Below are 144,179 nucleotides of genomic sequence, written 5' to 3'. Positions count from 1 at the left end.
AGAGAGAGAATGGGCGCACCGGAGCCTCCAGCCCCTGAAACAAACTCTAGATGCGTGTGCCCCTTGTGTATCTGTTAACGTGGGTCCTGGGGAATCCAGCCTCGAACTAGGGTCCTTAGGCTTCATAAGCAAGCACTTAATCGCTAAGCCACCTCTCCAACCCTGTTTTTGTTTTTTGAGGTAGGGTCTTACTCTGGCCCAGGCTGACTTCGAACTCACAGTGTTCCTCCTACCTCTGCCTCCTGAGTGCTGGGATTAAAGGCGTGCACCACCACGCCTGGCTCTAGCTTAACCTTTTTAAATATGGCTACTAGAACATTTTAAATTATATAACTGGCTTAGTTCTATTGAATAGTACAGCTATACTCACTGCATCAATACACTTCTGAAATATGAGTATATATATATGGTTTGGTGTCCTTCTTTCTCTCTCAAGAGTACATTGCTGCCCTTTCACTTACCTCTACTATTTCACCCATTCTGAGTGGTTTATTTGTCATTTGTCTACCCCTAATTCTTCATCCATGATGTCTCATACTATAAAAATAAACTACAACACAGTTTTTGATAAAACTATCTTTCTCACCTGCCAGAAAATGAAATGTTCCCGAATAATGTTCTTCACAGCTTCATTGCTCCATACGTCACGGTTGAGACACTGGCATGCAAAGTCTTGCACATTTTGAATGTTTATCATCAGCCACTTATTCTGCATCTGGCCACACTCTTTGGCCTGTGAGACAAAGTTAGACATTTGTTAAAAAATAGTTTCTACTTGGTTACTAATGTGTTTCCAAAGTCAGATGCTGTCCTTTCCATATAAAGACCAAACTTTTCCTTAAACATGTCATCTATAACTTTCAATCTTTACACATAACTTCTATTTATTTTGCATATGCATATATAATCAATTTGATGGTTGGTCTTTGTTGCCAACCTGACTTGGAGATATGTAGGACTGGTGACCTGTCCCTCCGTGTGTCTGTGGGAGTGCTTCTGTGGCATGGTAAACGAGGGAGAAAAACGCATTGTGAATGTAAATTGTGCCAGGGACTGGTCTGGATGGATGGAAGTTGGAAGAAGGAAGTGTCTACATGTCTGCAAGCCATTTGCTTTCTAAGTCAATGTATATATAGCTGCTGCCACTGTCTATTGACACTAGACTACAGCCTCTTCAGCATGTCAACATGGACTCAATATGAGCAGGTCTCCAGGGAGTTTCAAGGCATTCAGTGTCAGACTGAGCTGGGTGTGGTGGTGCACATCTTTAATCCCAGCACTTGGGAGGCAGAAGTAGGAGAATTTCCATGGGTTTGAGGCCAGCCTGAGACTACATAGTGAATTCCAGGTCAGCCTGGCCTAGAGTGAGACCCTACCTAAAAGAAAAAAATAGAAAAAGAAAAGGGAAAAGGCATGCACCAGGGTCCGACCGAGAGTGCTGAGGTGTCCAGCTTCTTGACTGGGCAGCTACTATAATCTCTGCTCCTCTAATATGCAGGAGAGGCATAATTGTTCATCTATATGCATTTCTCAAGTTTAAAATAAACTGTTTTCTGTTGTGTTTTTCTCCTCTCTATGGATAATGATAAGTTCTTCGGTATGTATGACTTTCAGGAGTGTGTCATTTAGAAATTAAAGTTTAATGATCTATATGTGAAGTGGTTGATTGTAAATGTCTGTACTATAGAAGAGTTTCTTGGACATGTTACGGGATTATTTAAACAACAAAAAAAATTGGTGTGGGGTTCGATGTAGGGTCTTACTGTAGCTCCGGCTGAACTGGAATTCACTGTGTAGTCTCAGGATGGCCTCAAACTCACAGCAATCCTCCTCCCTCTGCCTCTTGGGTGCTGGGATTAAAGGCGTGCACCACCACCCCTGGCTAAATTTTTTTTTTAAGTTATGGGCCCTGGTGCGCCCATTCTCTCTCTCTCTCTCTCTGCCTCATCCTCTGTCTGTTGCTCTCAAATAAATAAATAAAAATTAAAAAAAATTTTTTTTTAAAGAATCTTAAGTTCGGCATAGTGGCACACACCTTTAAAATCCCAGCACTGGAGTGGTAGAAGTGGAAAGATCAACTATGAACTATGAGTTCAAGAACCCCCTGAGCTACACAGTGAATTTCAGGTCACCCAGGGATGAAGTGAAACCCAATCTTGGGGAGAAAAAAAAAAAGAATCTTTTGCCATGTAACTCAGAATGCATCCACTCTTGTCAGATTCATTACTTTTTTTTTTTCTTTTTCTGATACAAGAGTCTAGCCACGTAGCCCTGATTGACCTGGAATTGGCATGCAGACTGGGATAGTCTCAACCTATGGTGGTTCTCCTGTCTCTGCTCTGTGTGCAGAGAATACAGGCCTGTGGCACTACATTGAGAACAGCTAAATTTAGTTTAGTTTTTTTTTTGGTTTTGTTTTTCATGGTAGGGTCTCACTCTAGCCCAGGCTGACCTGGAATTCACTATGGAGTCTCAGGGTGGCCTCAAACTCACGGCAATCCTCCTACCTCTGCCTCCCGAGTGCTGGGAATAAAGGCATGCGCCACCATGCCCGACTTAGTTTTTGTGTTTTTTTTTTTTTTTTTTTTAAATCTTTATTTATTGCCAGCCGTGGAGCATGAACACAGGAGGCAGAGGTAGGAGGACTGTTGTGAGTTCAAGGCCACCCTGAGACTCCATAGTTAATCCCAGGTCAGCCTGAGCCAGAGTGAGATCCTACCTCAGAAAAAAAAAAATTATATATATACCTACATATATGTATGTGTAGGTATATATATATACCTACACATACATACATACACACACACACATACACATACACATACACACACACACACACATATATATACACACTACACACATGTGCTTGTATGTGTATATGTGAGGCCAGGGTCTCAACACTGCAAACAAACCTGACTTTACATGAGTTCTGGAGAAATGAACCCATACCAGCAGGCTTTGCAAGCAAGCACCTTTAACCACTAAGCCATCTCCCTAGTCCCACCAAATTTCTGACCCTAAATATTTTATTCTAATGCAAGAACATGTCAAAGGACACTTTTGGGGGGGGGTTGAGGTAGGGTCTCACTCAGTAAATGAACCCCTTCCCAGCTTTATGTGAGTGGGTGGGTGGGTGAGAAACTGAACCCAGGCTGCTTGCCTTTAACCACTCAGATAACTCCCCAGCCCCTTACTTTCCTTTTTAAATCAAGAACTTTTACCTCTTTAATTAAATACTATATGACTTCTCTTTGACACGTCAAATTGCTAACATTACTAATGCTAAACTTTGGGTCAATATTAAGTATTAATTAAACACAAGTATCACATTATTCCAACAGTCAGTCTGACAAGCAAGATAGGTAACTGAGTGACTAACTTGTGGTATTATAACATGTGGATACACTGTCATGCTCCTGAAAATAGTTCACGACTTAAAACTTATGAATTATTATGCCTGGCATTTTCCATTTAATATTTCTAGGCCTCAGGTAAATGATACCTTAAAAAGTAAAACAGTAGCCAGGCATGGTGGTGCACACCGTTAATCCCAGCACTCAGGAGGCAGAGGTAGGAGAATTGCCATGAGTTTGAGGCCACCCTGAGACTCCATAGTGAATTCCAGGTCATCCTGGGCTAGAGTGAGACCTTAGCTCGAAGAATCAAAAATTTTTTTTTTTAAAAAGTACCAGGGCTGGAAAGATGGCTTAGCAGTTAAGGCATTTGCCTGTGAAGCCTAAGGATCCATGTTCAACTTTCCAGGTGCTATGTAAGCCAGACACACAAGGTAATGCAAGCACGCAAGGTCACACATGTGCACAAGGTGGTGCCAACATCTGGAGTATGATTGCAGTGGCTGAAGTCCCTAGTGTGGCAAATCTCTCTCATAAAAAAAAATACAAAATATAGTAGCACCAGCAATTCATAAATGGTTATCAAACACACACACTATCTCCAGTAGTAGTCATAGATACATAAACTTTGATAAGAGTTGTTGCATGTATTTATAGTTTATGTGTGTATACAGAGGCCAGAGGAAAATTTTGGGTGTCATCTTCAGAAACAGGCCTACAACATTTTTTTTTCCTTTTAGGTTTTTTAAGGTAGGGTCCTTCTCTAGCCACGATGACCTGGAATTCACTATGAAGTCTCAGGGCAACCTTGAACTCATAGTGATCCTCCTACCTCTGCCTCCCAAATGCTAGGCTAGAATAAGACATTGCCTTTAAAAATAAATAAATAAATAAATAAAAACACCAATTCTTGGGCTGTAATGATTGCTCAGCAGTTAAGGTGCTTGCCTGCCAAGCCTAAGGACCAGGGTTTGATTCCCCAGTGCCCATGTAAAATGAGATGCATGAAGTGATGAATGCACCTAGAGTTTGTTTGCTGTGGCTGGAGGTCCTCGTGCGATCATACTCACTCTCTCTCTCCTCTGAATCTGTCTGCTTGAAAATAAATAAATAAAATATTTTTAAATGTCAATTCCCTACATGCTCTTAGATTTTTTTCTCCTCTATAAAAACAATGAGGTACATAGTGAATTACAGGTTAGCCTGAGCCAGAGTGAGACCCTACCTTGAAAAACCAAAATAAATAAATAAATAAAAGAGTGAGGGCTGGAGAAATAGCTCAGTGATTAAAGGTGCTTGCTTGCAATGTTGAATGGCCCAGGTTCAATTCCCCAGTTCCCACATAAAGCCAGATACACAAAGTAGTGAATGCATTTGGAAGTTGCTGTGGCAGGAAGCCCTGGCATGCCTGTTCTCTCGTTCTCCACCCCCCCCCCCCGCCCCCGGCTCTCTCAGTAAGTACTTTTAAAAAGAAAAACATTGAAAATACAAAAGGATGTTCAATGCAGAAAGTGGGGGGGGAGGGAGGGAATTAACACGGGATTTTTTTTATATAATCATGGAAAATGCTAATAAAAATTAAAAAAAAAAAGAAAGAAAATACAAAAGGATGTGCAGTGGAGGCACAGAATTTCCAACAACTTACTGTTTCAAAGCTGCCTTTGTGCATCAAGTCAATGGGTGGCCGGAATAGATCTGCGAGGGTGGTCAATTTTTTATCTATTGCTCCTCCATTTCTTAATTCCTGTTCTTGCCTAACTGCAACATAGGTAGATGGAAAAGACTCAATTAGCCATGAAAAACTTGAATTACATAATAAAAATCTTTTGTCAACTGAATTACTGAAACATGTTGGATCTCAAACACAAATACAAGATCTACTGATGATTCTGGAAAAAAAAAATGCAAAGAGGATAAAGGAAAAAAAGCCTCAAGATTTAGTAGTCATGCTTTTGAAGGAAGAATTTCTTTTGTTTCTTACTTTTTTTTTGGTTTCCAAGGTAGGGTCTCCCTCTAGCCTAGGCTGACCTGGAATTCACTATGCAGTTTCAGGTTGATCTTGAACTTGTGGCACTCCTTCTCTGCACCCCCATGCCCAGTGCTGGGAAAAAGGCACGCACCACCACACCCAGCGCTAGTTCTAGGTTCCATCTTAACTCGACAAAATTGTAAGACTTACCCATTGCTTCAAAGAGCTTATTATAAATAAGCTACAAAGTCTGCACAAGATTGTTCTCACTTATTATTTAAATATAACTGGTCTTTTCTTAGGATGCAACTGCTACCTCAATGCTGAATCTTCTAAATATGCAAGACCAAAATCTTCCTAACATACTCCACATAAAGATACACTCTATTCCAAACAATGGTAGCCAAAACAATAACAGCTGTTTTGGCAACAGGCCAGTGGCTTTCTCAATCTACAATAACCATTCCTTCCACTGACAGACATCAAGACCCTGAAAGTCAGGGTTCTTTTTATTGTTTTTATTGGAGTTGTTAAGATTATTCAAACTCTAAATTGATAAATTATCACATTTTGTACATTAAATCCTTTCCATTATTATTCTATAATGAAATAAACTAGAATTTGAAACTAGTTTAGAAGGAGTTATCAAACTAGGCATGGTGGCGCACGACTTTAATCCCAGCACTTCGGAGACAGAGGTAGGAGGATTGCCTTGAGTTTGATCCAGGCCACCCTGAGACAGCTTGGACTAGAGTGAGACCCTATCTCGAAAAACCAAATAAATAAATGAATAAATAAAAGGAGTTAATCATCAGAATCTGAATAATTTCATTAAATTTGGGGTTTTTTTTGAAACAGGGTCTTATGTAGCAAGGACGGACTCAAACTTGTAGTGATCCCCCTCCCTCAGCTTTTCAACTGTTGGGATTACAAACATGAGCCACAACTACCATTTTTACTTTTCTTTTTGTTTTTTGGCAAACAGGGTTTTATGTAGACCAGGCTGGCCTTGACCTTGCTGGGTAGCTGAGGATGACTTTGAACTCCTGATCTTCCTGCTTCTACCTCCTAAGTGCTAGGATGATAGGTGATTCACCCCCCCACCCTTGGCTATTGCTGACAAATCACACCCAGGTTTTTGTGTATGCTAGGCAAGTAGTCTACCAACTGAGCTATAGCCTCAGCCCCTTAAGTACAGACGTGAATCCTCACTGCTGTCAGGACTGATAGTACACATTGTTTTCTATGTAACAGGGAGAAAGGGGAAGAAAAAAAACGATAAGCTGATTCGCAGATACCTACTAGTTTCAGTTTGAAAATCCCGGAAACCATCAAATATTGAACGTGCAGGTCGTCGTCTTTTAGGAGCTTTAGAAAAGATGATAGAATTGATTAAATAATTTAAATATTGATTTTGAAATTTCTATAATCATTTCCCATTTACAAATACTCATACTCAAAATGGATCTTAGCCAGGCATGGTGGCACACGCTTTTATTCCCAGCACTCAGAAGAGGAGGTATGAGGATCACCATGAGTTTAATTAAGGCCACCTTGAGACTCCATAGTGAATTCCAGGTCAACCTCAACTAGAGTGAGACCCTACCTTAACAAGAAAAAAAAAATGGAGTCCTACCCCAAAAAGTTTATTTTTATTTATTTATTATTTGAGAGAGTGAGAGAGAAAGCGGTAGATAGAGAAACAGAGAGAATGGGCATGCCAGGGCCTAGCTACTGCAAACAATCTCGAGGCATATATGCTATCTTGCGCATCTGGCTTTAGGTGGGTATTGGGGAACAGAACTGGCGTCTTTAGGTTTCTAAGGCAAGTGCCTTAACCACTGAGCCATCATTCCAGTCTTCAATTTTTCAATTAAAACTCTCAAGTCTTTAATACATAATAACCCAATCATCTTGTTTTACAAATTAGAAAATTGAAGACAGTTATGTGAGAAGAGATCAAGATAAAAGACATAAGAATCCAAATTAATACTTGAATAAGTTTTCTTTCCTTTTTTTTTTGAGACAGATCACATGTAGCCCAGTCTGACCTTGAACTCACTATGTAACCGAGGGTGGTCCTGAACTAATCCTCCTTTTTCTCACAAATGCAGCAAATATTCTTATTATTTTCATGGTGCTTGGGATCAAACCTGGGGCATCAGCCACGCTAGGCATGTACTCTACCACTGAGTTATGGACCCAGTCCTTGGATTAATTACAAACACTAACATTTAAGGACTTAATGTGTTGATCCACATACAGAATTATAAATAAAATTTTAAAAAACTCAACTTTTGGAAAAAGAGGTGTTCCCACTATTAGATAATGTTTAAAAACAGAAAAATAAATAGATCAAGGTCTTCTGCTATGCATGAATGAAACAGTTCTTAAGTGCACATATATGGCAATGAAGAATACAACCAATGGTTCAATTTGGTGCTACTTGGGCTGGAGAGATGGCTTAGCGATTAAGTGCTTGCCTGTCAGGCATAAGGACCTCAGTTTGAGGCTCGACTCCCCAGAACCCATGTAAGCCAGATGCACAAGGGGCGCATGTGTCTGGAGTTCCTTTGCAGTGGCTAGACACCCTGGCATGCACATTCTCTATCTATCTGCCTCTTTCTCTGTCTGTCTGTTGCTCTCAAAAAAAAAAAAAAAATGCCACAGCTTCAGAACCATCGATTCTATGATAAATGACACTACGATAAAAAAGAAAAAATAAATTTAGTATTATTTGAAATGTTCTAACCTTATCAATCCTCTGAAACTGTACTTTTAAGTTGATACTGTCCTAAAAAGCAGTTCTCCAAAACTCTTATGAAGTTATAATAGAGATTGAGGGCTAAGGATACAATGCAGAAGCAGAGTGATTACCCAGCATGTATGAGGTACTGGGTTTGCTGCCCAGCACCATCACCAATAGTTATATAAGATATAATAATAAAAGGCCAGACTGGCTTCTGAAATGTATAAAATTACTATCATTCTCCTCGATATGTAGAAAAATAAGTCAAGCGTAGTTTCAAGTTGAACTCCATTCAATAGCAAGACAGCAGAAAATTCATTTCTTATACTGATCTACTCAAATATACTTTCTGATTTTTCACAAAGACAAGCTTTTTTTTTTTTTTTTGGTTTTTCGAGGTAAGGTTTCACTCTAGCCCAGGCTGACCTGGAATTCACTATGGAGTCTCAGGGTGGCCTCGAACTCACGGCGATCCTCCTACCTCTGCCTCCCAAGTGCTGGGATTAAAGACGTGAGCCACCACGCCCGGCTCACAAAGACAAGCTTTTAAGAGTATTATTCTCCAAAATCTATTTATAGCAATTTTATGAAAAAAAAATGAACAATGCTGTACTACATGTGGAATATTTAGTAAAATAATGTTGGGCTGGATCAAATAGTACAATATTCAGATTTTATAATTTTCCTCTTACCTTTATTTATTATCTATACCATTAAAATCTGTACCTAGTATCTAAGAGTTCCATATCTATGAATCAACCACAAACAAAAAAAATATTATGTAAGTGGGGATAGAGATTCTAAGGCTTGGGAATGAAGCTCAAGGGTGAAGCACTAGCCTAGCATGTGTGACTCCATAGGTTTAATCCCCGGCACTGCACGTCTAGAGCTAGAAAAATGGTTCAGCAGTTAAGGTGCTTGCATGCAGCTAATATCTGTGAAGCCTAAAGACCCAAGTTCAATGCTGGCTTTCCACATAAAGCCAGATGCACAAGGTGGTGCATGTGTCTAGAATTCACTTGTAGTGGCTAGAGGCCCTGGCATACACATTCTCTCAATCTGCCTCTTCCTCTCATAAATAAATAAATGAATAAATAAAATGAAATAAACAAATGCCATCTGTATTGAACATACAGACTCTCTTCTTGTCATTATTTCCTAAACAACAGAACAATCATTAGGAAAGCATTTAAACTATACTGGGCATTGTAAGTAATCTAGAGTTGATATGAGAGGGGCTGGAGGGATGGCCTAGTGGTTAAAGCATTTGTCTGCAAAAACTAAGGGTCCAGGTTCAATTCCCCAGGACCCACATAAGCCAGATGCACAAGGTGGCACATGCGTCTGGAGTTCATGTGCAGTGGCTGGAGGCCCTGGTGTGCCCATTCTCTCTCTCTCTCCCTCTTTCTCTCTGTCAAATTAATTAATTAATTTTTTAAAAAGTACATGAGAAGATGTGCATAGGTAGTATATAAACATTAAGCCATCACATATAAGACATTTTAAGCACTCTTACATTTTGGTATACTTAAAAAGGGGAAAAGGAAAAAGGGAGGGGGAGGCCTAGAACCAATACCTGGTAGTTACCATGGAATAACAGCTATAGCTACACTCCATTTTTATTGTATAATAAATTCTAATGCTGCCAAGTTAAAACTTCATGTTAGGAAAATTCTCAACTAAGGTGCTTTTCAAATCAAAAAATTATGGTTTAATTTTATTTTTTCATTAAAAGCTTATTCTTCCTCCTCTATTCTAGTTTACTCTTGTTCTCAACTTGCAATTTCTCAGAACAATACACATTTTGACACTTCGGTCTGTCAAACCAGAATAAATTCAATCTTCCTTTCTGGGGGTATAGTGGCTAGGTTTGAGGAAGGGACTCACTCTAGCCCAGGCTGACCTGGAACTTATTCTGTAGCTCTAGGCTGACTTCAAACTCCTAGTGAACCTTCTACCTCAGTCTCCCAAGTACTGGGATTAAAGGCCTGGGCTATCACATTTGACTTAACATCTTCCTTTTCTTTCTTCTTTCTTTTTTTTTTGAGGTAGGGTCTCACTGTAGCCCAGGATGACCTAGAATTCACGATGTAGTCTAAAGATGGCCTCAAACTCACAGTGATCCTCCTACTTCTGCCTCCTGAGTACTCAGATTAAAGGCATGCACCATCATGCCCGGCCCATTTTTAAAAATAAAAGAACCAGAGCCAGGCGTGGTGGCTCACACCTTTAATCCCAGCACTTGGGAGGCAGAGGTAGGAAGATCTCAGTGAGTTCAAGGCCACCCTGAGACTACATAGTGAATTCCAGTTCAGCCTGGGCTAGAGTGAGACCCTACCTCAAAAAACCAAAAAAATAAAACAAAGTAAAATAACTACGCCAGGCTGGTGGAGCACACCTTTAATCCCAGCACTTGGGAGGCAGAGGTAGGAGGACTGCTGTGAGTTCAAGGACACCCTGAGAATACTGAGTGAATTCCAGGTCAGCCTAGACTAGAGTGAACCCCGACCTTGAAAAAGACAAACAAAATAAATAAATAAGTAAAACAACTAGCTGGGTGTGGTAACACATGCCTTTATAGGAGGATCGCCATGAGTTCGAGGCCACCCTAAGACTATATAGTGAATTCCAGGTCAGCCTAAGCTAGAATGAGACCCTACCTCAAAAATAAATAAATAAATAAATAAATTTTAAAAATTAAAAAAATAATAAAACAACTAAAAATGTTGTCCACGGACTGGTGAGATGACTCAGCAGTTAAGGTACTTACCTGCAAAGCCTGACCACTAGGTTCAATTCCCCAGTACCCATGTCAATAAAGCTGGATGCAAAGTGTCTCGAGTTCATTTGTAGTAGCTAGAGGCCCTAGTGCACCTATTTCCCTATCTCTGCTTGCAATTAAAATATGCATTTATAAAAATGTTAGGCCACAGTTAAGGCATTTGCCTGCAAAGCCCAAGGATCCCGGTCCGACTCTCCAGGACCCACATAAGCCAGGTGCACAAAGGGGCACATGCATATGGAGTTTGACTGCAGTAGCTGGAGGCTCTGGCACACTCATTCTCTCTCTCTCTCTCTCCCTCCCTCTCTCTCTTTCTACCTCTTTCTCTCTCTCTCAAATAAATAAATAAAATATTTTTTAAAAACTGCTAAGTCATGCCGGGCGTGGTGGCACACGCCTTTAATCTCAGCACTTGGGAGGCAGAGGTAGGAGGATCACCTTGAGTTCAAGGCCACCCTGAGACTGTGGCGTGAATTCCAGGTCAGCCTGGGCTACGTTGAGACTCTACCTTGAAAAACAAAACAACAAGGAAAAAAAAAAAAAAAACAACAGCAAAGCCAGGCATTGTGGTGCACGCCTTTAATCCTAGCACTCGGAGGCAGAGGTAGGAGGATAGCCGTAAGTTCAAGACCACCCTGAGACTACATAGTAAGTTCCAGGTCAGCCTAGGCTAGTGTGAACCCTACCTGGAAAAACCAAATGGAAAAAAAATAAGTTAGTCTCACAAAAGGGTTAATAAGTACTTATCAAACTAACTATACCTTTTCTTTAAAACTGATTAAATGTCCGATTCTTTATTATCTTCTGAATATACCCAGACTGATATAAAAACTCTTTTGGTTGAATTGTGAGTTTTTTTATACAGGATGCCATCAGTTTATGTACAATCAATTTAATAAACTCAAGTGCCATTTGGCACTTGAGCTGGGTAGTAATAAATGCATAAAACAGCCTTTACTCTTCCCTTTTCCTAGTAGTAAAGGTACATGTACAGAGACTGCCCCTTAGGAGAGTGACTGACATGATATTACTATGAAAACCATCCCATTACGTGTTCACAAGCAAACTAATTGGACATTTGTGTTCTAGTACAAATACTTTGGGCCTCGGTCTTCAAATCCCTGGTGGTTTTTTTTTTTAAACTTTTTTTGTTCATTTTTTATTTATTTATTTGAGAGCGACAGACACAGACAGAAAGACAGATAGAGGGAGAGAGAGAGAATGGGTGCGCCAGGGCTTCCAGCCTCTGCAAACGAACTCCAGACGCGTGCGCCCCCTTGTGCATCTGGCTAACGTGGGACCTGGAGAACCGAGCCTCGAACCGGGGTCCTTAGGCTTCACAGGCAAGCGCTTAACCGCTAAGCCATCTCTCCAGCCCATCCCTGGTGTTTTAAATCTGGCTATGAGAATGAAATTATTCCTTGACTTCCTTCTGAGCAATTGTAAATATGTTTATAATTTGGCCTAGAGGTGGCTATTCTTGAGTTGCATTTTTGTTCTATAGATTATCTAATGTGATATACCAACCTTTAAAGTGACATTTAGATAATCCTAATAACTGCGGATTTAACAACCTATTAAAATGCATGCTAGGCATGGTGGCACATGCCTTTAATCCCAGCACTTGGAAAGCTGAGGTAGGAGGGTTGCTGTGAGTTCAAGGCCACCCCTAAGCTACATAGTAAAATCCAGGTCAGCCTGGGCTAGATCAAGACCCTACCCTGGTGTGCCCATTCATATACTCTCTCTCTCCACTCCCTCTCTGCTTGCAAATAAATAAAAATATTTTTTAAAGTATAGATAGATGGGGCTGGAGGGATTGCTTAGTGGTTAAAGCATTTGCCTGCAAAATAAAAGGACCTAAGTTTGAGTCCCCAGGACCCGCATTAGCCAGATGCACAAGGAGGTGCATGCATCTGCAGTTCGTTTGCAGTGGCTGGAGGCCCTGGCATGTTCATTCATATTCTCTCCCTCTCCCTGTCAAATGAATAAATAAATAACAATTCAAAATATATATATATAGGTAGATAGATGGTAGATGACTGACTGGCTGATAGACAGACAGAAAGAGGATAAAGTTTCTAAGAGTATTACTCATCCTCTCCAAAATCTGTAACATTTAGATGAAAGCACTTTCTTCTGGCCATGGTGGTGCACATCTTTAATCCCAGCACTCAGGAGGCAGAGGTAGGAGGATCACCCTAAATTCAAGGCTACCCTGAGACTACACAGAGAATTCCAGGTTAGCCTGAGCTAGAATGAGAGTGTGGCCTTGAAGAAAAAATACTTTCTTTAATCTAACAATGATTTTATTCTCATGATAAGGCAGCAGTATTTTTTGCTAAAATGTCCTTTTTGGCCTTCTGCAATAATTGTCAATTATTTAGTGTGCATCATTACTTATGAATCAACTGTACAATTTTCCTGAAGGAAACACAGAAATGCAGAACAAAGAAAGTTTCTATAATTGAAGTAATTATCTGTGTAAGCCCTCACATCTCTTGGATATTTCATTAAAATCCTAGACAACAATAAAGTCAAATAAAGCTAAGCAAAGGAAGAGGGTTAGCTAGAGAGGGCTTAGCTATAAGGGTACTTGCTTGAGAAGCCTGACTGCCCAAGTTCAAATCCCCAGTACTCACGTAAAGCCAGATGCGTGAAGTGACACATGTACCTAGAGTTCATCTGCAGTGGCAAGAGGCCCTGGTGTGCCCATTCATATCCCTCCCTTCCTCCCTCTGTCTTTCTCTGCAAAAATGATTATTTTTTAAAACGAACTTACCACCAAACAAAGGTTCTGGTTCCACTAATATTTCTTGCTTTTGAGGAATTGGGGCACGTACTTCTTCTCTATTAAAAAAAAAAGTGAAAAAAAATCAAAATGAAAATTGTTTTCTGGTACCCATTTTTCTTCTTCTAATTATTGTGAATGGACTCAATTATTACTTTTAGAATCAAAGTAATTAGGGTAAATTTTAAATAATTTCTACAGACTTACTAGAATTAAGTACATATAGACAGGTAAGATAGTTTACAAAAAAAAAATCAAACATCAAAATAAAGATCTCCATTTCTTTCTTATGATCCCTACCCTGAGTCACTTAAGAAAAAAAATTAGTCATCCAAAATCAAGTAAAAACAACTAGAAAAATACAGAAGTTACTAGAAATAATATAATAAGGAAGCTGGGAAGATGGCTTGGTGGGTAAAATGCTCCCACGCAAGCAAGAGGACCTGAGCTCTGACGTCTAGCACTTATTTTGTAAGTCGGGCCTGGTGGCACTGGGAAGGCAGAGATAAGAGGGTTCCTAGGGCTTTTTTCAGTGAGCCCTGGGCTCAGAGTGAGACTCTATCTTGAAATTAAAGGTGGAGTACAACCGAGGAAGACATTCAACATTGAATTCTGGCTTCCACCCACACATGTACTCTTGCACACATGTATCCACACATACACACATATGTACATATACAAAAATTACATATGTGGTGGGCTGGAAAGATGGCTTAGTGGCTAAGGAGCTTGCCTGCAAAGCCAAAGGACCCAGGTTTGACTCCCCAAAACACACATAAGCCAGATGCACAAGGGGACTCACGCATCTGGAGTTCGTTTGCAGTGGCTGGAGGCCCTGGCGCTCCCACTCTCTCTCTCTACCTGCTCATTTCTGTATTTCTCTCTCAAATAAATAAAAGTGAAATATCTAAAAAAATACATATATGGGGCTGGGGAGATGGCCTAGTAGGTAAAGTATTTGCTGTGCAAGCATGACAACCAGAATTCGAATCCACAGCACCCACATAAATGTCAGACAGGTATGGTGAGTAGTCTGAAATTCTAGAACTTGAGAGGGACCCCTGAAATAAGCTGGCTAGCTCAACTACCTGAATCTGTGAGCTCTGGGTTCATGTGAGAGATCTTGTGTGGTAGTTTGAATGTAAATGTACCCACAGATTCACATGTTTGTGATTGAGGTTTCTGCTTAATCCCTACCTAGTACAGTCTTGGCAGATGGAGACCTGCTGGAGCAAGTGTGTCACCAGGGGAATACCTTGGGGTGGAGTACAGCCCTGTGTGCTCAGAGGAAGTTTGCGTTTGCTGTTCTCTATCTGCTGTGGATATATGATGAAGTGAGTCAGCTTCCTCTGCATGGTGAAGATTCCCCTCAAAACTACCCTGAATTAAAGCCTTTCTTCCCATAAGCTCTTTTGGTCGGTGCTCATCCCAGCAACAAGAATGTAACTACCTCAACTTTCTCAGTAAGTAAGGTGGAAGCAATGAAGGGAGACAGATGCTAGATGTCAACCTCTACCCTGCACATACACGTACACAAATGTGTCCACATGGGCAACATGCATTCATGCACACAATACACACAGATATAAAGCACTACTAGTATGTCAAATAATAAAGTCACAAGGATGTATTAAAGCAAGCATGAACAAACAGGTAACAATGTTAATGCTAGGGTAGGTGTGACTGAGTATTAGAGCTAAAGAAGCTGGATAGGATGGTGCACATCTTTAATCTCAGGACTCAGGAGACAGAGGTAGGAGGATCGTTGTGAGGTTGAAGCCAATCTGGACTTTAGAATGACGTCTAGGTCAGCCTGGGCAAGAGTGAGAATCTAATCCAAAACCAAAACAAAACAAGAGTATGTCCAAAACAGATCCTAGTACACAGAAGAGATAAAGGTAATTACACCTGTTAAAAGCCTATTCTCAGGCTGGAGAGATGGCTTAGTAGCATAAGGTGCATGCCTGCAAAGCCTAAAGACCCTAAGGTTCAATTCTCCAGGTCCCAATTAAGCCAGATGCACAAGGTGGCACATGCGTCTGCAGCACCTTTGCAGTGGCTGGAGGCCTGGTGCACCCATTATTCTCTCTCTCTCTCTCTCTCTCCCCCTCTTCTCTGTCAAATAAATACATACAAAATAAATAAAACATTTCAAAAATACACATCACTATGCCTGGTTTTAATAAAAATAAAGAAATAAACTTCTAAGTAAATCTGTACATATATTGGCACATTTCACTTTACAGGGAGCATATATAATTGCCTCACTCTATGTTAAATTTAATTATGCACTGAACAAATTTTAATCCAATGATATACTTCAACTGGTAAAATAATTCCTATGAAGTAAGACTGAACTGTTATAGATTTAAAGATATACTTGACAATATTAGCTATCAAGAATACTATCAGGGCTGGAGAGATGGCTTAGCAGTTAAGCGCTTGCCTGTGAAGCCTAAGGACCCTGGTTAGCCAGATGCACAAGGGGGCGCACAAGTATGGAGTTCACTTGCAACAGCTGGAAGCCCTGGCGCGCCCATTCTCTCTCTCTCTCCCCCCCCCCTTTCTCTCTGTCTGTCGCTCTCAAATAAATAAATAAATAATACAATGGGGGGGGTATTACCATGGGATCTTTTTTATAATCATGGAAAATGTTTAATAAAATTGAGAAAAAAGGAAAAAAAGAGAATACTATCAGAGTATTTATTGTCTGTAAGTATAAAAGTTGTCTATAAAAAAGCTAAAAATATAAAAAAAGAATGGCAGAATAGAAAAAGGTGAACTAGAGATAAAATTACAGTTAAGGAATTAAGAGACGCTAATAAAAGTTAATTAGCAATACAAATTATCTAAGCTAAATCATAAAGTATCTCAATAGGAAAACATATTGATTAACTAAAAATTATTTTACCAAGAACGGTGGGGCAAGGCTAATAGTTTCTGCTACATCGGAGGCTACAAGAGAATCTAAAGCCTAGAGTTTAGAGTTTTGAGGCCAACAAACAAACAAACAAACAAAAAAAAAAAAAGTAAAACTAGCTGGGCATGGTAGTGCATGCCTTTAATCTCAGTACTCAGAAGGCAGAGGTAGGAGGATCACAATGAGTTTGAGGCCACCCTAAGACTACATAGTAAATTCCAGGTCAATATGGGCTAAAGACCCTACCTCAAAAATAAACAAAAAATAAATAAGTAAATAAAATAAGACAGGTGTGGTGGCGCACGCCTTTAATCCCAGCACTCAGGAGGCAGAGGTAGGAGGATCACTGAGAGTTCGAGACCACCGAGACTACATAGTGAATTCCAGGTCAGCCTTGGCTAGAGTGAGGCTTTACCTCAAAAAAACATTAAAAAGTAAAGTAAAATAGAGTAAAAAAATAATATAACACAAACGGGCTGGAGAAATGGCTTAGTAGTTAAGGCATTTGCCTACAAAGCCAAAGGACACCCGGTTTGATTCCCCAGAACCCAAGTAAACATACATACAAATAAAAATATTCTCTTAGCCGGGCATGGTGGCACACGCCTTTAATACCAGCACTTGGGAGACAGAGGTAGGAGGATCACCATGAGTTCAAGGCCACCCTGAGACAACATAGTGAACTCCGGTTCAGCCTGGGCTACAGTGAGACTCTACCTCAAAAAACCACACATACACACAAAAATTCTCTATCTCTTTCTCTCTCAAATAAAGAAATAAAAAGGGAGGGTAGCTGGAGAAATGGCTCAGCAGTAAAGGCACTTGCCTGCAAAGCCAAAGGACCAAGTTCAATTCCCCAGAACCTGTGTCTGGAGTTCTGAAGTTTGCACTGGCTGGACGCATCAGTGCACCCATTCCTTCTCTCTCTCTCTAATAAATAAAAAAAAATGAATAAAAATAATATTTACATATTTTATTATTAGAGAAAGAGAAAAAGAGAGAGAGAGAATGGCACACCATGGTCTCTAGCCAGTGCAAGCGAATGCCAGATGCATGCACCACCATGTGCATTTGGCTTACTAGAACTTGGGTCCTTAGGCTTCAGAGGCAAGTGCCTTAACCATTAAGCCATCTCTCCAGCCCCCAAAACAATAATTTGTTAAATCTATTTCCTTTTTTTTTATAAATTTTTTTGTTTATTTTTATTTATTTGAGAGAGACAGAGAGAGAGAGAGAATGGGCACACCAGGGCCTCCAGCCACTGCAATTGAAATCCAGATGCATGAGCACCCTTGTGCATCTGGCTTACGTGGGTCCTGGGGAATCGAACTTCAAACTGGGGTCCTTCAGCTTCACAGGCAAGCGCTTACTGCTAAACCATCTTTTCAACCCTTAATATATTTCTTTAAAAAGAAGTAAAACTAAAATAAAGATGAAATGCTAGCCGGGCGTGGTGGTGCACGCCTTTAATCCCAGCACTTGGGAGGCAGATGTAGGAGGATCACTGTGAGACTGAGGCCACCCTGAGAATACAGAGTGAATTCTAGGTGCTAGAGTAAGATCCGATCCTACCTTGGGGGGAAAAAAAAAAGTTTGTGGGGACTGGAGATATGGCTTAGCAGTTAAAGCACTTGCTTGTGAGGCCTAACCAGCCAGGTTCAACTCACCAGAACCCACATGGTGGCACATGTGGCTGGAGTTTGTTTGCAATAGCTACAGGCCCTGACACACCCATTCTCTCTTGATATCTGCCTCTTTCTCATTCTCTCGAATGAATGAATGAATGAATAAATAAGTAAATAAAAATAGTTTTCAAAAGAAGAGCTTTAGGCTAAGGAGGTCATTGGATAGTGTTTGCTGTATAAGCACGAGGACTTGAATTCAGATCTCTGGCTCTCATGTGGTGAATTCCATGTCAGCCTGCACTACAGGGAGACCCTATCTTGGAAAACAAACAAAAAAATTGGGGAAGATGGAAATTGAGAAAGAGAGAGAATGGACGCATTAAGACCTTGGCCCTGCAATTAAACTCCAGACGCCTGGGTCACCTAGTGGGCATGTGTAACCTTGCACTTGCCTCACCTTTGTGTGTCTGGCTTACAGGGGATCTGGAGAGTTGAACATGGGTCCTTAGGCTTCACAGGCAAGTGCCTTAATTACTAAAGCATCTCTCTAGCCCCCTCCCCAAAAATTTTAAACTAATAGTCAAGTGGAAAAGCCATGCACGGTGGCACATGCCTGCAGTGCTTCCACTTGGGAGGCTCAGATAGGGGGATCTCTCATGAGTTTGAGGCTAGCGTGCAGCTACAGCATGAGTTCCAGGTTGGCCTGGGCTATCCAGTGAGACACAGGCTTGTGTTCTGGAAACAGCCAGGAGCAGTGTGAAGCAGGAGTGCCGGCATGGAGACTAAATGGAGCTGTCAGGATGAACCGTGGGTTGCAGTGGAGACCCAGTGGCGATGCCGGGACTACGAAATGGCTGCTAAGGAGAGCTAGCTGCTGGCCCTGGATGAAGTTTTCCTGGACTGTGAGTAGCCTACCTGGAGAGGTGGAATTGTAACGCCAGAGAATTGATGCTGGTTAGGACTTAGAGGCTTGTCACTGGCAAGAGTTGTTGGTCTTGGAGCTACAGAGTTTGATATTTGCCTTGATTTGTATTTACTGAATATTCTTTGCTATGCCCGGTGCCATCTTTTGCAGTGGGAATGTATATTTTGTGCCATTATGGGTATTTCTGGGAGTTTTTGGTATTATGGTTCGGTTAAAAGACCTTGGACTAGCTGGCCATGGTGGCACATGTCTTTAATCCCAGCACTTGGGAGGCAGATGCAGGTGGATCACCAGGATCACCATAAGTTCGAGGCCACCCTGAGACTACATAGTGAATTCCAGGTCAGTCTGGTCTAGAGTGAGACCCTACCTCCAAAAAAGAAAAGACCTTGGGGCTGGAGAGATGGCTTAGCGGTTAAGCGCTCGCCTGTGAAGCCTAAGGACCCCGGTTCGAGGCTCAGTTCCCCAGGTCCCACGTTAGCCAGATGCACAAGGGGGCGCATGCATCTGGAGTTCGTTTTCAGAGGCTGGAAGCTCTGGCGCGCCCATTCTCTCTCTCTCTCCCTCTATCTGTCTTTCTCTCTGTCTCTGTCGCTCTCAAATAAATAAATAAAATATTTAAAAAAAAAAGACCTTGGACTATGGGAATGTTTGAACATCATTGGGATTGATAAAAACTATGGTGACTTTTGGCCGGGTGTGGTGGTGCATGCCTTTAATCCTAGCACTCGGGAGGCAGAGGTAGGAGGATGGCTGTGAGTTTGAGGCCACCCTGAGACTCTATAGTGAATTCCAGGTCAGCCTGAGCTAGAGTGAGACCCTACCTTGAAAAACAAAAAACAAAAACAAACAACAACAACAAAAAATCTCTAGGGGCTTTTAAAGTTGAATGAATGCATTGCATTTTAAATCATGTATGGTTATCAGTTCATGGAGGCCAGAGGTGGAATGTGGTGTTGATTCAAGTGTCCCCCCATAAACTTAGGTGTTCTGAATGCTAGGTTCCCAGCTGATGAGAGATTTGGGAATTAATGCCTCCCGGAGGCAGTGCATTGTTGGGGGTTGGCTTATGGGCATTATAATCAGTGTCCACCTTATGTTGGCCAGGGGGTGATGTCCATCCTCTGCTCATACCATCATTTCCCCCTGGCATAATAGAGCTTCCCCTAGATCTATAAGCCAAATAAACCCTTTATTCCCAAAAGGTGCTCTTGATCTGGTGATTTCTACCAGCAATGAGAACCTGACTGCAACAACCCCTCAGGCTCACTGGCCAGTTAACTTAATTGGTGAGTTCCAAACAAAGGAGAGACCCTGTCTCAGAAAAGGTGGTCAGCAGCTGACAGAAAGCTGGAAGAAGCCATTCTACATGTAGTTCAATAGGAGAAACAGATATCACCAGAGAAGATACTCAAAAGTGTACACTTCAAGCCCTGTAATTGGCCAGCTAGGCCAATGAGCCAACAGGTACAATAGTGGCATGTCTTTCATGTTGGAAACCAACTGCCCTCCAATTGGACTGGAGGCCCACTCCATTGGGCGGGTGTGTGTGTGGGGGGGAAATACATCCTTGATACTGAAAACATAAAACAGGGGTAGTCATGAGCCCTGGGGGTGTAACATCTGCCTATGTCTAGAAAAATGTATATACTATGCTTATCAAACTGCCCAGTAAGGACTTCTCTTAATATTCATACCCTTATATTAACACTACTCTCACTTTGGGTAGAGAACCTTCTCTTTTCAGATGGCAGTGACCTTGGGATGACTCAGAAGGTAACATAGTGTTGGAAAGGAGTGACTGGAGTACTGAGTAACATCTCGATCACACCTTCCAAGACTCAGGGTCTAATGTGGAAGAGGTAACGAAAAGAGCCAAAGGAAGGGTAGGACTCCTTACCTTACAACATGCTCCTCCAGACACAAAATGGTCTGAATATCCATGACCTCACAGTGCCTGACACTACCTACACAAGACCATCATAAGAGGAGGAAAAGACCATGACATCAAAATAAAAGAGAGACTGATTGAGATGGAGAGGGGATATGATAGAGAATGGAATTCCAAAGGGAAAAGTGGAGGGGGGTATTACCATGGGATATTTTTTATAATCATGGAGAATGTTAATAAAAATTGAGAAAAAAATAAAAATAATAGGGACCAAAAAAAAAAAAAATGTGGTCAATACCTGAGCAATGTACACCTGAGGTTGTGTTCTAACCTCCACAAAGATGCTCGTATGTGCTCATGTGCACACACACATGAACATGAACACACACACACACAACCAACAGCAGCAGCAGCAACTACTAATAGGGCTGAAGAGATTGCTTAGCAGTTAAGGCGCCTGCCTGTGAAACCTAAGGACCCAGGGCTTGATTCTCCAGTACCCACATAAGCCAGATGCACAAGGTGGCGCATGCATCTGTAGTTGATTTAGTGGCTAGAGGCCCTGGCATGCTCATTCTCTATCTGACCCCCCTCCTTCTCTCTCTCTCTTTCACTCTTTCAAATAAATAAATAAAATATGTAATTGAAAAAGAAACCTAGGGCTGGAGAGATGTCTTACTGGTTAAGGCACTTGCCTGCAAAGTCTGAGGACCCATGTTCAACTCTCCAGATCCCATGTATGCCATATGCACAAACACAGGTTTGCACATGCTAAGTGGTGCATGCACCTGAAATTTGACTGCAGTGTGAGGCCCTGAGGTGCCACTTCTCTCTCTCTCTCATAAAAAGTAAAATAAAATGAACTGGGTGTGGTAGTGCACGCCTTTAATCCCAGCACTTGGAGGATCACTGTGAGTTCGAGGCCATTCTGAGACTACAGAGTGAATTCCAGGTCAGCCTGGAGTAGAATGAATCCCTACCTTGAAACACCCCCCCCAAAAAAAGGTCTGGGCAAGTATCATACCTAGCCTAAGCTACCCAGTGATAAAATGCTCAAAAATACACAAAACACCCCAAATACATTTGGGTGCAATGGCCTGTTCATGTCTCATAATTTTCCAAAGACTGCTGAAGTAGTAACCAACAGGCAATTACTTTAAATGCCTACCAAACAAATATAAAGGGCTAAAACACCAATTTTTTTCTTTTGCTATTTATTATATTCTCAATGTCTTATACTTTTAAACACTGGGGATGCTTTTCATGTAATAAATAATAAAAACGAAGGACTAAATTTTTTTAAATTACATTATTTAGTTGTTGGTGCTAGAGGGTTAACCCCAGGCCCCGTGCACGCTAGCATACATTCTACCACTAAGCCACATCTTCAACCTTAGGTTTGTGTTTTTCTTCTTCCTGAGGTAGGGTCTAACTCTAACCCAGGACAATGCAAAAAAAAAAAAAAAAAAAAAAAAACAACAGGAGCTTTTATGGACTTCCATATCTGAAGCTTAACTGTTTTCTAGCTTGGAAAATGGGTTTGATTTTGTTTCCCCATAGGTAAAATAATGATGATGAAGATGCCAATCTATAAAATTCTTTTTGCTGGCTGCTCTAAGACACATAAAACCCCAGCTCCAGGATTCCACTAGCCTATTAACTTTTAAGATTTCACATGGAGGGGGGAGGCAGAGGATAAAGAAATATGAATTGTTAAAGGCATGTGCTTATAAAGCCTACTGGTTCAATTCTCCTAGTACCCACTAAAGCCAGGTGTACAAAGTGGCATATGCATCTGGAATTCATTTGCAGTGGCAAGTGACCCTGGTGTGTACCCCCTCACACACACACACACACACACACAAACACACACACACACACTTGTCCCCTCCACTCATGAAAATATTTTTACAGACCTCACATACAATCCACATATTTCTTGATGTTTGGAAAGGAGAGGAGGGTTAAGTTATAATAGACATGACAGTGTTCTAGACAATTAAGGTACATAAGCACAAAAATTTCCACGATACTTTTTCAGAAGCTTTCAACCATTTAAGTTTTTCAAAACCAGAAAATTGACTTAAGCTGATAAAAATGCAACTTCTTAATTTAAGCAAGGGGTAGCTCCTAGCAATAAATAGTAAGTTCATACTCGGTGTGTGGTCTGACAGCAGAGACACTTGCTGAACTGGTACTGGGCTCCTCAGCAATTCCTCCACCATCCAAAAACATAGTGACTGCCATCTCCAGATTATTGTTGCAAGCTTCAAGCATATGTTTTCCTACACTTTCACTTGCACCTGAAACAGCAAGAGGAAGAGAAAAAAGTTATAGAGAGAAAACAAAACTTTCTCATATCCAGCTCACATTGAAATACAGAATTCCCAAGCAAATCAATAATCCTTTTCCCCTTTAAAATGAATGACCCTGGGACAAGGTGATAAAGCCACTTGCCATGCAAGTGTAAATGCCCGAGTTCAGATCTCCAGAACCCATGCACAATCCAGAAGCTGTGGTGGGCTTCTGTATTCAGAGCATACGACGGGCAAGATGAGAGGCAGAGACAGGAGAATTTTCCTGAAGCCAGCTAGCCTGACAATCAGAGCAGTGAAATAAGAACTAGACCCTGCTTCATATGAGGGGGAAAGCAAGAACAGAGACTTGAAATGTGTTGTGTCTTTAGCGTGAACATGCCTATACGCACACACATGGACACATACACATACATCTGAAGGGGACTCAGGAGAAAGCTAGCGTCTTCTAGGCAGTTTCAATTAGGGACAGGAGCCCAAAAAGGAAACCAGAAGATGCCACCCACTCTTGGCAAGAAACAATGGCTGCAATGCAGAGTCTAGCACACTACCTAGGTGGACTGGCCTTTGGGGTCAGGCCCCTTGAATCTGCAAACCAATCAGGACTTTCATCGACAAACCTGAATCCAAGAAAGAATGCATTTTCAATCAAATATAAAGGCTTGTCCTTGCTGTTCCCACCACTCTGTGACTTCTGTCTGGACACATGCTAAGCCTGGCTTTCCCCTAGAGTTTTTTTTTGTTTTGTTTTGTTTTGTTTTTGGTTTTTTGAGGTAGGGTCTCACTCTAGCCCAGGCTGACCTGGAATTCACTATGTATTCTCAGGGTGGCCTTGAACTCCTGGCGATCCTCCTACCTCTGTCTGGGATTAAAGGCCTGCGCCACCACGCCCGGCTTCCCTAGAGCATTTTTGCTTGCCCTTGGTAGTTTTTTTCCTTGCCATCTATTTGTTTTATGCTTTCATATGGTTGTAAGGGGAAACTTCTCCCCTTTATTACATGTATGATTTTTCTCTCATCTTTCAGTCTATCATGTTGTTTTTATTTTACACTACACATCTGCCACGTAGTTATTTCCTTAAAGTCTCTGGGCCTGCTACCTGTGTAATTTCTCTAAACTTAGGGCAACCATGGGTATAACTTTTTACTAACCATTTCTCACCTGTATTTTCTGGTCTCTGCTATTCTTCCTTAGGCCATCACCACTTGCTCTCTTAACTTCTTCCATGGGGAGGCTCAGGGCAGATGCTGTGCCTTCCACACACATGCATGTTTCTTCTAAACCTCCCAACTAAAGCTCTTAGGTTCTATCTTCTACATGCTCTGCTCCAGCCTCTTCCTAGACCTCAAAGTCTCTTAAATGAACCTCAAGAACTATGCTGGGTCTTCCACACAAGTGTGTTTTCTATCTTCCATGTGCTAGTGACTCTGCTCCAGACTCTTCTCAGACCCCAAGTTCCCATAAATAACCTCCACAATTTATGATTTCTCCCTAAAGAAACTCAGTAACCCATAACTTATCCTTCTTGATATTATTTTTATCAATTCTTATCACCATATTCAATTTTTGATCTATTACAAAGCCACAATAACAAAAACAACATGGCATTGGCAGAAAAACAGGGATTAAAGACCTGAATATCAGACCTAAAAATGAAACTGTTAGAGGAAAGAGTAAAGGAAACATTTCAAAATGCTGGCCTAAGCAATGACTTTCATAATATAACTCCATTTGCTCAGGAAGTAAAACCATTTATCAAAGATTGGGACCTCCATGTCTGACTCTCCAGATCCCACATAAGCCAGACCCACAAAGGTGAGGCAAGTGCAAGGTTGCACATGCCCACTAGGTGGCACAAGCGTCTGGAGTTCGAGTTCTGCAGCTGAGGCCGTGGCATGCCAATCCCCCACCCCCCTCTCACTAGCTCTGTCTCTCTCTCTCTCTCTCTCTCTCTCCTGGGGGGGGGGGAAGATTAGGTACTCATGAGATTAAAAAGGGTTTGTACAGCCAGAGACACTGTAATAGAGCAAAGAGGTCAATCTACAGAATATGAGAAAATCTTTGAAAGCTATACATCTGATGGAGGAATAACATCTAGGATATACAAAGCACTCAAAAAGCTAAATAATAAGGGCTGGAGGGATAGCTTAGTGGTTAAAGCACTTGCCTGCAAAGCCAAATGACCCAGGTTTGATTCCCCTGGACCAACATAAGCCAGATACACAAGGTGACACATACATCTGGAGTTCATTTGCAGTAGCTGGAAGCCCTGGCATGCCCATTCTGTCTCTATCTCTAATTAATAAAACTAAACAAACTAAATAATAAGAAATCAAACAACTCAATCAAAATATGGGCTGATGGAACTAAATAGAGTTCTCAAAAGAAGAAATACAGGTGACCTATAAGCATCTGAAGACATGTTCTATATTTTTAGTCATCAGGGAAATATAAATTAAAACTACTTTGAGATTCTATCTTACCTCTGTCAGAATGACAATTATCAAGAAAACAAGCGGTAGCCAAGCGTGGTGGCACATGCCTTTAATCCCAGCACTTGGGAGGCAGGGATAGGAGGATCCTCATTGAGTTCAAAGCCACCCTGAGTCTACATAGTGAATTCCAGGTAAGCCTGAACTAGAGTGAGACCCTACCGCCAAAAAAAAAAAAAAAAAAACCACGAGGAGCTAGAGAGATGACTTAGCAGTTAAGGCACTTGACTACAAAGCCTAAGAACACATATTCGATTCCCAGAACCCACATAACCCACGTAAGCCAGATGCACATGTGTAAAGTTCATTTGCAGTTGCTACAGGACCTGAGTGCTTGTTGTTATTGACCACCCTCTGCTCATGCCATCGTTTTCCCCTGCCATCATGAAGCTTCCCCTCGAGCCTGTAAGCCAAAATAAATCTCTTTTTCCCAGAAGCTACTCTTGGTTGGGTGATTTCTACCAGCAATGCGAACCGGACTGCAACAGTAAAGTGGTACCAGAAGTGGGGTTGCTGCTAGACACCTGACTGTGTGGCTTTGGCCTTTTGGAGCTGATTTTCAAGAGGAATGTGGAAGGAGTTGAAACCTTGGCCTAAGAGATGCCTTGCAGTGCTGTAAGTACAGCTTGATGGTCTAACCTGGTCAGAGCTGAAAGACCTTTTAATGCAGTAAGAACTATGGACTGTGAGGTTTGGCTTATGAGGGTGAGAAAGAGCTTTGCCTGGACTGGGCTAGCAGTTTGTGTAAGAAGCTTGCTCTTATGCCCGTGTCCTGAGAAGTTGTGCAGGGTTGCTTTACGTAGAAATGAACTGGTGTGTGCAGAGGGATATGGCACAGAAAGAAAAACCTTTGGGTGAACTGTTGCCTGTTCAGCTGCAACTCAGATTACAACCTTTGAGACTGGGCTAGCTGACCTGCGCTGGGGTAACAGGAAGAATGTCGACTCTTTTTAAAGGGCCTGAATGCTCAAGGAGTGTCCTGTTCTTCAAAGTCTGCTTTATTCCCCCTTGGATTAACAAATTGGCACCCTACCTGGTATTGTGGAGTATAAGAAATGCTGGAAAGAGGGTCATTGAGTTTGCAACACGGTCTTGTGTTTTGGAAATGGCCATGGGCAGTGTGAAACAGGTTTGCTGGTTGCCTGCATAGAGACCCCATGGGGCCATAAGGATGAACTGTGGCTTGCAGTGGAGACCCAGTGGAGATGCCAGGACCATGAGATGGCTGCCAAGGAGCTGCTGGCCCCGATGAAGTTCCCAGGACTGTGAGTAGCCTAGCTGGAGGGGCGGAATTGGAATGCCATTGACTTGTTGCTGGTTAGAATTATCAGACTTGAAGATTTGTCACTGGTTAGAGTTGCTGGACTTGAAGCTAGAGTTTGATGTTTGCCCTAGTTGTTTTAAATCTTGTATTGATTGAATGTTTCTTTGCTATGCCCAATGCCATCTTTTGCAGTGTGAATATTTATTCTGTGCCATTATGGGTTTTTTGAGGTTATTTTTTGGTATTATGGCTCAGTTAAAAGATCTTGAACTATGGGGATATATGAACATCATTGGAATTGATAAAAACTATAGGGATTTTTAAAGTCAGACTGAAAGCATTGTATTTTACATCATGTATAGATATCAGTTTATGGGGGCCAGGGGCGGAATGTGGTGGTTTGATTCAGGTGTCCCCCATAAACTTAGCTGTTCTGAATGCTAGCTCCCCAGCTGATGGATATTTGGGAATTAATGCCTCCTGGAGGGAGTGTATTGTTGGGGGCGGGCTTATGAGCTTTAAAGCCAGTTTCCCCTTGCCAGTGTTTGGCACACCCTCCTGTTGCTGTGGTCCATCTTATGTTGGCCAGGGGGTGATGTCCACCCTCTGCTCATGCCATCGTTTTCCCCTGCCATCATGAAGCTTCCCCTTGAGCCTATAAGCCAAAATAAATCTCTTTTTCCCAGAAGCTACTCTTGGTTGGGTGATTTCTACCAGCAATGCAAACCGGACTGCAACACATCCCCTCTAGGTTTCCTGACAACTCCTTGCCCTGACCACGTCCCCTTCCCCCTACAACCCTTTACAAACCTACATGAAAGAATAAACTCTCGAGGACTTGAGAAACATCTAGCATGGTCTCCTTCTTGTGTCTGTTTGCCTTCTCTCACTCAGGATAATTTCTCCTCAAGTCCTTGTTCAAGTCCCCACTGGCCGGGGCACCAAAGGAAGGGTTGTACTCCTTACAACGTGCTCCCTCCAGACATAAAATGGCCTGGACATCCATGACCTCATAGTGCCTGACACTATCTAGACAAGACCATCATAAGAGGAGGAAAAGATCAGGACATCAAAAAAAAGAGAGAGAGAGAGAGACTGGTTGAGATGGGGAGGGGATATGATGGAGAATGGAATTTCAAAGGTGAATGTGGAGGGAGGGAGGGTACTACCATGGGATATTTTTTATAATCATGGAGAATGTTTATAAAAAATTGAGAAAAAATAAAATAAAATAAAAAGAAACTCTCCAAGGTACATCATAGTAAGGTTCTAAAGCAACACAGAGTGCAAAAAGCAGCAAGAGAGAAACAACTCATATAAAGGCAGTAACATCTGAATTACCTCAGACTTTTCAATGGAAACTGTGAAAGCCAGAGGGCTTGGAATGGAACACTTCAAAATCTAAAAACTATGGCTTCTAACCCAAACTACTGTACCTAGCAAAACTATCCCTCATAATAGATGGTGAAAGGAAAACCTTCCGTGATAAAACCCAGCTCTACAATTACATGAACACAAAGACAAAACTACAGAGGAAACTTCGGGAAACACTCAACACAGAAAAGGTGAACAAGCCAGCCTCAAGAGCCCACAAAGAACAAATGACCCAGATGAGCGTGGGCACATACATACAAAGCCCAGAAAGCACCAAAACGCATACAGCTTCCAAAGTAACTGAGACCAACTAGAACCACACAGGTATAACCTTAACTACTAATGGTTTTAACTGCCCCATCAAAAGACAAGTTAACGGGATGGGTCAGGAAAATGTACCCTTCCACCTGCTGTCTTTAAGAAACCTACCTCACCACTAAGAATAGACTTCAAGGATGGAAAACTATTTTCCAAGCAAATGGAAATAAAAAACTAGGAGGCAGGTGGAGGGAGGGCTAATCAAAATCTAAAAGGATATAAATAAAACATATGGAATTCTCTAGTTCTGGACAATGGAACACTCAGGAGCCGTAGATCATTGCTAGAAAATTTTCAGTGCCAGGGATGGGATACCTTCCAGTGAGGTGTTGGCCAGGGAGGTCCCTGATGCCCCCAAAACATTATAGGCCATTGCTGAGGCCCTTGATTTCCCACCAGGAATAGGTGGTAAGCCCCTATTGCTGAAGACTCCACATACTTGGGCTTCAAGGCCACTGAGAAATCCTGCTGGAACTGAGCTGATAACCTCCTCCATGTAGACTCAGCTGACAGAAAGCTGGAAGAAGCCATTCTACATGCAGTTCAATGGGAGAAAGAGATACTAACAGTGAAGATACTCAACAGTGGACACTGCAAGTCTTATAATTGGCCAACCAGGCAAAATGAGCCAATGGGTGCAATAGTGGCACATTTATTGTGGTGGAAACCAACTGCCCTCCAGTTGGACTTGAGGCCCACTCCATGGGAGGGAATACATCCCTGATACTGAAAACTTAAAACAGGAGTAATCATGAGCCCAAGGGTGTAACATCTGCTGGTGTCTGGCTAAATGTACATACTATGCTTATCAAACTGCTCAGTAAGCACTTCTCTTAATATTCATACCCTTATATTAACGCTAATCTCACTTTGGGTAGAAAATCTCTTTACAGATTGCAGTGACATTGGGACAACTCAGAAGGTATCACAGTGCTATAAACATGTGACTGGATTACTGAGTAACATCTCGATCACATCTTCCAAGGCTCAAGGTATAATGTGGAAGAGATGGTGGAAAGAATGTAAGAGCCAAAGGAAGGGTAGGGCTCCTTACAACGTGCTCCCTCCAGACATAAAATGGCCTGGATATCTATGATCTCACAGTGCCTGATACTACCTACACAAGACCATCATAAAAGGAGGAAAAGGTCATGACATCAAAATAGAGAGATTGATTGAGAGGGGGAGGGGATATGATGGAGAATGGAATTTCAAAGAGAAAAGAGGGGGGAAGAAGGGTATTACCTTGGGATATTTCTTATAATCATGGAAAATGTTAATAAAAATTGGAAAAATAAAACTAGACGGGCGTGGTGGTGCACGCCTTTAATCTCAGCACTTGGGAGGCAGAAGTAGGAGGATTGCTGTGAGTTCGAGGTTTCCCTGAAACTCCACAGTAAATTCTGGGTCAGCCTGGGCTAGAGCGAGTCCCTACCTTGAAAAACTCGAAAAAAAAAAAAAAAAAAGGACTTCAAACTAGAAGTAATCAGAAAGGAAAAAGGCCACATTTTCCTCATGAAGGGAACAATCCCTAAAAGAAGACATCACAATCATAATTCTATACGCACCACACATAGGTGCGCCACATTTTATAAAACAAAACCTACCTGACAACAAACAGTCATAGTAGGGATGTCAACATTCTACTATCAGACAAGTCATTCAAGCAGCATATCAACAGGGAAAGAATGGAGCTTAGTAATACTACAGATCAACTCAAATTAACAGACATCAATAGGACAAGGCACCCAAATTCTACAGAATACATATTCCTCTCAGCAACCCATAGAATACTCTTGAAAATATATCATAAAATATATGAGTACAAAGCATGTCTCCATAAATTCAGGAATATTGGCATAAATTCCTGCATCATATCAGACCACTATTATTATTATTATTATTATATTAAAGCTAGAAACTAACAAGAAAAACAACAGAAAATACAACAGCTCCTAAAGCATGAATGAACAAAACCCTATAAACCAATGAGTGGGTCGTGGAAGAAATCAAAAAGAAAATGTAAAATTTCTGGAACTGAATGAAAACAAAAACAAAACATAACAAATTCCAGATCAGTCTGAGCTAGAGTGAAACCCTACCTTGAAAAACCAAAAAAAGAAAAAAAGACAGCGAGATCTCAATAACCTCTCTACCTAAATGAACAAGCAGAAATGAACGAACTGGGGTGTCCTCGACCCCCCCGACACACACCTTTGATCTCAGCACAAGGGAGGCAGAGGTAGGATTCACTAAATATCCTCAGGGTGGCCTTGAAGGCAAGGCAATCAATCCTCCTTCTACCTCTGCCTCCCAAATGCTGGGATTAAAGGTATTGTCTTCCACACCTGGCAAAGAGGAAGTTCTTTGAGAAAATAAATAAAACTGATAAATCCCTGGCCAATTTGACCAAACAATAAAAAAAGAAGTCTCAAATTAAGAATTTTAAATGAAGTCAAAACAGACATCAATGAAATTGGAAGAATCATAGGACATACTTCCAAAATCTCTATTCCACAAAACTGGAAAGCCCTGAAGAATTGATGAATTCCTAGACACATACCACCTACCAAAACTAAATACAGCACAAATAAATCTAAACAAACCTACTGCATCCATTGAGATTGAAAGAGTAACTGAGGGGCTGAAGAAATTGGCTTGCTGATTAAGGTGCTTGCCTGTATAGCCAAAGGACCCAGGTTCAATTTCCCAAGACCCATGTAAGCCAGATGCACAAGGTAGCACATGCCTTTGGAGTTCATCTGCAGAAGCTGAATGACCTGATGTGCCCATTCTCTCCCTCCCTCCCTCCCTCCCCCCCCTTATATAAATAAAAATATTTAGGAAAAAAAATATGTAATCAAAAACCTCCCCAAAATGAAAAGGATTCTCAGCCAAATTCTACCAAACATTCACCAGAGAATTAAATGAAAAAAAAATGGACAGACAAGCACTTAACCGCTAAGCCATCTCTCCAGCCCCCAAACGGGGATCTTTGTCTTTCCAGGCACCTCCTTAACCACCAAGCCATCTCTCCAGCCCCGCATATGATCATTTTGTTTGATACAGAGAATAGAATACACCACTTCTTGATCAAACCACTGGAAAGAATAGGCATAGAAGGATTACATCTCAACATAATAAAGGCTATATAAAAAGCACCAAAGAGGGCTGGAGAGATGGCTTAGTGGTTAAGCGCTTGCCTGTGAAGCCTAAGGACCCCGGTTCGAGGCTCGGTTCCCCAGGTCCCACGTTAGCCAGATACACAAGGGGGCACATGCGTCTGGAGTTCGTTTGCAGAGGCTGGAAGCCCTGGCACGCCCATTCTCTCTCTCTCCCTCTATCTGTCTTTCTCTCTGTGTCTGTCGCTCTCAAATAAATAAATAATTTTTAAAAAAAAGAATTAAAAAAAAAAAAGCACCAAAGATCCAAACCATACTTAATGAATGAGAAAAGACTAAAGAGGTTCCCATTAAGATTAAGAAAAAGGGGGGCTGGAGAGACAGCTCAGCAGTTAAGTGCTTGCCTATGAAGCCTACGGACCCCGCTTTGAGGCTCAATTCCCCAGGACCCACATAAGCCAGATGTGCATGGTGGCGCATGCACTTGGAGTTCCTTTGCAGTGGCTGGAGGCCCTGGCACACACATATTCACTCTCTCTGTCACACTCAAATAAATAAATAAAAATAAACACAAAAGATTAGGAACAAGGGCTGGAGAGATGGCTTGGTGGTTAAGGCACTTGCCTGCAAAGTCAAAAGACCTAGGTTCAATTATTCAGGACCCACATAAGCCAGATGCACAAGGTGGTACATGCACTGCAATATCTTTATCACACCTTCCAAGGCTCAGGGTCCATTGCGGAAGATGTGGCGGAAAGAATGTAAGAGCTATGCCAGGCGTGGTGGTGCATGCCTTTAATCCCAGCACTCGGGAGGCAGAGGTAAGAGGATCACAGTGAGTTCGAGGCCACCCTGAGAATACAGATTGAATTCCAGGTCAGCCTGAGCTAGAGTGAGACCATAACTTGAAAAACCAAAAAAGAAAAAAAGAATGTAAGAGCCAAAGAAAGGGTAGGACTTCTTACAATGTGCTCCTCCAGACACAAAATGGCCTGGATATCCATGATGCCTGACACTACCTACACAAGACCATTATAATAGGAGGAAAAGATCATGACATCAAATTAAAGAGATATTGACAGAGAGTGGGAAAGGGTATAATGGAGAGTGTAATTTCAAAGGGGAAAGTAGCAGAAGGGAGGGAATTACCATGGGTTATTGTCTACAATTTTGAAAGTTGTCAATAAAAAATAAATAAATAAAAATATTTTTAAGGGCTGGAGAGATGGCTTAGCAGTTAAGCGCTTGCCTGTGAAGCCTACGGATCCCGGTTCGAGGCTCGGTTCCCCAGGTCCCACGTTAGCCAGATGCACAAGGGGGCGCACGCGTCTGGAGTTCGTTTGCAGAGGCTGGAAACCTGGCGCGCCCATTCTCTCTCCCCCTCTATCTCTTTCTCTCTGTGTCTGTCGCTCTCAAATAAATAAATAAAAATTTAAAAAAATATATTTTTAAAAATAAGATCAGGCCAGACATGCTGGCACACACCTTTAATCCCAGCACTCAGGAGGCAAAGTTAGGAGGATCACCATAAATTTAGGCTGCCCTGAGACTACATAGTGAATTCCAGGTCAGCCTGAGTCAGAATGAGGCCCTACCTCCTCCCACCCCTCAAAAAAAAAAAAAAAAAAGACAGTGGTGCTTACTTTCTTCAACATAATTTTAGAAGTCCTAGCACAAGCAACAAGGCAGAAGAAGGATATAATAGGGATAAAAATTGGAAAGGAGGGCTGGAGAGATGGCTTAGCGGTTGGGTGCTTGCCTGTGAAGCCTAAGGACCCCGGTTCAAGGCTTGATTCCTCAGTACCCACGTTAGCCAGATGCACAAGGAGGCACACACATCTGGAGTTCATTTGCAGTGGCTGGAGGCCCTGGCACGCCCATTCTCTCTATCTGCCTCTTTCTCTCTCTTTCACTCTCAAATAAATAAATAAAACCATAATTTTTTTTTAAAAAGTTGGAAAGGAGCTGGGTGTGGTGGCACACGCCTTTAATCCCAGTACTCGGGAGGCAGAGGTAGGAGGATCATCACAAATTCGAGGAAACCCTGAGACTACAGAGTGAATTCCAAGGCAGACTGAGCTAGAGTGAGACCCTACCTTGGGAAAAAAAAAAAATGGGAAAGGAAGAAGCCAAATTAGCACTATTTGCAGATGACATGATCCTATACATATGTGACCCAAAAGATTCTACCAGAAAACTTCTAAAGAATCAATTTCTTCAGCAAAGTACCAGTATACAAAATCAACAAACAAAAATCAGTAGCCTTCCTATACACAAAAGACAAATATCCACCCAAAGAAGTGAAAGACATATATAATGAAAAGATAATAACACTCAAGAAAGAAATTGAGGAAGACATGAGAACATGGAAGAACTTTCCATGCTCCTGGATAGGCAGAATATCATGAAAATGGCAATTCCACCAAAAGCAACATACAGCTGGGTGTGGTGTCGCATGCCTTTAAACACAGCACTCAAACAACAAAAATAAAAATAAGAATAAAATAAAAATAAACACAGCACTCAAGAGGCAGAGGTAGGAGGATCATGATGAGTTTGAGGCTACTCTGAGATTACAGAGTGAATTCAGGTCAGCCTGAGCTAGAGACCCTACCTTGAAAAACAAACAAACAACAACAAAAAAGCAATTATCTATAAAAATCCCAGTATCAGCATAAGCCAGATGCACAAAGTGGTGCATGTATCTATAGTTTGTTTGCAGTGGCTGGAGGCCCTGGCATGCCCATTCTTTCTCTTTCTCTCTCTCTGTCTCTTTCTCTCTCTGTCACTCTCATAAATAAACAAATAAATAAAATAGCCCTTAAGAAAAAAATTCCAGCATCAGGGCTGGAGGGATGGCTTAGCAGTAAGGTGTTTGCCTGCAAAGCAAAAGACCCTGGTTCAATTCCCCAGGACCCATGTTAGCCAGATGCACAAGGGGGCACATAGTCTGGAGTTCCTTTATAGTGGCTGAAGGCCCTGGCACACCCATTCTCTCTCCCCCCCCCCACCTTCTCTGTCAAATAAATAAATAGAATATATATTTTTTAAGATGAAAAAAATCCCAGCATCACTGGGCATGGTGGTGCACACCTTTAACCCCAACACTCAGGAGGCAGAGGTAAGAGGACTGCTGTGAGTTCAAAGCCACCCTGAGACTACATAGTAAATTCCCGGTCAGCCTGGGCTAGAGAGAGACCCTACCTAAAAAAAAAAAAAAAAATCCTCCCAGCACCCCAGCATCATTCTTCACAGAGATAGAAAAAAAAGTATCAAAATTCACATGGAATGGCAAAAGGTCCCTCAGCAAGAGAAATACCTCTGGAATTACCAACCATACCCTATCTGTGGTAGTTTGAATAAACAGCCCACAATATATTCAATGCTTTATTAGTTTACTAATTGGCAGCCCCATCCATGGGCCTGCCCACATGGTGGCTCAGAGCAGAAACAAAGTGAGGGGATTTTCCATTTGCATCAGCCTCCTTGTAAAGTCAAGAAACCTGAATGGGAACAGCAGAGACCAGCTGAGCAGCTGCTGAGGGAGATACAAACAGGACCAGCTAAGCAGCTCTGGTACAACTCCAGGCACCCTGCAAAATCTCCTACCACCCCCCCCAACCGTCAAGGCTGTGAACATCCAGAGAACTCATTCTCCCCCAGCCACTCAGCTCAGCACCAAGAGGGATCAAGGTGGGCACTCAGCATTGGTGAGACTGGAAGCCATCCCAAAAGGTAACAGGGCCTACTTACACAAAGCCAGATATGTGGGCCTGCACGGGAAGTGCTAAATTCTCTTCCCATGTCAGGAAAGGTTATGTATTACATCTGAATAACATATTTCTGGTTGGCTTTACCCTTCTCAAATGAGCTATGTTTTGGTGTTGACTGTTGTACCTTTGACATTTTCTGATCTTGGGGGCCTTCGTCTTTAAGTCACTATTGGGGGCAGAGAATGAATGGCCCCAGACTAACTTGGAACCCATTTCGGACTAAAAATCTCAACCTCCTACTTGACAGGATTAGGGGATTGGGGCAACACATACCCTTAGGAACTTTGACGTTACTAGATTATCTGTTTACTTTAACCCCCCACTCATATAAATGCTCTGTGCTGGTTCTGATTGAATGCCTATATTGCTCAGATGAATTTTAGAATATGGCAGCACTTTGCTTCACCCAGTCTACAAAACTTGACTAGCAGGCAAACTCAACACCTGAGGTCACTTCTGCTGTTTCTCTTGGAATATAAGAGGAATATCTGACAACTTAAACTCCTACACTGAAGATACACAGTCATACTTACACGTCTAGGAAAACTGCAGAATATTAGAAATCCCAAGCATCAAATTAATTCAAGATGCAAAATCCTCTGCATTATAATACAACAAACACAAAAAATCAAGACAATACAATCCCACTAAAAATTATAAATGCATCAGATACTACCTACATGAGACTGCTTTAGATAAAATGCCTGACAAAGATTTTTTTAAAACTAATTATATGTATGTTCAAAATCAAAGGAATCAAAGAAAACCAACTCCTAAAGGAATCTCAAGAAAACACAAGACACCAACTTAATAAAATAAGTAGGTCAATACAAACATGAGTAAGAAAATAGAAATAATGAACAAATACCAATCAGAAATATTAGAAATGAAGTTGGGCGTGGCAGCGCACACCTTTAATCCCAGCCCTCAGGAGGCACAGGTAGGAGGATTGCTGAGTTCAAGGCCACCCTGAGACTACATAGTGAATTCCAGGTCAGTCTAGGGTAGGGCCCTGCCTTATGAGACCCTGCCTTAAGTAAAATCAAACATAAAAACTCAGGGCATAGCCTGGCAGGGTGGCACACGCCTTTAATCCCAGCACTTGGGAGGCAGAGGTAGGAGGATCACTGTAAATTCAAGGCCAGCCTGAGACCACAGAGTGAATTCCAACACAGGCTGGGCTAGAGCAAGCCCCTACCTTGAAAAAAACAAAAAATAAATAAATAAATAAATAAAAATTCAGGGCATAGCAGAAGAAGTTGTTCACTCAAAGACATAACAGGTATTTTCAACAAAATCATACAAGAAAACTTCCCCCATGTACGGAAAGTGATGCCAATACAGATATAGGAAGCCTACAGCCAAACAGACAAAATCAGAAGAGAGCCTCTCACTTTCATATTATAATTAAACTACGAAACACAAAAACCAAAGAAAACATACTGAAAGCAGTTAGAGAAAAACATCAAGTCACATACAAAGGCAAGTCCATCAGGATCACAGCAGATTACTCAACACAAATTTTAAAAGCCAGAGGGCTTCGAATGATGTATTGCAAGTTCTGAAAGATAACAACTGTCAACCAAAATTACTTTACCCTGCAAAGCTATCCATTCAAATAGAAAAATAAAGACATTACAAAAAAAAGCTAAAGGAATATATGAGAACCAAACCAGCTCTACAGAAAATACTTGAAAGGATACTCCATGCTGAAGAGAAAGAAAAGCACACATATAAACCAGGCATGGTGGCACTTTTAATCCCAGCACTTGGGAGGCAGAGGTAGGAGGATCACCATGAGTTCAAGGGTACCCTGAGACTTTGCAGTGAATTTCATGTCAGCCTGAACTAGAGTTAAACCCTACCTTGAAAAAGAAAAACAAAACAAAACAAAACAAACCAGAAAAGCACTAACATAAGGAACCTGGAAAAACTAAACCATACTCAAATACTAGTTTATACAAGACAGCAAAGCTAAAATTGGAAGAACTACAAAACAAGAAAAATGGCAAAAATAATACATACCTTTCAATAATTACTCTTAATATCAGTGGCCTCAATGCCCCAACCAAAAGATGGCCTCAATGTCCCAACCAAAAGACATAGGTTTGCAGACTGGGTTAAACAGCAGGATCCTTCAATTTGTTGCCTCCAAGAAACTTACCTTTCCACAAAGATACTATCTTAGGATGAAAGGTTGGAAAACAGTGTTTCAAGCCAATGGGTCTAGACAAGTGGGTGTCCCTATCCTAGTATCTGACAAGGTAGACTTAAGACCAACATTACTTAGAAAAGATAAGGAAGGTCAGTTTATATTAATTAAGGGAACACTCAAGGGCTGGAGAGATGGTTTAGCAGTTAAGCGCTTGCCTGTGAAGCCTAAGGACCCTGGTTTGAGGCTTGATTCCCCAGGACCCACATTAGCCAGATGCACACGTCTGGAGTTTGATGGCTGGAGGCCCTGGCACGCCCATTCTCTCTCTATCTTCCTCTTTGTCACTCTCAAATAAATAAAAATGAACCAAAAAAAAAAAAAATTTACAAAGAACACTCCAATAGGCCGTTACAATCCTAAATATATGTATCTAACATGGGGGCTCCCAATTTCTTCAAACAAATACTATTAGAACTAAGGTCACAGATAACACTAAAGACAGTTGTAGTTAGTGACTTCAACATCATACTCTCATCAATTGACAGGTATCCCATCAAAAAAAAATAAACAGATGTGTATCTGGATTAAATGAGGTCATAGAACAAATGGACCTTAACAGGTATCTACAGAACAATTCATCCAAATGATACAAAATAAACATTCTTTTCAGCAGCACATGGCACTTCTCTAAAACAGACCATATATTAGGACACAAATCAAACCTTAAATACAGAAAAAACTGAAATAATTCCCTGTATTCAAATCATTAGCCAGAAAAGCTGGAAAGGATACACAAAATCATGGAAACTAAACAATACATTACTAAATGACGAATGGGTCAATGAAGAAATCAAGAAGGAAATTAAAAAATTCATTCAATCAAATAAACGATAATGAGAACACAACAAACCAAAACCTCTGGAATACAATGAAGGCAGTCCTAAGGGGGAAATTTTTAGCTCTAGTGCCCATATTAAAAAATTAATGCTTCGGGCTGGAGAGATGGCTTAGTGGTTACGCGCTTACCTGTGAAGCCTAAGGATCCCGTTCAAGGCTCGATTCCCCAGGACCCATGCTAGCCAGATGCACAAGGGGGTGCACGCATCTGGAGTTCATTTGCAGTGGCTAGAAGCCCTGGCGCGCCCATTCTCTCTCATGCTCTCTATCTGTCTCTTTCTCTGTTGCTCTCAAATAAAAAAAAAGATTGTGTTCTCTCTGTCTTCCTCTTTCTCTCCCTCTCTAATAAGTAAATAAATAAAATATTTAAAAAATTAATGCTTCACCTTAAGGCCTTGGAAAAACAAGGCAATCCAAAAATCAGTAGACAGGAAGAAATAATAAAGGTTAGTGCAGAAATTAATGAAATAGAAACAAAAAAACAAAATGCAAAGAATCAATGAAAGAAAGAGTTGGTTCTTTGAAAGGATAAACAAGATTGATAAACCCTTAGCAAATTAATAAAATTAGAGATGAAAAAGGCAGCATCATAACAGATACCAGAGAAATTCAGAAAATCATAGGGACATACTATAAGAGCATATGCTCCACTAAATTTGAAAATCAAGATGAGATTAACCATTTAAATAGACCTAAAACAAGTATGAAAATCTAAGCAGTTATAAAATTCTCCCAGTTTCCAGGTGTGGTGGCACACACCTTTACTCCCAGCACTTGGGAGGCAGAGGTAAGGGGATTGCCATTGAGTTTGAGGCTGCTCTGAGACTACACAGTAAATTTAAGGTCAGCCTAGGCTAGAGTGAAATCCTACCCCAAAATCCCCCCCAAAAAATTCTCCGAACTAAAAAATGTCCAGGCCCAGATGTATTCACTGGTGAAATCTTCTTTTCTTTTCTCTTTTTCTTTTTTGTTTTATTTATTTGAGAGCAAGAGAGAGAGAGAGAAAGGCAGAGAGAGAGAGAGAATCGGCACGCTAGGGCCTTGAGCCACTGCGAACAAACTCCAGATGCGTGTGCCCCCTTGTGCATCTGGCTACTGTGGATCCTGGGGAATCGAGCCTCAAACCAGGGTCCTTAGGCTTCACAGGCAAGCACTTAACCGCTAAGCCATCTCTCCAGCCCTTCTTTTTGGTTTTTGAGGTAGTGTCTCACTCTAGTCCAGGCTGACCTGGAATTCACTATGGAGTCTCAGGGTAGCCTCGAACTCTTGTTGATCCTCCTACTTCTTCCTCCCAAGTGCTGGGAGTAAAGGTGTGTGCTAACACATCAGGATCTTCACTGGTGAACTTTACCAGACCTTCATAGAAGAACTAACACCAATGCTTCTCAAACTTTTCCATAAAATAGAAAAGGAAAGACTCCTACCAACTCCTTCTATGAAGCCAGCATCACCCTGATACCAAAATCAGACATTGAGGTCACTGATGGACCCAAAACATTACAGGACATTGCCAAGGCTGCAACGCCACTGAGAAATCCTGCTAGACCTAACTTAAAAATCATTGCACTTTCGTTAGAAAAAATAATATATCTTATAAATGTCTAATTCCCTACCTGGCTACTTTGTTCAATAAAGTCTGAATGTCCAAACAATTTTCTTTTATGTGTATTTTTCCTTTAAAAATTATCTCTGTGACACTGGTTCTGTTTTGTTTGTTTCTTAATTCCTCCTCTGTAGTCATGAGCCCTAGGGGTGTAACGTCTGCTGCTGTCTGGCTAAATGTATATACTATGCTCATCAAACTGCCCAGTAAGCATTTCTCTTAATGTTCATACCCATATATTAATGCTACTCTCACTTTTGGTTAGAGAAGTTTCTCTTTTCAGATGGCAGTGACCTTGGGATGACTCAGAGGCACCATGGTGCTGAGAAGAAGTGACAGAGGAGCACACAGCACTGAAATATCTCAATCCCACCTTCCATGGCTCAGGGTCCATTGCGGAAGAAGTAGAGGAAAAAATGTAAGAGCCAAAGGAAGAGTAGGACTCCTTACAACGCACTCCTCCAGACATAAAATGGCCTGGATATCCATGACCTTACAGCACCTGACTCTAACTACACAAGACCATCATAAGAGGAGGAAAAGCTGATGACATCAAAATAAAGAGAGACTAGAAGCTGGGTGTGGTGGCGCACGCCTTTAATCCCAGCACCGAGGAAGCAGAGGTAGGAGGATTGCCGTGAGTTCCAGGCCACTCTGAGACTACATAGTGATTTTCAGGTCACCCTGTGCAGGAGTGAGACCCTACCTTGAAAAACAAAACAAGGGCTGGAGAGATGGCTTAGCGGTTAAGCGCTTGCCTGTGAAGCCTAAGGACCCCGGTTCGAGGCTCGGTTCTCCAGGTCCCACGTTAGCCAGATGCACAAGGGAGCGCACGTGTCTGGAGTTCGTTTGCAGAGGCTGGAAGCCCTGGCGCGCCCATTCTCTTTCTCTCCCTCTATCTGTCTTTCTCTCTGTGTCTGTCGCTCTCAAATAAATAAATTAAAAAAAAACAATAAATAAATAAATAAAGAGAGACTGATTGAGAGTGGGAAGGGGTATGATGGAGAGTAGAGTTTCAAAGAGGAAAGTGGGGGGAGAGGGAATTACCATGGTTTATTGTCTATCATTATGGAAGCTGTCAATAAAAAGTTTTAAGAAAAGGAAAAAAAATGGGGCACAGCTGGGTGTGGTGGCACATAACTTTAATCCCAGCAGTTGTGAGGCAGAGGTAGGAGGACCACTGTGAGTTCAAGGCTACCCTGAGAGTACATAATGAATTCCAGGTCAGCCTGGCCTGAATGAGAACCTACCCAGGAAAGGGGGGGAAAAAAAAAAAGACCCCCCCACCTAAAAAAAGAAAGGTGGGGGTGGAGGTAGAGACCTGAATAGGGAATTCTCAGAGGAAGTAATACAAATGGCTAATACCTAAGAAAATTTACAACAACCTTAACCAGGAGTGAAATGCAAATTAAAACAACTACTTTACTCCATAAAGGATAGCAATCATTTAAAAATCAGACAAGGGCTAGAGAGATGGCGTAGCAGAAAAGGAACTTGCCTGCAAAGCCTAAGGACCTAGGTTCAATTCCCCAGTGCCCATGTAAAATTTGGTGGCACATGTGTCTGGAGTTCGTTTGCAGTAGCTAGGAGGCCCTGGTTTGCCCATTCTCTCTATCTGCCTCTCTCTCTCTTAAAAATAAATAAAATATTTTTTAAATCATCAAAGAATATATTTCGTTGAGGATGAAGGGAAAGAGGAGCCCTCAATCATTGCTGGTAGGAATGCAAACTTGTACAACCATTATAGAAATCAATATGGAAACTCCTGAAATACATGAAAATAGAGTTACCAACTGACCCAGCTGTTCCTCTACCAGGCAAATTCCCTGAAGGCTCCTCTCTTCACTGTAGAGATACTTGCTCAACCATACTTACAGCTCTCTATTCACTAGAGATGAGAACTGGAATCAATCCAGATGTCCATCATTTGACAAATGGATAATGAAGATGTGGAACATACAGACAAGGAAAAATGATGTAATGAAAATTGTACAAAAATGGACAAATCATACTAAGTGAACTCACACAAGCACAGAAAGACAAACTTCGTGGTTCATCTGTGGTTCCTAAATTAGACCAGCCTGAGTTTCAGGCATACCTGACAGACAACTCAAGGGACAGATATGAGGGATGGAAGAGTGTGAGGGGAAGGGAAAGGGAGGGAGGAATGAGATAGACAAAAAGACACATCCAAAATTAACTGATACCATAGAAACCTTCCTCCTAGATAGCAGACTAAAAGATATAATCCTCAATAGGTACATGAGGGATCATCTGGTAAGAAGGGCCCTGGAGAGGGTAGGATGAAAACTAACCCTAAGACAACTGGTTCTGGCTTGCAACTCCTAGTAGCAAAAATCAGTTACAATCCATGTTAAGTTACATACAGGTCCCCAAAATAAGACTGGTACTACCAAAACACTTGACTACCCCAACTAAGGTAAATTGGAAGACCCTATTGATGAAGACACCTCATGCTGCTGATGCAGAAAGAATATCAAGAGATCTGGCTAAATTTGGAAGGAAGCTAGTTCCCAAATGGTTAGCCTTTAGTGTGCAGAAAAGTACTACATGAGCTGCTGGGGGGAAATGGTCAACAATGGGAGGAAGCAGGGAACACTGTTATATGAAAACAACCAACCTGACAAGATATACACACCACAGCAACAGTGGCACACAACCTCAGTAGGTAACCAATGGCTCTCTGATTAGCTATAAGACCCTTTAGGTGAGAAGAATCCCATAGCTGGAACTAGGAACCAAGACACAATCCTATGGAGACCAAGAGAATGGACTCCAATGAGTAGTTCCGACTAGCCTTCATCCAAAAGTGATATTACACACATCGAAATCTAACAGGGCTAGACAGATAGATGGCTTAATGGTTAAATGCTTGCCTGTGAAGCCTAAGGACCCTGGTCGAGGCTTGATTCCCCAATACCCAAATAAGCCAGATGCACAGGTGGCTCATGCATCTGGAGTTCATTTGCAGAGGCCCTGGTGCACTCCATTCTCTTTCTCTATCTGTGGCTCTCAAATAAATAAATATAAATATAAACAAAAGAAAATCTCTCTAACAATGTGTATCCCCTTTAACCTGTCCTGATCTCATTCTCCATTGGAGAATCTTTTTATGAAAGACGTGAGAACTGATAGCCATAATCTATCATGAAGGCAGGAGATGAACCACCCCTCACACAGCAGCTAAGGTCCAAGTGAAACCACATAGGAACAGGCAAGATGAACAAGTTTGCTGCTTCCACAGCAAGCCAGACAACCTGGACCAGGGTGATAGACAAACACTGAGGATACTCAAACACATCAAAGCAAAAATCTACAAATTTCTAAGAGCTCAACACAAAAGTAGACTTAAGGGCTGGAGAGATGGCTTAGTGGTTAAGCGCTTGCCTGTGAAGGCTAAGGACTCCGGTTCGAGGCTTTATTCCCCAGGACCCACGTTAGCCAGATACACAAGGGAGTGTACATGTCTGGAGTTCATTTGCAGTGGCTGGAAGCCCTGGCACGCCCATTCTCTCTATCTATCTGCCTCTTTCTCTCTCTCTCTCTCTCTCTGTCACTCTCAAATAAATAAATAAAAATGAACCAAAAAAAAATGTAAAAAAAAAAAAAAAGTAGACCTAAGCAGGATGTAGTGACACAGGTCTTTAATCCCAGCACTAGGCAAGCAGAAGTAGGAGGACCGCCATAAATTCAAGGCCATCCTGAAACTACATAGTGAATTCCAAGTCTGTCTAGCCTAGAGTGAGACCCTACCTCGAAAAACAAAACAAAAAAATCAATAGAGGGCTGGAGAGATGGCTTACTAGTTAAGCGCCTGCCTGTGAAGCCTAAGGACCCCAGTTCGTGGCTCTATTCCCCAGAACCCACGTTGGCCAGATGCACAAGGGGGCGCACGTGTCTGGAGTTCGTTTGCAGTGGCTGGTAGCCCTGGCGCGCCCATTCTCTCTTTCTCTCTCTCTCCCTCTTTTTCTCTCTGTCCGTTGCTCTCAAATAAACAAAAAATTTAAAAAATCAATAGAGGAAAGAAATAATAAAGATTAGGGTAGAAATTAATGAAATAGAAACAAAAAAATTACAAAGAATCAATAAAGGCAAGGCATGATGGCACACACCTTTAATTCCAGCACTTGGGAGGCAGAGGTAGGAGGATCACTGTGAGTTCAAGGCCCCACTGAGATTACAAAGTGGATTCAAAGTGGATTCCAGGTCAGCCTGAGCTAGAATGAGACTCTACTTTGGGAAAAAAAAAAAAAAAGGAGGGGGTTAATTAATAAAAGGAAGAGCCAGGTGCGGTGGCACACACCTTTATTCCCAGCACTTGGGAGGCAGAGGTAGAAGGATTGCTGTGAGTTCAAGGCCATCTAGTGAATTTCCAGGTCAGCCTGGGCTAGAGTGAGACCCTACCTCGAAAACAACAACAAAAAAAAACCAAAAACAAAGACTTGGTTCTTTGAAAGGATAAACAAGATTGATAAACCCAATTAGCAAATCTGACTAAAGAAAGAAGAGACATGAGTTAATAAAATTAGAGATTAAAAAAGGACCATTTGGGGCTGGAGAGATGGCTTAGCAGTTAAGCGCTTGCCTGTGAAGCCTAAGGACCCCGGTTCGAGGCTCGGTTCCCCAGGTCCCACGTTAGCCAGATGCACAAGGGGGCGCACACATCTGGAGTTCGTTTGCAGAGGCTGGAAACCCTGGCGCGCCCATTCTCTCTCTCTCCCTCTATCTGTCTTTCTCTCTGTGTCTCTCACTCTCAAATAAATAAATAAATAAAAATTTAAAAAAGAAAAAAAAAAAGGACCATTTGGGCTGGAGAGAAGATGGCTTAGTGGTTAAGACATTTGCAAACAAAGCTAAAAGACCCAGGTTCCATTCCCCAGAACCCATGTAAGCCATGTGCACAAGGTGGCTCATGCATCTGGAATTTATCTGCCATGGCTAAAGACCCTGGTGTGCCCATTCTCTCCCCCTCTCCCCCAAATAAAATCAAATAAAATAAAATTTAAAAAAACTTTTTTTAAAGGGACTATTTGGGCCAGGCATGGTGGCATATGCCTTTAGTGCCAGCACTTGAGAGGCAGAGGAAGGAAGATCACTGTGAGTTCGAGGCCACCATGAGACTATATAGTGAACTCCAGGTCAGCCTGGGCTATAGTGAGATCCTGCTTGGGGGGGGGTGGGGGAAGAACCTTCACAACAGATGCCAATGAAATTCAAAAAATCATAACAACGTACTTTAATAACATATACTCAGCCCCCAAAACATTACAGCCCACTGCCAAGGCTCTTGGTTTCCTACCAGAAATAGAAGGAAAAATCCTACTGCTGAAGACAACATGCTTGGGGTACAAGGTCACAGATAAATCAAGCTGCAGCTGAGCAGAAAATCTCCTCCATGTAGACCAACTGACAGAAAAAAAGCTACACTGCATGCAGCCCTACAGGAGAGAGAAGTCATCAGCAAAGATAAACAACACTGGCACTGCAAGGCAGGCCAAATGAGCCAACAGGTGCAAAGTGGCAGGTCTGTTATGGGGTAAACCAACTGCTATCTAAGTGGAATGGAGGCCTGCTTCACGGGAGTGAATACATGCCTGCTACTGTAAACCTAGTCAAAAGCCTATGACAGGGGAGGTCAGGAGCCCGTCGGGTGTAATGTCTGCTGGTGTCTGGCTAAATGCACATATTATGCTCACCAAACGGCCCTGTAAGTAATTTTCTTAACATTCATACCCATAGATTAATGCTACTCTCAGGTTAGAGAAGCTTCTCTTTTCAGATGGTGGTGACTACTGGGATGGCTCAAAAGGCACCATAGTACTAAGAAGTGACAGTGGAGTGTTCAGCACTGAGATATCTCTATGACACCTTCCAAGGCTCAGGGCCCTTGAGGGAACCTGGTGATGGAAAGAATGTAAGAGCTCAACACTAAGTAGACGTAAAGCATATCCATCAAGGCTCAGAAAGTTTATGGAAAGAGGGGGACGCGGAAAGAATATAAGAGTCCCAGTGTGGGAGGGAATATCCAGAGGCAGTGCTCCCCTCCTACCAGCCTCGCATAAACAAACCATGCCTATAATCACATTTGGGAGGTGGAGACAGGAGGGTGAGAAGCTCAAGGTCACCCTCAGTTACATATCCAGGTACAGGCTAGCCTGGGCTACATGGGGTCTTGTCTCAAAAAAACAAAAGGGAGGGGATACTGGAGAGATGTCTTAGCAGTTAGCTAAGGTTCTTGCCTGCAAAGTGAAAGGACCCAGGTTTGATTCCCCAGGACCCACATAAGCCAGATGCACAAGGTGACACATAAACTCCATTCATTAGCACTGGCTGAAGGCCCTGGTGTGCCCATTCTCTACCTGCTTCTTCCTTTCTCAAATAAGCAAATGAATAAATAAATAAATAAATAAAAAGAAACAAAAGGCAAAGAATTCAGATGGTAAATTTTGTTAGATATTTTAACAGAGGAGGAGGAGGAAAAGGAGAAGAAGAAAACCAGGTGTGGTGTGATGGCACACGAATTTAATTCCAGCCCTCAGGAGGCAGAGGTAGGAAGATTGCTGAGCTCAACACCAGCCTGGGACTACAGAGTGCAGAATAAGTTCCAGTTCAGCCTCAACTAGAGTGAAACCTCACAGAAGGGGGGGAAAAAAAAAAGTGATAGAAGGCCAGGCATGGTGGCTCACAACAGAGGATCAGTTATGAATTTGAGGCCTGGGTTACAGAGTGAGATTGGCTCAACGACCAAGCATCATGTTGCTTTCTGCTCAGCTGATGGGAGAACTGATGCTATCACCTTGTCTAACACAGGCTACATCCCATTACTTCATCTGGTCTCATTGGCAAGGCTGCTCCTTGTAAGCCTTTTTACAGGCTGAGCAGAGAATAGAACCCTGCAGCAGTCATTCCTGTTTCAATCCAGACAGCAAGGAAGTGGTTGCTCATAAGCAGACATTCAGTAGTGTATCATCCTATCATTTAGTATCTGTGTGCTGTTCAGTACTCTCATCACTGTTGCATATACATCACAATATCAGTGTATGTCATGATTTTTCTACTGTATTTTCACAGTATTTCTATCATGTTGTATTTGTATCATGTAATTTGTGTCCATTTTAGTTTTTTACAGTATTACTATTTTGTCATATTTGTACCACTGTTTGGTTGCTTTTTTTTTTTTTTTTAATTTTTTCGAGGTAGAGTTTCACTCTTACCCAGGCTGACCTAGAATTCACTATGTAGTCTCAGGGTGGCCTCGAACTCATGCCAATCCTCCTTACCTCTGCCTCCCAAGTGCCACCATGCCCAGCTAATTGATTTTGCCATTTTAATTTACTTAGTTGTACAGCAGCTTCTGGAAGTTACAGGTTTACATAGATAAACTACATTAGCTGTTTTTTTTCAAACAGGGAAACACTAGCTGTTAACATGTGCATCTCAATGAACCCTAAATCCCACTTCTCCAGGTACCTATCAATCTTTTCTTTTCGGCTAATTAAATAGCTCAGTATTATTCTAGTTCTTATGTTGTACATGGGACATGCATTCAAGGACCACAAAAAGCACAGGAAGCACTCTTGCTATAACAACAATCTTTGCCATCTCTCCTTACTCATTTTGAAATTTATGTGTTGATAACGTTAACAGAAGCTGGGTGTGATACTTCAAAAACCTATCTGTGCTGTACTCCCAATATTTGGAAAGTTAAAGAAGGAAGGTTGTAATTTTGAGGTCAGCCTCGGGTACAGAGTGAGCCCCTATCCCAAAAGAAAGGCAGAGAGGGCAGAAACTGATTCAGCTGACAAATGATGTCTGCATACAAGCTGTTGCTGCTGTCCTTTCTACCACCCTACTCTGTAGCTCCTCCCACCAGAACTCAACAACACTGTATGCCTGGATGAGCCAGCCATGGTGGCTTACATGTCTGTAATTCCAGAATTGGGAGATGGAGGCAAGAGAACCAGGAGCTCAAGGCTAGCCTGGGTTATATAGTATGTTCAAGGTCTGCTGGGATTATATAACTGAGTATGCAATTGCAAACAACAAAAAAGAAAACTGGCCAACAGTAAAAGGTTTCAGAACACAACACACAGTGGCCAAAAATAAATTCAAAAATCAAACATATAATGAACCTGAGGTATTTCTGGCAGTGCTTGTTGGTGTCACAACACAGGATTTCACTGCAACCTTGGTTGTGAGTGCACTCAAGCCCATTTTGTTCTTGCTTTTTTTTTTTTTTTTTTGGCTTGCTTGCTTTATTTCTTTCTTTCCTTATTTATTTATTTTGAGGGAGGGTCTCACTCCAGCCCAGGCTGACCTGGAATTCACTATGTACTCTCAGGCTGGCCTCGAACTCATAGCCATCCTCCTACCTCTGCCTACCAGTGCTGGGATGAAAGGTGTGCGCCACCAGGTAGAGAGAGAATGGACACACCAGGGCCTCAGCCACTGCAAACGAACTCCAGACATATGCACCACTGCATGCATCTGGCTTTATGTGGGGTACTGGGGAACTGAACTCTGGTCGTTAGGCTTTACAGGGCAGCACCTTAACCACTGAGCCCTCTCTGCAGCCCTTAAGCCCATTTGCACTACATGCCATCACACCAGATAACAGTGCAGAATGCTGTCTGAAACACTATTGTTTTGTTCCATCATTACTTAGCATATTAAATATAAACAAAAAATACTGACCAACTCTAAAAGCCAATGAAAATGTTGTCCTATAGTATTAAATGTTCAGCCAAGATTTCTTCATGTAAAATTCGATAAAAGCTAGACATAGTGCACATGCCTTTAAACCTTGCACTTGGAAAGCCTAGGTAGGATCACCCTGAGGTCGAAGTCAGCCTAGGCTAGAGTGAGAGCCTACCTTAAAAAGTAAAACAAAGGCTGGGCGTCGTGGCACACACCTTTCATCTCAGCATTTGGGAGGCAGAGGTAGGAGGATGGCTGTGAGTTCGAGGCCACCCTGAGACTTCATAGTGAATTCCAAGTCAGCCTGAGCTAGAGTGAGACCATACTTCAAAAAAAACAGAATTGAGTACTTGGTGAGACTGAAAATAAAATGTATCAAAAAGTTGCCTGTCCTGGGGCTGCAGAGATGGCTTAGCAGTAAAGCACTTGCCTGTGAAGCCTAAGCACCCCAGTTCAAGGCTCGATTTCCCAGGACCCACGTTTGCCAGATGCACAACGGGGCGCACGCATCTGGAGATTGTTTGAAGTGGTAGAAGAATCGCAGTGAGTTCGAGGCCACCCTGAGATTGCCTACTGAATTCCAGGTCAGCCTGGGCTAGTGTAAGACCCTACCTCGAAAAACCAAAATATAAATAAATAAAAATTTAAAAAGAAGTGTTTATTTAAAAAAATTGCCTGTCCAGCTGTCTTCCCAATAATAAAGAGAAAGCATTTTGCATATTCTTTTCTGTACACACACTAAGGGATATACACATTAAGAGAGAAACTACTCAAATAATCTTGGGTTTAATCCTAGTCCTGTCATTCACTAGCTGTGTACCTCTAAGCAAACCACTGATTTCTACACGCATTAGTTCCTTTGGTTATAAAATGGAAAAATTAACAGGGCATGGTGGTGCATAGCTTTGATCCCAGCACTGGAGAGGCCAAGGCAGGAAGATCACTATGAGTTTGAAGCCAGCTCGGGACTACAGTGAGTTCTAGGTCAGCCTGGGCTACAGTGAGACCCTACCTGGAAAAAAAAAAAAAAAGTTACCAACTTCATGAAGTGCTGTGTATACTAAGAAGACATACATGACAGACAGGGATGTAGCTCAGTGCAGAACGTTTGCCTATCCTGCACAAAGCCCTAGATTAAATCCCCAGTACAGAGACAGACAGATGGGCAGACAGAAGAAAGGAATTTGCCACAGCTCTTAATTGGCAAACTACTATGAGTAAGTATAAATCATCCCAAAGGCAACATATTCTCTCTCATATGCAGTTCCTAACTTGGATCAGCTGGATTCAAGTGTAAATGGTAGTAAACATCAGGAGTATGGGCACAGAACTAGAATGAGTCTACAAGGAAATAGGGAAGGATAAGGAGGGGATGCTTGACAGACTAGGTGAGGCACAAAATATGGGAATGAAAGGGTCTTGGGGGCTTGGACGGAGAGAGAGTGTGGGGGAGAATCATACAAAACTAAAGACAACATGAATTAGTATCATAGAAACCATTCTCCTAGATAACACGCTACAAGATACAACCCTCATAAAAAAGGGAATAGATGCCCTGGTCTGAAGCGCTCTACAGAAACAGGACAGCGCTAAATCCTAAAACCATGGTCTCAGACTGGTAAATCTCAGGGCCAGAAATGGGTTAACCCCCCCCCCCACAGTGAGCAACTGGTCAGGGAGACCTATGAGGTCCCTAAAACAAAGTAGGCCACTGCCAAAACACTTGGTTACCCATCAGAGCTAAAAGGTAAGACCCTACTGCTGAACACACCACAAGCTGCTATCACTGGACATCGAGAGACCTCGCTCGAACTGAGAAAGAAGCCAGTTCCCTCCTGGCTAGCCCCAATATCACTGGAAAATGCTATGGGAGCTGCTGGGGAGTAACGATCACCATCAGTGTGAATAAGCAGGGGATCCTACAAGCCCAGCAACCGGCAGGCAGAAACACAAGTACAAACTTGTACAATAGTGGCACACAGCCAATGTGGATAACCAATTACTCTCAGATTGGACGTCAAGAGTGCCCAGTGGGAGAGAACTTGTACCTGGTACTGAGAACCAATGGATAGGATTGAAAATGCATAGACTCCACAGAGAAGCCTCCATTGCTCTTTGGCTAAGAAGGGTGGGCACACACATCACAAAACCTCTCAAGCCAGGCATGGTGGCACATACCTTTAATCTCAGCAATCAGGAGGCAGAAGTAGGAGGACTGCTGAGTTCAAGGTCAGCATGAGCTAGAGTAAAACCCTACAGCTGGAGAGATGGCTTAGGGGTTAAAGCACTTGCCTGCAAAGCCAAAGGACCTAGGTTTGATTCCCCAAGACCCATGTAAACCAGATGCTCAAGGTAGCACATGTGCCTGGAGTTCATTTGCGGCAGCTGGAGGCCCTGGTGTGCCCATTCTTTATCTGCCCTTCTCTCTCTTTTCTCTTTCTCTCAAATAAATAAATAAAACAAAATATTTAAAAAAGTATCTCAGGGCCGGGTATTGTGGCACATGCCTTTAATCCCAGCTCTTGGGAGGCAGAGGTAGGAGGATCACCATGAATTCAAGGCTGCCCTGAGAATACATAGTGAATTCCAGGTCAGCCTGGACTAGAGTGAAAACTCTACCTCCAAAAACCAAAAAAAAACAGAGTCTCTCAAATAGCTATGCTTATGCCCTTTAACACAAGCTGCTCTCACTTGTGGTTGGAGAATCCTCTTTTACTTTCCAAAAGGCAGAGAATACTGGAGAATCCAAGATCCATCAACACGACAATCAATCTCCTACCACTAGACATGTCATCTCTACATCTGCCTGGGCCCAAGAGATACTGCAGAGGAAGTGGCAACACAAATACTTCCCTCCCTGCTAGCCTGACAACCAGCTTTGGGGAGATGGCAACACAGGGGTCACTCAAAACTCATCAAAGCAAAAGTCCTGAGGCAGCAGAGTGCTCAACACTAAATCAGACTGTTAACATGCCCACCAAGGCATAAGGAACATTGCAGAGAAGGGGTCAGAACAATTGTAAGAGCCATAGGTAGAATAAGAACATCGTGAGGCACAGCACCTTCTCCCCCCCCCCTTGAGACTGACTGAGTCCTTCAAAACCCCACAGTGGAATGGAATGGGTAAGAGAGAGGAGATATAAGAGTATACCTTTTTTATTATTTTTTGGTTTTCCAGGTGGGGTTTCACTCTGGTCCAGGCTGACCTGGAATTCACTATATAGTCTCAGGGTGGCCTCGAACTCACAGTGATCCTCCAACCACTGCCTCCCAAGTGTTGACATTAAAGGTGTGCACCATCACACCCAGCATTACACCTTTTTTTTTCTAAACAAAAAATAAAATAAAATAAAAGGAAGGCAACAATAAGCACTTCTCTTAATATTTATACCTTTATATTAACGCTACTCTCACTTTGGGTAGAGAATCTTCCCTTTTCAGATGGCAGTGACCTTGGGATGACTCAGAAGGTATCATAGTGCTGGAAAGAAGTGACTGGAGTACTGAGTAACATCTCGATCACACCTTCCATGGCTCAGGGTCTAATGTGGAAGAGGTGGCGGAAAGAATGTAAGAGCCAAAGGAAGGGTAGGACTCCTTACAACGTCCTCCCTCCAGACATAAAATGGCCTGGATATCCATGACCTCATAGTGCCTGACACTACCTACACAAGACCATCATAAGAGGAAAAGATCATGTCATCCAAATAAAAGAGAGACTGATTGAGAGGGAGAAGGGATATGATGGAGAATGGAGTTTCAAAGGGGAAAATGGGGGGAGGGAGAGCATTACCATTGGATATTGTTTATAATCATGGAAGTTGTTAATTTAAAAAACTGAAAAAAAAAAAGGAAGGCAAGAATCAGCCTAGCCATTGATGGGGGTGCTAATGAAATTCAATGTACTGTACCCAAACAATGGGGTACTCTATACCTATCAAAAGGTATAGGCGAGCTGGAGAGATGGCTTAGTGATTAGGGAACTTCCTTGCAAAGCCAAAGGACCCCGGTTTGATTCTTCAGCACCCACATACAGCTAGATGCACAAGCTGGTACATGCATCTGGAGTTCATTTTCAGTAGCTAGAGGCCCTGGTATGCCATTTTCTTTCCCTCCCTCCCTCCCTCTGCCTTTCTTGCTCTCTCAAATATATATATTCTCAAGGTAGGGTCTCACTCTAGCTCAGGCTGACCTGGAATTCACCATGTAGTCTCAGGGTGACCTTGAACTCATAGCAATCCTCCTTCCTCTACCTCTTCAGTGCTAGGATTAAATGTGTGCACCACCATGCCTGGTTTAAATAAAATATACTTTAAAACATACGAGATAGATGACAATAAATTACAGAGAATAACATTGAAAAGACTGTTCCAGATTATGTGGCACTATCCGTACATAAATGGAAATATACAAAGTATAAAGTGTAAATAGTCACATATACACCACTCATGGAGAAGCACTCTGTCCAATTATATTAAACAAGCTAAGAAAGATTCCTACATTTTCTTTTTACCATGAATTCAAGGCCAATCTGGGGCTACAGAATTCCAGGTCAGCCTAAGCAGAGGTAGGAGGATCACATGAGGTTGAGGTCACCCTGAGACTACATAGTGAATTCCAGGTCAGCCTGGACTAGAGTGAAACACTACCTCAAAAAATCAAAAATAAAACAAAATAAAAACCCAACAGAACACCAAAATTTTTAATAGAAATTCACAACCCTGCTGACTGGAACTTTCCCATCCTTGAGGCATTGGATTCAATCCTCATTTTTCCTCCTCCAATCCCCACCCAAAAATTTGTCACCTTTAGGGGTCTGGAGTGCTACTCGGTGGCAGAGTAGGTACTAAGAATGCACAGAACTCTTGGGTTTAATACACAGAAAAGGAAGAAAAGAAAGAAGTTCACAACAAATCAAGAACCTAAGAGGTGCTGGAGAGATTGCTAAGTGGTTAAGGTGCTTGCCTGCAAAAGCTAAGGACCTGGGTTTGATTCCCCTATACCCACATCAAGCCAGATGCACAAAGTGGCACATGTGTCTAGAGTTCGTTTCCAGTGGCTACAGGCCCTGGTGCAACCACCATTCTCTCTGTATCCACCCCTTTCTCTCTCTCTTTAGAGAGAAATTAATATTTATAAATAAAGTATTTTTCTAAAAGAAAAACACCCTAGCCAGGTGTAGTGGTGCGCCACCTTTAATCCAAGCACTGTAGAGGCAAGCCTGGGAATAGAGTGAGTTCCAGGTCAGCTTGGACTAGAATGAGACACTACCTTGAAAAACCAAAAAAAAAAAAAAAAGGTAAGAAAGAAATTAAAATAGTGGTAGTAATTCACATAAATTAAATAATGATACATTAAAATACCTTCAGGAGCCAGGCGTGGTGACACACACCTTTAATCCCAGCACTCGGGAGGCAGATGTAGGAGGATTGCCACCCTGAGACTACATAGTTAATTCCAGGTCAGCCTGTGCCAGAGTGAGACCCTACCTCAAAAACAAAACAAAACAAAACACCTCTGGAAAATCCAGAAAATCCAAAGAAAGGATTAATAGTGCTATTTATTTCTCTGTGTGATACACTAAAGATTTTTTATATTAAGCATAACGTAGCAATATTAATCTCTTAATATTTTCCCGAATTGGTTATATACTGGGAAATCCGCCATATCTTTAATCCAATCATAAAGTTTAAAATATTCTTTTTTCTTTTTTATTATTTTATTATTATTATTTTTTTTATTTTTTTATTTTTTTGGTTTTTCGAGATAGGGTCTCACTCTAGCCCAGGCTGACCTGGAATTCAGCATGTAGTCTCAGGGTGGCCTTGAACTCATGGAGATCCTCCTACCTATATGATTGCTGGGATTAAAGGCGTGTGCCACCACGCCTGGCTCTTTCTTATTTTTTATTTTATTTATTTATTTGAGAGTGGCAGACAAGAGAGAGAGAATGGGCGTGCCAGGGCCTCCAGCCACTGGAAACGAAGTCTAGATGGATGTGTGCAACCCTTGTGCCTCTGGCTTAACACGGGTTCTGGGGAATCCAGCCTCGAACCGGGGTGCTTAGGCTTCACAGGTAAGCGCTTAAACCCTCAGCCATCTCTCCAGCCCTAAAATGTTCTTTTAACATGCTACTCATCCCAATTTTAACTTTACCAACTTTGTGACATATTTCATGCCACAAGTGGGAAAGCAATGCATCACACATCTAGTAATCATTACAGAACAGCATCTCAACAAAAAATACATATACACGAGTAGCTCCAATTATAAAACAGCACACGACCTGTATTATTAAACACTGTAGAACTTTTACTTAACCAGATCTCACATGTCAAACATCAGAACGTTAACTGGAAATACTCCTTGCATGTAATTATTTAGATGAAACGATTACCAGAGAAGGTGCAGCTCTGTGAGGGGAGGGAAATAACGTTCGGTACTCTTTTCAAAATGACAAACCACAACAGCAAAAACATCACACTCAAGCACATGGAGGGAGTACTCCTCTCTCAAATCACTCCACAGAGAACTTCATCATTTGCTCCGCCCTCTAATAACTCATGCAAAAAAAAAAAAAAAAAAAAAAAGTTCAGCACCATCAGAGAGAAACAAGACGGAGAATTCATAGAATGGTCTAGAGCCTTTCCTTCCCGGGCGCTAAGAGGAGCTGAATGCACCCTTCGCAGGGGTCTAAACGGGAAAAGAAAAATGAAGGCCTAACGTTTTTGATTTTTTTTTTTTGGGGGGGGGGACACTGACACCGTGAAGTTTCTGCAAGACCATCCCTATTTGCTCAGCAGAAGGCTCGGGCGCCATCGCCTCGATCTTTACGATTTTATTGCGGGAGATGGAAAGAAAAAGGAAAAAAATATAGAGAGAGATATATATGCCACCACCCAGGATGACTCCAGACCGTCCCCATTCAGCTGGAGTGGGGTTTCCCCCTTATTCTTCTCCTAAAGCGTCCGTCCCTTAAGGCTCCCCTCGGCACCCCGGTTTCTGGCAATGGGCACGTCCCTCCCCCGGGGGTGCGCGGCGCGGCCGACCCCACCGCCGTCGCCGTTACCGAGACAGGGAGGGCCCGAACCCGCCAGGGCCACCGCGAAGCTCCCGGGGGGGGGGGGGGCCGATGGGGAGGGGAAGGGCAGGGCGGGCCGGGGGACCGAGGGAGGGGGGGAGAACGCCCGGGGAAGCGGGGTGCGCTGCGGGGGAGAGAAAGGGCTGCCGGGGGAGCAGGAGGGCGGTGGCTCGGGTGCGGCGCCCCGGGCCCCAGGTCCCCCCTCCAGGCCGCCGAGGAACGGACGGGCTCGGCCCATCGCCGGCTCTCAAGGGTCGGAGGGGTGGGTGGGTGGCAGGAGGGGGGTGGGGGGCGACGAGGATCTGTCACCAAACTAAGAGGGGGCCGAGAAGGAGGGACGCGGGGTGACGGTGTATGTGTGTGTGCGCGTCCCGCCGGAACCGCAGACCCCGCCGCCTCCGCCGCCTCCACACCGGGGAGGGAGGACATGGGAGCTCACTCGGACGGGTTTACGGCGCGACCAAGACAGGAGCCTCCCCCGGCAACCCCCACTCTCTACCTTCCGGTAACCGCGTCTCTTACCGGTGATGGCGGTGAATTGCTGGATTAACCCCTTCAGCGCCGACGACGCCGCGGAGCCCCCGTGGGCAGCCATCTTCGCGCCGCCGCCGCCGCCGCCGCCGCAGCGGAACAACAACACAGACGCACGGCCCGCCTTCCCCCACCGCGCCGCGCGGAGTGCGCAGGCGCACTGGCCGCCCCGAGCTCCGCCCCCTCCCTCCTCAGGCCCGCTCGCCGCGCAGGCGCAGTGCGTCGGGTCCCGAATTGCTCCCTGAACTCTCGGGTTTGGTTTGAGGCGGTGTGGGGGAGGAGCGGGACGGGGTGCGCTGGTTCCTTGCGGGTGCTGGCTGCCTGCTTGCTGTGCCGGGTAGCCCTGAGCCTTCTTTGCGATCCTTGCAGTGTGCGCTCTGTTGCCGGAAAACCTTCAGGGCAAGGAAAAGAAAGCGCCCACGGGGCTGGAGGGATGGTTGAGCGGTTAAGGCGCAAGCCCGCGGAAGATCTAAGGGCTCAAGGTTCGATTCCTCGGAACCTACGTAAGACAGATGCACTTGGTGGCGTATGTGTCTGGAATTCGTCCTCAATGACTAGCTCTGGCGCACCCATTCTCTATCTCTCTCTCTCTCTCTCTCTCATATATAAGTAAGTAAATGAAAATAAAATATTTTTTTTAAAAAAAGCACTACGCGCAGGCTCTGACAAATAGGAGGTACTTTGTTGTGTTTCTGCGTGAGATCAGTGTATGTCCAAGAGTCTGAAGCGTATAACGTTAATAACTTGTTGAATTAATCATCCAGTCGTAGCAGGTTTTAATAGACAATTGTGTGCTTTCTTCAGTTAAGTTTGTCAATTCGTCTCACCTCAGGGGCTTGCTTTCCTCGCCTATCAAATGAGGTGTCGCTGGGCGTGGTGGCGCTCGCCTTTAATCCCTGCACTCGGGAGGCAGAGGTAGGAGGGTCATCACGAGTTCAAGGCCAGCCTGAGACTACATAGTGCATTCCAGGTCAGCCTGGGCTAGAGTGAGACCCTACCTTGAAAACCAAAAACAAACAAACAAAAAACAAAAACGAGATGTCATCTTATGAACAAAGGCATTTATTAACAAAAATATTGATGTGGGCTGGAGAGATGGCTTAGCAGTTAAGGTGTTTGCCTGCAAAGGCAAAGGACCCAGATTCAATTGCTCAGGACCCCCGTTAGCCAGATGCACAGGGGGGCCACGCGTCTGGATTTTGTTTGCAGCGCCTGGGAGCCCCGGCTTCCCCGCCCTCCCTCTTTCTCTGTCAAATAAAATGTGTGAGCCGGGCGTGGTGGCGCACGCCTTTAATTCCAGCACTCCTGGGAGGCAGAGGTACGAAGGTCACCACGAGTTCAAGGCCACCCTGAGACTACATAGTGAATTCCAGGTCAGCCTGAGCTAGAGTGAGACCCTACCTTAAAAAAAACAAAACAAAAAAAATGTGTATGTGTGTACACGAAATAAAATACACAGAGCACTAGAAAATTCTCCTCAAAACGCTGTTAATGACATGTACAAAGTAAAGAGAGGCAATGGCATATATATACACAGGGTGAGCTTGTTTTTTATCCTTATTTTTAGACAAAGTAATATTAGTGTATAACAAAGTTGTGGAATTGTAACAACTTGTTAAAAACAATTATTTAATCCCAGTACTTGGGAGACAGAGGTAGGAGAATCACTATGACTTCCAGGTCATCCTAGACTACATAGCGATTTTCAGGTCAGACTGGGCTATAGTGAGATCCTACCTCTGGAAAAAAAAAAACAAAAACACACACACAAAAAAAAAAAAGGCTGGAGAGATGGCTTAGTGGTTAGGGCACTTGGCTGCAAAGCCTAAGGACCCCAGTACCCATGTAAGCCAGATGCACAAGGTGGCCTATGTGTCTGTCCAGAGTTCATGGCTAGAGGCCCTGTCACACCCATTCTTTCTCTCCCTCCCTCCTCCAAGGTCTCAGGGTGGCCTTGAACTCACAACAATCCTGCTACTACTCTGACCAAACTTTTTTTTTTTTTTTTTTTGATATTTTGAGGTAGGGTCTCCCCGTAGCCCAGGCTGACCTGAAATTCACTGTGTAGTTCCAGGATGGCCATGAAATCACAGCAATCCTCCTACCTCTGCCTCCTAAATGCTAGGATTAAAGGTGTGCACCACCACACCCAGCTAATGCCCAGCTTTTAAAAATATTTTATCTATTTATTTAAGAGAGAGAAGAGGGCTGGAGAAATGGTTTAGCAGTGAGGCCCTTCAAAGCCAAAGGATCCCGGTTCAATTCTCCAGGACCCATGTAAGCCAGATGCACGAGGGGGCACATTCATCTGGAGTTCCTTTGCAGCAGCTGGAGGCCCTTGTGCACCCATTCTCTCCCTCTCCCTCCCTCCTCCTCCCTCTCTGTCTCTGTCTCTCTCTCTCTCTCTCTCTCCCCCTTTCTCCCTCTCAAATAAATAAATAAAATGTTTAAAAATTTAAAAAATGAGGAGAGAGAGAGCTGGGTGTACACCTTTGATCCTAGCACTCCAGAAGCAGAGGTGGGAGGATCGCCTTGAGTTCGAGGCCACCCTGAGATGACCTAGTGAATTCCAGGTCAGCTCAAGCTAGAGTGAGACCCTACCTCAATATAAATAAATAAATAAATAAAAATAAGTAAAAATAAAGCAAGATTCACTGAATGTTAAATATATTGATACAGACTATGTCTTGTAAATACAGATCAGTTAAATAAAAATATATTTTAAAGAGTAACTTGTTAAAACGCATTTATTTGAAATATTTATTTATTTGATACAAAGAATATGGGTGCACCAGGGTCTTTTGCTGCTGCAAACAAACCCCAAACACATGTGCCACTTTGTGCACTTGGGTACTGGGGAGTCAAACCAGGCACTTTAAACTGCTAAGCCATCTCTCCAGTCCCAAAAGATCATATTTGAGAAGTTCAAGATATACTTCTGAAATAGTTCATGGACCAAAGGCAAAGTAAAAACAATGTAGTAGCCAAGGAGCCAACAGAAAGCAGAAACAATTATAAATATATATATATATATATATATATATATATATATATATATATATATATATATATATATATATAAAAGCCGGGTGTGGTGGCGCACGCCTTTAATCCCAGCACTTGGGAGGCAGAGGTAGGAGGATCGCCACCCTGAGACTACAGAGTGAATTCCATGTCAGCCTGGGCTAGAGTGAGACCCTACCTGGAAAAAAAAAATATATATATATATAGAGAGAGAGAGAGAGAGAGAGAGAGAGAGAGAGAGCACGCGCGCGCGCGAGCAAGCCGGGAGTGGTAGCGCACAATTTCAATTCAGGTCAGCCTGAGCTAGAATGAGACCCTACCTTGAAAAAACAAAACAAACAAACAAACAAAAAAAAAAACAAGCAAAAAAAATTATAAAGAAACCTTTTTTTTTTTTTTTCTGTACCTCCTGAGTGCTGGAATTAAAGGCATGTGTTGCCATGCCCAGCCAAGAAACAAATTTTAAAGGTGTGTTAATTATAAGTAATTATAGAGGATCTTGGGCTAGCAACAGTAGAAACAGTTTAAAAGGGAAATTTAAGATTTATGAATAAGACATATGGAAACCTACATCTTAGCTAACTAATGTTAATCCCAGGATTCCTATGAGTTTGAGGCCAGCCTGAAAGCAAGACCCTACCTTGAACAAACAAAAGAAAAAAACAGAGTTTGGGCAGAAGTATCCTGTGGAAACAGCTAATACTGTACCCAGAAGCCACTGATTGTTATTAGGAGCAGGATATTCCAGAGAATTGTTGGCCAGGGAGGTCCCTGACACCCCTAAAATATTACAGGCTATTGCCAAGTCTCTTGGTTGGCCACCAGAACTAGACGGTAAGACCCTATTACTGAAAACTCCACATACTTGGACTGCAGGAGCTATGCTGGAAGCCTCCTACCTGTTGACTAGTTGTTAAGATTCTGAAAAGACTTATGCAGCCCATTAGGGAGAAAACCCGACAATATTGTTAATGAGCAGGAAATCCTGCAAACTTTATGGCTGGCCATCCAAGCCAAAAGTACCAACTGGTGCAATGGTGGCATACTTGTGATGGGGGAAACCAACAGCTCTCTGATTGGATTTGAGGCCCACTCCACGGCAGGGATTCATCACCTGCTACTGAAAACCCTATCAAAAGCCTACAGTCATGCTGAAGGGATGGCTCAGAGGTTAAGGCACTTTCCTGCAAAGTGTATTGACCTCAGTTCAATTTGACTCTCCAGTACCCACGTCAAGCCAGATGCATGAAGTGGTGCATGCATCTGGAGTGTGTTTGTAGAGGTTAGAGGCTCTGGTGTGCCAATTTTCTCTAATTCATTCTCATTCTCCCCCTCCCCACACATACACACACACATACACACCTGTCTCTCATCTTGCAAATAAAATAAAAACTGGGATGTCATAAGTCCTAGGGAGAAACTACTACTATTGCCTGGCTACTATGCCCCCCAAATTGCCCTCTAAATACTAGTTTATGCCCACACATCAGTGTTACTCTCACTTTTGGTTAGAAAAGCTCCAGGAGCTGGAGAAATGGCTTAGTGGCTAAACTGTGAAGCCGAGGGACCCACATTCTACCATCCAGATCCCACCTTAGCCAGATGCACAAAGGTGAGGCAAGCACAAGGTCGCACATGCCCACTAGGAGGCGCAAGTGTCTGGAGTTGGGTCACAGTGGCTGAGGCCCGGGCACTGCAATTCGCTCTCTCTCCACTCTTGTCTCTTTCGCTCTCTTAAAAAAAAAAAAAAAAAGCTTCTCCTGCAGGGCATGGTGGTTCACGCCTTTAGTCCCAGGCTGACCTGGAATTCACTATGTAGTCTTGGGCTGGCCTGAAGCAAGACCCTACCTTGAAACACCAGAAAAAAAAAAAAAGAAAAAAAAAAAAAGCTGATTCTTCTTTCAGATGGCAGTGACCACTGGTGACTCAGAACTCACCCAAGGTAACAGTGTTCAGCATTAAATGAGACATCTCTAATACACCCTCCAAGTTTTAGTGTTCACTGGGGAATAGGTGGCAGAAATAATATAAAGAAATAATATAAAAACCAAAGTATGGGGAGGAGTGCTTAGAATAATGTCTTCCCGACATGAAGTGGTCTAGGTATTCATGACCTCACAGTTGCTGAGGCTAACTACACAGGACATGCAAAATGGAAGGAAAGAGATGATGGGATCAAAATAGAAAAAGAAGGGCTGGAGAGATGGCTTAGCAGTCAAGGCACTGTCTGCTAAACCTAAGGTTCCCTGTTTGACTCTTCAGTGCTGGGATTAAAGGTGTGAGCCAAGACGCAGGCAGGCAAACATAACTTTGATTATCAAAACCAAAGAAGCAGGGTGTGGTAGCTCATGGCTTTAACCTCAGCACTTGCAAGGCAAAACTGCAAGGATCATGGTGAGTTTGAGGCCATCTTGAGACAACATAGTGAATTCCAGGTCAGCCTGGGCTAGAATGAGACCCTACTTAAAAAAAAAAAAAAAAAGCCGGTTAATCCCAGCACTCGGGAGGCAGAGATAGGAGGATCACCATGAGTTCAAGGCCACCCTGAGACTTCCAGGTCAGTCTGGGCAAGAGTGAGACCCTACCTTGGGAAAACAAAACAAAACAAAATAAAACAAAACAAACAAACAAGCAAAACAATCTAACAAATACTTTGTCTCTTGGCATGCATTATTTTGTTACCTACTGGATGAATTTTTGTCTTGAATTTTTGCCTTTAGAAGTTCTACATGAAATTGTTTAATGTGTTAATAAATGTCTGCTTTGTAAGAGAAAAAAAAAAACAAAAAAGTAAACCACAAAAACAAACTAACAAATACTGTGTCTCATTATGTATGTGTCTAAGTAAGATAATCTTGTTTAATTTTGATCTGAGCAACATTCAGGGATTCTCAAAATAAGAAACAAATTAAATGGTCACAAATATTAACAATACATAATTGTATCAAACAAACACAAAACAAGCAGTGCTGTGTAACTAAGACTGAGGTTAGTGTAATTGTACTTACTTGTAATAGTTTAATTCTAACAGACTAAGTTACTCTTTAGAGGAAAGCAGCCTCCAGAAGCAGGAAAAAGGGTATCATTAGTATTTTGAATCCAAATGTTTCAATCTGCTGGATGTGGTGGTGCATACCTTTAATCCCAGCACTCTGTAGGCAGAGGTAGGAGGACTGACATGAGTTCGAGGCCACCCTGAGATTCCATAGTGAATTCCAGGTCAGCCTGAGCTAGAGTGAGACCTTACTTAGAAAAAATGGAAAAAAAATTTTTTTTGACACTGGGGCGTGGTGGCGCACACCTATAATCCCAGCACTCCAACGCAGGAGACAGGTAGGAGGATCACTGTGAGTTCAAGGCCACCCTGAGACTACAGGGTGAATTCCAGATCAGCCTTGGCTAGAGTGAGACTTTACCTTGAAAATCCAAAAACAGCCTGGCATGATAGTGCACGTCTTTAATCCCAGCACTTGGGAGGTAGAGGTAGGAGGATCACCGTGAGTTCAAGGCTACCCTGAGACTACATAGTGAATTCTAGGTCAGCTGGACCAGAGTGAAACCCTACCTCAAAAAACTAAAAAAAAAAACAAAAACAAAAAGACAACTTCCATAATTATAGACAATAAGCCCATGATAATTCTCTCACCCCCACTTTACCCTTCACAACTCCACTCTCCATCATATCCCCTCCCCCCCTCAATTAGTCTCTTATTGTGATGTCATCATCTTTTCCTCCTATTATGATGGTCTTGTGTAGGTAGTGTCAGGCACTGTGAGGTCAGGGATATCCAGGTCATTTTGTGTCTGGAGGAGCACATTGTAAGGAGTCCTACCCTTCCTTTGGCTCTTATATTCTTTCTGCCACCTCTTCCACAATAGATCCTGAGCCTTGGAAGGTGTGATAGAGATATTGTAGTGCTGAGCACTCTTGTCACTTCTTTCTAGCACCATGATGCCTTCTGAGTCATCCCAAGGTCATTGCCATCTGAAAAAAAGAAGATTCTCTACCAAAAGTGAGAGTAGCATTAATATAAGGGAGTGAACATTAAGGGAAGTGCTAACTGGGCTGTTTGGTGAGCATAGTATAAACATTTAGCCAGACATCAGCAGATGTTACACCCTAGGGCTTATGACTACCCCTGTTTTAAGTTTTCAATATCAGGGATGTACTCCGTCCCATGGAGCAGGCCTCCAGTCTAATTAGAGGGCAGTTGGTTTCCACCGTGACAGACATGTCCACTGTTGAGTATCTTCACTGGTGATTTCTCTCTCTCCCTTTGAACTGCATGCAGAATGGCTTCTTCCAGCTTTCTGTCAGCTGGTCTACATGGAGGAGATTATCAGCTCAGTTTTAATTGATTTTTTTGTTTTGTTTTGTTTTTTCGAGGCAGTGTCTCACTATAGCCCAGGCTGACCTGGAATTCACTATGTAGTCTCAATGTTGCCTCACACTTATGGTGATCCTCCTACCTCTGCCTCCTGCTTGCTGGGATTAAAGGCATGTGCCACCACTCCTGGCCCGGCTTTAATTTCTTAACATAGGCACTTAAAGTTATAAATTTCCCTCTTAGTACTGCCTTCATTGTGTCTCAAAGGTTTGGTATGCTGTGTGTTCACTATCATTTGACTCTATGAATTTTTTCATTTCCTTCTTGATTTCTCCATTGACCCATTCATCATTTAATAGTGTATTGTTCAGTTTCCATGATTTTTTTTTTTCTCTTGGTTATTCAAGGTAGGGTCTCACTCTCTAGTCCAGGCTGACCTGTAATTCACTATGTAGTTTCAGGGTGGCCTCAAATTCACAGTGATCCACATACCACTGCTTCTGGAGTGTTGGGATTACCCAACTTCCATGATTTTGCATATGCTCTATAGCATTTCTTATTGATTTGTAATTTAATCCCATTGTGGTCAGATAGAGTGCAAGGAATTATTTCAATTTTCCTGTGTTTGTTCAGATTTGCTTTGTGTTCTAATATGGTCTATTTTAGAGAATGTTCGATGTGCTGCTGAAAAGAATGTGCATTCTGTAGCATTTGGATGAAATGTCCTGTAGATGTTTGTTAGGTCCATTTGTTCTATGGACTCATTTAATCCAGATGCCTCTCTGTTTATTTTAAAGTATTTTTTAAGTTTTTTAAATTTATTTATTTGAGAGCGACAGACACAGAGAGAAAGACAGATAGAGGGAGAGAGAGATAATGGGCGCGCCAGGGCTTCCAGCCTCTGCAAACGAACTCCAGATGCGTGCGCCCCCTTGTGCATCTGGCTAACGTGGGACCTGGAGAACCGAGCCTCGAACCGGGGTCCTTAGGCTTCACAGGCAAGCGCTTAACCACTAAGCCATCTCTCCAGCCCTATTTTAAAGTATTTTTTAAATTATTTTTTCAAGGTAGGGTCTTGTTCTACACCAGGGTAACCTGGATTTCACTATGTAATTTCAGGGTGGCCTCAAACTCATGGCAATCCTCCTACCTCTGCCTCCTGAATGCTGGAATTAAAGGTGTGAGCCACCATGTCTAGCTCTGTTTATTTTTTGCTGAGATGATCTGTTAATTGATGAGAGTTGGGTGTTGAAGTCACCCACTACAATTTTTTAAAAAAAATTTTTTTGTTTATTCTTATTTATTTGAGAGTGACAGAGAGAGAAACAGGGAGAAAGAGAGAATGGACGCACCAGGGCTTCCAACCACTGCAAATGAACTCCAGATGTGTGTGCCCCCTTGTGCATCTGGCTAATGTGGGTCCTGGGGAATCGAGCCTCGAACCGGGGTCCTTAGGCTTCACAGGCAAGTGCTTAACCACTAAGCCATGTCTCCAGCCCATCCACTACAATTTTGTTTGGTGTTATTTGTGACATTAATTCTTTTTCTTTTTTTTCAAGGTAGGGTCTCACTTTAGTTCAGGCTGACCTGGAATTCATTATGTAGTCCCAGGGTAGCCTCGAGCTCATGGTGATCCTCCTACCTCTGCCTCCTGAGTGCTGGGATTAAAGGCGTGTGCCACCACACCCAACTTAATTCTTTTATTTATTTATTTATTTACTGACAATTTTCATAATTATTGACAATAACCCATGGTAATACCCTCCCTCCCTCCACTTTCCCCTTTGAATTCTATTCTCCATCATATCCCCTCCCCCATCTCAATCAGTCTCTCATTTATTTTGATGTCATCATTTTTTCCTCCTATTCTGATGGTTTTGTGTAGATAGTGTCAGGCACTGTGAGGTCATGGATATCCAGGCCATTTTGTGTCCGGGGGGAACATGTTGTAAGGAGTCCTAAACTTTCTTTGGCTCTTACATTCTTTCCACCACCTCTTCCGCAATGGACCCTGAGCCTTGGAAGATGTGATAGAGATATTTCAGTACTGAGCACTCCTGTGATTGTGACATTAATTCTAACAGTGTTTCTTTGATGAATTAGGAGCCCCTATGTTAGGTGCATACTTGTTTAGAATTAAAATGTCCTCCTGGTTGGAGTGTTCCTTTAATCAACATAAAGTGACCTTCTTTATCTTTCCTTACTAATGTTGGTTTGAAATCTATCCAGTCAGATATTAGGATAGTGACCCCTGCTTGTTTTCTAGGCTCATTTGTTTGAAATACCATTTTCTATCCTTTCACCCTAAGATAGTGTCCATCTTTTATGGAAAGATGAGTTTCTTGGAGGAAACAAATAGAAGGATCCTATTTTTGCTGTTGCTTTTTTTTTTTTTTTTTTTTGTGGTAGGGACTCACTCTAGACCAGGCTAACCTCAAACTCAAAGCAATCCTCCTACCTCTGCCTCCCAAGTGCTGCGATTAAAGGCGTGCACCACCACATCCAGCAGGATCCTGCTTTTTCAATAAAAATATGTTTTGGGCTTTGATTAAAAAACAATATATCAACTTTTTTTTACTAAAAATGTTTTTTGGGAGGATCCTGCTTTTTAACCCAGTCTGTAAACCTGTGTCTTTTGGTTGGGGCATTGAGACCATTGATATTAAGAGTTATTATTGAGGGCTGGTCACAGCAATATTCACTCCCACAAGGTACTTCTGCCCAAACCTTATTTTTATTTATTTATTAATTTGAGAGGGAGAGAGAGTGAATGGGCATTCTAGGGCCTCTAGCCACTGCAAATGAACTCCAGATGCATGCACCCCCTTGTGCATCTGGCTTACATTGGTCCTGGGGATTTGAACCTGGCTCCTTTGTCTTTGCAAGCAAGTGTCTTAACAGCTAAACTATTTCTCCAGCCTCAAGTGTGGTTGTTTTGTTTGTTTGTTTTGGTTTTTCTAGGTAGGGTCTCACTCTAACGCAGGCTGACCTGGAATTCACTATGGAGTCTCAGGGTGGCCTTGAACTCACGGCAATCCTCCTACCTCTGCCTCCCAAGTGCTGGGATTAAAGGCATGCGCAGGGCTGGAGAGATGGCTTAGCAGTTAAGCACCTGCCTGTGAAGCCTAACAACCCAGGTTCAAGGCTCTATTCCCCAGGACCCACATAAGCCACATGCACAAGGGGGCGCACACATCTGGAGTTTGTTTGCAGTGGCTGGAGGCCCTGGCGTGCCCTTCCTCTCTCTCTTTGTTGCTCTCAAACAAATTAAAATTTAAATTTAAATTTAAAAAAAAGGCATGCGCCACCATGCCCGGCATCAAACTTTTTTAAATTTATTTATTTATTTATTTGAGAGCGACAGACACAGAGAGAAAGACAGATAGAGGGAGAGAGAGAATGGGCGCGCCAGGGCTTCCAGCCTCTGCAAATGAACTCCAGACGCGTGTGCCCCCTTGTGCATCTGGCTAACATGGGACCTGGGGAACTGAGCCTCGAACCTGGGTCCTTAGGCTTCACAGGCAAGCGCTTAACCACTAAGCCATCTCTCCAGCCCAAACTTTTTTTAAAAAAATATTTATTTGTGAGAGGGAAAGAGGAAGACACAGAGAGAGAGAGAGAGAGAGAGAATGGGTGCTCCAGGGCCTCCTGCCATTGTAAACAAACTCAGACACATGTGCCACCTTGTGCATCTGGCTTGTGTGGGTACTGGGGAAATCAAACTGGCATCCTTTGGCTTTGCAGGCATATGCCTTAACTGCCAGGCCATCTCTCCAGCCCTACCCAAACTTAAATATATATATATGAAGCTAATGAAGAAGGTTTCCATGTGTTTTATTCATATTTCATTTTACTTATTTATTTTTGAAAAACCTTGTTCCTCTTTATTATGGAAAATGATAAACTGGACATGAACAGTGGCAGAAGAAAACAATTGTCCAGTCCAGGGGCTCTCTCCTCCAGGTCTGACCAAAGGAACATCTGAAGTTTTTATTCTCCTTTCTCTAAATTTCCACAATATAGGACGATCAATGAATACTATTTTCAGTGATGAAAACTCTGGTTGATGGCATCTACTTGGGATCAATGGTAAGTTTAGGCTTGAGTTTCTTTTTTTTTTCTCAATTTTTATTAACATTTTCCATGATTATAAAAAATATCCCATGGTAGTACCCTCTCTCCTCCCTCCCCCCCCCCCCCGCTTTCCCCTTTGAAATTCCATTCTCCATCATTTTAGGCTCAAGTTTCTTAACGAACACCACAGATCGAGCCAGAAGGGCCTAAGGAAAGCAGGGGTCCTTAAGAAGAAAACCTTAGTGCTCTGTACTCTGGCATCTAACATTAAGAGTCTTAGTCTAAGCTGGGTGTGGTGGCGCACCCCTTTAATCCCAGCACTCGGGAGGCAGAGGTAGGAGGATCGCTGTGAGTTCGAGGCCACCCTGAGATTGCATAGTGAATTCCAGGTCAGCCTGGGCTAGAGTGAGACCCTACCTTGAAAAACAAAAATCAACAACAACAAAAAAAAAACAGTCTTAGTCTAGGTTGCACAGGTCTACTAGGAAGAATCCTGAAATCACAGGCTGGAGACAGCCACGTAGTGGCCAGCAGTTTACAAGCAGACTCTGTTATGCCCAGTTCTCGGCACCCCCAGTGACCACCAAGGAGAACCAAACACGTGTGCAAGGGCAAGGAGCTTTATCTCGGGCTGAAGCTGGGTCTCTTGACTTCACCAAGGCAGAGGATCTGTACAAGAGCCCCGAGTAGCGGGAGGGTAGGTTTTTATAGGGATTTGAACATAGAAGAAGGGGACGGGTACGTGATTGGTTGATTTAAACAGTAACTGTACTTGCACTCTTCTGATTGGCTTAGGAATTTGGTGGGCAAAGTTGTTGGGCTGGGGCTAGGGGAATTGAACTTATCTATGATTACAGGAATGTATGGCGTAATCAGTTTCCAGTAAGTGTTAAACCCACCCTTACCAGAAAATAAAAACTGAGACCTTGCCAGGAAACAGAAACTTAGGCCTACTGAGGACTCTGAAGCCTGTCATGGCGTCCATCTGGTTCCTGAGTCCTTCAACTCAACGTTTAAAGGACCATTTCACACTTCCATCATATGAAATTTCTCCCTCAGAGAAACAGTTGGCCAGGGTGGATCAGGCCTTGCAGTAGAGTGCTTGATGATTCCCAGGAGAATGACTCTTCAAAATCAGAAGCAGGGTCAGGCCTCACCCAGGCTCAGAGCCTCTAGACCAGCTGTGGTAACAGCAGGGGCATGGCCTCTAAGATGGCATTGACAGGGGAGCAAGCAATGTCAAGGTGGGGCCCCTATTTGTCCTTGTTGCTTTGCTCCTTCTCCACTGGCTGCTCCTCTTGGATTTTATCTCCACCTTTTGATAGCTTCTTGGCTCTTTGGTATAACTCATTCAAGTTGAGTTCCCGAATCACATTCTCCTCAGAGCAGGTCCAAGAGACAGCTCGTCCTTTCTTGTCAATCTGCATTACCTCCTTGCCACCTTGGAACAGGATCAGGGTAGGGAGTTGCTTGATGAGGGGTGACGTGCTTACTTTGTACCTTGTACTAACATCAGCGTAGCATCCATCATCCACCTTCCCAAAAGTTAGCCCTGTAAAGTTGTACCTGAGGGAGAGGTCAGCGTAAATAGGAGCAAATGATTGGCAGTCATTAGACCGATTGGCAAAGAACTCCACAAGCCAAGTGACTCTCTTGTCCCATTCCAGTTCTTCATCCATGGTTTTATCACTGAAGTGCTTGATGTACTCAGGACCCATATACAGAGGGGCTGGCAGGTCGTCAGGAACAGCACCGAGCGTGATGTGCTGCTGACCCACGCAAACACCTGGACGTAAGAAAAGAATTGCACTGGCCACGTCATGAAACATGAAGACGTGGCCCACATGCTGCTCCACAGTGATGGACCTGCGGCTCTTCATCGTCAGGATGCCACTGAGGAGCATTAGGATCTCCACTTCCCTCTGGAATATCATCAGTGACAGGAATGTGGTAAACCAAGCCAAAGTCATGTGGGTTGCCATCTTCATGACTGTGGGCCCGGATGCAGATCCAAGTTTTACTTATTTATTTACTAATTTATTTGTGTGTCTGTGTGTGTGTGAGAGAGAGAGAGAGAGAGAAATGGGCATTCCAGGGCTTCTTGAGAGAGAGAGAGAATGAGAGAGAGAGAGAGGGAGGGAGGGAGAGAAATGGGCATTCCAAGGCTTCTTGCCACTGCAAAGGAACTTCCAGACACGTGTGTCACTGAGTGCATCTTGCTTTATATGGGTACTGGGGAATTGAACCTGGCCTGTCAGGTTTTTGCAAGCAAGCATCTTTAACCACTGAGCCATTGTTTTCCCAGCCCTATTTTACTACATTTAAAAATAAAAATTGGGGGGGCGAAAGAGGGTATTACCATGGGATATTTTTTATAATCATGGAAAATGTTAATAAAAATTGTGAAAAGAAAAAAAAAATAAAAAAAAATGAACTCATTTGCTCCTATAAAAAAAAAAATTGGCCACAACCCAGTTATTATGGTACATACCTCTAATCCTAGCCCTAGGGAGGCTAAAACAGGATGGTGCATTGTTAGCCAGGCTGGATTACACTGAGAATCTGTCTCTAAAAATGAAAAGTGAGGGCTGAAGAGATGGCTTAGTACTTGCTTGTGAAGCCTGAGGACCCCAGTTCAAGGCTTGATTCACTGGTGCATGCATCTGGAATTTTCAGCAGCAGGAGGTCCTGGTGTCCCCATTCAACTAAATACATTGTTTTTAGATAAGATGGGGCAGCGTGGTATGGCTGTAGACTATTGTTTTTAGAAAAAATGAAAAAACATGGGAGGGTTGGGGCATGGCGGCAGGAGGTGGATTTATCAAAACTAAAGATGTTGGGCTGGGGAGATGCCTCAGCAGTTAAAGGCACTTGCTTGCAAAGCATGATGGCCTTGGTTCAGTTCTTCAGGACCCACATAAAGCCAGACTCACAAATTTGCACATGCATCTGGAGTTCATTTGCAGTGGCAGAAAGGCCCTGGCATACTCATTCTCTGCCTTTGCTTGCAAATAGATAAATATTTTAAAATGTAGTAAACATGATAGTTTATTTTAGATACATAAGTGTTCCTGTGTGGGAGCATGTCGAGGCCAGAGAAAAACTTTGGGTGCTATTCCTCAGGACTATCTCCTACTTTTTACTTTTTCTTAAATATTTCTCTTTTTAAAATTTATTAGAGAACTGAGAAAAGGCAGAAAGGGTATGCCAGGGCCTCCAACTGCTGCAAACTCTAGATGCATGTGCCATCTTGTGCATCTGGCTTATGTTGGTCCTGGGAAATCGAACCTGGATTCTTTGGCTTTGCAGGCAAGTACCTTATATGCTAAGCCATCTCTCCAACCCTCTTTATTTATATTTCTGATTTATTTGTTAGAGACAGAGAGAGAAAGAAAATGGGAGCACACCAGACCACTGTAAACTCCAGATGCATGCATTCACCATCTTCTGCAACTGGCTTACATGGAACCTGGGGAATTGAGCCTGGGTCTTTAGGCTTTGCAGGTAAGCACCTTACCTGCTTTATTTATTTATTTTTGGTTTTCTGAGGTGGGGTCTCACTGTAGCTCCGACTGACTTGGAATTCACTATGGAGTCTGAGTGGCCTTGATCCACCTACCTCTGCCTCCCAAGTGCTAGGATTAAAGGTGTGCACTACCACACCCGGCTTGCTTTATTTTTGAGACAGAGAGGGAGAGAGTGGGCGGGTCTATCCTCTCCAAATGAACTCCAGATGCATGTGACACCTTGTGCATCTGGCTTACATGGGTACTGGGGAATTGAAGCTGGGTCCCTAGGCTTCACAGACAAGTGCCTTAACTGCTAAGACATCTCTCCAGTCCTCTACTATGTAATCTCAGGGTGGCCTCAAACTCACAGCTCTTACTTTCATTTTTTGTTTTAATTTTTATTTGAGAGTGACAGGCAGAGGGAGAGAGAATGGGCGCGCCAGGGCCTCCAGCTACTGCAAATGAACTACAGATGCATGCATCCCCTTAGGCATCTGGCTGATGTGGGTCCTGGGGAATCGAGCCTAGAACTGGGGTCCTTAGGCTTCACAGCCAAGCACTTAACCACTATGCCATCTCTCCAGCCCTTACTCTTTTTTCAGACAAGATCTTTCACTGACTGGGAGCTCACCAATTTGGGTAGCCTGGTGGCTAGAGAGCTCCAGGAATCCTTGTCTCCACCTATCCAGAGCTAGGATTGCAGGTGTGCCCCAACATGCTGAGCTTCCTCTCCAACCGCTTTCAAGTGTGTGTCTATTTTCATCACTGTGCACGTGTGGGCATTTGTGTGAGGCCAGAGAACACTCAGATGCATTACTTAGTCACAGTCCATTTTTTACTAAAAAGAGAGGGGGGGGGAGGGAGAGAAATATGGACGCACCAGGGCCTCTAGCAATTGCAAATGAACTCCAGATGCATGCACCATCAAGTGCCTCTGGCTTACACGGGACCTGGAGAATTGAACCTGGATCCTTAGGCTTCCCAGGCAAGCTCCTTAACTCCTAAGCCATCTCTTCAGCCTACAATCCATTTATTGAGTCGCACATGCCTGGAACTTGCCAGTTAGGCTAGAGAGGCAAGCCAGCAAGCCTCAGGGATCCTCCTATCTCCACCTCCCCAGCGCTGGGTGTCTCACCTGGCTTTTATGTTCGGGATTAAACTGAAGGCCTCGTGCTTTGCACAGCAAGCACTTTCCCAGCTGACCTTTTCCCCAACCCTAATTCGTACTTATTTTTGTGCCTGTGACTATGGTATGAAACTCAATAATTTGTTTGCAAGTGATTTAATCACTAAGCAATCTCCCCAGCAATATACCCCTCTTTTTTGTAGAGGAAGGGTTCTTACTGTAATCCAAGCTAACCTAGAAGTCATTCTGTAGTCTCAGGGTGGCCTGGAACTCATGGTTATCTTCCTACCCTCTACCTCCTGAGTGCTGGGATTAAAGGTGTGTGCCACCATATCCAGCTTCAAATCTTTGCATAGCGAATCTCTCTCTCTTTTTTTTTTATTTATTTTTTTGAGAGCGACATACACAGAGAGAAAGACAGATAGAGGGAGAGAGAGAATGGGCGTGCCAGGGCTTCCAGCCTCTGCAAACGAACTCCAGACACGTGCGCCCCCTTGTGCATCTGGCTAACGTGGGACCTGGGGAACCGAGCCTCGAACCGGCGTCCTTAGGCTTCACAGGCAAGCGTTTAACCGCTAAGCGATCTCTCCAGCCCTTTTTTTTCTTTTTTCATGGTAGCGTCTCACTCTAGTCCAGGCTGACCTGGAATTCACTATGTAGTCTCAGGGTGACCTCAAATTCATGGCAATCCTCTTATGTGCGCCACCATACTTGGCTCTAAGAATCTAATTTCTTTTCTGCCAACTTATTTCCAAGTTTCTAGAAAACCTGATGATGTTGATCCTAGCTAATGTTAAATAAAAGGAAATACTATACTACTTAGAATTTAAAAAAAAATATTTTATTTATTTGACAGAAACAGGGAGAAAAAATGGGCATGTCAGGACCTCCAGCCACTGCAAATGAACTCCAAACGTATATGCCCTCTTATGCATCTGGCTAACATGGGACCTAGGGAATTGAACCTGGGACCTTTCGCTTTGCTGCCAAACGTCTCAACCGCTAAGCCATCCCTCCAGCCCGATTAGAATTTAATTAAAATAGGGATGGAAATTAGTTAATTTAGTGTTATGGAAGACATTTTAAAACATTCTTAATACGTAAGGGAAGACAGCAAGAAAACCTAGAATTTTAGGGGCTGGAGATATGGCTTAGCAGTTAAGGCACTTACCCACAAAGCCTAAGGATCCAGGTTTGATTCCCTAGTACCCATGTAAAGTCAGATGCATAAGGTAGCATATGTCTGGAGTTCGTTTGCAGTAGCTAGAGGCCCTTGTGTGCTCATTCTCCCACCCCCAATCTCTTTCAAATAAATATTAAAAGAAAAGCCGGTGGTGGCTCTCGCCTTTAATCCCAGCACTCGGGAGGCAGAGGTAGTAGGATCACCATGAGTTTAAGGCCACCCTGAGACTGCATAGTGAATTCCAGGTCAGCCTGAGCTAGACTGAGACCCCACCTTGAAAAACCAAAAAAAAGTAAAAGGTAGGGGCTGGAGAGATGGCTTAGTGTTAATGCATTTGCCTGCCAAACCAAAGGACCTAGGTTCGATTTCCCAGGACCCATGTAAGCCAGATACACAAGGTGGTACATGCCTCTGGAGTTCATTTACTGAAGGCCCTGGCATGCCCATTCTCTCTCTCCCCTCTCTTTTTGAAATAAATAAAATCATTCAATTAAAAAAAAAAAGTAAAAGGTGAGCTGGAGAAATGACTTAGCGGTTAAGGTGCTTACCTGCAAAGCCTAAGAACCTAGGTTTGATTTCCCAGAACCCTTGTAAGCCAGATGCCACATGCATCTGGAATTCATTTGCGGTGGCTAGAGGCTCTGATGTGCCCATTCTCTCTAACTGCCTCTTTCTCTCCCTCTCAAAAAAATAAGTAAGTGAAATATTGAGAATGGTTGCACCAGGGCCTCCAGGCAACGAATTCCAAATGCATGTGCCCCCTTATGTATCTGGCTAACACAGGTCTTGGGGAATGGAACCTGGGATCTTTGGCTTTGCAGGCAAATACCTTAACCACTAAGCCATCCCTCCAGCCCATGAAATATTTTTTAAAAAAGAAAAAAGGCCATAAAACACAGATTTTTGCATCTGAAGACTTCTTGACCAAAGCATTAATTTTTATTTATTTTTGGCTTTAAAAAATATTTACTTAATTTGAGAGTGACAGAGAGATAAAGGGGGGGAGAGGGAGAGAGAGAGAGAGACAGAGAGAGAGAGTAAGAAAGAATGGGTGCACCAGGGCTTCCAGCCACTGCAAAGGAGCTTGTGGCTTATGTGAGTCCTGGGGAATCGAGCCTTGAGCTGGGGTCCTTAAAGTTTCACAGGCAAGTGCTTAACCACTAAGCCATCTCTCCAGCCCTATTTTTGGCTTTTTGAGGTAGGGTCTCACTCTACATCAGGCTGACCTGGAATTCACTATGTTGTCTCAGGGTGGCCATGAACTCATCAGGTGATCCTCCTACCTCTGCCTCCAGAGTGCTGGATTTAAGGAAATGGGCCACAATACCCGGATGTATTTTCATTTTGGGGGGCAGGGTCTCACTCTAACCTAGGCTGATCTGCAACTTATTCTGTAGCCCAGACTGGCTTCAAATTTACAGTGATCCTCCTACTTCAGTCTCCAAGTGCTGGGAGCCACCACATCGGACTGCCAAAGCCTTTTTATATTCATAAGGACTGTGGAACTTAGTACACATCAGTCACTAAAAATGAAAAGGATTTATGGAGGACTCAGGCTTTTTAGTGAGTTTTTATAGAAGCATATTATATAGTCTTCCTTTTTAATCACAATCCTTAAAGAAAATGAACATGCTTACAGAACAAAAGTTAAGGACAAATCTATAAAGATTCTATGATGGAAAGGGAGCATGACAACCCAGCTTTATTAGATTACAAAACGTCCCTTCACCATGTGTTACTTAGTGTATCTCTGAAACATATGAAAAATACTTTTCTGTGAATTATTAGGCTGTAGGGAGTGAACACTTTTAGATACTTTACAATTATCTCTAGTAGAATTTGGCATTTTTTTACCATTAACTGAACGCTTCAGCTGGATTTTAAAAGAAGGCTGCCAATTTTCATCTTTTGTGTCTCTCTGAGCTTTTGAGTACTCTATCTTAGTTTGCTTTATGGAGTTCTTGTCTTTGGAACTCTTCCTCTGTCCATTTAGCCGCTTGTCTGGGGGTGAGGATGCAGTACGCAGCTGGTACTCATTTGGGGAGCCTTTCTGCCGGTTTGGCACTGTTAGCTCTTGATCTGCCTCTTTCTGAAGCTGAAATGCTAATAATCTGTCCTGTTCTTCTTGTTTATGTCTCTCAAAAAGATGATGTTCCAAATCTATCAGTTTTTGGGTAAAACTCATTTCTGTTCCTTCATGATTTGAGGCAGATTTGGGAAACATTTTCTTCTTTTTTGCAGAAAAGCAAGGGTCTGTGACTGATTCAGGTGAAGACTCCTGGTTTTTCCTTTTGGGTATGTCGTTGCTGGTCAGCAGGTTAGACTCTCCGTTTTCTGTTGGACCTGTGTTGTCTCCAGTTATCTGTGTCTTACCTGATACAGTGTAATCTATTTCTGTTTTGCCATCAGCCTTAACTGCAGCCTCTGTAGAGTAGGGAACTTTGGTTTTAGATTTGTCATGATTTACAAGATATATTTCATTATCATGATTGTTTGATCTTTTTATAGCTTTTTCGTCTAGGCATTGTTCTGACTCATAGGCACGTAACCATGGCAGAGGGGACTCTGCTGAAAACTTTGTACCTTGTTCTTGAGTTTCAAGGTGTATTTGTGGAGAAAGTGTTGGCATATCTTTTTCAATTTCTGTGTCTTCACACATAGGGCTTTTCATTTCACTATTGTTAATTTCCTGTAGAAAACAAATATGTTAAGTACACAAGAGAAAAACATCAAATCATAATATATAAGACTGATTACACTGACACTGATAATATATCCTGATACTACAGCTTAACTGCCATTATTCACTACTAAGTCTTACACCAATAAGGACTATCACCACCCTGCACACACTTCTTTTTTTCTCTCAGCAGTACCATCAACTGCAATCCATGTCCTTGTACATTGTAATTTTATTTTTTTAATGTGTCTATTTCTTTGCAAGAAAAGAGAAAGAAAGAGAGAGAATGGGCACTAGGACCTCTTGTTACTAAAAACAAACTCCAGATGCATGTGCCACTTTGTGCATCTGGCTTTACATGAGTACAGGGGAATCAAACCAAGGCCATCAAGCTTTGCAAGCAAGTGCTTTTAATTGCTGAGCCATCTTTCCAGCCCTATAATTGTCTTTTTTTTTTTTTTTTTTTTTGAGGCAAGATTGGCCTTTTCAGAGAGAGAAGGAGAGAGAGAATTGGCACGCTAGGGTCTCCTGCTACTGCAACTGAACTCCAGACATGTGTACTACCTTGTGCGCATGGCTTACATGGGTCTTGTAGAATTGAACATGGGTCCTTAGGCTTTGTAGGCAAGCGCAGTAACCACTAAGCCATCTCTCCATCCCCTCTTTTTTTTTTTTAATAATTCTGTTTATTTATTTGCAAACAGATAGAGATAGATGAGACAGAGAGAGAACAGGAGCACCAGGGCCTCCAGCCATCTGCAAATAACTCCAGATGCATGTGCCCCTTTGTGCATCTGTCTTTATGTAGGTACTGGGGAAATTAACTTGAGTTGTTAGGCTCTTCAGGCAAGTGCCTTAACTGCTGAGCCATCTCTCTAGCCTGACAGCATTTCTTATTCCTGAGAGTAATTTTATGTATCACTATGGCTTTGATTAGCCAAATTCTAGGTGTCACACTTAGTTTTCCTTGACTATGACACTGGAGTAGAAAAAAGAACACATCCTACATTGTCTCTTCCATGAATCCTTAGTTCTAGTATGAGCCAGACTATCTAGACACAAATGCTTCCCTCTATTGACTTAACTTCAAGAACCTTAAACTAGATGCTTTCTGCCTTAGTTTTCTTGGACATAAAATAGGCACAAGGCTAACTGTATAAAGTTGTTAATTTAGATGAAAAGTAAAGAATACATAATTTAGGTAATAGTAATTGTCTATTACATGTTAGCTGGCATAAAATCACCTTGCTGAGGTGAATTAAAAAAAAAAAATACTAGGACCCTATAAGGAAAGAGCAGCTAAAAAATCTCTATGAAAGCCGGGCGTGGTGGCGCACGCCTTTAATCCCAGCACTCGGGAGGCAGAGGTAGGAAGATCCTGGTTCGAGGCTCGGTTCCCCAGGACCCACATTAGCCAGATGCAAAAGGGGGCGCACACATCTGGAGTTTGTTTGCAGTGGCTGGAAGCCCTGGTGCGCCTATTCTCTCTGTCTACCTGCCTATTTCTGTATCTCTCTCTCTCTTTCAAGTAAATAAATAAAAATAAAATATAAAAAAAAATACTGGTGATTGAGAGATGGCTTAGCAGTTAAGGCACTTGCCTGCAAAGCCAAAGGCCAGGTTCAATTACTCATGTAAAGCCAGATGCACAAAATGGCACATGCATCTGGAGTTTGTTTGCAGTGTCTGGAGGCCTTGCCATTCCCATTCTCTCTGTCTCTCGTCTATCTTTCTCTCTGCTTGAAAATAAATAGAAAAATTTAAAAAGATAAAAAACAATATAAAAACAAAATAAATAAATAAACAAAAATATTAAAGAGGAAAGACAGACAGACAGATAGATGGACACTGGGTATGATGGTGTATGCTTTTAATCCCAGCACTCAGGAGGTTAAGGTAAGAGGGTTGCCATGAGTTCAGGCCAGCCTGAGGATATAAAGAGTTCCACGTCAGCCCAGGCTAGAGTGAGACCCTGCCTAAACAAAACGAGAGGGAGGGAAAGAGGGAGGGAGGGAGGGAGGGAAAGCCACAGCATGAAATGATGTTACTTACGTTATTTTTGTTTTTTTAATGTAGGGTATCACTCTAGCACAGGATGACCTGGAACTCACTCTGTAGTCCCAGGCTCCCTTGAACTCATGGCGATTCTCCTGGCTCTGTTTCCTGAGTGGCAAGATTAAAGGTGTGCACCATGACACCATCCAACTTGTAATTTTTTTTTTTTCCAAGATAGGGTCTCACTCTAGCCCAGCCTGACCTGGAATTCACTATGTAGTCTCAGGGTGGCCTTGAACTCGTGGTGATCCACCTACCTCTGCCTCACAAGTGCTGGGATTAAAGACATGCGCCACTATGTCTATCCCTAATTTACAACTTTTTTTTTTTTTTGGTTTTTTGAAGTAGGGTCTCACTCTAGCCCAGGCTGACCTGGAATTCACTATGTAGTCTCAGGCTGGCGTCAGACTCATGACAGTCCTCCTACCTCTGCCTCCCGAGTGCTGGGATTAAAGGTGTGCACCACCATGCCTGGCGTAACTTTTTTTTTTTTTTTTTGACTGGATATATTCCTTATGAGGTTCCCTAGAAGCTACACTCTTGGGTTACTATAGAAATAGTAGACATTTTTTTCTGACACAAGGTCTTTCTCTGCAGCTTAAGCTGGTTCGGAACCCATATCCTGCAGCCTCAGCCTCGTGTGTGCTAGTTTTACAGGTCTGTGCCACCACCCCAGTCAAGAACTAACTCTGATGGGGCATGAATTTGAGTGGCTACCACACTCTCTTCTTGGTCTAGTTCCCAGGCCACCACTTAAGATCTCAACTGTGATGACCCTGCTCAACAGACAGGCTAGATACTGGCCTGCTAACATGCACTGTTAAGAGTCTTAAACTCTTCTATGTAAAGCTGGTGCTAGATATAACCTGTTCAGTTGTATGACTGATTACTTTGGTCAGGGATGAGGACCAAATCCAGCCTGCTGCCTATTTTTGAAGACTTAGTTTCATTAGGACACACATAACCTCGTCTGTTTACATATTTAATACAGATGCTTTCATATCTCAACAGCATGGCTGAAAGCTGTGACAGAAACTGAAATATCTCTACCTGGCTCCCTACAGGAAAAGGTTTGCTGACTCCTAGTGTAGGTGAGACAGGGTTAAGAACCACAGGTCCTAGTAACCTCTAGCAAGTGTAGACCCACCCAGCCACGAGTGTCATGATGGGCTGGAGAGATGGCTTAGTGGTTTAGCGCTTGCCTGTGAAGCCTAAGGACCCTGGTTTGAGGCTTGGTTCCCCAGGACCCACGTTAGCCAGATGCACAAGGGGGCGAACGTGTCTGGGTTCATTTGCAATGGCTGGAGGCCCTGGCGCGCCCATTTTCTCTCTGTGTCTGTTGCTTTCAAATAAATAAATAAAAATAATTTTTTTTTTTTTTTTAAAAAGTGTGTCGTAAGGGTTAGCATACCTGAGTTGAGTGTTTATCTTCTTCAAAGACAACTTCAGACTGTGACGTTGATCCAGACTCAGATTTAGGTGACAAGTACCTTTAAAAAATTTTAAAAAGTTCTAAAACTTGAACTTCTTAGAAAATATAATAAAGTCAGACTACTCATGCCTAAGGACGTATGGTTTGCTGACTGGCTAATTTATCGGCGTGTTTCATCTCCAGGTCTCAGGTACTGTGATTAATTCCAAGGCAGAACTTAAAACCTTGAGAACTGCAAGATGAGGAGGGGGTGTATGTGATGCCTGAGAAAATTACTTTTTAAAAAATATTTTTATTTACTTACTTGAGAGAAAGAGGCAGAGGGAGAGGGGATGGGCACACAAGAGCCTCCAGAAACTGCAAACGAACTCCAGATGCATGTGACATCTTGTGCATATGGCTTACGTGGTCCTGGGGAATTGAACTGAGGTTCTTTGGCTTTGGAGGCAAGTGCCTTAACCACTAAGCCATCTCTCCAGCCCCAAACCCCTCTTTAAAAGCAAACACTCTCTTGTGATTTTTTTCTTGTATCTTAAAGATCATTCCAAGGGAATACATATTAGTCTATCTCATGCCATCTAGCCAGACCAGTGAGAGAAACTCTGTTTTATTTTTTATTTTATATTTTGATTTTTTGAGGTTGGGTCTCACTCTGGCCCAGGCTGACCTGGAACTCACTATGTAGTCTCAGGGTGGCCTTGAACTCATGGTGATCCTCCTACTTCTGCCCTCCTCCCCCAGTGCTGAGATTAAAGGTGTGCACCACCATACCTGGCTTATTTTTTATTTTTTAAAAGAGGGAGATGTCTTAAAGGCGCTTGACTGCTGGCCCAGGTTCAACTTCCTACTACTCATATAAAGCCAGAGCCACAAAGCAGCACATGAGCCTAGAGTTCATGTACAGTGCCTATTCTCCCCTCCTCTTTCTCTCCTTATAAAAAAGATGTTGGGGGGGACGGTGCTGGAGAAATGGGTTAGTGGTTTTGGCTTAGTGATTTAGGCGCTTGCCTGCGAAGCCAGAGGACCCAGTTTCAATTCTCCAGTACCCATGTAAGTCAGATATACAAGATGACGCATGTACCTGGAGTTTGTCTGCAGTGGCTGGAGGCCCTGGCATGCCCATGCTCTCACCATTTGCCTCTTTTTCTCTTTCTCAAATAAATAAAATAAAAATAAATTTAAAAGAGATAGATGGCATTCCTAAGGACCAACACCTGAGGTTGTCCTCTGGCTTCCATATATACAACGATCCACATGAAAACATACACATAGTGCATTTAAAAGAATAGTGCAAGCCGGGTGTGATGGCGCACACCTTTAATCCCAACACTCGGGAGGCAGAGACAGAAGGATCACCCTGAGTTCGAGGTCACCCTGAGAGACTCCATAGTGAATTCCAGGTCAGTCTGGGCTACAGTGAGACTCTACCTCGAAAACCCAAAATAAAATAAAATATTAAAAAATAAAAGTGCAAAAAATGTACATAAGAATCATAAAGCATGACAGCAACAGGAAGGGAGTACTGACTAGAGAGGGAAAGGGCATGAGTGAACATTTTGTCAATTTACTATATCAATCCAAACGGCAGTTTTGGACACACAAAAGCTCACTAAGAATACCCTCAAGACTGGTACACTAGCTGTCCTCACATTCACAGTGATCCTCCTACCTCAGCATTTCAAATGCTGTGATTAAAGACATGTGCCACCATGCCTGGGAAGACTGGTATACTTAAAGTACACAAGGTATTATTCCAAAAGAGCTTAACATTTTTCCTGAATCGCGCACAATATACTTGGCTACAATAACTGCCAGTACTGGGTAGTATTCTACTCTTTTCCTGGTCATGTGTCCTTCTGTCTGTTTGCTCTTTTTGCTCCTTTTGTCTCTTAGCAGTGTTAGGAATGTTTGAGTCACAGTGTGAAACCTTTACACACATACAGAGTACAACAGAGCCATAGCTTCTGTAATCATCAATACTGCCAGAACATACAGTCTAATAAGATGAGGATGAAGTGGCATTTCACTGGTGTTTGTTGTGTTTTGAGACAGGATCTTACTTTGTAGCCTCGGTCTACTGAATGCTGGAATGCATTACATTTGGCCGTGTGTGTGTGTGTGTGTGTGTGTGTGTGTGTGTGTGTGTGTGTTTCCGAGGTAGGGTCTCACTCTGGTCCAGGCTGACCTGGAATTAACTGTCATCTCAGGGTGGCCTTGAACTCATGGTGATTTTCCTACCTCTGCCTCCTGAGTGCTGGGATTAAAGGCGGGTGCCACCACACCTGGCCAGTACTTTAAAAAAATGTATTTATTAGCTTTCAAGTTTCATATTCTGTGAAGTCCAAGTTCTCCATTTTTCTACTAGGTGTTACTAATAGGTAAGTAGTCTTTAATAGCTGTGTTTTTCCTTTTTGCAAATAGGTATCAACCTATTTGCATGTGTTAGTCAAGCATTCTGCCACTGAGCTCTATATTCTCTCTATACCAAGACCTGTTTTTCTTATTCTTTTTGTTTTTTCTTTTTTTTTAAATATCTTAAAATATTTTATCTTTTTTTTTCTTTCTTTCTTTGAGAGAGAGGCAGACAGACAGACACACACACACACAATGGGCGGAACCAAGGCCTCCCGTTGCTGTAAAGGAACTCCACTCACAGCAATCCTCCTACCTCTGCTTCCCCAGTGCTGGGATTAAAGGAGTGCCCCCCCCCCACCGCCCTCTTGTGTGCATGCATGCAGAGGTGAGAAAATAACCTCAGGTGTTGTCCTCAGGAATGCTGTCCATATCTTTGACAAAGGGTATACATCTCACTGACCAATTAGGATAGTGTGGTCAGCAGGGAAGCTGCAGGGATCCTTCTATGTCTGCCTCTTGTGTGGGATCACAGAATCATGCCTCTGTGCCAGGCCTTGTATGTGGGCACTAGGGATCAAAGTCAGAGTTTCATGCTGAAGAGGCAAGTACTTTAGTAGGTAAGCTATCTGCAGCCCTAAGCCCTGTTTTTTGTTATTTTTTATAATATTTTTTATTTGCAAGGAGAGATAAAGAATAGGTATGCCAGGGGTTTTGCCACTGCAAATCATTTCCTGATGTATGCACCACTTTGTAAACTTGGCTCGATGTGAAATGGTGTTATTATGGGCACACTAGAGCCTCTTGCTCTTGGAAATAAACTCCAGATGCACATGCCACTTTGGGCAGCTGGCTTTGTGTGGGTACTGAGGAATCAAACTTGGGCCAACCCAGGCCATCAGGCTTTGCAAGCAACTGCTGAGCCATTTTCCCAGCTCTCTTCAGGGTTTTCATATAAAGTTCATGGACATGTATGTAAAAAAAAACAAACAAAAAACCAATAGATGGCTAATAAATAATTTGAAACACTGGGAGTGGTGGTGCATGCCTTTATATTAGTATTTGGGAGGCAGAGGGAGGAGGATCGCTATGAGTTCAAGGCCACCCTAGACTGCATAGTGACTTTCAGGTCAGCCTGAGCTAGAGTGAGACCCTACCTTGAAAAACCAAAAACAGCAGCAGCAATAATAACAATAAGACAGTTGGTTATCTTCACTTACTTTTGAATATCTCCGGAATATCTTTGCTTGTTTTTGTTTTTCTTCTGTGATCTGTTTGTGACTGGATCCAATTTTCTGGAACTCAGGGGAGAAGTCAAGACGCTTTTCTCATTGACATTGTTCTTCAAGAAAAAACATAAAAGACATTGCTCAGGAGAATTTCATAAAAAAGCTATGAATTGGACTAATATATATATATATGCTGCTGAAGTGAACACAGTTGGACTAATTAAGAACCCACAGAATGGGCTGGAGAGATGGCTTAGCGGTTAAGCGCTTGCCTGTGAAGCCTAAGGACCCTGGTTCAAGGCTTGGTTCCCCAGGTCCCACGTTAGCCAGATGCACAAGGGGGCGCACGCGTCTGGAGTTCGTTGACAGTGGCTGAAAGCCCTGGCGTGCCCATTCTCTCTCTCCCCCTCTACCTTCTTCTCTCTCTGTCACTCTCAAATAAATAAAGAAAAAAAATTAAAAAAAAAGAACCCACAGAAATTTTCATGAATTCTATTCAAATTCTATACATTCTTTGAAAAAATTCTGACCAAATATAGCTTTTTCTCTTGATTACTAAAATATACACTGTAACAGCTGTTTACATAGCTTTTACATTGTATTAAAGATCATAACTAATATAGGCAACTTAAAATACACAGTATAGCTGGCGTGGTGGTGCACGAGTTTAATCCCAGCACTGGGAGGCTGAGGTAGGAGAATCGTTCCCTCCCTCTGCTTACAAATAAAAACGTAAAACTGTTTTTTAGCTGGGCGTGGTGGCACACACCTTTAATCCCAGCACCCGGGAGGCAGAGGCAGGACGATTACTGAGTTCAAGGCCACCCTGAGACTCCATAGTGAATCTGAGGTCAGCCTGGGCCAGAGTGAGACCCTACCTCGAAAAACCAAAAACAAACAAACAGACAAAAAAACTCCACACCCCCAAAACAAAAACAAACAAAAAAAAACCCCAACTATGTGTCTTAAAGAAAACCTGGGTGGGTGTGGTAGCACAGGCCTTTAATCCCAGCACCAGGAAGGCAGAGGTAGGAGGATTGCTGAGTTCAAGGCCACCCTGAGACTCCATAGTGAATTCCAGGTCAGCCTGGGCTAGAGTGAGACCCTACCTCAAAAAACAAAAGCAAAAAATCAATTAAACAAAAAAAGAAAACCTGTCTTAAGTACAGCAAACATATCATCATGAACGACTTCTAATTATGGTGGTACCTTCTTTAATTTTTTGAAAAATCAGTAAAAGCCACAGGAATGTGAAAACTTATTAGCAGCTCCTAAAACTTACAATATTAATGCTGAGCTTCCTTGCCAGTTCTTCATCATGTTTCATCTGTTCTTCCATCTCACTTCGCCTTTTTTCTGCCTGTCTTTTTTCCTCCTCCTCTTCCTCTGCCAACAATTTCTGTATGTACTCTTCACTGGCTTTGTTTTCTTCTTCCTCATTGGCTCGTCGCTCAGCTTCCACCTTAAAAATTATTAAAATCAGCTTTCTCTGAATTTTGTAATACAATTCCATTTACTTGCATGTATATGTATGGGTGCACCAGGGCCTCTCGACACTACAAACAAATGTCAGATGATTGCGCCACATTTTGTGCCTAGTTTATGTGGGTAGCTAGGGAATTAAACCCAGGCTGGCAAGCTTTGCTAGCAAGCACTTTAAACCACTTAGCCCTCTCCCTAGGCCCTATCATACAATATGTCATGATAATAGTAACAGGACACTTTCAAATAATATGGCAGAATAAGAGCCAGGCCAGTGAAACAAGAGTGAAAAAAGGCAGAATACTGCACAATACACCTCCCAAAAAACGAACGGTTATAAGTAACCAGAAAGAGAGACCCAACACTGAAACAGGAGGAGCAAAAAGCTCCCAGCCACCACATAATCACTGTGGTAATGGAGAGCTGCACAAGCTCTCCGGGATAACCACCAAGGAGCAGGGAATCAGCCAGCTAGCAGCCCCTGCTTGGCATTTGCCAGCTAGCACCTGGCGTGGAAACCCTGAGAAGTAGGGAAAATCGTGTGGGCGGGGTAACGTGCAGCCCCGGGAAACTGCCAGCTTGCTGGGGCGGGGAGCATGTGCGCTCCAGAGTACAGAGGCTCCAGCGCATCTACAGGGATGGGTTTCTCCTCTTCAAACCCAGCTCGTAAGACCAAAAAAAGCACACACACACACAAATGTCTGAACAAGGGTGGAGGCAAGTGGCAACTGCAACCAGGCAGTAAACAGCACGGGCAGAACATGGCCTTTCACCCCAGTAAGCTGTTCTTCTTACATATATACAATACCATCCTACTAAGTGCCCCCTCCCTTTCTAGCTTACTGGCCTGAACAAATGGCTGGATGAAATGGAATATGGTCAAAAAAGACTTAAGTAACTCAAAGAATGGCTGATTGAAACAGAAGATAATAGACAAAAAGAACTCAAAATATAAGTCAAACAGTGGCTCAACAGAACAAAAAAAAACAGTTCAATTCACAGCTGAATAAAATCAAAGAGGACCAACAAATGTATTCAATAGATAGCTCAATGAAATTAAAGTCAATCGGAGCCAAAAAGATGGCTAAAGGAGGAGAATCAACAAATAAATAAGCTCATCGATCAATGGAATAAATTCAATGAGGACATGACCAAATTAAAATGGAATTCAGCCAGGCGTGGTGGTGCACGCCTTTAATCCTAGCACTCCAAGGCAGAGGAAGGAGGATCACCATGAGTTTGAGGCCTCCCTGAGACGACACAGTGAATTCCAGGTCAGCCTGCGCATGCGCCACCTTGTGCGTGCATCTGGCCTATTTGAGATGTGGAGAGTCAAACATGGGTCCTTAGGCTTTGCAGGCAAGTGCCTTAGTCACTAAGTCATCTCTCCAGCCCTCCCATGTTTTTTTAAAGTGCTAATTAGATACCAATTTTTTTTTTGTTTTTGTTTTTTTCTGAGGTAGGGTCTCACGATAGCCCAGGCTGACCCTGGAATTCTGGGATTCACTATGTGGTCTCAAACTCATGCTGATCCTCCTACCACCTCTGCCTCCCAAGTACTGGGATCAAATGTGTGTATCACTATTCCTGGCAACAATTTTTTAAAAAAATTTATTTATTTGAGAGGGAGGGAGGAGAGAGAGAGAGAGAATGGGCATGCCAGGGCTTCTAGCCACTGCAGACGAATTCTAAACACATATGCCCCCCTGTGCATCTGGTTTATGTGGGGCCTGGAGAATTGAACCGGGATCCTTTGGCTTTGCAGGCAAACACCTTAACCATTAAGCCATCTCTCCAGCCCAGGGATTCTTTTTTTTTTTTTTTTTAATTGGATGCACCAGGGCCTCCAGCTGCTACAAACGAACTCCAGATGCATGCACCACATTGTGCAACTGGCTTAAATGGATCCTGGAGAATCGAGCCTGGCTCCTTTGGCTTTACAGGCAAGTGCCTTAAACACTTTAACACTAAGTCATCTCTTCATTCCCCCTCTCATGTTTTTTTTTTTTTTTCCCCGAGGTGGGGGTCTCACTCTAGCCCAGGCTGACCTGGAATTCACTGTGGAGTCTCAGGGTGGCCTCGAACTCATGGCGATCCTCCTACCTCTGCCTCCCAAGTGCTGGGATTAAAGGCGTGCACCACCACGCCCAGCGTCTCTCTCATGTTTTTGAATTTGAAATTGTTTTGGGGTGCCTGACCTATTTCCATTTGGAATGCTATGTCTTGAGTTTCCTCCTAAGTTTTCACTGGAGGCTTTCTTTACGGGACTAGGCAGTTTGGGTGGGGACATCTTGCCTTGGTGTCATGCGTTATTTGTTTTATGTTGGTGATCTCAATATTGCCCTGTTTTGCTGACGGTGCAGCAGCAGCAGCTCTTGTATAGCCTCGGTTGGGTGGCCTGGTCAGCTTTGGTCACGGTGGGTATGGGATGGTAGTCTATCTGCTGAATTGGGCTGGGTACACTTGAACCTAGGCAGGGCCCACCTTATGTGTGCCATGTCCATATGTTACTGGGAAACACTCTGGGAGGCCTGGATTGCCCTACTGGACCCTGTTCTCCCAGTGCTATTTACTGCCTGGTGGCACCTGTCTCCTGCTTCCACCCCCATTCAATTATCTTTTGTCTCAATCAGCCATTCTTTGAGTTATTTGGAAATATTTTGACCACGTTCCATTACATCCAGCCGTTTATGTTAAGGCATCATTAAAATTGTTTAGGGCTGGAGGGATAGCTTAGCAGTTAAAGTGTTTGTCTGTAAAGCCAAAGGACCCAGGTTCGATTCCCCAGGACCCACATAAGCCAGATGCACAAGGGAGTGCACGTGTTTAGAATTCATTTGCAGTGGCTAGAAGCCCTGGCATGCCCATTCTATCTCTCCCTCTTTCTATCAAATAAATAATTAAATAAAATATTAAAATTGTTTAGTATTGGCTGGAGAGATGGCTTAGCAGTTAAGCGCTTGCCTGTGAGGCCTAAGGACCCTGGTTCGAGACTCGATTCTCCAGGACCCACGTTAGCCAGATGCACAAGGGGGCACACACGTCTGTAGTTCATTTGCAGTGGCTGGAAGCCCTGGCATGCCCATTCTCTCTCTCTCTCTCTGCCTCTTTCTCTTTCTGTCACTCTCAAATAAATAAATAAAAATGAACAAAAAAATTGTTTAGTATGCTCATAATTTCATTTTGGAACTCTATGCCTTGGGTTTCCTCAAAGTTTTTACTGCAGGTTTCCTTTATGGGACAGAAAACAGACAGAGAGCACTAAAAGCCGAATGCGAAAAACAGCTTGTTACACAGAAAGGTAAACCTATGAGAATTACCTCCGACTTTTCAATAGAAACTCTAAAAACCAGAAGAGCTTGGAATGGAGTATTTCAAAAGCTAAGACTATGGCTGCCAACCCAAACTACTAATCACAGCAAAATTATCCCTCACAATAGAAGGTGAAAGAAAAAGTTTTCATGATATAAGCCAGCTTTATGATTCCATGAGTAGTAAGCCAGCCCTACCAAGCACACTGCGTGGAGTACTCCACAATGAAGAAATGAACACACACACGGGGCGAGAAAAAGAAATAAAACTAGAACAGACATAAAAGGACTTAATGACCAAAAAAACATCAAACTCCACAAACGCCTTTAACTCAAAAGGGATTAATTCACACTTCACAGTTATAATTCTGAACATTAATTGACTCAACTCACAGTTTAACAGGATAGATTAGAACGCTGCATCCATACATTTGCTGTCTATAAGAAATTCACCTCATCAGTAAAGATAAACACTACCATAAGGTGAAAGGATGGAAAAGATATTCCAAGCAAACAGAAATAAGAAAAAAGCAGGTGTACCTGCACTAATATCTAAAAAAATAGACTTTAAACCAAATGTAATCAATAAGATAAAAAAGGCCACTTTATACTCACTAAAGGAATGATTCAATAATAGGATATCATAATCATAAACTTACATGCACTAAACACAGGGACACCCAATTTCTTTTTTTTTTTTTTTGAGGTAGGGTGTCACACTAGTCCAGGCTGACCTGGAATTCACTATGTAATTTCAGAGCTGCCTCAAACTCATGGTGCTCCACCTACCTCTGCCTCCCAAGTGCAGGGATTAAAGACATGTGCCACCATGCCTGGAGGAGACACCCAATTTTATAAAACAAAGTCTACTATAAAATCAGGATTAAATTCCAACACAATATTAGGAGATGGTACATGTATCTGGAATTCATTTGAGTGGCAGGAGACCCTGGCATGCCCATATTCTCTATGTATATCTCCACTTGCAAATAAATAAAAATACTAAATATTAAAAAAAACACAGTGGGGCTGGAGAGATGGCTTAGCAGTTAAAGGGCTTGCCTGCAATACCAAAAGACCTAGGTTCAATTCCCCAGGACCCATGTAAGCCAGATGCACAAGGTAGCACATGTGTCTAGAGTGTGTATGCAGTGGTTGGAGGCCCTGGTATGCCCATTCTCTATCTGCCTATCTAATAAAAATATTTAAAAAATAAGTATGCCCTTTAAGTGTGTATATGTATGTGTGATTGTGTGATGTATGTACACACACCCACACACATTTTTGTTTTTTTTTTTTCTTTTATGGTTTTTCAAGGTAGGGTCTCACTCTAGCTCAGGCTGATCTGGAATTAACTATGTAGTCTCAGGGTGGCCTTGAACTTACAGTCATCCTCCTACTTCTGCCTCCCGAGTGCTGGTACTAAAGGCTTGCACCACCATGCCCAGCACATGTCCTTTAAGTAAACAGAAAGAAAATCATTAAATTTCTAGAACTGAATGACAATGAAAACGCAACATACTAAAACTTAAGGGCTGGTGGGGGGGAGTATTACCAGGGGATATTTTTTATAATTATGGAAAATGTTAATAAAAATTGTGAAAATAAAAAATTTTAAAAAGAGACGTAAAAAAAACTTAAGGGATACAATGAAGGAAAATCTAAGAGGGATGTTTACAACACACTAAATGCCTATCATTAGGAAAATAGCCAGATTTCAAATAAATAACTATCCACTTAAAAAATTTGGAAAAATGAGAACAAACAATTCAATCCCAAAAGTGCCAGAAGGAAAAATTATCAGTATCAGGATTAAAGCAGAAGTTAGGGCTGGAGAGATAGTGCAGTGGTTAAGGCACTTGCCTGTGAAGTCTAAGGACCCAGGTTTGATTTCCCAGTACCCATGTAAGCCAGATGCACAAGGTGGCACATGCATCTGGAGTTTGTTTACAGTGGCTAGAGGCCCTGGCATATCCATTCTCATTTTTGTTTTCTCTCTCTCTCTGTTCCAAATAAACTTTTTTTTTTCAAAGCATAAGTCAGTGACTTTAAAATAAAAACGATTTTTTTTTTTTAAATTTGAGAGCGACAGACACAGAGAGAAAGACAGATAGAGGGAGAGAGAGAGAGAATGGGCACGCCAGGGCTTCCAGCCTCTGCAAACGAACTCCAGATGCGTGCGCCCCCTTGTGCATCTGGCTAATGTGGGACCTGGGGAACCGAGCCTCGAACCGGGGTCCTTAGGCTTCACAGGCAAGCGCTTAACCGCTAAGCCATCTCTCCAGCCCTAAAAACGATTTTTTAAATTGACAAAGAGCTGGTTCTTTTTTTTTTTGGTTTTTTGAGGTAGGGTCTCACTCTAGCCCAGGCTGACCTGGAATTCACTATGTAGTCTCCGGCTGGCCTCGAACTCTCAATGATCCACCCACCTCTGCCTCCAGAGTGCTGGGATTAAAGGCATGTGCCACAACGCCCAGCCTAAACTGGTTCTTTGAAAAAAATAAACAAGATTGAAAAACCCCTGGTCAAACAGATCAAAAGAAAAAAAAAAAAAAGAGAAGACCCAAATCAACAAGATTAGAAATGAAAAAGGAGACATCACAAGTGATACCAATGAAATTGGGAGAATCATCAGGACATATTTTAAAAACCTGTATTCCACAAAATTGGAAAACCTGAAAGAAATGGATGAATTCCTTGTGCTGCAGTTAGCTTCACGCTGCTAGTGTAAGGCAAATGACCAAAAGTGGCTCACGGGAGGAAAGGGTTTACTTTGGCTTCCAGACTCCAGGGGATGGGCAGGGGAAATGTGGCATGAGCCAAGGTTGGACATCACCTCCTGGCCAATACCAGGTGAGCAACAGCAGTAGGAGTGTGTGCCAAACACTGGCAAGGGGAAGCTGTCTATAACATCCATAAGCCTGCCTCCCCCCCCCCTCCAATAAATCTCCTCTAGGAGGCTCCAATTCCCAAACTACTATCAGCTGGAAACTAAGCATTCAAAACACTTGAGTTCATGGGGAATACCTAATTCAAACTACCATATTCCAACCCCTGGTCCCGTAAAATGATAACCATTCCATGATGTAAAATGTAATGCATTCAGTCCAACTTTATAAGTCCCCATCATTTTTTGTTTGTTTTTGTTTTTTGTTTTTCGAGGTAGGGTCTCACTGTGGCTCAGGCTGACCTGGAATTCACTATGTAGTCTCAGAGTGGCCTCGAACTCTCAGCGATCCTACCTCTGCCTCCTGAGTGCTGGAGTGTAAAGGTGTACGCCACCACACCCGGCTCCCATCCTTTTTTACAAATATTTTATTTTTTATTTATTACAGTCACAGAGAGGAGAGAGAGAGAGAATGGGTGCACTAGGGCTTCTAGCCACTGCAAACAAACTCCAGATGCATTTGCCACTATGAGCATCTGGCTTATTTGGGACTTGGAGAACTGAACTTGGGTCCTTAGTCTTCATAAGCATGTGCCTTATTTGCTAAACCATCTCTCCAGCCCCAGTCCTCATTTTTATTAACACTAACATTGTTCAAACATCTTCATAGTTCAAAGTCTCTTAACTGTTAGCTGTAAAATAAAACAGATACAAAAACAAAAAACAATGACACAGACAGAACATTTTCACCACAAAAGATGGCATTGGGCATAGCAAGGAAGACTGAACTAATACAAGATCCAAAACAAACAGGGCAAACATCAAGTTCCAGAGCTCCAAGTCCAACAAATCTAACCAGCTTCAAGTCCCTGGAGTTTCAATTCTGCCTCTCTAGGTGGGTTGGTTATAGCTGAGGTGGGGCTGGGGGCTTCATCCAAAGCTGGCAGCTCTCCTTGGTGGCTGTTTCACAGCCCTGGCATTTCATATTATATTTATTTACAAGGAGAGAAAATGACTGAGTGTGCTAGGACCTCTTGCCACTGCAAAAGAACTCCAGATGCGGTGCCACTTTGTGCATCAAGCTTTATGTGGGTGCCAGAAAATCAAACCCAGGCCATTAGACTTTGTAATCAAGCACCTCTTAATGGCTGAGACATCTTTCCAGCCCAGCCCTGGCATTTCAAAAAGGCCTAGGGGCCGGTTATGGTGGTACAAGCCTTAAATCCCAGCACTTGGGAGGTTGAGGTAGGAGGCTCACTGTGAGTTCAAGGCCGGCCTGAAACTCCAAAGTGAATTTCAGGCCAACCTGGGCTAGCCTAAGATCCTACTTCAAACAAACAAGCAAGCAAGCAAACAAACAAAAAGCCTAAGGTCTCCATTGCAACCCATGGTTCATCTTCATGGCTCCACCAGATCTCCACACATGGACTTCCAACAAACCTTGCTTTACATTGTCCATGGCCATTTCCAAAAATCAAAACCCTGTGGCAAATCCAATGACCCTTTCTTTCCTGCATTGGTTGTACTCCATGATACCACATGGACTAAATTATTAATGCAGGAGGAAAATAACACTGATTTTGAGCAGAAAAACTCCTTCAGCATTCAGGTGCCCCTATCTTCGAAAGCCAGCATTCTTCCCGTTGTTCCAATACAGAAGCTGCTGGCCCAGTCTCAGTGGTTGCACTCTCTCAAGCAACTGCAGCTGAAGGGGGACTGTCTCCACCCCAACACTTTCATTTCTTCCTGTGCCATATCCATCTGCTCACACCAGTCCATTTTGTCCAATGCCACCCTGCACAAATTCTCAGGACACAAGCAGGCTGAATGCAGCATGCTTTTACACAAACTGCTTCTAGACTACTCCCGGTGAAGTTATTTCTCACCCTCATAAGCCAAACCCCACCAGGACATAGTTCTTACTGCATTCAGGTATTTCAGTTCTGACCACAATAGTCATGGGACTCTGCCTTCAGCACTGCAAGTGTCTCTTAGAACAAGATTTCAAATCCTTTCACATTCCTCCTGCAAGTCAGTTCCAAAAGCCACAGTCAGGTTTGTAGCAGCAATAATTCCACTTCTCCGTCCCAGTTTTACTGTTGCAGTTACCTTCTTGGTGCTGCTACAAGGCACCAGACCAACAATGGTTTGTTGGAGGCAAGGGTTTATTTTGGCTTAGAGACTTGGGGCGAAGCTCCAAGATGGCAGGGAAAAATGTGGCATGAGCAGAGGCTGGACATCACCTCTACCACAGCAGGTGGAACACTGAGGCCTAAGAGTGTGCCAAACTCTGGCAAGGGGAATCTGGCTGTAACACCCCTAAGCCCGCCCCCAACACACCTCCTCCAGCAAGTTGCCAACAGTTGAGGACCTAGCATTCAGAACACATGATTTTATGGGAGACACCTGAATCAAACCAACGCACTTGGGTTCAATGCCTGAGTCACTTACATTAGCCACGTGCAAAAGTGTTTGGTGTTTGTTTTCAGTGGCAAGAAGCCTTGGATGGCCCATACACACATGTGCATGTACACACACATGCATTAAATAATTTTTAAACTGGGTGTGGTGGCGCATGCTTTTAATCCCAGCACTCGGGAGGCAGAGGTAGGAGGCTTGCTGTGAGTTCGAGGCCACCCTGAAACTCCATAGTGAATTCCAGGTCAGCCTGGCTACAGTGAGACCCTACCTCAAAAAAACAAAAAACAAAACAAAAAAATAATAATAATTTTTAAAAAATTGGGGGCTGGAAAAGATAGTTTAGCAGTTAAGGCATTTTCCTGCAAAGCCAAAGGATAAGGTGGCACAAACATCTTGCATTTGTTTGCAGTAGCTGGAGGCCCTGGTGTATTCTCTCTTTTTCTCAACTTCTTTCTCTCTCTCTCTCTCTAATAAATAAATAAAATATTTCTTAAAAAATTGGGGGGTGGGGTGAGTTGGGAGTGGGCGTTGGAGCCTGTGGGATCTGGATGCGGGGTGGGCGGAGGGGGGCTCGTGTGTGGCCGTGGCTGTGCTGGATGAGACAGTGGACGACCCGGTGCTGAGAGCCCTCTCCCCTCCTTCATCCGGGTCTCTGCACCACCGCCTCTGCCTGGGAGGTCGGGCGTGTCCTGGAGTGCGAAGTGCCAGGAGCGGGGGAGGGCGGGGGAACGGGATGAGAGGGAATGAAATCCTCTCAGAAGTCTATTGTACAACTAAAGACATCATCTGAGATTGACTGGCCTAGTGATAAGCCCAGGAAAAGATTAGAGATCACTACTCAAGCAGAAGTTTCCTAAGACTGTCACAAAGATGTTTGACATAAAGGCGTGGGCTGAGTATGTCATGGAATGGGCTGCAAAAGACCCATATGGTTTCCTTACAACTGTCATTGGGCCCTCACTCCACTCTTCCTAGCAAGCGCTGTACTGTCCTGGAAATTGGCCAAGATGATGGAGGCCAAGGAGAAAGAGCAAAAGAAGAAGAAAAAACATCAAGAAAATATTGCAAAAGCTAAACGACTAAAAAAAGACTAAAGGAATGGAGAGGTTGTGCAACTGGAGAAAAACCATTTGGAAATCGTGCAGCTTTGGAAGGACTCGCTAAGGTTTCATTCGTATTATTTAATAAATTACAGCTGACCATATAGGAGAATCATGTTCTGACCTCGATACTGTATTAACTTTTAGGCTGGTATAGAAGTTTGTTGGTTTCTGCCGGAAGTTACTATGAATTGGCGTTTACCATACTGGAGCATGTTTAATCTGAAATCCAAACCCCTGTCAAATCTGAAACATGAGCAGACATGACGCTGCAAGTAGCCAGCTCCACACCTGAACTTGTGAAGGGTTACAGCTAAAATACAGGAGCACTGAAAATAAAATTCTCTTCAGGTTAAATGAGATGAACTTTGATTAGACTTGGATCCCATCAGCAACATGTTATGCAAATACTCTTAAGGTCTGAAAAACTAAAATATTACTGGTCAGTATTTTTGTTGAAGGATGCTCAACTTGTAGCTCTTTATAACTGACAGCTGGGTTCCATTTTGCAGCTTATGTTTTCAAGTGAAAACACTATACGAAGAAAAATGGCTTTAGGACTATGAACTCGATTCAAATACTGGTTTAAAAAGAGGTTCTAGCCGGGCGTGGTGGCGCATGTCTTTAATCCAAGCACTTGGGAGGCAGAGGTAGGAGGACTGCTGTGAGTTCGAGGCCACCCTGAGACTACATAGTGAATTCCATGTCAGCCTGGGCTAGAGTGAGACCCTACCTCAAAAAATAAAAAAATATTTAAAAAAAACAGCAGTAAAATGAGGTTCTATTCTGGAGGTGAAAAGTTTGTGTTGGCTTGAAAGAAATACAGTATATTAATCACAATTTTAGAATCATTATTGCTTATTTTTTGTATAGAAGCATTTCTGACTTTTTCTCAAAGGGAAATGATTATTAATGAGTATGTCTTTTTGGTTGCATTGTTCTGACATTGACCTTTGAGGTAATTATCAAGACATTTTGCATTTTTATTATAAAGAATTCTCTTACTGGCCCTGTAGAGGACCACCTACTGGTCATAATAGTTTTTGTATTGCTGCCATTTTCCTAAATGAGTTGCTGAGAACAGAAACACTGGTGTAAAGCTTGTAGACAAAATGCCAAGCACTGTTGTACTTGGGCTTATGACAGCTGTGAGATAGTTAACATGCCTTATCTGATAATTTGCTGGTTATATAAATCGGACTTGTTTTTATTACATTCTGTTTTAAAATCGTGTGGTAGTGGTGTCATGATTTTTCTTTAATCAAACAGGATCAAAGTGAAAATTAAAATTTCAATCTTCTGTAAAGAATAAGTAAACAGTTTAATCCTACTTCCCAAGTGGCAGAGAAAGGCTTAAAATTTAAATTTAAAAAATTTTGAACAGCATAGTAGTGATTGCACAAACTAGATAAATTATATCAAAAAGAGAATGGAACATGCTGTAATTACAAGTACAGAGCAAAAACCTCGTAAAACTGGAACTTTCAAATACTAAACACGGTTTTTCTAAATGCATGGTCTAGCAACTTTATCACTGTAGTATTTAATATATTATTAATGTTTTATGCACCTCTGATAATGAATATTAAATTATTATAATTGTTCAGTAATCCTAATTTAAAAAATTAAATGAGATATTGAAATTAAAAAAAAAATTGGGGGCTGGAGAGACGGCTTAGTGGTTAAGGCATTTTCCTGCAAAGCCAAAGGACCTTGGTTCAATTCCCCAGGACCCATGTAAGCCAGATGCACAAGGTGGTGTATATATCTGGAGTTCATTTGCAGTGGCTGGAGACCCTGGTGCACCCATTTTCTCACTCTCTGCCTCTTTCTCTCTCACTCTCTTAAATAAATAAATTAAAAAAGAATACTTCTTTAAAAAAATTTAGCCAGGTGTGGTGACACATGCCTTTAATCCCAGCACTTGGGAGGCAGAGGTAGGAGGATCGCCATGAGTTCAAGGCCACCCTGAGACTACATAGTTAATTCCAGGTCAGCCTGAGCTAGAATGAGACCTTATCTCAAAAAACCAAAATAAAAATTAAAATAAATTAATAAAAATTATATTTTAAGGGACTGGAGAGATTGCTCAGTGGTTAAGGACCCCTGTTTGATTCCCCAGTACCCATTTAAAAGCCAGACACACAAAGTGGCACATGCATCTTGAGTTTCTTTGCAATCGTTGGTGTGCCTATTCTCTCTCCTATCTCTGCTTGCAAATAAATAAAAATTTAAAAACATAAATAATTTACATTTCAGGCCGGGTGTGGTGGCACCCGCATTTAATCACAGTAGAGGCAGAGGTAAGAGGATCACCATGAGTTAAAGGCCATCCTGAGACTACAAAGTGAACTTCAGGTCTGCCTGGGCTAGCGTGAGACCCTACCTTGGAAAAAAAAAAAATTTACATTTCAGGACTAGTGAGACAACTCAGTGGTTAAAAGCATTTGTCTGCAAACCCTGACAGACTTGGTTCAATTTTCCAATACCCATATAAAGCACAAAGTGGCACATGGATCTGGAGTTTGTTTGCAGTGGCAGGAGGCCCTGAAGTGCCCATTCTCTCTCTCTTCTCCCTCCTCTGTCTCTCAAATAAATAATTTAACATTAAATTTCAAAAGCCAGGTGTGGTGATGCATGCCTTTAATCCCGGCACTTGGGAGGCAGAGGTAGGAAGATTGCCATGAGTTTGAGGCCACCCTGAGACTCCATAGTGAATTCCAGGTCAGCCTGGGCTAGAGTGAGACCCTACCTTGAAAAGCTAAAAAAATAAAATTAAAATAAATAAAAAAATTCAAGATATATTAGTTACATAAACACATAAAACTATGTGGAAATCTGAGATGGAAAGCAAGGCAGAGAAATTTTCTGAAAAACAAAAATAGATGCAAAGTGACACATGCATCTGGAGTTTGTAGGAGCAAAAGACCTGATGGACCTCTCTCTCACTCAGATAAATACATAAATGAGATAAAGCAAACCTACCTTGCTTATCTCCTCTTCATATTCTTTTCTCAGTTCTCCAGGTTTACTTAATAGACGAACTGGCTGACAGTCATCAACTGTTTCACATCAAAAAAGAAAATAGTATTATAGGTAATACAGAAAGTTATGGCTAACTTTGGCATCTCATTAAAACTTATAAATGGGCTGGAGAGATGGCTCAGCAGTTAAAGGAGCTTGCTTGCAAAGTCTGTAGGCATGGGTTCGATTCCCCAGTACCCATGTAAATCCAGGCACACAAAGTAACACATGCATCTGAGTTCCTTTGCAGTATGAGACCCTAGCATGCCATGTACTCTCTTTTGGGCACTTTCCCTCTTCTCTCTCCCTCCCTCCCTTCCTGTCTCTCTCTCAAATAAATGAAAGGTTCCTCCCCCCATTATTTTTTCAATGTGCAGAGAGACAGGCAGAGATATAAAGGGCATGCCAGAGCATCCAGCCATTGCAAATAAACTCCAAATGGATGCCTTATTGTGTATCTGGCTTATGTAGGTCCTGAGGTATTGAACCTGGGACATTTGGCTTTGCAGGCAAGCGTGTTAACCACTAAGCCACCTCTCCAGTCCAAATAAGTTTTTTTTTAAACCCCAAAAGCAAGCCATTCAATACACATATCTTTGATAGTATTTACATTGATTCTGTGACTATTGATGCTTTTTGAAAAAACTTTTAAAAATTTAGTTTTTTTTATTTGAGAGAGAGAATTGGCACATCAGGACCTCAGCCACTGAAATCAAACTCCAGACACCTGCACCACCTACTGGACATGTGTGACCTTGCACTTGCCTCACCATTGTGCATTTGGCTAACATGGGATCTGGAGAGTAGAACATGGGTCCTTAGGCTTCACAGGCAAATGCCTTAACTGCTAAGCTGGGGCTGGAGAGATGGCTTAATGGTTATGGCACTTGCCTATGAAGCCTAACGACCCTGGTTTGAGGTTTGATTCCCCAGTGTTCACATAAGCCAGATGCACAAGGTGGAGAATGCATCTGGAGTTTGTTTGCATAGGCTGAAGCCCTGGTGTGCTCATTCTCTATCTGCCTCTTTCTCTCTCTCAAATAAATGAAAAAAATATGTATTTTTAAAAAATTTATTCATGAGAGAAAGAACAGGCATGCCAGGGCCTCTGGCCACTGCAAACAAACTCCACACACTTATACCACCTTGTGCATCTGGTTTTATGTGGGTCCTGGGGAATCCTGAGTGGTTAGGCTTTGCAGCAAATGCCTTAACCTCTGAGCCATCTCTCCAGCCCCAACATGTTTATATGTTAAACTTGTACCACTTCATTTTGTGTTTTAATTTATAGACTGTGCATGTGCGCACACACACAAGAAATGCTTTTTTTCACCATGTGTGGTGGTGCACACCTTTAATTGTAGCACTGGGGAGAGGTAGGAAGACTGCTGTGAGTTCAAGGTCAACCTGAGTCAGCCTGAGCTAGAATAAGACCTTACCTTGAAAAAACTAAAATTATTATTGTGATGAAGAGATAGTCTGTGGGGCTTCTCAGAAAAAAGACTCCTACAAGAGTGAGGAATGAATCTTAGACTATCTGGATCACCTCTGTATTCTGCAGTTGACATTATATAGGAATTGATAGAGGCGACAATCACAAGTAGATGCCAAAATCTCTGCTTGAAAATTGGTTGGTGGAAAGCTTATAGCCTCAAAGCATTACTTTCTAGTTATTTATTAACTCCATAGTATGTACAATTTATTTATTTTATAATACTGGGGGACTAAATCTATGGCCTTAAACAAGCTACTAAGCATGCACTCTACCACTGGGATACATTTCCAACATCCCTCTTTGTTTCTATTTTATCTGTTTATGTATTTATTTTGAGACAGGGTCTTTGGAGACTGAACCCAGGGCTTCACCCATATTAGGTGTTGCAGTTACGTACCCATTGGTGGACAAACACTTGAAAAGTAGCAGCTTATTGGAGGAAAGGGCTTATTTTAGCCTTATAGAATCCTAGGGAAGTTCTATCATGGTGGAGGAAATTGACTCTTTTTCATAGCTCAATAGCAAAAATACAAACATCAAAGCAAATACCAATGGCCAGAGCTCTGACTTGCTCTCTATATATCTAGTAGAGCTGGGCTAAAAGATCTACCTCCAGTGACACCCCCTCTGGTTTTGCCTACTGGAGACACAGTTGCAAGCTTATTCAAAAATACCTTAGGGGTTCGAGGCCATCCTGAGGCTACATAGTGAATTCCAGGTAAGCTTGGACCCTACTTTGAAAAACAAACAAACAAACAAAAACTTTGGGGGGGTACTGGTGAGATGGCTTAGCAGTTAAGTGCTTGCCTGTGAAGCCTAAGGACCCCGGTTTGAGGCCCGATTCCCCAGGTCCCGAGTAAGCTGGTGACACATGTGTCTGGAGTTTGTTTGCAATGGCTGGAGGCCCTGGCGTGCCTATTCTCTCTCTCTCTGCCTCTTTCCCTCCCTGTCACTCTCAAACAAAGAAAAAAAAAATTAAAAAAAATACCTTAGGGGCTGGGAATGGTGGCGTATGCCTTTAATCCCAGCACTGGGGAAGCAGAGGTAGGAGGATCACTGTGAGTTCAAGGCCACCCTCAGACTACTAGTGCATTCCAGGTCAGCCTGAGCTAGAGCAAGACCCTACCTTCAAAAAAAGAAAAAAAAAATACTTTAGGGGCTGGAGAGATGGCTTAGTGGTTAAGGCACTTGCCTGCAAAGCCAAAGGACCTCGGTTTGATTCCCTAAGACCCACATAAACCAGATACACAAGGTGGTGCATGCATCTGGAGTTCATTTCCCTGGTGCACCCATTCTCTCTCTTTCTCTGCCTTGTTCTCTCAAATAATTCACCTTACAGTGCCTGAAACTACCTACATATAACTTTCATAATAGGATTAAAATGATGACATTAAAATTGAAAAGAGACTAATTGGAAAGAAGAGATTTCATGCAGGGTAGGCTTGGGAGGGGGGAAATGGAGGTTGTGGGTGGGAATTATCACGGTTTATTGTCTATATATACAGAAGCTGTCAATAAAATCTTTTTAAAAAGTACCTCAGGGGCTGGCGGGATGACTTAGCAGTTAAGGCATTTGCCTACAAAGCCAAAGGACCCAGGTTTGATACCCCAGGACCCACGTAAGACAGGTGCGCAAGGTGCCGCATATGTCTGGTGCTCATTTGCAGTGGCTGGAGGCCCTGACGCACCCATTCTCTCGGTCTCTTTCAAATAAATAAATAAAACTTATTATTATTTTTTTAAAGTAACTTTGAGCTGGGCATGGTGGTGCATGCCTTTAACACCAGCACTCAGGAGGCAGAGGTAGGAGGATCTCCATGAGTTCAAGGCCACCCTGAGGCTACAGGTTAGCCTGGGTTAGAGGGAGACCCTACCTTGAAAAACTAAACAAACCAAAAAAAAGTACCTGAGACTATGGGGGACATACATTCACATTCAAGCCACCATACTAAGCAAGTGCTCTACCTCTTAGCTTCATCCCCAACTTTTTGTTTTTTTCAGCTACTGGCATTCAAATTCCTGTCAAAATATTAGCTGCAAACAAGCTAAAACACAGAGACTTCAGTAACTACACTCCTGCACAAAACTAAGTTTTGGGAAAGTTGGGAATTATTTCAGCTCTAATTCTAAGTGGGACTATTGCAGTCAAGGAAATGATATGTAGGAAACAAATCTAGCCAGGAGTGGTGGCGCTTGCCTTTAATCCCAGCACTTGGGAGGCAAAGGTGGGAGGATTCTGTGAATTTAAGGCCACCCTGATACTACACAGTGAATTCCAGATCAGCCTCAGCTACACTCTAGCACTCAAAACTTCTTATTTTTTTTTTAAACCCACAAGGCATACCATGAAACAGGAAATACAGACAACTTAAATAGGTTCAAACAACAGACACCTTTCCCAAGGGAGCCTAGACATCAGATTTACTAGATGAAGAATTTAAAATAATAGTCTAATCAATAAGTTGTGTTGGGGCTGGAGAGATGGCTTACAGGCTCGACTCCTCAGGATCCATGTAAGCCAGATGCACAAGGTGGCACATGCGTCTGGAGTTCGTTTGCAGTGGCTGGAGGTGTACTCTGTCTCTCTCTCCCTCCCTCTCTCTCCTATTCTTTCTCTCCCCTCAAATAAATAAATAAATAAAATTTAAAAAAATAAGTTGTGTTGGAAAACTGGGCAGACATACGCAAAATAATAAACTTGGACCCTTACATAATATGCAAAAATTAACAAAGATAGATTAAAGACCTAAATGTAAGAACTAAAAGCATAATGAACTACAAAAGCAAAAACAAAGAAGGCTATGTCATATTTCTACAAATCAAAGGAAGCAATCAACAGAGTGAGTAGTAATACAAGAGGCTGGGGAGATGACTCAGCAGTAAAATATGCTTCCTTGCAAAGCCTGATGGCCCAAATTCAATTCCCTAGCGCTTGCATATTGCTAGATGCACAAACTGGAGCAGGCTTCTGGAGTCTGTTTGCAGTGACAGGAGGTTCTGGTGTTCCCATACTCACTGTTTGTATCTCCCTCTCAAATAAATAAATCAAAATAAAAATACATGAAATTTGAGAAAATATGTATAAATTAAATCTAATATGGGGTTAATATTCAGAATAATTGAACTGCCTACACTAAACAACAATAAAATAACCCCAACCCAACCTAATTAAAAACTGGGCAGCTTGGTGTGTTGGTGTACGCCTTTAAACCTAACAAATGGGGGCTGGAGAGATGGCTTAGCAGTTAAGCGCTTGCCTGTGAAGCCTAAGGACCCCGGTTCGAGGCTCGGTTCCCCAGGTCCCACGTTAGCCAGATGCACAAGGGGGCGCACGCGTCTGGAGTTCGTTTGCAGAGGCTGGAATCCCTGGCGTGCCCATTCTCTCTCTCTCCCTCTATCTGTCTTTCTCTCTGTGTCTGTCGCTCTCAAATAAATAAATAAATAAATTTAAAAAAAAAAAAAGAAAAAAAAAACCTAGCAAATGGGAGGCAGAGGTAGGAGGATCACTGTGACTACAGAGTGCCAGGTCAGCCTGCCCTACAGTGAGACTCTACCTCAAAGAAGAAAAAAAAAATCACTGGGCGTGGTGGCACACGCCTTTAATCCCAGCACTGGGAGGCAGAGGTAGGAAGATCACCATGAGTTCAAGGCCACCCTGAGACTCCATAGTGAATTTCAGGCCCAGTGTGGGCTAGAGAGAGACCCTACCTCAAAAAAACAAAAAATAAATAAAAATAAAAAGTGAGAGAAGTGCACAGGTTATGTAAAAACTAAGCCTTTTGGGGCTAAAGAGCCCACTCAGTGGTTAAGAGCACTTACATACAAAGCCTTCCATTGGGCTCAGTGAAGCCAGACACACAAAATGATACATGCATCTGGAGTTTGTTTACAGGGGCAAGAGACCCTGGCATATCCATACTTTCTTTCTCTAATAAATAATTTAAAAAAAAAAAAACCATGCCTTTTGTATCAAGGATTTAAGTATCCTCACATTTGTTACTTGAGGGAGATTCCAGAACCAATTCCTCTTGGATACCAAGGATCTTTTGTGAATACACAAAATATTTGAATTGGCAAGATGTGCCCACTGGTACAATAAATAGTGGCATGATTGTGACTGGAGTAACTAATAGGTTTCTGATTGGATTTGAGGCCTGCTCCACTGAGGAAAATTTATGCCGGGTATAAATCTGGCTAGAATACTATTGGTTGGCTAGGTCACGGGTTCTAGTGGGAAGCTTCTACTGTTGTTTTGCTCAATGGACATGTTGTGCATGTCAAATTGCCTTTTAAATGGTTTTGTTTATGCTTATAGATAATGCTGCCCTTAGCTTTGGTCAAAGTTTCTTTTTGCAGTGGGCAATGGTTAATACAGAGACTCAGGGCTGGAGAGATGGCTCAGCCATTAGGGCTTGTGCCTGCAAAGCCAAAGAACCTAGGTTTTATTCCCCAGGACCCACATTAGCCAGATGCACAAGGTGGCACATGCATCTGTAGTTTGTTTGCAGTGGCCAAAGGCCCTGGCACGCCCATTCTCTGTCTCTCTCTAAAAAAATAAAAGAAAGAAAACAAGGGCTGGAAGGATGGCTTAGCGGTTAAGGTATTTGCCTGCAAAGCCAAAGGACCTAGGTTTGATTCCCCAGAACCCATGTCAGCCAGATGCACAAGGGGGCCCAAGCATCTGGAGTTTGTCTGCAGTGACTGGAGGCCCTGGCATGCTCATTCATTCTCTCTCCCCCCACCCTTTCTCTGTCAAAGGAAATAAATAAAAATAATAATAATAAAAAAAGAACAAAACAAAAATACAGAGACTCATAAAAGCTCAAAGTGCGGAGTGACTTTTGATTGCTTGGCATTAAATGAGATTATCTCTATCATCTGCTCCAAGACTCAGGGAACACTGTGCAAGAGGTGAAGAAAGAATGAAAAAAGCTGGAGGAAGGGAGCAGTGTTATGAAGCACTGTGTGCTGGACATGAGCTGCTTGCTGCACTCATGAACTCCCAGCAGCTGGGGTCACCTGCACAAGGCTGGTCCCCATCAACATTCCATCACGGATGAGGGAGAGGCTCATGAGGCCACACCTCGCCCCAAGATGGATTCATAGGCAGGCAATGGTTAATAGGGTAGGGGAAACATTTTTCTTTAGTGGTATACCTACTGCTAAATTGCCCTTACCTTGGTAATAACCCCTCACCCATGCTTTTATGAGCAACCCTAATTAGACTCATAGGGTCACCAAAATTAATTAAAGATATGAAAGATCAGTGTAGGTAGTTGGGAGAGGAAAGGGTTCTGGGGGGGGGAGCAAGTGAGAAGGCAATGTCGGTGAATATGATCAAAGTACATAATATACATATATGACATTGTCAATAAAACAAGAAATCCATCCAAAATAAAGTAATTAAAAGAACACCTGAGCCGGGTATGGTGGTGCACACCTTTTTTTTTTCCCTTTGGTTTTTCGAGGTAGGGTCTCACTCTAGCCCAGGCTGATCTGGAATTCACTATGGAGTCTCGGGGTGGCCTCGAACTCATGGGGATCCACCTACCTCTGCCTCCCAAGTGCTAGGATTCCAGGTCAGCCTGAGCTACAGTGAGACCCTGCCTTGAGAAACAAACAAACAAACAAAAAAAGAGCCTGAAAACAGGTGCTGAGTGAGGACTTAAGCAGTTAGTTTAATTGGTAGAGTGCTTGCCTAATATGCACAAAGCCTTGGATTTGTTCCCCAGCACCCTGTAAAAGTGGGCTTGTGATACAAGCCTGTATCCCAGTACTGCGGAGTCAGAGGCAGGATCAGGGGTTCAAGGTCATGCTCAGCTACACAGCTGAGTTTGAGGCCAGCCGAGGCTACCTGAGACCCTGTCTCAAAACATAAGGTCCATACCCTTTAACAAGTATTCAAACAAGAACTTATAAGTAATATTCATATCAGCACTATGCAAATAACCAAAACAGGGTGTGAGCATGATCTGGCTGTGACATCCGCCACCTCACTGATTGCCAGGCTTAATTTGGCTGAATCTGGACTTTCTGGCTGGCTAGACAGTCCTCTTCCCAACACTTTGTGTGAGTCCCCTTGGTTGAAATGAAGGCCCTTTCCTGATAGAGGACTATTCCTCCAGCTTAAAAAAATTTTTTTTTAAATATATGCCGGGTGTGGTGGCACACGCCTTTAACCCCAGTACTGAGGATGCAGAGGTAAGAGGAGCACCATGAGTTCACAGTGAGTTCCAGATCAGCCTGGGGTAGACTGAGACCCTACCTCCAACGCCCCCCAATCTTTTTTTTTTTTTTTTTTGCAAGCAAGGAGGTTGGGGTAATGCTTTGCAGGCAAATTGCCTTAACCACTGGGTCACCTCTCCAGCTCCAGACTATTTCTCCTTAGTAAAGGTCACAGTAAAGAAGCTCTCAACCAAAAGATGGAAAAATCCCAACTCTCTCAAAGGCTGAATGACTAAGCAATATAAAATACAGTGCATCCTAGCTGGGCATGGTGGCGCACGCCTTTAATCCCAGCACTCGGGAGGCAGAGGTAGGGGGATTACCATGAGTTCAAGACCATCTTGAGTTCCAGATCAGCCGAGGTTAGAGTGAGACCCTACCTCAAACCCACCCTCTCTCCAGAATTATTTATTTTCAAGCAAAGAGGTGGGGGTGGGATGAGAATGGGCAAGCCAGGGCCTCCAGCCATTACAAACAAAATCCTGATGCATGTGTCACTTAGTGCATCAAGCTTTACATGGGTACTGGGGATTCAAACTGAGGTTGTTAGGCTTTGCTGGTAAGTTGCCTTAACCACTGGGCCACCTCTCCAGCCCGGGACTATTTCTCCTCAGTAAAGAAGGTCACAGGTATGAGTAGCTCCCCTCAGAAACTTCAAAGAAGCTCTCAACCAAAAGATGGAAAAATCCCCAAAAATCTCTCAAAGGCTGAATGACTAAGCAATATAAAATACAGTGCATACATAAAAGCCCTGAAAGAGAAGTACTGAGCTGAAAGTGATGGCACATTAGTTTAATCCCAGCACTCGGGAGGCAGAGGAAGGAGGATCACTGTGGGTTCGAGGCCACTCTGAGACTGCATAGTGAATTCCAGGTCAGCTTGGGCCACAGTGGGACCCTACCTCATAAAACCACACACACACACACACACACACACACACACACACACAAGGCACAATGTGCATGAACCTAAGACATATGTCAAGTGAACTCAGCCAGAAACAAAGATACTGCATATGTCCACTTACATGACACAGCTAAAATAGAGGAATTCAAAGAGTAGAATGGAGGGTACCATTACCTAGAGGTAGAGAGAAATGAGGAGTCATTGCTCAGGAGCTGGTTCATATGGGGTAGTGAAAGGTTTTGTTAACAGATAGTAGAGGAAAGCTACCGCAAGTGTTCAGTTTGGGGCTCTCGAGCAGGTCACCAAAATGGAAGGCTCTGGACTGAAAATGAACTAGATAGAACTGAAAATAGATAGCAATTTAAGTCTGCTGTAGCCTTAAAAATTAAGTAATTCAGCCGGGCGTGGTGGCGCACGCCTTTAATCCCAGCACTCGGGAGGCAGAGGTAGGAGGATCGCCATGAGTTCGAGGCCACCCTGAGACTACAGAGTTAATTCCAGGTCAGCCTGGACCAGAGTGAGACCCTACCTCGAAAAACCAAAAAAAAAAAAAAAATTAAGTAATTCAAAGCAAAAGAATTATTGACCCTGGAATGTGACCTCTCATTTGTGAATACGTATTCACACGGCAACTCTAAAGGTGCAATTCTTTTTTTTTTTTTTTTTGCAGAGTCTGACCTGGAATTCACTATGTAGTTTTAGGCCGGACTCAAGCTCACTGCAATCCTCCTACCTCTGTCTCTACTAGACCCCCGTCAATTTTTTTCTTTCATTTTTAACTCAATAAACCACCAACCAAGCACAGCTTAGGCCTCAAGCTCACTGCAATCCTCCTACCTCTGTCTCTACTAGACCCCAGTCATTTTTTTTCTTTCATTTTTAACTCAATAAATCAGCAACCAAGCACAGCTTAGGCACTATAATAGACAAAATGTTGCCCTTTACGTCAATTGATACTTAAGAGGAACTGATAAAACTCAAATCCCTTAGAACAATTTAGACAACTAGCTGTGTGGCCTTTTAAAATGACTCTGGGTGTTTAGCCAATAAACATATCGAATTTTACTCACCGATTTCCTTTGATTCTTGCCCAGAAATTCTAAGCTTGCATTCCTTTGCATAGTGTTTTTGAATGATCTCCCACAGTTCCATATTGACAAGGGAATTTTTTCGGGTATGGTACCGAGTCCAAGAAGAGACCCGGCGGCGGCAGAAAGGACAGTACAAACTGGCCTTTTCCACAGTTGATTGGAAGCATGGACGACAGAGAGTGTGGTTACAAGGAAGGGTCACGGGCTCGATGAGTATTTCCATACAGATCTGGCACTGGCATTCCGATAAGGAAGGGATGGCATCTTTGGATACAGCCATTTTGATAAGCTAATCAGGCCTATTCAGCATCAACACCTGAAAGAAAAGGAAAGCGTTGTTACTTTCGGTTAGTTACAGAGAAAGTAAATGAGCAGTTTTGTCTTTAAGTGATCCGGGCTGCGGCGCAGGAAAAGCCACACACTGGGAGTTCTCAACCTGCCCGCTGTGAGGGTCAGGTAAACCGATACCCAGCAAGACAGGGATCTGCCCTTTCTGACATTTTTGTTTTATCTCTGTATTTTTATTTTTACCCCGAGGCAGGATCTCACGATAGTCCAGGTTGACCTGGAATTCACTACGGAGTCTCAGGGTGGCCTCGAACTCACGGCGATCCTCCTACCTCGGCCTCCCCAGGGCTGGGGTTAAAGGCGTGCGCCACCACGCCCGGCGGGATCTGTTCTTTCTAAGGACAAACATGCAGCAAGAAAATTAACACAAAATGCGCGTTTTCCTCGCGGAGGCCGCAGCCCCACGGCTGCGCGCTGGCTGAGGGCGGGAAGCCCGAGCCCTCACGTCTTACCGCTCTACGGTGCTCTCCGCCCCGGGCGGCAGGGCACGGCGGTCCAGTGTCCACCTCCCGAAGCTGCGCTCAGGCGGGGCCGGCACTTCCGTCCTCCTGCGGCCGACGAGGAGCAAACCCACTAGTGACCTCGGCCTCGCAGCTCCCGCCGAGCCTGCAGATTTCGCAGGGATCCCAGCCCCTAGCTTCTGGTCCTCACAAGCAGCCTATTGGCTGAGGCGGGTGACGTCACAATTGCCCGCCAAAACCCGGCACTTCCTACTCACGGAACCATTGGAAGGCTTCCAACCTCGGCGGGGCGGTACTTCCGGCGCGCTTCCGGAAGCTGGTGCGTCGCCCTCGGAGTCCGGCTCAGCTGTCACGTCTCTTTGCTGTGGTTGTGTGTTTCCTGGAGGCTACCGAAAAACTCTAGTTTGGTCAGTGGGCATAAAAGCCAAATCTGTAACGGTCTCAACAGTAGTATTTTTCCTTTTTTTTTTTTTAAAAAAAACTTATTTATTGGAGAGAGAGAGAGATGCAGATAGAGCGGGTGTGCCAGGGCCTCAGCCACTGCAAACAAACTCCAGATGCGCTTTCAGCTGGCTTACGTGGGAACTGGGGAATCGAGCCTGTGTCCTTTGGCTTTGCAGGCGAGTGCCTTCACCGCTAAGCCATTCCTCCAATAATAATTGTTTGTTTTGTTTTTTTGTTTTTCCGAGGTAGGGTCTCACTCTGGCCCAGACTGACCTGGAATTAACTATGTAGTCTCAGGGTGGCCTTGAACTCACGGTAATTCTACCTCTGCCTCCCGAGTGCTGGGATTAAAGGCGTGCACCACCACGCCCGGCAGAACAGTGATTTTTAAATTATACTTATTTGACACACAGAGAGATAAAATGGGCGCGCCAAGGCTTCTTGACACTGCATGAGCCACTGTGGGTGTCTGGCTTTATGTGGATCCTAGGGAAGCAAATCCAGAGCGCCAGGCTTTACAAGCAAGCGCCTTTAAACACTGAGTCATCTCTCCAGCTCCAATGGCGATTTCTGTAGTTCTTCCCTTTAAGATGTAGGGCCAGGGAGGAGGCACAGTTCCATACTGGTCCCTGTTGTGAAGAGTTCCCTTGATCTTTCATGGCCCTCACTCGGGGAAACCCAGATCCTTGGTCTCGCTGCAGAATATAATTTCAGGATGAGCTAGTATGGTTAGAATAAATATATATTTTGAGGTAGGGTCTCATTCTAGCCCATGCTGACCTGGAATTCACTATGTAGTCTCAGGATGGCCTCAAACTCACGGCAATCCTCCTACCTCTACCTCTCGAGTGCTGGAATTAAAGGCATGCCCCACCACACCTGGATCTGTTAAAAATATTTTTATTGGGCTGGGAAGATAGCTTAGTGGCTAAGGCACTTGTATTTCTTTCGTATCTGTTGTGATGCTGCCTTTTTCATCTCTAGTTTTATTAATTTGTGTTTCTTCTCTCTTTCTTTTGGTCAGATTTGCTAAGGGTTTATCAATCTTGTTTATCCTTTCAAAGAACCAACTCTTTGTTTGATTGATTCTTTGGATTTTTTTTTTAAATTTCTATCTCATTAACTTCTGCCCTAATCTTTATTATTTCTTCCCATGTAATGATTTTCGGTTTGCCTTGTTCTTCTTTCTCCAGGGCTTTAAGGTGAAGCATTAGATCATTTACTTGAGACCTTTCTAATTTCTTAATATAGGCATTTAAAGCTATAAATTTACCTCTTAGGACTGCCTTCATTGTGTCCCAAAGGTATTGGTATATTGTGTTCTCATTATCATTTGACACTATGAATTTTTTGATTTCCTTCTTGATTTCTTCATTGACCCATTCATCATTTAGTAGTGTATTGTTTAGTTTCCATGATTTTGTGTATGCCCTATAGCTTTTCTTGCTATCGATTTGTAGTTTGATTCCATTGTGGTCAGATAGAATGTAAGGATTTATTTCAATTTTCCTATATTTTTGAGATTTGCTTTGTGTCCTAATATATGATTTATTTTAAAGAATGTTCCATGTGCTGCTGAAAAGAATGTATTCTGCAGCATTTGGATGAAATGAACTGTATATAACTGTTAGGTCCATTTGTTCTATGACCTCATTTAATCCAGATGCCTCTGTTTATTTTTTGCTGGGATGACCTGTCAATTGATGAGAGTGGGGTGTTGAAGTCACCCACTACCACTGTGTTTGGTGATATCTGTGACCTTAGTTCTAATATTGTTTGTTGCCTCCATGTTAGGTGCATATATGTTTAGGATTGTAATGTCCTCCTGTTGGAGTGTGCCTTTGATCAATATAAGTGACCTTCCTTATCTTTCCTAACTAATGTTGGACTGAAGTCTACCTTGTCAGATATTAGGATAGCAACCCCTGCTTATCTTCTAGGCCCATTTGCTTGAAGCACCATTTTCCAACCTTTCCCCCTAAGATAGTGTCCATTCCTTTATAGAAAGGTGAGTTTCTTGGAGGCAACAAATTGAAGGATCATGCTGGTTAACCCATTCTGTAAAACTGTGTCTTTTGGTTGGGGCATTGAAGCCATTGATATTAAGAGATAATATTGAAAGGTGTGTATTTATTCTTGCCTTTTTTTTTGGTAGTTCTTCCAGTTTTACCTTTGCTCTGATGTGTTAACTAGTATTTTAATATTGGGTTTTTTTTTTCAGGTACCTTATATGTGTGCTTTTCTTTCTCTTCATCATGGAGGATTCTTTCAAGTATTTTCTGTAGAGCTGGTTTTGTCTTCAAATATTCCTTTAGCCTGCTTTTGTCGTGGAATGTCCTTATTTCTCCATCTACTTGAATGGATAGCTTTGCAGGATAAAGTCACCTTCGTTGCTAGTTGTTATCTTTCAGAACTTGGAGTCCATCACTCTAAGACCATCTGGCTTTTATAGTTTTTGTTGAGTAATCTGCTGTGATCCTGATGGGCTTGCCTTTGTAGGTAACTTGCTTTTTCTCTCTAACTGCTTTCAATATATTTTTTTTTGGTTTGTATGTTTGGTAGCTTAATTGTAATATGGAGAGGAGAGGTTCTTTCCAGGTTTTGTCTGGTTGGTGTTCTAAAGGCTTCCTGTATCTGTATCTTTCCCAATTTGGGGGAAGTTTTCTTCTATACGATTTTGTTGAATATGCCTACAATGCCTTTGGAGTGAAATTCTTCTCCTTCTTATGTTTGATCTTTTTATAGTGTCCCGAATATCTTGAAATTTCCATTCATACCTTCCTATTACTTTGTCTTTCTCTTTGTTGGACTGTATTAGATCTGCCACCTGGTCTTCTAGTTTAGATATTCTGTCCTCTCCTTCATCCATTCTACTGGTGAGATTTTCTAGAGGTTTTTATTTCATTAACTGTATTCTTCATTGCTAGTATTTTTGACTGTTTTTTCTTTATTATTTCTATTTCCTTATTTATGTCTTGTATTGACCTCTTTATTTTATTAAATTGGTTTCCTGTGTCTTCTTTGATTTCCTCTTTCATTCCTTTGATATCTTCTTTGACTTCTTTGAGCATATTTATAATCATTCTTTTGAAATCTTTCTCAGGCATTTCCTCTAACTCATTCTCATTGGAGGTCATTTCTGATGCACTAATACTTTTGGTGGATCTATATTGTCTTTATTTATTATTATTATTTTTGGTTTTTCAAGGTAGGGTCTTACTCCAGCCCAGGCTGACCTGGAATTCACTATGGAGTCTCAGGGTGGCCTCAAACTCATGGCGATCCTCCTACCTCTGCCCCCCCGAGTGCTGGGATTAAAGGCGTGCACCACCACACCCGGCTTGCTACAGTATTATTTGATGTATCAATCAATGTGATTTTATGTAGCTTCAGGGTAGGAGCTTAAGGTGCTAGATGTGCCCTTAAGACTCTCAGAGTATCTACAAAAGTGACTGCAGGTGTTGGGTTTGCCTGCTTGCTATGAGAGTATTCAAGTAGGCTGAATGGAACAAAATACAGGCAGATTCTAAAACTTAACAATGTACACATTCAATGAAAAACAGCACAGAGTATTTATGCAAGAGTAGGTATTATGATAACAAGATCCTCTAACAAAGTCACTGTCCCTTAGGGTATGTGTTGCCCCACACCCTTAATCCTGTCAACTAGGAGGTTAAGATTTCTGGTCTGTTGAGGGTTCCAAGTCAGCCTGTGACCAAGTGAGACCCTTCCCTAATGTACAACAGAAGAGGAAACAAAGCCACTATAAATCAAGAAGCAACAAATAACAAGCCCAAAATATAGCTTATTTAAAAATGGCAAATCCAACTGTCCATCAGATTTAACATATAATTTATCCTGATAAGGAAGGTGCAATTAACATGTCCAGTTCAGGCCTATATATCAGGCTTATTTGGCGGGTACTGACCTGGTATAATCCCAGTTACCTTTTGAGACGATTTTGGTCTCAGTTATGCTGTGCTCCTGCTTTGGTGCACTATGGGTTCAAGTAGGCTGGCTGGGTTGTTGGTTCCCTGCTCTGGTTGCCAGTGCTGGGTGCTTTGAGCTCCCTTTTCCTGGTCTCTGGTGCTTGCTGGCACTTGGCTGGCAGTGGGGAAAGAGTGGCTGTGGATGGTGGCACTAATTCTCCTGCTGGTTCATGCGATCCTCTACCTTGTGATCTGCTCCTTCATTGTTCCAGTCCTCCCTTCATGTTTCTTGAGTCTGTGAAGAGCTCTGGTATGAGTGAAAAGTACTCTCACCTGGCTTTTCCTGTGGTTCAAGCTGAGCCTGGCTGTGGCCCCGCGGACCTGATGCCGTTGCTGCTGGACTCGCTTCTGCCTGCCTATGTGGGCTCTGGATGCTCTGGATCTCTCTTCTCTGCTGCCATCTTAATTTCTTATACACCTCACTTTTTAGTGGAAGTGTATTTTGCTGTTTTTTTTATTTTTCTTTCTTTCTTTCTTTTTTGGCTTTTCTTCCCTAGGCCACTTTGGTGTGGTTCCTACATCACCATCTTAACTGGAAGTCCAGCTGAGGCACTTGTCTAGGAAGCCTAAAGCCCCAGGTTTGATTCCCCAGTACCCATGTAAGGCAGCTGCACAAGGTGGCAAATGTGTCTGGAGTTTGTTTGCAGTGGATAGAGGCCCTGGCATGCCCATTCTCTCCCCGCTGCTTTCTATTAAATAAATAAAATATTATTATTATTTTGGTTTTTTGAGGTAGGGTCTCATTCTCTATCCCAGGCTGACCTGGAATTCACTATTTAGTCTCAGGATGGCCTCAACTTGACAGTGATCCACCTACCTCTGCCTCCAAGTATTGAGATTAAAGGCATGCACCACTTTGATTTTTATTCATTTATTTTGTGATTTGTCAAGATAGGGTCTCACTCTAGCACAGGCTGACCTGGAATTCATTATGTAGTCTCGGGGTGGCTTCAAACTCATGGCAATCCTCCTACCTCTGTCTCCTGAGTGCTGGGATTAAAGGCATGCACCACCACACCTGGCTGGCTTTTTTTTTCTTTCTTTTTCTTTTTTTTTTTTTTTTTTTTTTGGTTTTTCAAGGTAGGGTCTCACTCTGGTCCAGGCTGACCTGGAATTAACTCTGTCATCTCAGGGTGGCCTTGAACTCATGGCAATCCTCCTACCTCTGCCTCCTGCTGGGATTAAAGGCGTGTGCCACCACACCCGGCTCTGGCTAGCTTATTTTAATATTAAGGGAAATGTGTTGCTATGTCACAAGCAACCTTCATAGCAAATGTTAATTTTGTTAGAACTCATGAGTCTTAGTTGGCTGGAGGCTTCAACCAAACACTGAGGTTGAGGGGTGCCATGTCTCTATAATTTTCCATTACTTTATGTTCTGCTTTAAAACTATCTTTTGGCTGGGTGTGGTGGTGCACACCTATTATCCCAGCACTAGGAAGGCAGAGGTATGAGGATTGTTGTGAGTTCAAGGCCACCTTGAGACTACATAGTGAATTCCAGGTTAGCCTGCACTAGAGTGAAACCCTAGCTTGAAAAAAATCTTTTGGGCTGGAGAGATGGTTTATCAGTTAAGGGACATGCCAGCAAAACCTAAGGACCCAGGTTTGATTCCCCAGAACCCATATAAGGCCAGATATACAAGGTGGTTCATGTCTGGAGTTTGCAGTGGCTACAGTCCCTGGTGCACTCATTCTCTCTCTCTCTCTCTCTCTCTTCCCCTATCTATCTGCTTCTCTCCATCACCTCTCAAATAAATAAGTAAAAAAATCTCTTAAATTGCCAGGCTTCCCCCCACACACACAGGTCATGCTGAAGAAGGACCAGGCCCACTGGTTCCTCCCAAGGGGTTGAGGAGGAGGAGGATGAGTGTTGGACGACTCAGAACCTCTCCTAGTCACTGGAGAAAAAACACACTGAGTCGGGAGTCTTGTCGAAGCAGGAACTCACTTTATTGTTACAGGCGGTTGCCTGTATAATGTTGAGAATGAAGGCGGGAATTCTAGGATGGGGGAGAGGTAAGGGCCTATAATAGTAAACTGTGACTATTGAAATGACAATTCCAACTCCTGTGAGGAAGTAGCAGGCAAGAAGCCATTAGGTGTCTTGCTGAGTCCTAGCTGGCCAGAGACAGGTCGCCAAAAGCATTTGCCTGCAAAGCCAAAGGACCCTGGTTTGATTTCCCAGGACCCATGTAAGCCAGATGCACAAAGTGGCACATGCATCTAGAGTTTGTTTGCAGTGGCTGGAGGCTCTGCACACCCATTTTCTTTCTCACTCTCTCCCTCTTTCTCTTAAATAAATAAATAAAATAAAATCTCTATTGGGGCTGGAGAGATGGCTTAGCAGTTAAGACACTTGCCTATGAAGCCTAAGTACCCAGGTTCAATTCCCCAGTGCCCATAATAGCCAGATGCACAAGATGGCACATGTGTCTGGAGTTCCTTCGCAGTGGCTTGAGGCCCTAGCATGCCTATACTCTCTCTATATATCTTCCACTTTCTCTCTGTGTCTCAAATAAATAAATAAATACTTAAAAAAACCAAAAATCTCTATTGGCTTTCATCAGCAATTCTAGAATTTTATAGAATAAATCTTCTGATTAGCTGAACAAAAGATTAGCTTTATGAACAGATAACATCTGAGGAAAGCAGAAACAACAAAACTTAGATTGTGGTTTCAAAGAATATTTTCTTATAAAGGCTCAAGCAATGGCAATTTCCTTATGCTGGCTAAAACTGATGAGTTTGGAGATGATTTCTCTCCTGATTTTCTGGATGGTTAGCTTGAGCTTGATACTTGATAGTGTGAGTAAAATAACTTCATTTGGTTTGTTATACTGAGTGTAAGTAGCTCAGTTTAGCCAGTATGGTAAAACATGCTATAATCCCAGCAGTTGGGAAGTAGAGGCAGGAGGGTCAAGGTGTTCAAGACTAGCCTTAGCTACACATCAAATTTGAGGCTACCTGAGACCCTATCTCAAAAAAAAAAAAAAAATTCAAACCAAATTTTATTTAACATTTAAAAAGCATCTCTGAGGTGGGTGTGATCATTGCCTTATAATCCCAGCATTTAGGAGATAGAGATAGAAGCAGACATATCTCAAGTTGGAGGCCAGCCTGGGCCATAAAGAGAGTTTTAGATCAGCCTAGGTTACCCAAGGAGACCCTCACTCAGTCTGTGGCCATAACACCCTGCTCATACCTGATCTGCTCTGATTTTAGAACTTAGCATATTCAGACCTGGCTAATACTGGGAAGGGATATCTGGCTTATCCTCCCCGTCTTCTCAAATAAACACCTGTAAGAAAGTTTGGGCCAGAGAATCCTCAGACCCATGACAAATTGACAGATCATTCATACTTACTTCTATAGCACAGCCCCTTGAAGGCTAGTTTCTGACACATAGTATCAACTCATTTGGTATGACCTTTGATCTTCAGGAGACCTTATACACAGGGCATTCTATGATATGGCTGCACACAAACTTCATTGTACTTGTCACAATTTCTTTCTTTCTTTCTTTTTTTTTTTTTGAGGTGGGCTCTCACTCTGGTCCAGGCTGACCTGGAATTTACTATGTAGTCTCAGGGTGGCCTCGAACTCATGGTGATCCTCCTAACTCTGCCTCCCAGGTGCTGGGATTAAAGGTATGCGCTATCACAACCGGCATTTTGTTGTTGTTGTTGTTCATTTTTACTTATTTATTTGAGAGCGACAGACAGAGAGAGAGAATGGGGGCGCCAGGGCCTCCACCCACTGCAAATGAACGCGACGCATGCGCCCCCTTGTGCATCTGGCTAACGTGGGTCCTGGGGAATCCAGCCTGGAACCGGGGTCCTTAGGCTTCACTGGCAAGCGCTTAGCCGCTAAGCCATCTCTCCAGCCCTGTCATAATTTCTTTAATGTTTCGCTCAGAGTTTTTTGCTACAAAGTAAGCCTGCAACCAATAACTTACTATTTTTTATGATATGTGATGTAAATGACCAAAAGTAGAATCACTGAGTCACTACCTAACACGTTAGTTTCTGACTGATGGTATCAACTCTTTTAGGGGTGACTTTGGCTCTCTGGGCGGCGGCATTGCTTTCCCCTTCTCGGTGACCTGAAGAGCCTTCAGCAAACCATCCTGTAGCACTTGATTCTTTACCATATTGGTGATCATGAGCGTGACATCTCTGATATACATGTGCCTCACTTTAGCAGCATAGTACTCCGCCTTGTTGCCATGCGCAATAAAGAAGGTGCAGAGCGCTGTGACGTCTCCCGCCTGCAGCCCACACTCGCTCAGGACCGACTCCCACGCAACTCGAACACGCCTGTTCTTGACTTGCTGTCTAAGGACAGAGGCTAGGGTGGGAAGACCTCTCACCAGGTCTGGCAGCTTCTCAAGCACATGAGTGTGCAGGCAGACAAGTGCCTCGATGACATAGCTGTATAAAATATTCAGTTCCATTGAAGTGAACCTGTGCAAAATGTGGAAAGCGTCTGAGAGCAGAACACTTTACACACGAACATAAATTACATTTGACTAGGTTAGCTCAATGTAAACCCACTAGGGAAATTAGCTGCTGTGTATGATGACATACTTTAGAACTCTAGCCTGCGTGAAACTAGATAGCCAAGTTCTCAGGCCATCCATACTATAAGATCATTATGGCAAGGGAGTTCTATTACCTGTTTCTGGTAGTAAGAATTTTATAGCCAGCACTCAAAAGGCAAAGATAGGAAGAACGCTGAGAATTTGAGGTCACCCTGAGACTACACAGTGAATTCCAGGTCAGTCTGGGCTAGAGTGAGACCCTACCTCGAAAAATCAAAAGAAAAAAAAAAAAAAAGAATTTGACAAGTAACAAATTCAGTAAGGGCTGGAGGGATGGCTTAGCAGTTAAGGCATTTGCCTGCAAAGCCAAAGGACCCAGGTTTGATTCCCTGGACTCATGTTAGCTGGCTGGAGGCCCTGGCCCACCCATTCTCTCTCTCTCCCTCTTTCTGTGTTAAATAAAAAATAAAAATAACATTTTAGCCGGGAGTGGTGGTGCATGCCTTTAATCCCAGCACTCAGGAGGCAGAGGTGGGAGGATTGTGAGTTCGAGGCCACCCTGAGACTCCATAGTGAATTCCAGGTCAGCCTGGGCTACAGTGAGACCCTACCTCAAAAAACAACAACAACAAAAATAAATAAATAACATATTAAAAAATACTTAGCCAGGGGCTGGAGAGATGGCTTAGCGGTTAAGCGCTTGCCTGTGAAGCCTAAGGACCCCGGTTCGAGGCTCGGTTCCCCAGGTCCCACGTTAGCCAGATGCACAAGGGGGCGCACGCGTCTGGAGTTCGTTTGCAGAGGCTGGAAGCCCTGGCGCGCCCATTCTCTCTCTCTCCCTCTATCTGTCTTTCTCTCTGTGTCTGTCGCTCTCAAATAAATAAATAAAAAATTAAAAAAAAAAATACTTAGCCAGGTGTGGTGGTGCATGCCTTTAATCCCAGCACTTGGGAAAGCAGAGGTAGGATCGCCATGAGTTCAAAGCCACCCTGAGACTCCAGAGTTAATTCCAGGTCAGCCTGGACTAGAGTGAGACCCTACCTCAAAAAACCAAAACACCTTGATAAGACCAGGTGTGGTGGTGCATGCCTTTAATCCCAGCAATCAGGAGGCAGAGGAAGTAGGGAGTTTGAGGCTACCTTGAGACTACATAGTGAATTCCAGGTCAACCTGGGCTAGAGCAAAACCCTACCTCAAAAAAACAACAACAAAATCCACAAAAAAACTCAATAAGGTATATACTGCAGTTCCTAGCTTATGAACAAGTACTCAAGCAATGCTCAAATTAATCTTTTTTTTTTTTTTTGAGGTAGGGTCTCACTCCCAAGTGCTGGGGTTAAAGGTGTGTGCCACCTCACTTGGCTTCTTTCAAATGAATATTTAATGAATATAAATGTACTGTCTTTTGGAAACATGTAATCTCAGTTTTGGAATGACCACTGAAAGCTCTCACAAAGCCACCGAAGTCCAGTTTTCTCAAACAATACTCACTTAAGTGCCAAAACTGCTGTCCATAGCTCATCCTGGGCTGCTTGACTTGCCAAAATCTTGCTATGGTGTTCAAATTTCTGTGTGAGTTTATCCTTGGTGATGTCCAGTTCTTCAAACTGTTCTTGTAAGGCTTGGAGTTTGTGGTCTACTCTGCAGGATAAGAGAACCAAAAACAAATTTGGGTCAGAGGACAAAACTAAGGCTCCAATAGATTATTAACAATTACTAAATTTAGATAAACTCTTAAAGTTAAGATGATGAGCCAGTCAGCAGTTAAATGTGTTTGCTTCCAAAGCCTGTCAGCTCAGGTTCAGTTCCTCAGTATCCACATAAAGCCAGATGAACAAAGTGCTGCATGTACCTGTAGTTGGTTTGCAATGGCAAGAGGCCCTAGCATGCCCATTCCCACATTTCATATTTTCTCTCTCTCTCTTGCAAATAAAAGTTTAACAAAAACTTAAGAGTGAGGGGCTGGAGAGATGGCTTAGCGGTTAAGCACTTGCCTGTGAAGCCTAAGGACCCCGGTTCGAGGCTCGGTTCCCCAGGTCCCACGTTAGCCAGATGCACAAGGGGGCGCACGCGTCTGGAGTTTGTTTGAGTGAGTCCCAGCACTTGAGAGGCTGAGGTAAGAGAATCAATGTGAGTTCAAGGCCAGCCTGGGATAAACAGAGCCCCTACTTGAAAAAAAAAAAAAAAAAGCAGGGCGGAACTGGGCATGGTGGTGTACCCCTTTAATCCTAGCACTTGAGAGGCAGAGGTAGGAAGATCACCATGAGTTCAAGGCCACCCTGAGACTACATAGTGAATTCCAGGTCAGCCTGAGCTAGAGTGAGAACCTACCTCGAAAAAGCAAAAAAAAAAAAAAAAAAAAGGTGGTACACGCCTTTAATGTTTAATTCCAGCACTCGGGTGGCAGAGGTAGGAGGATCACCAAGAGTTTAAGGCCACCCTGAGACTACATAGTGAATGAATTCCTGGACAGCCTGGACTAGAGCAAAACCCTCCCTCAAAAAAAAAAAAAAAAAAAAGCAGAATGACTATTTGGTGGCTGGAGAGATTGCTCTGTGCTTTAGGGTGCTTGCTTGCAAAGAATGTCAAGCCAAGTTCAATTCCCCAGCACCCGTGTAAAGCTGGATGCAGAGAGGCATGTTGTATCTGTGATCCTAATATGTCCATGACAATAGGAAGCGGGGTCAGGAAGAGCTGAAGTTCAAAGGCCAGCTAAACTACTCATGTTCCTTTGCAGCAGCAAGAGACCCAGTCCTGTAGGTGGAAGAAGAGAACAGACACACACCATGTGTGTGTACACACTCACACACACGTGTACCATCATAAATTTTAAAAAGACTCTGTGGAAGCCCGGCGTGGTGGCGCACACCTTTAATCCCAGCACTTGGGAGGCAGAGGTAGGAGGACTACCGTGAGTTCAAGGCCACCCTGAGATTCCATAGTGAATTCCAGGTCAGCCTGGGCTAGAGTGAAACCCTACCTTGAAAAACCAAAAAAGAAAGAAAGAAAGGAAGGAAAGAAGGAAGGAAGGAAGGAAGGAAGGAAGGGGGAAAGAAAGAGAGAAAGAAAAAGACTCTGGGCTGGAGAGATGGCTTAGTGGTAAGGAAGCTTGCCTGCAAAGCCAAAGAATGCAGGTTTGATTTGCCAGGACCCACGTAAGCCAGATGCACAAGGTGGTGCATGTATCTGGAGTTGAGTTTGTTTGCAGTGGCTGAAGGCCCTGGTGTGCCCCCTCTCTCTCTTTCTCTCTCTACCTGCCTCTTTCTTTCTCTCAAATAAATAAATAAAATGAATTTTTTTGTTCATTTTTATTTATTTGAGAGCAACAGAGAGAGAAAGAGGCAGATGAGAGAGAGAGAGAGAGGGAGAGGGAGAAAGAATGGGCGCTCCAGGGCCTCCAGCTACTGCAACCAAGCTCCAGACGCGTGCGCCCCCTTGTGCATCTGGCTAACGTGGGTCCTGGGGAATCGAGCCTTGAACCGGGGTCCTTAGGCTTCACAGGCAAGCGCTTAACCACTAAGCCGTCTCTGCAACCCAAATGAAATAATTTTTAAAACGATTATGAACAGATGTTGCCATTTCCTCTAGACACCATCCTTTTCTCTTATCCTATATCAAACGAATGAATTGTCTAAATATTTGACTCCCATGTCTTATCTTTGTGTTTTACTTTATCCATTAGAGAATGTTTAAACAAGCATGTGGTGGTTTGATTCAGGTGTCCCCCATAAACTTAGGTGTTGTGAATGCTAGGTTCCCAGCTGATGGATATTTGGGAATTAATGCCTCCTGGAGGGAGTGTATTGTTGGGGGTGGGCTTATGGGTATTAAAGCCAGTTTCCCCTTGCCAGTGTTTGGCACACTCTCCTGTGGCTGTGGTCCATCTTATGTTGGCCAGGGGGTGATGTCCACCTTCTGTTCATGCCATCGTTTTCCCCTGCCATCATGGAGCTTCCCCTCGAGTCTGTAAGCCAAAATAAATCTCTTTTTCCCAGAAGCTGCTCTTGGTTAGGTGATTTCTACCAGCAATGCGAACCGGATTGCAACAAAGCATCACTTTGGTTTTCGCAGATATAAGAAGTGAAGCAATTTTCCTATTTTTTTAAAGTTTATTGAGGGACTTCCAGTTAAGAGGGAAGCATAGGAACCATGCCAAAGCAGCCCAGGGGAGAAAAAGAAAAAAAAAAACAAAAAACAAAAAAAAACAGCAAAGTACACTCTTCTACTAAAAAGTGAAGGTGTATAATAAATTATCAACTGCACCAGAGAACTAGGAGAGACCCAGAGAGTCTAGAGACCTTAGAAAGGCAGAAGCGGCTCCAGTAGCAGTGGCACCAGATTTGTGTGGCTGCTGCTACCAGGCTTGGCCTGAGCCACAGAAGAGCCAGGTGAGGGGATTTTCCGCTCATTCCAGGGCTCCTCGCAAACTCAAGAAACATGAAGGAAGGACAGCAGGGGATATTGGAGTGGCTCGTGAGGAAGAGGATTGTGAGGGCCAGCAAGAGAACTTCAGCCACCATCCACAGCCTCCCCCACCGCTCCCAGCAGCACAAGTGCCATCAGGCACCAGAGACCTGGGGAAGGGAGCTCACCTATACAGCATCTGCCACAGGTGATCAGAGCACTGACCCACCAACTCGGCCAGCCTGCCTGAGCCCACAGCACAGCAAAGGGACCCAAGCAGGCGTGCAGCATAGCTGAGACCAAAGCCATCCCAAAAGGTAACTGGGTCACTGTCTGCCAAATAAACCTGGTATATAGGCTTGCATCAGAAGTGCTAATTGCACCTTCTATGTCAGGGTAAATTTAAATCTGATGGTCATATTTTCCATTCTTAAATAATCTATATTTTGGTCTTGTCATTTTTTGCTTCCTGATTTATAGTGCCTTTGTCTCCTGTGTCATTTGTTTGGGAAAGGTCTCACTCAGTCATAAGCTGACCTTGGAACCCTCTACAGACCAGAAATCTCAGTTTCCCAGTTGACAGGATTAAGGGTATGGGACAACACACAGCCTTAGTGACTGTAAGAGGATCTGGTTGTCATAATACCTACTTTTGCATAAATACTCTGTGCCATTTTTCATTGAATGTGTATATTGTTTAGTTAACATTTTAGAATTTGCCTGTATTTTGTTCCACTCAGCCCACAAGAATACTCTTATAGCAGGCAAACCCAATATCTAGGGTCACTTTTGTGGTTGCTTTGAGAGTCTTAAGAGCCACATCTTAAGCTCCTACCATGAAGACATATAACATCAGATAGATAGATACATCTAATAATGCTGCAGATAATTAGAAAACCCAAGCATTAATTTAAGCCAAGATACAAAAATCTCTACATTATAATGTAAGAAACACAAAAAATCAAGACAATATATTATCCACCCAAAAAGTATAAACCCATCAGAAGTGACCTCCAATGAGACTGATTTAGAGGGAATGCCTGAGAAAGATTTCAAAAGAATGATTATAAATATGCTCAAAGAAATCAAAGAGGATATCAAATCAAAGAAGACACAGGAAACCAATTTAATGAAATAAGGAGGTCAATACAAGACATGAATAAGGAAATAGAAATAATAAAGAAAAACCAGTCAGAAATACTAGCAATGAAAAAAGTCAGTCAAACAAAAAACTGTAGAAAATCTCACCAGTAGAATGGAGGAAGGAGAGGACAGAATATCTAAACTAGAAGACCAGGTGGCAGATCTAATAAAGTCCAACAAAGAGAAAGACAAAGTAATAGGAAGGTATGAATGAGAATTTCAGTATCTTTGGGACACTATGAAAAGATCAAATGTAAGAATTCAGAGTATAGTAGAAGGAGAAGAATTTCACTCCAAAGGCATAGTAGGCGTTTTCAACAAAATCACAGAAGAAAACTTTCCCCAAATTGGGAAAGAGGTGCCAATGCAGATACATGAAGCCTTTAGAACACCAGCCAGACAAAACCTGGAAAGAACCTCTCCTCGCCATATTATAATCAAACTACCAAACACACAAACCAAAGAAAATATATAGAAAGCAGTTAGAAAAACCAAGTCACATACAAAAAGGCAAACCCATCAGGATCACAGCACATTACTCAAAGCAAACTTTAAAAGCCAGAGGGCTTGGAATGATGTGTTCCAAGTTCTGAAAGATAACAACTGTCAACCAAGGTTACTTTATCCTGCAAAGCTATCCATTCAAATAGATGGAGAAATAAGGACATTCCACAAGAAAAGTAGGCTAAAGGAATATTTGAAGACAAAACCAGCTCTACAGAAAATACTTGAAAAGATCCTCGATGCTGAAGATAAAGAAAAGCACACATCTAAGGAACCTGGAAAAAACAAACCATACTCAAATACTAGTTAATACAAAAGAACAAAGGTAAAACCAGAAGAACTATAAAACAAGAAAAATGGCAAAAATAAATACACACCTTTAAATAATAACTTTAAAAAAATATTTTATTTATTTGAGAGAGAGGAAGAGGAAGAGAGAGAAATGGGAGCATCAGGACCTCCAGCCACTGAAAATGAAATCCAAATGCCTGCGCCCCCTTGTCAATCTGGTTTATGTGTGTCCTGGAGAGTTGAACCGGGGTCCTTTGGCTTTTCAGGCAATCGTCTTTACTGGTAAGCCATATCTCAATAATAGCTTAATATAATAGCCTCAATAATAGCTTAAAAATAATAACTCTTAATATCAATAGCCTCAATGTCCTGACCAAAAGACAGGTTTGCAGACTTGGGTTAAAAAGCAGGATCCTTCAATTTGTTGTCTCCAAAAAACTTACCTTTCTACAAAGGATGGACACTATCTTAGGGTGAAAGGTTGGAAAACAGTATTTCAAGCAAATGTGCCTAGAAAACAAGCAGGGGTCACTATCCTAATATCTTACATTGTAGACTTCAAACCAACATTAGCTAGGAAAGATAAGGAAGGTCACTTTAATTCATTAAAAGAACACTCCAACAGGAGGACATTACAATCCCAAACATACATGCACCTAACATGGGGGTTCCCAACTTCATCAAACAAACGCTATTAGAGCTAAGGTCCCAGATAACACCAAACACAGTGGTAATGGGTGACTTCAACACCCCACTCTCATCAATTGACAGGTCATCCTGGGAAAAAATAAACAGAGAGGCATCTGGATTAAGTGAGTTCATTGAACAAATGGACCTAACAGATATCTACAGGATGTTTCACCCAAATGCTGCAGAATACACATTCTTTTCAGCAGCACATGGAACATTCTCTAAAACAGACCACATATTAGGACACAAAGCAAATCTTAATAAATACAGGAAATTGAAATAATTCCTTGTCCTCTGATCACATGAGATCAAACTACAAATCAATAGCAAGAAAAGCTATAAAACATACACAAAATCAGGGAAACTAAGCAATACAATACAATATGACGGAGAGTGGAGTTTCAAAGGGGAAAGTTGGGGGAGGGAGGGCATTACCACGGGTTATTGTCTACAATTATAGAAGTTGTCAATTAAAAAAAATACATGTAAAAAACATTTACTTAGTACACTGCAAGGGGCAGTGGGCTGAGCAGTAACAATATTGTCTCAACTTTACTATATTTACAGGCAACAACTGAGTTTCAAAAGGGTTAACTATTTCTGGGACCAGTGTATAAGGTGGTCATAAGGTGGTCTTTTCTACCCTGTTCTGATTGCCCAAATCCTGATTTCCCAGCAAGGTCAGCTCCTGTTCCTGCTGCATGCCCTCCTCCTTTTCTTTCTCGTCCACCTGTTTTGTACTTCTGGGGTTGAACCTAAAACTTCACACAATTGATCTCTGTGCCTGAATCCCTCTCTTCTGGGAGTTCTTCTTGCACTCCTGCTTTTCTCTCACAGGCAGGACCTTGACCACCCAGTGCTAACCTTTATTTAAGTTAGCTTTTCATAAACTAAAGTATACGTCTAGAGATGGAAGATCAGAGTCCATCTTCAAAATCTTTGTGCCTGTCCCCCAGTAGTTAGCAGAACCCTGATCCAAACAAGTGACCTGTTTCTTTCTTTCTTTTTAAAAATAATTTTTAAATTTTTATTTATTTATTTGAGAGTGACAGAGAGAGAAAGAGGCAGATAGAGAGAGGCAGAGGATGTGCACGCCAGGGCTTCCAGCCACTGCAACCAAACTCCAGTCACGTGCGCCCCCTTGTGCATCTGGCTAACGTGTGTCCTGGGGAATTGAGCCTCGAACCGGGGTCCTTAGGCTTCACAGGCAAGCGCTTAACCACTAAGCCATCTCTCCAGTCCTATTTCTTTCTTTCTTTTTATTTATTTATTTTTTTTTTTTTGAGGTAGGGTTTCACTCTAGCCCACCCTGACCTGGAATTCCTATGTAGTCTCAGGGTGGCCTCAAACTCATGGTGATCTTCCTACCTCTGCCTCCCCAGTGCTGGGATTAAAGGCGTGGGCCACCACGTCCAGTCCCCCCCCCCCCGGTTTTTCGAGGTAGGGTCTCAGTCTAGCTCAGGCTGATGGATGACATACTTCTATGTCACACAGCTCACGCCTGTGAACAAGATTCTGAGCTGGGCAACCTAACATGAGGACTTAAGTATCTCTGAAGAGTCCTAACATTAGAAGGCACTATAGCATTGGAATTTTGTCTATTGAACCCCAAAGAACTGGAATGACACATTTGCCTGAAACCACCTATGTTGAAGGAGGTGATACAAAAAAAAGCTACCTTCTCAGCGACCTGACTACCTTTGTGGTTGCCCAAAGTTGTTTCTTCTCCTCTTGGTCCTCAGTTTCTCCCAAGGAAGGGTAATGTCTTCCAGTTTCATTTCAGACCAGGTCGGGCACATTCAGGGTGGTATGGCCTTAGACTCATTTCAGATTCTGCCTCTCTTCTAAATTTTAGGTTTATTCTTTTTCTGGTTTGTTTGTTTCCAGGTAGGGTCTCACTCTAGCCAAAGCTGACCTGGAATTCCCTATGTAGTCTCAGGGTGGCCTCAAACTCACATTGATCCTCCTACCTCTGCCTCTGGAGGGCTGAGATTAAAGGCGTGCTATTTGTAATATTTACTTATTTGTAACATTTATTTATTTATTATTTATTTTGTATGTTAAGTGTGTTCACATGTGTATGGAGGTCAGAGCCAGGAACTTCCAGCTACTGTGAACCAACTGCAGATGCGTGCGCCCCCTTGTGGGCATGTGTGACATTGCATGCTTGCGTCACTTGCGTCTGGCTATATGTGGGATCTGGAAGACTGGAACAGTTCTTAGGCTTTGTAGGCAAGCTCCTTAACCGCTAAGCCATCTCTTCAGCCCAACCCCTCTTTTACATTTTTTTTATTTGCAAACGTGTGTGTGTGTGTGTGTGTGTGTTGTGTGTGCGTGCATGTGCACATGCCAAAGTCTCTTGCTGCTGCAAAGGACTGCCCATCTGGCTTTACCTGAGTGGCTAGGGAATTGAACCCAGACCATTAGGCTTTGCAAGCAAGCGCCTTTAACCACTGAGTCATCTCCCCAAATTTGTGCTGTCGTCTGTTTTGCACATTTCCACCTAGATGGAGATGTCACCCCTGACTGTCTAAAACTCAACCTATGAACACCCTTTCCCTCATCTTCAGAAATTACTATGGAGGAATTTCTCTCTGCTTTAGATTCTACTTACATACAGATAGACTTCAGTATAACATGTGCATTGTGTGGGAGTATAAGCCTGAACAACGTATGTGGCAGCAATCTGTGTCTACAAGTCAAACTGTGTCACACTTGCTAGGCAAGAGCTCTGTTCCCAGCCCTTCACTGCTTCTCCAATCCCTCTTTTCTGGAAGATGTCCTTGTCCTCCAATTTCTCACAGGAACTACTTCTACAACCAACACTCCCCTGGCTTTTCATAAACTAAAGTATAAATTCTAGGTTATCTTAACTTTGAGATTTTAAAAATTATTTTATTTTTATTTTTTATTTTTATTTTTTATTTTTTTTCGAGGTAGGGTCTCACTCTGGTCCAGGCTGACCTGGAATTAACTCTGTAGTTTCAGGGTGGCCTTGAACTCATGGCGATTCTCCTACCTCTGCCTCCCGAGTGCTGGGATTAAAGGCGTATGCCACCACGCCCGGCCCAAATTTGTTTTTTATTTATTTATTTGACAGAAAGATGGAGAGAGAGAGAGAGGGAGGGAGAGAATGGGTATGCCAGGGCCTCCAGCCACTATAACCAACTCCAGACACCTGCACCCCCCTTGTGCATCTGGCTTACATGGGTCCTGGGGAATCGACCCTCAGTCCTTTGGCTTTGCAGACAAGTGCCTTAACCGCTAAGCCATCCCTCCAACCCCAACTTTTAAACTTTTAAGGCTGTGTTACTATAGGTCATCTATAGCTTGAACTCTAGAGATGAAATCTAGCTTATCAATCAGTATACAAAGTTTGTAAGTAGTTCTTTGAAATCCTCTCATCAAAGGACAGTTAGACCATTCCATTAAATGTTACAACATATAAATTAGCGTGAATTACAGGTCAGCCTGGGCCAGAGTGAAACCCTACCTTGAAAAACCAAAAATTAAGAGTCTGTTGCCTATTACAATTCCCTAGCTCAGTTAAATGGCTCAACTATGTACACAATTGTTTGAATTAGAAATCTCAGGGGTAGGTAGATGGCTCAGTGATTAAAGGTGTTTCTTGCAAAGCCTGTGGGTCCAGGTGCTATTTTCCAACAATCACATAAAGCCAGATGTAAAATGTGCCCATGCAAACCAGGTGCACAAGGTGGCACATGTGTCTGGAGTCCATTTACAGTGGCTGGAGGCCCTGGCATGCCCATTCTCTCTCTCTGCCTCTTTCTCCCTCCCTCCCTTCCTCCCTCTCTCTCTCTCTTGCCAATAAATAAATATTTTTTTTTAAGAAAAAGAAATCTCAGAACAATTCTAAATTTCTCCCCCCCCCAAGTTAATATCTGTTTAATCCATCTCCTACTCTTTTTCCCCATCTTCTTTTACCTGGACCTAGGATTTCAGTCAGGCTGGACCCTTGCTTCAGAACTTCAATCCATCCTCTAGACATATTTTTCCTTTCTAATCATGTAACCAAACTAATGAAATACCTTTTATAAAAATATTTATTTATTTGCAAGCTGAAACCGATAGAAGAGAGACAGACAGAATGGGCCAGGGTCTCCAGCCGCATGCACCACCTTGTGCATCTGTTTTATGTGGGTACTGGGGAACCAAACCTGAGACGTGAGGTTTTGCAGGCAAGCACCTTAACCACTAAGCTATCTCTCCTGCCCTCGAAATGTATAGCCCAGGCTGGCCTTGAACTCCTGATCCTCCTGCCTCTGGCTCTTCAGCAATTTCCTACTGGTGTGCCCCACCACAACTGGTTGAAATACCTTTTATGCCACCCTGACTTTAGAGAGAAATTGGATTTCCTCTGTAAGAAACATAAACACCTTATGCTCTGCCTCCACCCTGTCTTCTACCAGTCCTCTCATACCTCCTTCACTAATATGCAATTCCAGGTTTACATATGCTTACATTTACTGATTTATTATGCTCAAACTCCTTCCCATGTTTTAATTTCCTCATAAACTCCACTCATACTCTATGATCCAGCTAAACTGTACTTCTATGAAGAGACCTTTGCCTTGGCAAAATAGGCTGATACTCCTTTTATGGTATAACACCATTGTATGAGGACTAAATTGTAAATATATATATTTTGTTCTGAGGTAATGTCTCACTCTAGCTCAGGCTGACCTGGAATTCACTATGTAGTCTCAAGGTGGCCTTGAACTCACAGCGATCCTCCTACCTCTGCCTCCCAAGTGCTGGGATTAAAGGCGTGCGCCACCCTGCCTGGCTTAATTGTAAATATTTTTAAGTAATTCTATCATGGGCTGGAGAGATGGCTTAGCGGTTAAGCGCTTGCCTGGGAAGCCAAAGGACCCCGGTTTGAGGCTTGATTCCCCAGGACCCACATTGGCCAGATGCACAAGGGGGCGCATGCGTCTGGAGTTCGTTTGCAGTGGCTGGAGGCCCTGGTGTGCCCATTCTCTCTCTCTCTCTCTCTGCTTCTTTCTCTCTCTGGCTGTAGCTCTCAAATAAATAAATAAAATAAACAAAAAAATCAAAAAAATAGTAATTCTGTTATGTCTACAGACTATGAGCTCTTTGATTTCAAAACTGTATTTTACTTATTTTTTAGAAATCTAGCATTCAGTGTATACATGAATAAAATGGTGCTATAGGGCTAGAGAGAGGGTTCAGTAGTTAAAGATGCTTGCTCACAAAGCCTGGCAACTAGATTTGATTCCCCAGTAGCCACGTAAAGCCTGAAGCACAAAGCAGCAATGCATCTGGAGTTCATTTGCAGTGGCTGGAGGTTTTGGCACAGTGATTAAAGGTGTTTCTTGCAAAGCCTGTGGACCCAGGTGCTATTTTCCAACAATCACATAAAACCAGATGCAAAATGTACCCATGCAAGCCAGGTGCACAAGGTGGTACATGTGTCTGGAGTTCATGTACAGTGGCTGGAGGCCCTGGCATGCCCATTCTCAAATAAATAAATTAAGTAATATTAAACATAAATAGAGCTATAACACCTAGGGAGGATTTTTTTGGGGGTGGGGAGGAGCCAGGGAGAGAAGCCAGGTCCTTTCTGAAAGATTAAGTGTTCTACTACTGAGCCAAATCCTGAACACCAGATTTTTCTTTTTTTGCTAATATGCATATTTTAAAATTTTATTTTATTTTATTTTTTGAATTTATTTATTTGACAGAGAGAGAGAGAAAATGGGTGCGCCAGGGCTTCCAGCCACTGCAAACAAACTCCAGACATGTGCGCCCCCTTGTGCACCTGGCTAACGTGGGTCCTGGGGAGTTGAGCCTCGAACTGGGGTCCTTAGGCTTCACAAGCAAGTGCTTAACTGCTAAGTCATCTCTCCAGCCCAATATGCATATTTTCAATATTTTATTTATGTATTTGAGAGAAAGGGGCAGATAGAATGGGCATGCTCGCGCCTCTAGCCACTGCAAGCAAACTCCAGACACATGTGCCACCTTATGCATCTGGCTTTACATGGGTACTGGGGAATCAAACTTAGGTCCTTGGGCTTTGCAGGCAAGCACCTTAACTGCTGAGCCTTCTCCAGCCCAATATGCATAGTTTTTGAACCTGTAAGACTTAAACCACTTTGACAGAGACAGTTCTAATTAGTATGTCTGTCATTCTGTGCTTGTTTTTGGTCCTCATTCTTCTCTTCCCTATCTCCTGAGAACAGAGGACCCATGCTTAGCCCCTCCCTGGAGCCCTTAACAACCTTTTCATTGCTTCTTTCAAGGATATCAAAGTTGTGGTTTCATTGTTCATCTTCTCAAGGCAAAATGAAAGGAAACAAAACAAAGCAAAGCAAAAACCCAGGAGATGTTCGAATTCAGGATTTTCTGCTGTTTTCCACTCAGCAACAGGCAGTAGGAATGGAACAGCCAGTTGAAATCCTGCCTGAAAGGTCAGTTAGTACATGAAGCTTTTAATAGCTTGCACATCCAAATATAGTTTCAAAGAGCTGATTGAACACAAGTGTCCTGGAGTGCACCATAACATTTGCCTGTGAAAACTCACACATATTGCATCCACCTAGAACAACAAACAACCAGGTACAATTATAACTCTGCATATACTGGCAAGAACATATACAGGTATACAACTCCATGCATTACCATGGAATTAAACTTCATGGGAGTGTTGTTTTCATGTTCAATAACTTCATTATTCAATTACAATTTAGGTTAGATTTAGAGAGTGCCTCAAATCTTTCATGATGATTTTGATGTTAAAAATTTAACTATTGGGCTGGAGAGATGGCTTAGCGGTTAAGCACTTGCCTGTGACGCCTAAGGACCCCGTTCAAGGCTTGACTCCCCAGGATCCACATAAGCCATATGCACAAGGGGAGTTCACCTCTGGAGTTCATTTGCAGTGGCTGGAGGCCCTGGCACGCCCATTCTCTCTCTCTCTCTCTCTCTGCTTCTTTCTCTCTCTGTCACTGTCAAATAAATAAATAAAAATAAACAAAAACAAAATTTAACCATTGGGCTGGAGAGATGGCTTAGCGGTAAAGGCATTTGCCTGCAAAGCCAAAGGATCCTGGTTTGATTCTCCAAGACCCATGTAAGCCAGATGCACAAGGGGGCACATGTGTCTGGAGTTCGTTTGCAGTGGCTAGAGGCCCTGGAATGCCCATTGTCTCTCTTTTCTTCTCTCTCTCAAATAAAGAATTAATATATATATATTTTTTTTTAATTAATTAATTTATTTATTTGAGAGCGACAGACACAGACAGAAAGACAGATAGAGGGAAGAGAGAGAGAATGGGCGCGCCAGGGCTTCCAGCCTCTGCAAATGAACTCCAGACGCGTGCGCCCCCTTGTGCATCTGGCTAACGTGGGACCTGGGGAACCGAGCCTCGAACCGGGGTCCTTAGGCTTCACAGGCAAGTGCTTAACGGCTAAGCCATCTCTCCAGCCCAAGAATTAATATATTTTTTAATTTTTTTGTTCATTTTTTATTTATTTGAGAGTGACAGAGAGAGAGAGAGAGAGAGAGAGATTGAGAACAAGCGCACCAGGGCCTCCAGCCCCTGTGAATGAACTCCAGACGCGTGCGCCCCCTTGTGCATCTGGCTAACGTAGGTCCTGGGGAATCGAGCCTCGAACCGGGGTCCTTAGGCTTCACAGGCAAGCGCTTAACCGCTAAGCCATCTCTTCAGCCCAGAAATAATACATACATACATACATACATATATATATATATATATATTTATTTATTAGCATTTCCCATGATTATAAATTTTTTTGTATTTTGTTTTCCAAGGCAGGGTCTCACTGTAGCCCAGGCTGATTTAGAATTCACTGTATCATTTCAGGGTGGCCTCGAACTCATGGTGATGCTCCTACCTCTGCCTCCCGAGTGCTGGGATTAAAGGCGTGCACCACCACATACGGCTTTAAATAATACATTTTAAAAAATGTAACCATCAAAGAATCTAGACCCAGTAGCCACTGGTTGGCCCCCCCCCTTGTCTCTGGGCTATTGCAGCAGCTGCTGTTCTTCTGACAAAGGAGGCTGACAAATTAACCTTGGGCCAGACTTTAGCAATTACGGCTCCACATACGATAGAGACTCTTTTAAAGAGCCCCCCCCCCCAGACTGATGGCTCTCCGATGCTCACATAACCCACTATCAGGCCTTACTCTTAGATCAATGAAGGATACAGTTTTGCCAAACTGAGGCTTCAAACCCAGCCTCCCTGCTGCCAGAAACTGATGAGGCATCAAGCCCTCTGCAGGACTGCCCAGAGATGCCCTCCGCCTTCCGTGGACTCCGCCCAGACCTGACAGATGTGCCTTGTCCGGACCCTGATCTGGTGATGTATTCTCATGGCAGCAGCTTTGTCATGGATGGAATCAGGTATGCAGGGGCGGCTGTAATGACTTTGGAAGAAACCCTGTGGGCTGAGGCTCAACCTGGGGCTACATCAACTCAGAAAGCTGAACTGATAGCCCTGACCAAGGCTCTGATATTGGGAAAAGACAAGACAGTAAATTTCTACCCAGACAGCCATTATGCCCTTGCCACAGCACATGTACATGGGGCCATCTACTTGGAGTGAGGGCTATTAAGACATTAAAAATAAAAAACAAATTTGGGCCGGGCGTGGTGGCATACGCCTTTAATCCCAGCACTCGGGAGGCAGAGGTAGGAGGATCACCATGAGTTCGAGGCCACCCTGAGACTACAGAGTTAATTTCAGGTCAGCCTGGACCAGAGTGAGACCCTACCTCGAAAAACCAAAAAAAAAAAAAAAAAAAATTTGGACTTATTGGCTGCCATTTGGGCGCCTGCTAAAGTAGCCATAATCCATTGTCTGGGTCATCAGAAAGGGGAGACGACAGAAGCAAGAGGGGACAGACAGGAAGACCTAGCAGCAGAGTGCTGCCTCTCAGCATCCGTCAGATTGTCAGATTGTCACCCTCCCAGCACCCACTCTTCTGAGCGACCAACATAAATGGAACAGGACCTACAGCTCACCTCTCATCTGATGAAAGAACAGACACCCAAAAGATGGTATCAACTGGAGAATGGATGGCTGTTGCTGCCCTAAGCCCTAGGCTTAGACTGGCTAAGCAACTACATGAAGGATCTCACTTAGAAAACAACAAGCCATGGGCTAGAGAGATGGTTCGAGGCCAGATTAGCCAGATACCCAAAGGGCACACACATCTGGAGTTTGTTTGCAGTGGCTGGAGGCCTGGCGCGCCCATTCTCTCTCTTGTCCATCTGCCTCTTTCTTTCTTTGTCTGTCACTCTCAAATAAATAAATAAATAAACTTTTTTTAAAAAAAAAAAAAAAGAAAAGAAAACAAAGCCGGGCGTGGTGCACACGCCTTTAATCCCAGCACTCGGGAGGCAGAGGTAGGAGGATCGCTGAGAGTTCGAGCCCACCTTGAGACTAGAGTGAATTTCAGGTCAGCCTGAGCCAGAGTGAGACCCTACCTTGAGAAACAAAGAACAAAAAACAAAAAAAGAAAACAACAAGCCAGCTGAGCTAATAAAGAAAGAGGTTTTCTTCCCAGGTATGGACTCAGTCATCAAGGACATCACCACCAGATGTCAGGCCTGCCAAAAGACAAATGCCTCCACACCAACGGGGTTGAGAACAGGTAGATAATGGAAAGTTGATTTCACAGAGGTAAAGCCTGATCAGTATGGATATTAATATTTACTTGTTTATGTTGATATCTTTTCAGGATGGGTGGAAGATTTCCAGACCAAGTCTGAGACAGCCCAAATAGAGACTAAGAAATTGTTAGAGAAGATCATTCTCCTGCTATGAGTTGTGCCTCAGGATAAGAGCAGATAATGGGCCTGCCTTTGTGTCAAAAATCACTAGGGAACCAGGCATGGTGGTGCACACCTTTAATCCCAGCACTTGGGAGGCAGAGGTAGGAGGATCGCCGTGAGTTCAAGGCCACCCCATAGTGAACTCCAGGTCAGCCTGGGCTAAAGTGAGACCCTACCTTGAAAAACCAAAAAACAAAACAAAACAAAACCAAATCACTAGGGAAGGGCTGGAGAGATGGCTTAGCGGTTAAAGTGCATGCCTGTGAAACGTAAGGACCCAGGTTCGATTCTCCAGGTCTCACATAAGCCAGATGCACATAGGGGCACATGCATCTGGAGTTCGTTTGCAGTGCTTAGAGGCACTGATGTGCCCATTCTCTCTCTCTCTTTCTCTCTCCCTTTCTCTCTCTAATAAATAAATAAAAATAAAATCTTTTAAAAAAATAGGGAAGGGCTGGAGAGATGGCTTAGCGGTTAAGCACTCGCCTGTGAAGCCTAAGGACCCCAGTTCGAGGCTCGGTTCCCCAGGTCCCACGTTCGCCAGATGCACAAGGGGGCGCACACGTCTGGAGTTTGTTTGCAGAGGCTGGAAGCCCTGGTGCGCCCATTCTCTCTCTCTCCCTTTATCTGTCTTTCTCTCTGTCTGTCGCTCTCAAATAAATAAATAAAAAATGAACAAAAATATTTAAAAAAAAATAGGGAAACAACCTAGATGTTGGGGATTAATTGGAAATTACATTGTGCCCAAGATCCCTGAAGTTCAGGAGAGGTAGAAAGGATGAATTGGACCATGAAAGAGACTTTAACTAATTAACTCTGGAGACCAGTGAAGGATCAGTGGGATTCTTTCCCTCCCACCCTGTTAAGGGCCATGTGTACCCTTTATGAAAAAGGAACTACTCCATTAAAATTATGTATGGAACCTCTCCCCCTATCTTGTCCAGATGGGTCTTTTTTTTTTTTTTTCCAGTTGGGTCTTGAACAGATAACTGACTTTACTAATGAAAGGCTTCTTTATATCCAAGTCCTACAAAGAGACCAGGAGTCCATTGTTGCACCAATCAAGGCTGCTTTTCAGACACACCCTGTTTGCCCCCAACCCTTTCAGCTTGGTGACAGAGCCTGGATCAAGATACACCGCATTGGGCTGGAGAGATGGCTTAGTGGTTAAGCGCTTGCCTGTGAAGCCTAAGGACCCCAGTTCAAGGCTCGTTTCCCCAGGACCCAGGTTAGCCAGATGCACAAGGGGGCGCACGCGTCTGGAGTTCGTTTGCAGAGGCTGGAAGCCCTGGTGCGCCCATTCTCTCTCTCTCCCTCTGTCTGTCTTTCTCTCTGTGTCTGTCGCTCTCAAATAAATAAATAAATAAAAATTTAAAAAAAAAAGATACACCACATTGGAAGGGCCCCCACCAGGTCATCCTCACCACTCCAACAGCTGTGAAAGTGGAGGGAACACATAGAAGAGGATTAGACTTACTTTTTATGAAACAAGGGGGCCTATGTATGGCTTTAGGTAAAACTTGTTGCTTTTATGCCAATCGGTCAGGAATAATCTGAAATACACAGGCTTTAGTTAGAGAAAATCTCAAAGAAAGAGAACTTCAGAGATGGACCACTAGTAATTGGTATCAGTCTATGTTTAGTTGGTTTCCATGGCTACCTTCCCTTGTCTCCTCTATTGCTGGCCCCCTGATACTACTGTTCTTAGGCTTTACCATAGGACCATGCATTATTAATGCTCTAAGTAGATATATAAAGAATAGAATAAATTCTGTTAAACTCATGGTATTGCGGATGCAATACACCACCTTAGATGAAAATACCCAGACATTGTTCTTCACTAGTCAAGAATCTGACTTAGTGTCATATCAGAGGGGGAAATGGAAAATGGAATGTGAAAGGAAAATGGGATGATCCCTCTGTGCAATGCAGGTGTTTACTGTTACCTATGGAATGGGATGATCTGTGCAATGTACCATGACCTCTCTGTATCTCTTTGTTTCTAAATGTCTTTGTGATTACACAGCATAGAATGTTTCTTGCCTCAGTTACCCCTATGTGACCTATGTAATCTTGTGACTTCTTATAATGCCCTCCCCCTTGTTTAACAGTATGTAATTTTGTAGTTTAACTCTGAATTCTGTTTTTACTACAAACATCATGTGGTTATTTCCATTAAAGCTGACACTCCCCACAGATCAGGGCTACATCTTGAGATCCCAAACTCTGGGATGCAGACTTGATGCACCAGCTTTCTTTGTTTCTCTCTTTTTACCCAATAAAACTTTGCCACACGCATACACACACACACACACACACACACCCCATCAGGCAGCTGGTCGTGGTGGCGTACACCTTTAATCCCAGCACTCGGGAGACAGAGGTAAGAGGATCACCGTGAGTTCAAGGCCAGCCTGGGACTATATAGTGAATTCCAGGTCAGCTTGGGCTGGAGCAAGACCCTACCCAAAAACAAAACAAAACAAAAAAATTAGCCATCAGGGGTTGGGGAGATGGCTCAGCAGTATTTCAAAAAGGAAAAGTAAACAAAATGTGTGCTAAATATACACAGACCATAAAGATCATAAACGATGACTGTAGGTCACTGAAGTGTTGGGTCATTAGAAGAATCTTCACATTGAAAGTGAGACCTGGGCTGGAGAGATGGCTTAGCAGTTAAGCACTTGCCTATGAAGCCTAAGGACCTCTGTTCGAGGCTCGATTTCCCAGGACCCATATTAGCCAGATGCACAAGGGGGCGCATGCATCTGGAGTTCGTTTGCAGTGGCTGGAGGCCCTGGCATGCTCATTCTCTCTCTCTCTCTCTGCCTCTTTCTCTGTCTGTCACTTTCAAATAAATAAACATAAAACAAAAAAATTAAAAAAAAAAAAAAGAAAGAAAGTGAGACCTGAGCTGAAAAGATGGCTTAGCAGTTAAGGCATTTGCCTGCAAAGCCAAAGGACCCAGGTTTGATTCCCCAGGACCCATGTAAGCCAGACACAAGGTGGCACATGTGTCTGGAGTTTGTTTGCAGTGGCTGAAGGCCCTGGTATGCTCATTCTCTCTCTCTTTCTCTCCCCCTGCCTCTTTCTCTCTGTCAAATAAATTAAAAAAAAAAAAAAGAAGAAAGTGAGACCTGGCCTTAAAGGGAATTGTAATGAAGAAAGTGTGAAGGCTATTATAGACTGGAGAACTTATATGAGCAAAATCACAGAGGTGGTATGATAAATGATGTGTTCAAAGAACAATAAGCAGGGCTGGAGAGATGGCTTAGTGGTTAAGGCATTTGCTTGCAACGTCAAAGGATCCCAGTTTGACTGTCCAGGACCCATATAAGCCAGATGCACAAGGAAGTCCATGCATCTGGAATTCGTTTGCAGTGGTTAGTGGCACTGGTATGCCCATTTTCTCTCTCTGCCTCTTTCTCTCTCTCTCTCAAATAAATAAATATATAAATATATATAAATAAATATATAAAAACTATAAAAAAGAACAATAAGGTTTTGGTTTCTTTGTTTCTTGTTTACTTGCTTGTTGAAGAAAGATCTATCAAAGACTGGCCTCAAACTCACAGTCCTTAGTCTCCTGAGGGCTGGGATTACAGATGTGTACCAAAAAGCCCAGTTTGAAAACACATGTTTTAAGCAAAAGATACATGTGGACTCAAGAAAACAGTACTTAAACTTATAGGAGCTAGGTCATATGTTTGTTCATTCACTAAATAATCTGTTCACATGTTCAATAATTACTGAATAAATAAATATTAATTAAGTGAGTAAAACATGAGGCTGGAGAGCTGGGTGTGGAGGTGAATGGTTTTAATCCCAGCCCTTGGGAGGCCAAGATAGGAGTTCGAGGCCAGCCTGAGACTGTAGTAAATTTCAGGTCAGGCTGGGCTATAGTGAGACCATACTTCAAAAGTAAAAACCAGCCGGGCATGGTGGCACACACCTTTAATCCTAGCACTCAGGAGGCAGAGGTAGGAAGATAGGTGTGAGTTCGAGGCCAGCCTGAGACTCCATAGTGAATTCCAGGTCAGCCTGGGCTCGAGTGAGACCCTACCTCATAAAACCAAACACAACAACAACAACAACAAAACAAATAAATGAAACATAGGGTTGTGTTAGAGACAAGCCCTGAGCAACTTCTGACCTCTCCTCATCCCCCCACCCCGCCACACCTAACTGATTCCATCCCCCCACCCTGCCACACCTAACTGATTAACATCCTGCCTGGCAACTGCAGAGACTGAGAACTATACCTTGACTTCTCAGAACAACCGCAAACTGTCCTAGGGCAAAGGCCAAGAAGATTCTGTAACTTTCCATTATCTGCCTCCTCCAGCCCCTCCCTCACCCAAAAACCCTAACCCTAACCCCTTAAAAAGGCCGCTGTGGCTCAATAAAATTGGACTCTTGACAAGTGTACATTTGCTTGTCTCTTCTTCTCTCTCACCCATCTTATTTCAGGTTAGGGTCCTCCTCGCCCCCATGAATAACTAGGTCCCGCGGGACGGTACAGGGTTGGAGAGATGGCTCAGCAGTTAAAAATGCATGCTTCAAATCCAATGACCCAGGTTTGATTCCCAAGTTTCCATATGTGGTAATTTGTATTTATCTTCCCTAGTAGACTCAAATGTTTTATTAAAGCTTGTAGCTTGGATTTCCAGCTGCCTGGCTGAAAGAGGTGTCTCTGTGGGTGGATCCTGGGGTCCAATTCTAAGGTGTTTACTGGGGGCAGCCTAAGGTATGCAGAGGGAGTTCTGCTGGTTTCCCTGCTGTTTGTTTTTTGGTTTTTTTTTTTTTTAAATTTTTAAGGAACTTTATTTGATTGAGAGAGAAAGAGATGCAGATAGAGGAGAGAGAATGGGTGCGCCATGGCCTTCAGACACTGCAAGTGAACTCTGGAGGCACGTGCCACTTTGTGTATCTGGCTTATGTGGGTCCTGGGGAATCGAACCTGGGTTCTTTGGCTTTGCAGGCAAGCACCTTAACCCCTAAGCCATCTTTCCAGCCCCCTTTTTTTGGGTTTTTTTTTTGGTGGTTTTTCTCTCTGTTTGGATTTGTGACCTGGGTCAGCCTCTTTTGGAAATTCCCCTGAATCTGTAAGCCTGAAATAAATCCCATTCTTCTCATAAACTGTGTCTAGTTTGGGGGTTCATCCTAGCAGTGTGGATATGACTACAACAGAAATTGGTACCAAGAAATGGGGTCACTACTGAGATAAATCTGACCATGTGGAATTTGGTCTTTTGGAACTTTTGTTCTGTAGAAATCAATGGACATGGATGTGATACTTGCAACTGAAGATGCCTTCCAGAGTGGTAAGCTAAGTTTTATGGACTGTTCTGGTGAGAATTTGAAAATGCTGACTGCAGAGAGAATTGTATTTGGAGGCTTGACATACAAACTTTCCAAGGGAAGAACAGACTGCCAAGAACTTTGTTAGAATTGGAATACAAGGGCTGGCTGCGTCCTGCTGCCCATGCCCAGAATATTTGATCAAGGTTAAATTTGTAGTGGAATGTTGTGCTTGGAAGGTGATATATAACTGAGAAATTTAACCAGGTGTGGTGGTTCACACCTTTAATCTTAGCACTCAGGAGGTAGAAGTAGGAGGATTGCTATGAGTTTGAGGTCACCAGGAGGCATACGTAGTGAATTCCAAGTCAGCTTGGGCTGGAGCAAGACCCTATCTGGAAAAAACAAAACAACAACAACAAAAAAGGATGGATACTGGAAAACTCCCAAGGATCCAGATGTTGGCTTGGAAGAAGCAGTCACTATTTACAGATCCATGGGTTCATTCAAGCCTCGGCACTGTGATGGTTTGATTCAGGTATACCCCATAAACTTAGGTGCTCTGAATGCTAGGTTCCCAGCTGATGGAGATTTGGGAATTAATGCTTCCTGGAGGCAGTGTGTTGTTGGGGGCGGGCTTATGGGGTGTTATAGCCAGTGTCCCCTAGCCAGTGTTTGGCACATTCTCCTGTTGCTACTGTACACCTTATGTTGGTCAGGAGATGATGTCCACCTTCTGCTCATACCATTGTTTCCCCTGCGATTATGGAGCTTCCTCCTCCAGACTGTAAACTAAAATAAACCTTTCCACCCCCCCCCCACCACAAGCTGCTCTTGGTTGGGTGATTTCTACCAGCAATGCGAACCTGACTGCAACAGGCACCATATGTTAGAAAAAGACTGAAATAAGTAGAAGTCTCTATGGCAAGAGTTTTATTGGAATTCAGTCACACTGGGCTAAATCACATTGGGTTTATGTCCAAGGAGTGAGGAGGGAGAAGGATTAGCAATTGTGAGGGAAGCGAACTTCTTTGAGGTCCTTTCTTCTGAGATTGCCAACCAGGCTTCCCTGGGGTTTTCAAGACAGCAGGGAGCTGTTTTCTTGGCATTTGCCAATTGTATGTTCAATTTCTTTCTTTTTTTTTTTTTTAGGTAGGGTCTTGCTCTAGCCCAGGTTGGCCCAGAATTTAGTCTGTAGTCTCAGGGTGGCCTCCAACTCATGGTGATCCTCCAACCTCTGCCTCCTGACTGTTGGGATTAAAGGTGTGAACCCTCACGCCCAACTAGTATGTTGAATTTTTAAAAATATTTTCTTTATTTATTTATGACAGAGAGAAAGAAAGAGAGAGAGAATAGGCATGCCAAGGCTTCTAGTCACCACAAACAAATTCCAAACCCATGAGCCACCATGAGCATCTGCCTTACATGGGTTCTGGAGAATCAAAACTGGGTTCTTAGGCTTCACAGGCAAGTGCCTTAACCACTAAAGCCATCTCTCAAGCCCAGTATGTTGAATTTCTGACATGCTAACTCCTCCATCCAGTACCCACATAAAGCCAGATGTATGAGGTGGCACATGAGTTGAGAGTTCATTTGCAGTGGCTAGGACTCCCTGATGTGCTTGCATTCTTTCTCTCTCAAATATTTTACACCCCCCCCCCACACAGACACACAGACACACACACACATATATATTTTGGGAGGGGCTTTTTTATTGTTATTTTGATCTTTTTTTTTTTTTTGAGGTAGGGTTTCACTCTAGCTGAGACTGACCTGGAATTCACTATATAATCTCAGGGTGGCCTCAAACTCACAGCACTCCTCCTACCTCTGCCTCCTGAGTGCTGGTATTAAAGATGTGCACCACCATGCCCGGCTTTTTTTTTTTTTTTTTTGAGGTAGTGTCTCGCTAGCCCAAGCTAACCTGGAATTCACTATGTAGTCTCAGGGTGGCCTTGAACTCACAGTGATCCTCCTACCTCTGTCTCCCAAGTGCTGGGATTAAAGGTGTGTGCCACCACACCTGGCTTGGTTGAAAAAAAATTTTTTTAAATATTTTTTGTCCATTTTTTATTTATTTATTTGAGAGTGACAGACACAGAGAGAAAAACAGATAGAGAGAGAGAGAGAGAATGGGAGAGCCAGGGCTTCCAGCCACTGCAAACGAACTCCAGATGCGTGTGTCCCCTTGTGCATCTGGCTAACGTGGGACCTGGGGAACCGAGCCTCGAACTGGGGTCCTTAGGCTTCACAGGCAAGCGCTTAACTGCTAAGCCATCTCTCCAGCCCTTGTTTTTAATTTATTTGAGAGTGACAGAGAGAGAAAGAGGCAGATAGAGAGAGAGAGAGAGAGAGAGAGAGAGAGCCAGAGAGACAATGGGTGTGCAAGGGTTTCCAGCCACTGCAAACGAACTCCAGATGCATGTGCTCCCTTGTGCATCTCGTTAACATGGGTCCTGGGGAATCGAGTCTCAAACCGGGGTTCTTAGGCTTCATAGGCAAGTGGTTAACCACTTAGCCATTTCTCCAGCCCAATATATATATATATATGTACTTTTTTTTTTTTTCGAGGTAGGGTCTCACTCTGGCCCAGGCTGGAATTAACTATGTAGTCTCAGGGTGGCCTCGAACTCATGGCGATCCTCCTACCTCTGCCTCCCAAGTGCTGGGATTAAAGGTGTGCACCACCATGCCCGGCATTTTTTTTTTTTTTGGAAAGATAATTGGATTAGTTTAGGGCAGTCCAACAATAGCAGTCTGCAGGTTTGAGAATTAAGGAGCCCAGTAGCTGCTCAGTCCTGGATGCCTCACCAGTTCTAATCCAGCACTGGGGGCCTGGAGACTTCCTGGAGAGCCTTAGGTCTTCAGACTACATTGGAAGGCTGAGGAAACTTGGTTCCAGTGCAGATGAAGGACAGATGCACATGTAAATGAAGGCCTTCACCAACCAGCAGCATGCACAGCCAGGCAGGAGGAAGGGTCTTTCCTTCCAGAATGTCCTTAGATAAAGCCCCCCCTCTGGGAGGGCCATCCATTCTAGGGGAAGCACTCTGGAGGAAGGATTTCCTCCTTCAGTTAATCCTTCCTGGAAGCCACCTCAGAGACCCAACCAAGAGGAATGTCTATGGATTCCAATTCTGATCAAGTTGACAGCAGATCTTAACCATCACACAAGGTCATGCCCGGAAGACAGAGCTCACAATACTTCTCTCTTTCCTCTGGCAATTCTTACCTTCTTTCTGCTTCCTCTTCCTCCTCCTACTTCAGATTCCAAGTGCTGGTATTAATAGCATGCACCACCATACCTGGCTCACAATCTCTCCAGCCCCTGGCCTAAATATGTGTATGTGTATATGTATATGTATATGTATATGTATATGTATATGTATATGTATATGTATATGTATATGTGTGTGTGTGTGTGTGTGTGTGTGTGTGTGTGTGTGTGTGTATGTGTGTGTATACACATTTTCCCTTTGGTTTTTCGAGGTAGGGTCTCACTGTGGCTCAGGCTGACCTGGAATTCAGTATGCAGTCTCAGGGTGGCCTCAAACTCTTGGTGATCCTCCTATCTCTGCCTCCTGAGTGCTGGGATTAAATAAATATTTCTTTAAAAACGATTGTAAATCTATGCTGGGCCAGACATGGTGGCACATGACTTTAATCCCAGCATTTGAAAGGTAGAGGTAAGAGAATTGCTATGTGTTAAAGGCCAGCGTGAGACTACAGAGTAAGTTCCAGGTCAGCCTGGGTTAGAGTGAGACCCTACCTCAAAAAAAAAAAAAAAAAAAATTGGGGCTGGAGAGATGGCTTAGCGGTTAAGCGCTTGCCTGTGAAGTCTAAGGACCCCGGTTCGAGGCTCAATTCCCCAGGACCCACGTTAGCCAGATGCACAAGGGGGCGCACGTGTCTGGAGTTCGTTTGCAGTGGCTGGAAGCCCTGGCGTGCCCATTCTCTCTCTCTCTGCCTCTTTCTCTCTCTCTGTCTGTTGCTCTCAAATAAATAAATAAAATAAACAAAAAAAAATTGATGCCAGATGTGGTTCATGCCTTTCATCCCAGCACTTTGGACTCTGGGGTAGGAGGACCAAGGCCAGCGAGGGGCTACAAAGTGAGTTCCAGATCACCCTGGTCTAGAGTGAGACTCTAACCCCCCCCCCCAAAAAAGAAGCTATTATAAATGGGATTGTTTTCCTTCTATTTTCTTTCTTGGCTATTGGGTTTTATATGGTGATTTTGTATCTTGATACTTTATTGAAAGTGTTAATCAGGGTCTAAGAGGTTTTGCAGTGGAATCTTTAGGGTTTTTTTTTTTGTTGTTATTTTGTTTGTTTGTTTTTAAAATATATTTTATTTATTTGAGAGAAAGAGGGGGAAGAGAAAGAGAGAGAAAGAAAGAGAGAGAGAGAATGGGCACGCCAGGGTATCCAGCCACTGCAAACAAACTCCAGATGCATGCACCACCTTGTGCATCTGACTAACGTGGATCCTGGAGAGTTGAACTAGGATCCCTTGGCTTTGCAGGCAAACACCTTAACTGCTAAGCCATCAACGTAGGGTCTCATTCTAGCCCAGACTAACCTAGACTTCACTATGTAGTCTCAGGGTGGCCTCGAACTCATGGCAATCCT

General features: G+C 43.0%; 4 protein-coding genes and 1 pseudogene across 6 annotated transcripts in view; 1 reads left to right on the top strand and 4 right to left on the bottom strand.

The window, feature by feature from the left end:
- The window catches only part of Ubxn7 (UBX domain protein 7), a 79,323-nt gene extending 22,594 nt beyond the window's left edge, over positions 1–56,729 (bottom strand). For both annotated transcript variants that reach the window (XM_045147720.1, XM_045147721.1), the window contains exons 1-6: positions 56,640–56,729; positions 23,161–23,308; positions 13,636–13,703; positions 6,625–6,690; positions 4,999–5,111; positions 587–733 (exon numbers count right to left, since the gene is read on the bottom strand). In XM_045147720.1, coding sequence (XP_045003655.1) covers positions 587–733; positions 4,999–5,111; positions 6,625–6,690; positions 13,636–13,703; positions 23,161–23,308; positions 56,640–56,712 — 615 coding nt within the window. In that variant the 5' untranslated portion in view covers positions 56,713–56,729. The remainder of the gene's footprint in view (positions 1–586; positions 734–4,998; positions 5,112–6,624; positions 6,691–13,635; positions 13,704–23,160; positions 23,309–56,639) is intronic.
- A 12,312-nt stretch (positions 56,730–69,041) lies between these two features.
- Positions 69,042–70,165, bottom strand: LOC101614178 (thioredoxin-related transmembrane protein 2-like). Its single transcript, XM_045147815.1, has one exon. It carries the CDS (start codon positions 70,060–70,062, stop codon positions 69,328–69,330), a length of 735 nt encoding a protein of 244 aa, XP_045003750.1. The 5' UTR covers positions 70,063–70,165; the 3' UTR covers positions 69,042–69,327.
- A 5,278-nt stretch (positions 70,166–75,443) lies between these two features.
- Positions 75,444–108,558, bottom strand: Rnf168 (ring finger protein 168). Of its 2 annotated transcripts, XM_045147490.1 has the most exons (7): positions 108,383–108,558; positions 107,562–107,898; positions 97,827–97,903; positions 84,923–85,102; positions 83,632–83,753; positions 80,039–80,117; positions 75,444–76,581 (listed from the first exon to the last, which is right to left on the bottom strand). In XM_045147490.1, exons 2-7 carry the CDS (start codon positions 107,860–107,862, stop codon positions 75,628–75,630), a joined length of 1,713 nt encoding a protein of 570 aa, XP_045003425.1. In that variant the 5' UTR covers positions 107,863–107,898; positions 108,383–108,558; the 3' UTR covers positions 75,444–75,627. The 2 variants fall into 2 exon arrangements, with proteins under 2 accessions (XP_045003425.1, XP_045003426.1); XM_045147491.1 differs by lacking the exons at positions 97,827–97,903; positions 108,383–108,558 and having other exon boundaries at positions 107,562–107,753.
- Positions 94,595–94,835, top strand: LOC123460115 (annotated as a pseudogene).
- Positions 108,559–116,844: 8,286 nt separating the features above from the next.
- On the bottom strand, positions 116,845–130,687 carry Smco1 (single-pass membrane protein with coiled-coil domains 1). The gene is made up of 3 exons (XM_045146820.1): positions 130,665–130,687; positions 118,858–119,007; positions 116,845–117,289 (listed from the first exon to the last, which is right to left on the bottom strand). The coding sequence occupies exons 1-3, from the start codon at positions 130,670–130,672 to the stop codon at positions 116,845–116,847; spliced, it is 603 nt and encodes a 200-aa protein (XP_045002755.1). The 5' UTR covers positions 130,673–130,687.
- Positions 130,688–144,179: the final 13,492 nt, after the last annotated feature.

This window comes from Jaculus jaculus, chromosome 4, assembly GCF_020740685.1.
Source record: "Jaculus jaculus isolate mJacJac1 chromosome 4, mJacJac1.mat.Y.cur, whole genome shotgun sequence".
NCBI lineage: Eukaryota > Metazoa > Chordata > Mammalia > Rodentia > Dipodidae > Jaculus > Jaculus jaculus.
The sequence above is the reverse complement of the archived record's forward strand: the minus strand, read 5'-3'. Positions and strand labels throughout refer to the sequence as shown.

Bases quoted from the DNA above. Each gene is read 5' to 3' on its own strand.
- Smco1 (XM_045146820.1), bottom strand. The intron at 117,290-118,857 runs GTGAGTATTGTT...CATTTTGCACAG, and splicing joins ACAGCAGTTTTGGCACTTAA to GTTCACTTCAATGGAACTGA.
- Rnf168 (XM_045147490.1), bottom strand. From the start codon at position 107,862: ATGGCTGTATCCAAAGATGCCATCCCTTCCTTATCGGAATGCCAGTGC. The intron at 85,103-97,826 runs GTAGGTTTGCTT...ATAATTTTTAAG, and splicing joins ATGAAGAGGAGATAAGCAAG to GTGGAAGCTGAGCGACGAGC. The intron at 76,582-80,038 runs GTATGCTAACCC...TGTTTTCTACAG, and splicing joins AAGATAAACACTCAACTCAG to GAAATTAACAATAGTGAAAT.
- LOC101614178 (XM_045147815.1), bottom strand. From the start codon at position 70,062: ATGAAGATGGCAACCCACATGACTTTGGCTTGGTTTACCACATTCCTG.